This window comes from Lates calcarifer, linkage group LG9 (assembly GCF_001640805.2).
Source record: "Lates calcarifer isolate ASB-BC8 linkage group LG9, TLL_Latcal_v3, whole genome shotgun sequence".
Lineage (NCBI taxonomy): Eukaryota > Metazoa > Chordata > Actinopteri > Centropomidae > Lates > Lates calcarifer.
In genome coordinates this window covers 36254-177500 of record NC_066841.1, presented here as the reverse complement: position 1 = coordinate 177500, position 141247 = coordinate 36254, and the positions used below count along the sequence as shown (strand labels likewise).

General features: G+C 43.0%; 1 protein-coding gene across 1 annotated transcript; it reads left to right on the top strand.

Moving 5' to 3' along the window:
• The first annotated feature begins 63607 nt into the window (after positions 1-63607).
• Positions 63608-136199, top strand: gfra2b (GDNF family receptor alpha 2b). The gene is made up of 10 exons (XM_018694976.2): positions 63608-64438; positions 69783-70082; positions 96427-96504; positions 108226-108425; positions 109658-109845; positions 123918-124027; positions 124674-124814; positions 127401-127585; positions 131214-131261; positions 132742-136199. Exons 1-10 carry the CDS (start codon positions 64369-64371, stop codon positions 132889-132891), a joined length of 1470 nt encoding a protein of 489 aa, XP_018550492.1. The 5' UTR covers positions 63608-64368; the 3' UTR covers positions 132892-136199.
• The last annotated feature ends 5048 nt before the right edge of the window (positions 136200-141247 follow it).

The window sequence follows — 141247 nt, the reverse complement described above, 5'->3', positions numbered from 1 at the left end:
CTCACTCCTTCTTTCTTAAATTTACACTCCTCACTTCCTCCATCCCTTCCTTCCTCCCTTCCTTCCTTCCTTCCTTCCTCCTTGTCCACCCCCTCCCCCCTCTGTTGGTCCAAATCAATACAGCTTAACCTTTCCCTTCCTGTCTTTAACCTTTTCAACTTTGTAGCCGTGCATGTGTTTAATGTGATTACCCACAGCTGGGCTCAGTGAAATCAAAGTGGAGACTGTGATCGGACTTATCTCTCTGAGTAGCAGGTGGATGTTCATGGTGGAGGGAGAAGTAAGCATTTTCACTGCGTCTGTTTTTTTTAATGTTGGTACCTTTGAAGTTGAGGGTGGAAAACAGAAATTAAAGCTGCGTCACTGCAGCGAGAGGGAACAGAACTGTGACTTTATGAAGCAGAAATCCAGCACGGGGACATCAGCTCTGCAGGGTAATTATACTGAGGTGGCTTCATTTGTATTGTCAAAGCTTTTCTGAGGCAAGATTAAAGGAAAGCTCATTGTATGATGGTGTCTGGATATTTGAGAGCTGAACTTATCCACTGACATTATATCAGCTGATCCTGATGACATAACAGAACCAGAAGCAGGAGCTGTCGTATGAAAGTAAACATGGAGGCCACTGAAGTCAGTGGGTTAATTAAGTCGATGTGCGGTGGAAGGCAGCGAGTTCACGAGCAGATTAGAGCGAGGACGAGGAGGAAGACCAGTTTTCAGCTGTGGCTTTTTGTGGAGCAGCGGCTGCAACTTTGAGTCCAGAGCAGGAGCGGCGAGGGAAACGGACCTCATCCAAACTTTCAGGACGTCACAGGCAACTTTCAAACTGCATCTGTCAGCAGCTCTGCACGAGATTCTCACAGCAACACACACCTCCCTGACGAAGAGGTGAGGAGCTGAGCTGTGTCGACTGATGTGAAAGTTGCCTGAACTCCAATAAGTATTGAAAAAGATCAGACTTGTACCTGATATAGGACCAAATATGGAAAATTTCCAGATGTTACGAAACACATCAGTTTCTACTTAGTTTGATATGAAAGTCATTTTTTATTTCCACCCCTGAAGCTCTGCTCACACTGATCTAAACCATAAGGAATAAAACAGCAGGTTTTACATTGTGTGCACATTAAAACACTCTCTCGAAGTGTCTAAGATTTAATGTGCGATGTTTGAACCTTGATGATGAATCAGTGTGTGCAGCTGTGACTAAGCAGAGATATTAAAGTGAAAGCAGCAGCAGCGGTACATTAGCAGTGATACACCTTCAGCACTTACAGCTAATCAGACAGAATGGTGACAATGAAAGCAATTTTCTCTGTCACTTCCTTTATTTTTAGTCAGATCTGAAGTTCAGCCTTCTGCTTGAAATCTTCTGTATGTGTTGTGTTTTCTGAAAATCTTTCTCCCTCTGTCACACTCTCTCAGCATCAGAACTGTAACTGGAGACGAGTCCTCACAGAGTTTTAGTTTGAAAGTTTTACTTTCAGAAAATACACAGATTCCAGAAATCAGCACCGGTGATAAATGTACATGTAGCTGCTCTCTGAGTTTCTAAAGCAGCACTGGAGCCTGAGACTGAGCACACACAGCTGATATACAGTTCTCTCTGTGTGTGTGTGTGTGTGTGTGTGCGCTCCATCAGGAGCAGCTAGTGGTGAGGACTGTTCTACGAGCCTCACCTCCCCACACTATACTACTGTGACGAGGCTCCTGCATCTCGTCCTGATGTCACCTCAGACTTTGGATTAGGCCCATGTTGCTAACGCTACAGCTAGCGGTTTAGTTTTTCTGAATGGAGAGGTTCATCAGCTGCTCTCAGAGAACAATATTCAGAGAGACTTCAGTGAGAAAATCAACCAGAGATGATAAAGTGAGGTGGAGGTGGTGTCTCCTCAGCCTCAGAGGAAACGACACCCTCACATGTAGCAGCTGAACAGCTGTGTTTACACTCCGCATGAGAGACAGAGACACAAACATGGAAGGTGACAGAGCAAACTGTTCGGCTCCGTTCACACAATGACAGATGGAAAAATCCCTGTATTAATGACTTCATTCATACTGTAATTAGAGACAATGATGAGTGATGTAGTCAGAGGATAAACAGAAACATGAACATCCACAACACCTCCCAACAACGTGTGTGTGTGTGTGTGTGGAGAATGATGCTCAATGATTCTTTCATTGAACAACTAAACATGAATGTTGAATAAACATATAAACATGCTGTTAGCTAGCTTATATTTAGCTTCTCTGATTTACCAACTGGCTAGCTACTAAACACCTTATTATTATTATTATTATTATTATTATTATTATTATTATTATTATTGCTGAGTTAAATTATATTTAAATATCAAATATATTTACCCCAGTAACATCATCAAAACTTTGCATTAAATCTGGTTGTTTTAACCAACCATGGGAAGTAAAACATATTTGGCAAAAGAATTTTATAGAATAGAAAGTGAGACAAAACAGCAGCAGACATATAAAGGCTCCTGGTGGGTTTGAAAATGCAGGACAATGAGTTTCTCACATACAAAAACAAAGACACAGTCGGGCCCTGTAGGGACCGAAGATAACAAAGATTTTTACAGATCAAGCACAAGAAAAAAATCTAAGATAAACGCAAATAAACAAGAGACCAGTGTGAGACGCAGAACAATTAAAATGCACACAGGCCTTATGTTCTCACTTTGTTGTAATGACAACCTGGAGACAGAACTGCAATTAAATCTGCTGCTGTTCAAACAAACAGCTACAGCAGATACTATAAGCAGACATCACCCTGATCTGACAGCCGCAGTGTAACCTGTGCTTTTATGATCAGATACACTACATTCAGCTGGCTCTCTGTCCTGTGTGTGTGTCTGGTGTTGTAAGGGGAAAAACAGCCTGTGTGTACAGAGTGTGTGTATTAACTGTTTGGGTATTAGTCCTCAGAGACTCCAGGTCAGAGGCAACATTCATCTCTCAGCCATTTTTTCTGCTGAGCCGAAACATCTCTCTCTCTCTCACACACCACACACCACAGAACATCTACACACTAACATACAAATGCTGTCAGAGCTTTCGCTTTGAAAAGCTCTGGAATCCAGTGTTAAACAGCAAGTGCAAGGAGCTGTATTAATACATGCTATCATCCAAGAAAAGAGGAAGTATATAAGGAGGAAAAACACTCTTCCATTGACTGATTTCAGAGAGCATGAAAAGGCAGGATGATAACCGTTTACAGGCGGCTGTATTTCTTCTCTACAGCATGTGTTTTTTTATCTTCCTTTCTTGGCACAGTTTAGTTTTCTGCTGCTGTGAGGGGAGAGGGATGATGGGAGGTCAGCTGATAATAGCTGATAGTAATCCAGTTTAACAGTGAACGTTTAGCAGCAGTTTATGCAGAGCTGTAGATTTAAGACTTTAGACTTAGACTCAAGTCAGACTTAAAGGAAAACTCCAGGATTATTCAGCTTTATTTCCCTCTGGGAGTGAATGATTCAAAAGAACAGAAATCTTTGGAATTAGTGATGTGTTGATCAAGAAGAGTGAACCCAGCCACCTTTTAGTTTAACCAGAAACATCTCTATACATCACTACCAGACTCCACTGACAAAAACAGGGATTTAACTGAGCAGAACACAGGAGCTGCTGGGGCACTGGTATACCAGCTGGCTAGCTGTTTGCCCCTGTTTCTAGTCTTTACAATAAGCTAAGCTAACCACCTGCTGGCTGTAGCTTTACCTTTACTGCACAAACATATGACATGTTGACAGCATTTTAGTGAAATGTGAAATGAACACATCCAGTCGTCTTTAACCGAGAGCAGGAACAGAACCATCTTTGACCACGTGAGACTGAGGAGAGATGTTTTCATATTTTTAGCTAATATGATCATTCAGGAGGTTTTACATTTCAACACACACCTCTGCTGCAGATTAGCAGAATATAAATGAGCGGACAGGGCTGTGGAATCACTGACTTTTTAGGTGACAAAACAACCTCAGTTTTATTACCTCATCTCTTCTTAATTGTCTCTTACAGAAGCAGCACTGAGACAAACACATGGTGAAATACATCATTAGGGTGTGTGCATGCTTTGCATTTAAAAAAATGAGTCAGGATTTTTTATGTGACCCCTGCAGAAGAAAGTGAGGAGCAGCAGCAGAGGGAGTTTAGATGGCAGAGTCAACCGGAATATTTTCCTGAAATGGAAAAAGGGGGAATCGACTGTCACAGTGAATGTGCTGTCAGTGGGTGAGGATGGATGCTAATGTCATCATCTGCAGAGAGAGCAGTGTCGCAGGCCTGAAATCGGATGTTTCTACTTTAAAAAAAGTCATAAAATCATGTGTGAGCTGCCACAGTGGAGGTATGGAGGCAGCTCCACCTGTCCACACGCTGGGGTTATAACTGTCATTCCACACCTCATCCCACAGCCGTCTAACCTACATCTGCACCATTTACATTTCAATACTCTGGGTAAAGGTTTGATGAAGGAGAAGATCTCTGCAGTGTGGCTCTGACTTTCAGTAATCACTCAGTTTAAAGGTCCATATATCTGATCATACAGCTCAGCTGCTGCCGTTCACCTGTGTTCATGTTGATTCTGTCAGACGGCGTCTCGACCAGATGTCTGTCTCAGTCTTTACCACACGTTGGCTGAGAAGCAGTCTCATAGTTTGCTGGGTTAAAGTTGTTCAGGTGTTTCAGTGTGGACACAGGTTTCTAATCGAATCATTTCCAGATGAACCTGCATGTTAAAACAGCGTCATGTAGACACAGTCAGATGTGTGAGATGGACTAAACCAGCTAACTGTACATTCAGAGAATACCTGTGTACTTTTACTACTTTTACTCTTCGTTTACTTCAGTAAAGTATCTGAGTACTTCTTCCTCGGCTGCAGACAGGAGTGATTCTTCCTGTGCTCTGACCTGTGTGTGTGTGTGTGTGTGTGTGTGTACACAGAGTAAGCTAATGATGGGTGAACAGCTGATCTTATTGAACAGTTTATGCTGACCATCTGCAGAGCGGCACCCTGGGAAATTAAGTAAGCAAACACTGTTAATTAGTGGAAGATGAATACACAGACTTCTCTGGGCTCTCCCTCCTCTGTCATCTCCTGCTGGACACTGGAGGAAAAAAAGAATAAGAATCACTTAGTGGTGATGACTGCATCTGTGTGTGTTACTGCAGTGGTGGAAGAAGTACTCAGGTCCTTTACAGAAGTATAAAGTACAGGTACATGTATTTGTGAGGATAATATTCTCTCTGATAAAGTCCATTCATTCACTTAGAAATGACAGAGAAAAAGATAACCTGTCTAAATGCTCTGAGCTGCTGCCATGTGATTGGTTGATTAGATATTTGTGTTAACGAGCAGGTGAACAGGTGTACCTGATAAAGTTAAGTACAGTAAGATCATCATAGAACAGCTCCATTTGTCCAGTTCTGGGTTTAATGAACAAATGAACAGTTAGAGATTTAATGAAAAGAAGTCACTGAATCTTTCTGTTGAACTAAATGTAATCATGCCACCACACCACTTCATCCTGAACCAGCTCCATGATGTTTAAGTCTGGAGACTGCAGGTTTTCTGTGAAGCCTCCGTCTGGTTCTGTTCATCATCTGCTGTAGGATGAAGCTCTGACCAACCCGTCAGGTTGGTGCTGTTCTAAAACCTTTAGCTGGTTGTATATATCAAATCTAGCACACTTCATGATAAGCATGCGTACATATGGAGGTAAGGGTACGTATTTTTACAGTGAGAGGAGTCTGTTATTTCAGGAACACTGTGAACCATTTAAATGGTCCTACAGTCTAGTTTGAGATTCATGGCTCTGCATGAAGCTGCTCCCTGCTTACCCAGCAAGCATGCTGCAGGAATCAAATCCCCCCGGTGCATACACACCGAGCAGAGCCAGGGCAGCAGCGCTGTGCCTTATGATTACTTTAACAGCCGTGGTAATCTCAACAGATCCTGTTAGAGCAGGTGGAGGTTTGGCAGAGTGGATGTATCAGCAGCTGGAGCAGAAATCAGAGGAATCAGAGGATTTGAGCGTCTTAATAAAAGTCATCCTGATCTTATTTAACTAATCTGAGGTCACAGCATCAGGCCGCTCTGACCTCAGTGATGTGATGTTACAGGAGATTTAGTGGCTGTGTAAATTTACTCCTTCACTGGTTGTAGACATAAATCAGATTATCTGGCTGCTGTGGAGATTTAAAGGAACTCTGCTGAGTGGTTTGACTCTGTGACCCTCTGTCTCTATCTGCTATTGTCTTACTCCCAGTTGGGGATAATTATGCTTTAAATTTTAGAACTACAGTTCCCCTAATGCTTTGGGGGATGGACACAGGAAGTGTAATGTTGCCATGTATTTGTTACATTTTGGCTAATTTTCCTTCCTCCTTCATTGAAAGTTGCTGAATTAAGTCGTATGAGCTCCATCAGACAGCTACAATAACTGACTTCCTGTTGTTCAGATCACCTGCATCCGTCACCTCTCTCCGTTACCTCTGCTGAGGGTTTACAGGAGAAAAATGTTATGCAAAAAGAAACAGCTAAACTGAGTTATTTTGATGTGAATTTTTTTTTTTTTTTTTTGGACTAATGGATGCATCTTTAGCTTCCAGCTGAATATAGTGAGACACAGTGTGATATAAACCCCAAAATAAAAACACTGAAATCAACCAGTAATGAGCTGCATTTATCACCACACCTACTGTACATGAGCAGAAAGCAGGAAGCAGCGTGACAGTTTCCTCCAACAACTGTAACTACACACAAATGCCTAATTGGAAGAAACTTGAAACTCAGCCAGTTGCTGTTCCCTGTATATACAATTAAATCAGTCCAAACTGACAGACTCACCATATGGTAAAGCCAAATCTATTCCACATAAATGCTCGTCGCTTTGTGGCCGCGTAGCTTCCTCCCATGTGATTAAGTCCTCTGGGTCTGAGGAGCTGATAACCCTGAAGATGGAGTGTGCAGGAAAACTGGTTTCCAGAGTTTGAAGTGAGCGTTGATGATGAAGTGAAGCCTGGAGATTGTAATTCTCCTCTTTCCCTTCATGAAGCCTCCTTGGAGTGTTACAAGGAGACTGTGGAGATTCTTCATCTGGCTCAGATGTCATCTGAGGAGGATGAACAGTCACAGCTGTGGGAAAAATAGAATTATGGCTTCATGGTTGTATGTCTCCACCACCCAGTCCTGTTGGAGTTCACATCCATCATATATGTACCAAAGACTTCAAAGGAATTTAATTTAAAATGTAATTGTTGGTGAAATGGAAGTTGTCAGTATATTGACATGTGATTCCAGTGAGAAACCTGCTGTCCTCTTCAGTACAGAGGATGCTGTGAAACTGTATCATTAAAAAAGAGCATGAATTCTCTTTCAGCCCTTCCAGTCTCACCACCAGGCCTGGGACAATGTGAACATTTCATGTCACGATTGTTCTGTGATTCACAGCAGTAAAACACTGAAATCACTTCATATTTTAGTAAGAACCAAATATTTTTATTGTATCACAAACAGGACATTTTTTTCAGTGAAGATCATTTTAGTGAAAAACAAAGAATCATCTCACAACAGACTACATCGAATGAGAGGATTGATTCTCTGTCAAATAAAATAAACTGTAATTGATTTGAACAGTTTATTATGGGCTGTGGTCAAATTAACTGTCGTCAGTTCTCCGGAGATCGCAGCTCTGCTCTGGTCTGAGAACACAGCTCGATGGTTGTCATGGAGATGGGAGCTCAAATTAGAGGCGTTGGCGGGCGCCGTCCTCCTTCCTGGAGTGATGGGAAAGATGCAGCTCCCCCTTGTGGTGACTCAAAATAAACTGTATGTATGACTGTATGTTGGCTTTTTAACCACTCCTGATATGAACGATTGTCCCGATGATGGACATTCACTACGATCAGCGAACATGTACAGAATCATCAGTCAAATCTGAAAAACACCTTAAAACGTTTGGTGTCTTTTCCCCAAAATAATGTTTTTTAAACGCCTTCTTAACACAGCTTATACTTCAGCTACACGTGCACATGTTGCTGTTGTTGCACAACACGAGTGGCTGTTTCAGTTATTCCTTGTGTTTGTGAGAATGGGACAGACAGACAGACAGAAAGCCTGAGAACATTTTGCAGCCATAGAAGCAGCTCTGTGCTGTAGTATTTTTTTCTGATGAAAATATTCTTACTTTCACTCTAATTATGCTAATACTTAGCCCTGTCTATACGCTGCTGCTGCTGCAACAACACACCTTATCTTTACCAGATATTATCTCTACCATCATAGCCGTAAACCTACTGTTGAAAACTGGACCTAAACTCAGTTGGAGACGCATGAACACACAGCACAGCCTGAGTATAATGACTGTGGTTGTAACAAGAGCAAAAACTGAGGTCAAGGTTGTCCTCTGCATGACCAGCGTGTGTGTGCACTTTCATTACGATACAAATAGCAGCATCAGACAACAGAAAGTCTGTATGAGGGAAGAAAATAAATGAGCGAGTGCAGGAGAACAGACAGTGGGTAAAGAGGGAGCTGAGGCAGACTGTAATCGGTACAGAATAAATTGGTCGTGTCTTTGCCTAAATACTGAGACAGTCTGACACTCTGACACTGGTAAGTAGGTTGCTCTAAAACCAGTGGGCCCTAAAGGAAAACGGCTCTGCTCCCTGCTGTTCTCCGTCTGAGGGAGGAAATGAGGGAGGTCCAGGGAGACCACCGAGGAGAGGCAGAACGTAATTGGCCGGCTGGTAGTGTTTAATATAGACCTGAGAGAGCCCCTGTGTGAACGGAGACAGACCACATGCTGGTCAGATATAACTGGGCCTTTACCATAGACCGAAACATGCTGTGTTAAAAGAGAAATGGCTGCTTATTAGAGAAAATAGTTCAGTGCATATAATCTACTGAAATAAAGATATAATTATCCACATGACACCCCACATGGAGCCAGCAAAGTCCTGATGAGTCCTTCGAGAACAATTAGAGGAGCGAGGACTGAAGCAGTCTGAGGGGTTTTTCAGATCCACTTAAAGCTTCCTGTGACCTGAATTTAAAGGTTTAACAGGTTAAATGTGCCTTGATGATTTTAGCTATGCTAACATCTGGCTAACATCTCCGCTCTGAGGATGACAGAGGTCCGTCGCTTTGGTCCGAGCTGAAATATCTCAACAACTACTCGAAGAACAGCCATAACATTTTTCACAGACATGTTCATGTTCCCCCCAGGATGAACCGCTTTAACTGAGGTGATCCTCTGACGTTTCATGTAGCGCCATCATCAAACTAATGACGTTCCCATCAGCCTCAGCTGGACGCTGAGTGTAAGCGTGTGCTCAGTTCAGCTTCTGACACATGTTAGATCTCAGCAGAAATCTCTGGTTAGTTCACCTGTTTGTACCTTTCCTCTTGGACCTGCAGTCTTCAGCTCCTCTCCGTGTTGATTATCAGCTGCTGCTCTGCCTCTTCGTCGTCCTCTCCGACACGCTGCCTTGTTTCTCTCCATCTCCGCTGTGACTGTGTTTGATTAGAAATCGATCTGTTTTTATTCTTTGAACGCTGCATGTTAGTGAGAATGAGTCTCTGCTGTAGCTGATCATTGCATCGTTGCTGCATGAGTGAGTGGTGTTGGCAGCCCAGATGTTCTTACACCAGCTCTCTATTTATTTACCCACCCAACAGCACTTTTCACTTCACAGTCAGTCTTCACCTGGTTGAGTGTCTGTAAATATTGGATATAAGCAGTAACTCTGGTGATCTGTTAAACTGGGGGCAGTAGGTGGTGTACAGTGGATACAAATGTTGAATTGAAAAGTGGCTTTAGCTTTGTGTGTGTGTGATGCTGGATGCATTCTTCAGTTTTCTGTATTCAGCACAATAAAGCTCCAGAAGTCCTGACAGTGAGTGGATTTAATTGTACAAGCTTCTGTTATTGTGTGTGTGTGTGTGTGTGTGTGGAGGGGGGGGTTACACTGGCTGGATTGTGAGAGAATTTCTGGTTATTTGTTGTGGAGTGTGTTGTTTAAAACACAGCTCTGTGATAATCGGTGTGAAATTAAACTCCAAACTGTGTTAAAGACTCTTGACGTGTTGTCTGTGCGGAGCCGCTGCACTGAGTGGCCCTTTGAGTCGCTCTGGAGAGGACTGCTGCAGATATCAGCGTGATCAGAGCTGGATGACGCTGCTGCAGGGCCAGATTACCAGCCCGCTGTGCCCGGTGTCCCATTAAATACTCAGTGTGCCTCAAATAAAGCATGTGTCCTATTGAAGGCTGCTGTTGGGAAATAAAAGCGCAGTAACATGACGCTGCTGTTCCTGAAATAGCCCAGAAACAGAGCAGTGATGCAGCATGTTGCCCTGAGGACAGAGACGGGAGGGAGTGTGGTTAGAGGGAAGGAGAGGAGGGGAGGATTTAGAGAGGAGTTTAAAAGCCTTACCCAGTGGTGGGTTTTGGTGCAGACCCCCCTGGAGGCTCCAGACAGCCGTCTACCAGTAAAAGCCAACGTCAGAGACATTCAAAGTGGAAGAAGGAAACTGGACTCCTGCTGTTTTTTTAAAAGGTTATCTTTCTACTTAGCATAACAGATCATGAAGCTTCAATAACAAAACAGGAGATTCAGGCAAAAACAGTCAAAGCTGATGCTTAGCAAACAGCAGGGCCAGGTCTGAGCAGGACCCGGTCTCAGCTGGACCAGCAAGAAAACCACATATTCCAGATCTATAGAACATGATGAATCTATGGTTTTGAGTCTGAGGTGTAGTTACGTCAGCCGACTGTTTTTTTTGAGCGTGCTGTTGTTAGACAAAGGAAATGGAAGCGCTGTTAATATGTCCAGTCCTTTGGAGGACTCAGGTCCGTGGCCCTCTGAGCCTGTGACCTTGGAGGAGATGAATTAATGCGTCTTGTTGGAAAGTCAATCAAAGCACCACAGAGAAAACGATGACAAGCAGAGAGAAAATAACTACAAATCAAAAACTAGCCTCAGACAGTGCGGGTGATTTGGGGCTGAAGGAAACATTATATGTGCTAAAGAGCTGTCATGGCTGCAGTCCTGTTTTTTACACATCCAAGAAGCATAACCTTTGAATTCATATTCTTCATTTCTCGCCCACAGTCTTCCTGTGTCCTTGATGCGCTGTCGTCTTGTAACACACTTTGCACCGTCCCGCGTGTTTTCCCACTGCACATTAAAGTTGAAATATTTGCCACTTTTTGGTTCAAGGCAAGGTCTCCTCCAGGTCAGACGGCGGCAGACGGCGCAGGACGCTGGTGGCGCAGTAAAACTTTCACGTTCCTTGCCAGAGGATGTTTGTGTTCACAGGAGATGTTGTGTCTCTGGTTCTGCTCACATTGTGCTGAAATCTGATCTGACTTCTGATGATGTGCATCATCAGATGGGCATCTATGATTAACATAAATGATGTCACAGAGTGTGAACACAGCCTTGGCTGCCATAAATCATACAGTGTATGTGCATAAGTCATGTGTCCACAGAGCAGGCCTGCAGTTCAACCCAGAGCAGCTCAACACGTCCAGATGCAGATACTGTGCAGTGTGCTTCAGGGTGACCATGATCAACAGTGAAAAGATGTCAATCAATCTGTTGCAGCTTCTCCACTGACAGAAGTTTCTGCTTTTCTTCATAACTTGATCGATTGGTTTGTAAGAGAGAGTGCTGTGTCTGAGCAACGGTCCCAAACTCAAAATTATTAACAAATAAATTCAAATCACTGAAATATTTAAAAGGAAAAGCAGCAAATCTTCACAGTGGAAATATTTGACATTTATAAATGAAATCTGATTTCCAATTAATTTTCTGTCAGTTAGTTGTTTGAGTTTTACTTGGATATACTGTTGAGGAGTTTAATAACACATGATATTTCATAATCTCCTCATGTTTTTATTAAAAAATCTGAGCTTTTAAAGTAACTGCTAAAGCTGTTAAATAAATAGTGGAGTAATCTTTCTCTCTGTGGCATGACATGGAAATGAAAGTGAAGTATAAGAACCTCAGCACCATCACATAAAGCGACTGTAGATATAAGACATTAGACATTAGACTGGTATTAGATTAAAGATGGAAAGTAGAGTAAAAGAAAAGGAGTGAGAGAAGGAGTAAACACAGCTGGAGGGGAGAAACTTATCTCCCACTTCTTACCTTCCTCCTCCTCCACCTCAGGATTAATGGTGTGTGAGATCCTGCAGCACACTGGAGGATAGATGTCCGAGCTGCTGAAATGATCCCGCTGCAGTCTGATTGGTGTATGACTGGTTGTTTGGCTTGTTCAGTTTGGACAGGTGACTTTGTTTACCGTTTTTACTGGGATCATTTAACTGAACGGCCGAGCCTGCCGAGAAAAAGAAACGGTAAAGGAGCCAGCTCCGGCTCCGACAGATGTTGCTGCTGCTTCACAGCATTTAATCATTTGTCTTGATATGAAAACCTGCATCTGTTTGTGTGTTCTCTGCACTTTTACACATCTGAGAGCCTCGTCACTTTATCAAGCCAGGAGCCGAGGGAGGGAGGTTATTTTAAAACTGCAAACATACACATTTAAACACAGGCTCACACCCACCAGCATCAACCAATGAATAAATCAACTGTCAGTGTCAAAGCAGACCCATCTCCTAGAAGTTATATGTACACTGACTGCAACAGCAAACAGATTCTGTAGGAGAGGCAGAGCATATTTATTAGTACAGCACATAGCAACACAGAGCTAATTCAAAGTAACCAGACTGTGTTTCTGTGTTTCTTCCTATGAACATTATGAGGAAATGTTGCTCATTTATGTGTTTGGCAAGTTACAAATACATTAATACTGAACATATCAGTGAAATGTTGCAGAACAGTCACCATCCACCCCCACCCTCCTCCCTGTGTATCTGCTGCTGCTTCATTTATTCAAAAACATATGTTTCCTCTGAACATACAGTAATACACCCAGACCAGAGATCAGCTTTCCTACAAAACAGATCTGATGTTGCAGTGTATTAGTACATAAATGAACACAAATCAAGTCAGTTTTTATTTCTACAGCATCAAATCACAACAGACGTTATCTGGAGGGAAGGGGAAAGAGAACATACCATGATAGAAATGTAAGTAATATTAATAACAGTATTGATAGCTTTAAAAATAATCGAGCGGAGGAGAGGAGGAGAGAGACAGCGGATAATTTTCTGAAACACTTTTGATTTCCAGTGTGATGGCAACAAGTCGCACAGTCACCTTTAATTCCAGCATAATGAGACAACATAACGATTCATCCTCTGAGCACCATGAACGTGTAGTGGAGTGTATATGCTATAGACCCTCCTGAAAAGAGCAACAAACGTGCATCAGTGCACATCATGGGGACTGCAGGCAGCCCTCTTACAGTCTGTCATGTACAGTATTCAGCATGTTCCGTCTGTTTTCTGAGTTTTATTGGTGAGTGAAGTGTCAGCTACCTTCGGAGTGTGTGCTGTTTGTGCATGACACATGTCCTTTTGTCATTAATGTGGAATGAAGCTGCTGTTACCACCAACCTCAGCAGCTCCTGCAGGTTCATGTGGACACCACAGAGAGGTCACACATGCACAGCACTGCTTACAGTAGTGGGCTGCGTGCAGGTTTGTGCTGTGTGAACAGCCTCCCCTCTGATGGGTGATGTAAGCTATTGTTACAGAGCTGTCAGAGCTTATCAAAATGTGACAGTGGTGGAGAAATGGCTGAAAATGTTTCAGGGCTATGAACACCGCCAGGAGCTCTCAGTAATTTGTTTTGGCGAAGCGGAGCAGCGATGGCCATTTGCCGTTCGCTACCATTCTGCACACAGCCCCCAGCCCATCAGACTGTTGTGACAACTTTCTTCTGCGACGTTGCTTCCAGCAGAGCGCCCAGACTAAAAAGAGTCTGGCTGCGTTCAGTGGCTGAGTGTACAGAGGCAGTCTGTGCTAAGAGGAAACAAGACATCATCAAGACATCAGGAGCACAGAGGAAAAAACAACATTCAAAGTCTATTTTCAGCTGAACAAATGGAACTGTTATTATTAGAAACTCAGACTAAACAGACTAATCTGTCAGGGGGTCCCCAGCCCTGTCTCCTAGAAATTAGATGTTTATGCAATAAATCTGAAACAGGAAATATGATCTGAGAGAACACAGTTCCATGTGAATTATGTTTTCATTGATGGAAACATTTTTAGATACCAGTGTTAACTCTTGGTTTGCTTCCATTTCTATCACCTTATATCTACCACTTTGCAATAATGAGTCACTGTGGGGTGCCCAGAGGACGTATTCTAACCTCTTGTAAACACAACAATGGCTAAATGTTAGTGCTAACATTTGCTATGTTGCAGTGTCGAGCCTTTAAGGTTCAGGAGAGATGGTGGGACCTGAACCTCCTGGCCTCGATCGTGATCGGAGACCTTTAAGACTGAGTATCTGCTGATGTCCAGTGTGATTGGACATATTGAACACTGTGGTTAAAGGCTGAGCTGTAGAGCTGCAACATGAGCAGGCTGAGGTGATGGAACAGCAGAGTACAGTAAAGAAAAGCTTCATTTCCACCACAGACACCTCTCACATCAGACGCTTCTGTCAACACCAAACACAGCCGACTGAAAAGAACAGTCAAGTAAAAATGTGATGTAAATGTTAGCTTTCATTTATGTTTTCTTTCCTCTCTAAAGTTCTGAACCCACAAGAAAATCAATGAAGGAATGAATAAATACAGAACAAAGCAAGATGACATGTTTTAGAAATACACAGTTAAGCCGTGCTGTGAAAACACCAGCACACACCCCAGAAGTGATGAAGAACACACAGAGGATAGTTTTTATTCCAGAAAACACCCAGCTGATTACTCATCTTTCATCTGTTTCCTCTCACACCCACCGACAGTACCAGCTGTGTTTTTCAGGAGCGATCAGTTCGGCCTGAGGCAGAGAACTCTGCTCTCCTCACTGGTGACTTTTACCTCTGAAACACCCACAAACTTTTCAGTCTCCACACAGATTATTCAGGACAGTGAGACTATCTGATGACTTAACGTTGTGTTTGTAGCACTCGGCTCCCTCAGCGCTCCGAGCCTGTGTGATGTCTGGAGTCTTTTACCTCCCACAACTTATGTATGATGTATGAAATCACTATACAGCTGCTTCCCCTTTATCACCTGAAAGTGACAAAGTATGTAGGTGTAAAAGGTAAAAAAAAGAGAATAGTTAATATCTTGTTAAAGCGACTACAGTTCATGTAGGAGATTATAACACGTTCTAAATTATTCTGGAAGAGTAAAATGAACTAATCCAGTGGAAAGTGGTAGATATTTAAATCCTAGAACCATAGTGGCTTTACTTCCTGAGTGGGTCTCCCTCTCCACACAGGCCTTTGATGCCCAGTGGTGTTGCTGATTAAAGCAGGCAGTATACTTCTAAAGACCTGCTGATCAGGTGGTCCGATAGCTTCAGAGGCCGTCTCTCCCCACACCTTTCTGATGGCAGATCGAACTTCTCTCTGTTTTCATTCTTCACACAAACTTTTTCTGTCAAAATTCATGTGAAGAACTGAGGTCAGCACTGTGACTGTCTCCAGGAGAGCTGTCTGAGCGTTACCTCCATCTCCCCTCTCTACACTACAAACACTAACCCGCCCTATGTCAGGCAGCTTGTTTGGCCATAAATCTTCGAACTCGTCCTGGTGGCCTCCACCTCCAGCCCAACAGAACATGTATGTCCTGGTACCTTTGTTGAATGTCGTTGATTTAGGCAAACCTTGGTTACGGTTTGTTAAAGGTGCTGGTTTTGGTTCACGTACTGATTGAGGCTGAGAGCAGACACAGAGAGAATGTCCTCATGACAGCCTTTGCACTTTGATGACCTTAGCAGAGTTGTACAAGTTCTGGTTTGCCCTCATGTGGACTACTGCGATGCCCTGCAGTGTCATAACATTTAAGACTTCCATTCAATTGAAAAAATGCTGCTAGGATTATGACTGGTTGTAATAATACTGTCTCTCAGTTACCTCCTGAACTGATTAAAATTTTACTGGTATAGCAGAGTAGACAGCACCTTGGCATGGAGGAAGAGTGTAATGCAGTGAGCCTTTCCCATTGCCGGGCGAGCTGCCAGCGCAGTAACAAAGGAGTGAAGCTGAAGGTGGAGCGCTGTAGATGGCTCCACTGGGCCTGAGCCAGAGAGCACTACATCCTCCACGCTGTGCACATTAAGCCCATGTAAACCCTCAATGGCTACTGTGAGTCTGAAACAAGCAGCGTGGAAAGCCAACGCAGATGTGTCTTTGGTGTCCTGCATTACCACCACTGTCTGCTAAACTACAGCTTAGGATTCAATTAAAAAACACAAGGTAGTATTTATTCACAGTAAGTTACTGAGTGGGTCGGCTCAGGCTTGACTTTAACCATCCCTTGGTTATGCTGCTATAGGCTTAGACTACCAGGAGACTTCCCATGATGCACTGAGCCCCTCTCCCTGTTCATCTTCGTGCATTCACATCCATTAATGCTTGTTACTAACTCACCTTTGTCTCTCTCCAGTGCTTTAGTGCTTTCTTGTCTCCCTCTGTATATAAAGAAGTTAGACTCTAATAATGTCATGTGTACTAATGCATCAGTCACAGGGGTACTTTTCGCTGGTACTGTTATTTATAATAAAGTACTTGTACGTCGTATGGAGTTAGGGTTCCTCCCACAGCTACCACTGCAAACGTCTTGTTTTAAATTCTTCTTGTTAGCTGTTGGAGCCTGGAGGTCTGTGGGTCAACCAGGACAGAAAAGCCTCAATTCATTAGACTAACTACTGACTCAGGAGACGCCGCTGTCCTAAACCTCACTAATTAAACCCTTAAACTGGAAGAAGTGAAAACATCATTTTTATTCGTTTTTAACATGCTAAATCAAGGCATCTAACCAATTTTGTGTTTTACCCTGCTCCCCTGTTATTTTGAGCTGCATTTTAAAATTCCATTTGTCACATTTGAGGCCCAGCTGGGTCTGGCTCCTGGCTATATCACAAACCTTTTACCTCCTTGTCAGCTGAAGTGAAGCCTAAACTCTGCAGGCATGGCCCGATTGGTCTTGGGTTTTGTTTGGTACACATCAAATGTTCACAAACAACAAGACATAAATTTAGCTCCCTTGTGGCGAGAGCATCAGCACACTGATTTGACCTATTTTAGACCTGCAGATAATCAGCTTAGGCTGGTAAAGAGAAAACATACACAACAAACATATACAATATACAGGTCCAGAACGTGTGTTAATGTAAAGAAGGGTCTGATTGTTAAACAGGTCATACAGGTTTCTATAGGAAGTTCCCATATATGGTCATTTTTGTGAATGTGATGATGTATGTATTATATAAACTACACAGCGATCTGACCTCTGTTACTGATTTAAATATCCAGACTTCTAGAGGTCCTTTAGGACTGTTCTAGTGGTAACTGAGGAGGTTCTGGAGGTTCTAAAGGCAGTTGAGGACGTTCTAGACAATTTAGGAGGTTTTAGATGTTCTAGTGGTCTTTGAGTGGGTTCTGCAGGTTCTAGAGGTCCTTTAGAAGCTTCCAGTGGTCAGTGAGTTCTGTTGGACCTTTCAGAGTATCTAGATGTTCTAGTAAGTGAAGAGCAGGAGGCTGTAGGGGTCCTTTAGGAGTTTGTTGTGGTCTTTGAAGAGGTTCTGTGTGTCTGTATGTCTACACATGAGTCCAGTACTCAGGGTATCGGCTGATTCTGAGTACTGATCTTGGACCAGTGCTGTAAAATTCTGTCATTTCTCAGAAGTGTAAAATTAGGTTATAACTACACATCGGTTCTTCATTATAAGTGAAGATGTTCATACACCAACATCATCTTGATGTTTTTACATATTCTAATTATATTGTCTTAGTTTATGAAACTGTGCCATTACAGTGCATCAGTTACTGGTGGTGGGATTACTGCACAGCCCTGACAAACAGACTGAGCAGCTGTGATAAGAGTCGATGCTGCAGTCTCTGTCCTCTGTGTGTCCTCTTACAGCAGGTGAAGAAAAGGCATTGCCTGGTGTAATTACACGCTTCTACATTTCTCCAGCAAACCACTTCACCTGTACATGGCTCCTTCTTCTTCTCTTTTCTTACAAAGTAAAAAGTAGTTCTAAACCATGCAAACCTCCTCTGGAGAGAAATGATATTCACTTATTAATCATGTTTCTGTTTGTAAAGGGGCTGTAGAGGTCTTTTAGAGGTGAGGTTCTCTACATCTTTTAGGTTCTTTTACAGGTTTTATAAGTTCGTAGATGTTCTAGTGGTCAGTGAGGACGTTCTAGCTTTAATGGCTATTGAGAAGGTCGGAGCAGACCCTCAGGACCCACAGTGTAAAGCCTGATTCCATCCACGCGCCCCTCAGGAGAGCAGAAATCAAACTGTGCCTTCAACAGTTACATGAATGTTTATTATTGTCACGTGATGTGTTTGAACACAACAGTTTCATCCCTGAAGCTTTGTTGGCTGCTCAGTGTTTTGTGCTTCATCATCCGTGACAGTTTCACACACTGTTCATGATTTACCCTCGACAGTTGGTGTGTCATTGTTTACTGTGGGAAGGATTGACTCTCTCTCTCCTCTGTTTGTCAAACTGCTTCTCTCAGCCTGTCTCATTCATTCGTTTTTTGTTTTCTAACAAAGACTGTTTTTGTTGTTGTGTATTTTATTGGACGTCTTATTGTGCAATAGCAACATTATTATTTATTATTTATTATTATTATTATTCGCCCCAGTCATGACTCTCCCAGGTGGCTGCACTGAAAGACTGCTCTCACCACTGAACTGAATGGAGTTAGTGCTGAACACCATGGCACTCAAATACACAGTCAGCAACTATGAACCTTTGAATTGAACTGAACACAGTTATTTTAATCAGCACAAAACAACTATTACACCTGAAGTGAGGATTTCTATTTTCCTGCATCCACCAGCAACAGCAGGAATGTGTGTTGTATCTGCAGTCTTTTGATGCACAGCAGGTAGCTTCATTAAGTACTCTGAATTATTCATCTGTCAGTAATTGACCTACCTTTTCGACACACTTATGAACTGGTCTATAAAGACTCCAGGTTTATACAGTGAGATCATTTGAATAGTGGGCAACTCTACAACCAGTTTCCTTTGGATAATCCAAATACATTCTGCCCAGGGCTGGCAGCTACGACTCAGGACACCGAGGTATTTTTAGGGGAATTTGGAGGTTTTAGTCCATACTCACCTACTTCCAAAACACACTAAGAAGAGAAAACAGTCTTCAAGGGTCAAAATTCCAGCAACAGTTGTAGTATTTTATATTTATATAATTCATCCAATCAGAGAGTTTTAGGCTCGTTAACTGGCTTCACGACCTCAGGATTTATAAAACCCTGGCTGGCTGTGGTATTACTGTTGGCTGGAAAATGTTCATTATCCCATGAAGGAAGCCTGCCTGTCAGCTCACACTGAATAATTAGTTATCAGCTCCAGCGATCTGCTCAGAGCCATGGATTTTATGATGGTGGTGGATAGTTTCACACTGACACTGCAGGGATAAATGGCAGTTTTAAAGTAACACAGTTCACAGTGTTCACACTGTGTTTAAGGCTGTTTAATGAATACTGCAGACGTCTGTCAGACTCTGTGTTGGAGCAGATGGCTTCAGATGGAAAATGCATCACGTTGTCATGCTTAAAAAATAAACAGGTGTGCAGAGTATCTATTCATGATCCTGTGTGGTTGATCAATAATACTGATTAAATCCTGTGTAGACACAGAGCTGCAGTATAAACAGCTCTGCCTGTTTACACTGCAGTTATCTTAAGTATCAGTATGGCTACAACTGGCAGATGTTCAGTGTCTGATATATTCTCAGCATGTTCATACATGTTAATGCTACAGCTTATAATAACCAGGCGTTTTTTATGTTACTGTTAATTATGAGAGCTGACAAAGTTTTACTACCCAGAATTCATTCAACATTCCACAGTTCAGGGCCATAAAAACAGAAAGCTGCTTCACCAGATTTCTTCTGGGAAACGTTAAGAATGTGTGAGAGGAGGTGGTGGAAGATAAAAGAGTATTTGTCCGGAACATAGAATGAAAGGTAGACACTGATACAGGAAGGTGCAGGTGGTCAGAAAAACACAGGTAACACAGGTCCAGATGTTTGATCGTGCAACATAACGTGGAATACTGACTCGTTAACGTTACAGCCTGCACCTCCTGCGTGAGCATTAACATGCTCTGCTCCGTTTGTCTGCAACACGATCAGTCTCTGAACTTTCTGATAGCACCTCTTATCTGGGAGCTTGTAAAATAAATAAGTTCAGCTCATGGTCAGAGCTCGTCTTGAAAGATAAACAAGGTTCAGGTGAATTGGAAATAAACTAATGAAAAATACACGGTGACGGCAGGTGGTCACATCTGTCCATCACTGTGTCATGTGACATCAGCGGTACTGATTGAAATCTTGACTAATCATTCAGCGCTGTCAGGGTGGTTGGTGAACTTTGACCCTTTTCTTCATTTTTGTAATGGGCCATGGGGCAAACAGATTGATAGACTTCACAAACCAATCTCCACTCACTCATAATTAGGCTGTTCTATGACTGATAACAGCCTCAAGCAACAAGGGATCAATAATTTCTCAGGAAAATATAATGGACATTTTGCAGGACACACGGCCTCGCTCTGCGTGTTCACACACACACACACACAGTCATGGAGAGGTTAATGAATGTAAAAAATATTACATTTCATGTTGTATTTTCTTGTTGTCTGAGGACAGTCATGCTGTGGGCAGTGTCTCCACACACAGTGAGAACAGCTCTGCTTTATTCATCAGCTGCATTTAAAAGGTTGAATCTCCATTTGTAACTGCTAGTGGTGGAGCTGTCAGGACTGCAGTGTTGGTTTCCTGTAGCGCCACCATGAGGTTTTCCTTTCTGGATTTAAACGACTGTTGGACGGATTGTGGCCCAGACGTCCATCTTCCCCTCAGGATGAGCTGTAATAACAATTTAAACCGCTCAGTGTTTCGCTTTATGAACAAATCTCTCGCTTAATTAACAAAAAATCCAAACTAATTTTGCAGTCAGTCCACAGGTGACCTTAAAAATGTCCCATTATTCAAGAACAAATATAAAAAACAGTTTCTCAGTTCCTCATTTAAGCCTCTCAGAACAGAGAGCGTCACCTTCTCTAACTTTAACCAGCAGCTGTGAGGACCTCAACAGAACCAGAAAACATTCATCTTGCTTCAGTTGCCAAGAGCAGATAGGAAAACAAATATCATATTAAAAACTTTCTCATCATTATGTTGAAGGAAAACAGGATCCAAGTGCTGCTGTGTGTGTTAGTACAGAAACCTAGAATCTAAGAGACTGGAAATGTTTGGTGAATAAAACATGGTGAAGGTGTTTTTCTGTTGGTGACAAATCAGTTCATTCAAATCAAATCAAAGTGGCGCCATGAATCACTAAATGTGCGAGTGCTTTAATTACCTCATCTCCTGATAACCATTTTCATTATCAGCTCCTTTTTCCCTTCAGGGTTATGAATTCAGAGGCGAAGGGAAGAGTTTGAATCGAGAGAGAGAGAGAGAGTGTGTTTGTGCAGATGCTTTTGAGTTTATCTGTGGAATTTGAGACTCCCAGTTACCGGTTTGATATCTCCTAATGCACGCTGGTGATTCTCATTCTGGGGGAATAGAAACCGCTGAGAACAGTGCAGAGTTGTTATTCTGTGTCCCAGTGTGCGCACCGCTGCACACACACACTTAACATACACTCAGAGCACAGAGGACTGCTTTGGTTAATGGCCTTGTGTTGCTAGTCCCAGTGCCTCTCCAGGCCACTGCTGGCACACAGAGTAGCTTGTAATATGTGGCTGCACTCCAAGTTGTTATTATTGATTGTGAGACTGGACCTGGCCAAGGACAAGATAAGGTACAAAAGTCACTAGAGAGTTGCTGTTTGTATCTTTCATTGGACCTGCCTGCTCACAGTCCTCCCTGCTTTCTGTAGACTACACCACACACACACTCAGGATGCTACGCTGCATTTTTTACTGCTGCTAAACAGGAAACACTGTGAACACAACACTACTACATTTTCATCTTATAAGATAACAGTCTCAACAGCTCCACATGCAGCAGTTCCAGAGCAGCATGATGATTCACCTGATCAGTGTCAGTCCAGTTCCTCTGTTTCAGCTCTGTGTTTGGTCTCCTCCTCCTCCTGAGGGAAACATCAGGCTCTTCAGCTGCTAAATGCTGCTCTGTGTTCACCAGCTGCAGATACAGACAATGATCTGACACTGAGCATAAAGCTGAGGAGAGCTGCAGGGTCAGTTAAGACTTGTTCCATTTCTTCTACCAACTAAACAGAAAAGAAGACGGCAGCTGTCAGAGCAGCTCGCCAAGGTAATTACAGCTGAACGCTGAATTCATAGAGGATAAGGTTAGAGCAGGACCTGTGCCACATCACATCCAAACAAACCCCATATTCTGATGTTTCAATAATGCTCTCCAATTAATCCCCCCCAGCATGTTCTTACCTCTCTCCCTCCACCAGCACTACTACCTCACACATCAATATACTGCAATTGTTTTTCTCTGTGGGCTCGCTTGTTGAGTTCATCCTGTATATTCAATATCTAATTTATGTGTCTGCTGGGCTCTGCTGTGCAGGTAGTTTGTTTGTGCTCCCTGCTGAATCTTTAGCGCCGCTCGGACTCATGCGGGGAACTCCCTGCAGAGAGGAGAGTCTGCACCGCCGAATACAACTGTAGCTGTGCAATAAATGCTTCCTATTTCATGATGAGGAGAGCGTTTCAGCACTGAAACAGGGGAGCACTGCACACAGCACAGAGCGCAGAGGAATACAGATGAAAATACACAGAAACTAGACTGAGCCAAGAACAAACATCTAACAAGGCCAAAGTGTGGAAAAATGTCCTGGATCCTGCATTTAACTGGTCATCTGCCTCCACACATCAGTTCAACCTGAAACCTGCTGACACAGAAACACACACACACACACACACACACACACACAGACAGACAGACAGACAGACTCAAACACTAACAACAAAACAGACGGTTCAGCATCACCTTTAAGAACCACTGTGTTGTCGTCACTGTGCCGTTCCAAAAAAAGTACAGCTGAACATTAGCTTAGTTTCGCATTAAGACTGGAATCAGCCGACCAGGCTGCGTCCAAACACCTGACAACAACAACACACTGCTCCTTTAAAGACACAGTGACAGCAGTCAGAGAACAGTTAGCTTAGCACAGACAGTTTGGAGGCTGGGTCAGCACCTGAAGTGTTCTTCTCTTCAGTGTTTATTTGTGAGGTTTGTGTGAAGCAGTGAGAGCTGCAGACGGAGGACGGAGGTCAGAGAGTGCTGAGAGACAGACGAACTCTTGGCTTGAATCTGCACATGAGATCTGACAAAAGAAGAATCAGATACCATCAGAGGATGTTTCCTGATCGGCTGGAGCGGGTCTGACTCTCTGATTATCAGTCTGTCTACATCCAGCTTTGTGGTTGAAGCAGCAGCTTCTCTTGATCACTGCTGTGTTGAGCCAACATGAGGCTCTGAATGTGTTCGTCAGTGTGCTTGGGATTGTCAGCAATGACTTTCACTAGCAACAGTAGATAAAACATCACTTTAAAATCTATTCCTCCCTGTAGTCTGTCTGCTTTTCACAATCATCCAACATGGCCGACAGGTCAGGGCTGGACTGACCACATGACGGACATCGTGATGCTTCAAACTGAAGCAGTTGTTTGGTCACAGCCACGTGAGCCTGGAGTCTGAGCTCCGAGCGTCTCATCAGGAAGAAATGTGATGAAGACATGAAGGATTTCAGTCACTTTCTGCTCCATGATCCTGAGGTTTAACATATGGAGTGGGCACATAACTCACTTCTCCATACGTCCGTGCTGCGTACAGTGTGTGCTCCAACATCCTCCCTCCCTGCAGCTCTCCACCATCCTCTGCTCCACCCATAGCTTCGTCTATCTCCCTTCACCAGCTTTCTTCATCCCTCCTAGCATCGCTCTATCCCTCCACCAGCAGCAGCAGCACTGAGCCACAGAGCCCCTCTGACTGACTCTATCTCTGCCATCTTTAAATCCTCCAGCAGGCCCACTGGATTCATTTCACTGTGTGTTTTATAAGTAAAAGGCTAGTCTCTGTATATATGTGTGTGTATGCCTCAAGCAAAGGCCTGGGCTGTGTAAAGGACTGTGTGTGTATGTGTGTGTGTGTGTGTGTGTGTGTGTGTGATATCACAGTCAGTTTATCAGCAGCTGGGTCCGATTGGAAGAGGGCCTGAGGACAGGAAAGTAATATAGTGTTGAACCAAGATCTCTTCTCATCAGATCCCAGTGTGTGTGTGTGCGTGTGTGTGTTTGAGTGTCATGTGTGTGTGTGTGTTTGAGTGTCATGTGTGTGTTTGTGTGGCCTCTGTTGTGTGTTTTGTGTACCAGATCTCTGATAGGCTGGAAAGGTTACGGTTCAGTCTCTCTGTGACTGTCACTGTGTGTAATTGTGTGTGTGTGTGTGTGTGTGTGTGTGTGTAGTGTCTTCCCACACTATAATGCACACATACACAGAGAACAGTGGAGAGAACATATAGAGAAACTCTCCTATTTAAACTTCTTCTCCTTGTGTGGAGGTGTTGGATCAGGGTGTGGTTCTAATTAAAGTCACTCTGGATTCATACAGGACATAAAACATCCTCGGCTGCTGTGATTGGTCAGTGTTGTCAGTGTTGTTTTTTTAGTTGCTCTCTGCTCGAGGGGTCAGGAGGAAAAACTTGAGATGAAACTCCTCAGTGAGACCAGCAGCTGAACCCTGTTCTAAACCAAAGCTGGTAAAAAATAATCACACATTTAACACAGAGTCGTTCTCCAGGGGAAAACAAAATGTCTGAGTGTTGCAGGGAGGAGGTGGTGTCTCCAGGTCTGTGCTCAGTGAGATCATCACCTGGATCAAGTGGAAAATGTGGAACAGTCTAATGTGATCGTGACGGTGTAAAAAACAGTGCCACACTTTGAGGTTTGTGTGTCATGTTCAGGCTTTTTAAGTATTTTAAGTTTAAGTCAGTGAAAGTCTGAGGTTAGTCAGTGCAGAGATAAACGAGTGTGAAATGACACATGAAAAAAAAACATGTAGTGATAACATCTCATCGTCTCCTGTTGGTGCAGTAAAGATTTCTTTCTGTTTGTGAGCAGCAGAATGTGCAGATGAACACAGACACTGATGTTCACTTTATATTGTTTGTATATGGAAAATGTGGAACGGGGACACAGCTCAGTCTCTTTCTTTATGAAATCTATTTGTATCAGTGTGAACAATGATACAGCATACAGACAATGAGAGGCAGTGTGTGTGTGTGTGTGTGTGTGTGTGTGTGTGTGTGTGTGTGTGTGTGTGCATTTGTTGCAGTGCATCATTACTCAGCCTCCCTTGGGGTTGCTATTGCACAACAAATTTGCTAGAACATTTCCCTGATTACAGCCTCAGGGTAGAAGGGTGTGTGTGTGTGAGAGAGAGTGTGTGAGAGTGTGTGAGAGTGTGTGTGTGTTTGTGTGAGTGTAGGTACTTAGAGGTTGAAGAGGTAAAGGCGTTCTGACATGTCTTTCAGCGAAAACATCAACAGTAAAACTCTGCCTGCCCCCGTGTGACTCCAGACTCCACTGGGCATGCTCCTGTACGTGAGAGTGTGTGTGTGTGTGTGTGTGTTATCAGCAGGGCCGGACCCTGCAGAGCTGCTCGCTGTGTTTGTTGTTTTCATGGTGAACTGCTCAGACTGCTGCAGCTCTTTATCTCCCTCTGTGCATGGCTCTGGTTTTGACTGCGCTGAGCATGCTGGGAGAACATCTGCATTTATCTCCTCCGTCATAACCAATTAGTCTGCCGAGCATCAGGAACACAAAGAGTCAGGAACAAACACACACTTGCTGGAGTGCGGGGCTGTGAAGTCAACACACACTGTCAACTGGATGCACACACTCACTGATACACACAGCTGAGTCTAAACACCCTGATCTCATTGACTTCATTCATTTGCCATTAACCACCAATAACTCCAGCTTCATTTATCAGAGAGAGAGAGACCTGCTGTTTGAGCCACAGTCACTTTTATCTGTGGGTTGGTTTAGTACAAACACATAAAGTATTCCAGCCGTCCTTGTATTTATCCAGCATGTGTAGAAATTATACAACTAAAGGTGTTTCAGTGAGCTGCTGCTGCCACCTGGCAACATCCAATCAGCAACATCACAGCTGCCTCTGCGTCTCTCACCCCATGTTTGATGACCAGCTCTCCTTCTCCTGTCTCAGTCTCAGTCTTGGTTCAGACCCTGGTTCTCTCTCAGGTCCTCTGCTGATCTAATCCAGGTCTGTGCTGCTGCCTGCAGAGAGACCTCAGGGTCTGAACTCAGTCCTTCAGACTCTGTGTTCTCCAAGGATCCTCGTCTGGCATCACAAGGTCCTCTCAGTCCAGACTGATCTGGTCTGTGGTTCAGAGGGACTGTTGATGAATTTGATGAGTTAGCAGGTTTTGCTAACCAGTCTTCCAATCAGACTCTGAAGTGGCCGACGAGGCCAGCGAAGGCAGCGAGCTGAAAAAGCTGAGCCATCACAAACGAAGCCGTGCACACTTCCAGCTGTGCTCCCTCTGCTCAGCACGGCCCTGACCTCAGAGCAGACACCTGGTGATTCTACAGCCACTGCTTCAAAATCACACAGCAGCTGAGACAGCTGCTTTTAATCAAACTGTCAAACAGTCAAAGAAACCGAAGCTGTTTCATTTGTGTTTTATCTGATCACAAACACCTGAAGTTAGTTACTGTTCAAAGCCGGCACAGCAATGAAAAGGTTTACAGTATAAATAACTTCACTCATGTGAGAAAGCTAAGCTAGCAGGGCAGCCATTTTCAGTCTTTGTCTTTCAGTCTTTGTGGTGGACAGAGATTAAACTGATATCTGTCTTCATGTGGATAAAACAGCAGCAGCTTTTCCTTTTCTTCTGTCTCCTGTAAATGTTCTCGTACCCACAGAAACACACTCAAACACCAGGTGTGTGAGCATCACTTCTCTGAGTGAAGTCCTGCAGTTACATAAGTGTGCTGAGGAAAACAAGAGAAGAAGAGACTGAGTGGGCGCAGGAGGACGAGTGATTCAGGCTGATCAGGAGGACACTCGGGGGCATTTCCCACAGAGGGGTTGAGACAGAGAGGGCCGGCAGCTCAGGGGCCCTCACTGATGTCTCTCTGTGTGAGTTACAGCTTGTGATGGTTGGCTAATGAGGCCCTTGAACCTCCAGTCCAGCTGCAGGGGAGGTCTGCCTCCTCCTCTCCTTCCTCTCCTGCTTTATTGATGCTATCAGACTCTTTCAGACGCGATGAGATGTGCAGCCACACTCAATTATCTCTGACACAGCCTTTATTACACACACACACACACAGTTTTAAAGAAACCAGGGCACCAGCTCTTCCTCCTCTGGTTACTTTGCTCATAGACATGGAAACACACACAGGCCGCCTCCACATTTGCAAATATCTTGCATATCTACGAAATAATCCAGGAACGTGCGCCTGCATGTGTTTGATGGAGCATCTTGACGGATGACGTCGACAGACTGACTCCATGTGTTTTTGTGGCTCAGGCTGCTCTCACTGTGCAGAGGTTAAAGCCACGTGAGGTCAATTTGTGACTCTGGGCTTCATGAATAAAATGGTATTTGCCTTTAAAGACGACCGAAGCAGACAGAAGACAGAGCTGTGGTGCTGCAGGTGTGAGCAGAGGCTGGAGATAAAGTTGGATGCAAAGCTGAAGAGGGGAAAAGTATCTTGGGACAAAGTTAAGTGTGGTGGTGACAGAGGGAGTTACAAAAGCAAAAAGGAAATAAGAGGGAGTTACGGTGTTGATTCAGAGAGGAAGATTAAGTGTGTCAGGTGAAGGGAAGCTGCGAGCGGCGTTACCTTGGGAACAACTCTCTCCTCTCTCACTGCTGGTGGGGCTGCATGACTTTTAATCCCCTTAATCTCAGCACATCCCATTGGAGTCGTTTCAAACTGCGTTTTGATCTTGCGGGTGCACGTGTGTGTATGTATGTGCAGCTGTGTGTGTGTGTGTGTGTGCTGTTTGTCTGCATATATGCATGCAAATGTGGGTAAAGTCTGAGATTATGATAAAAAAAAGTAAATGAAATGGAAACAGTTTCAGTGCAGGAATGAAGCTGTTTACCTAAACGAACTCGGCAGCTGAAAAAAGTCATCGTCTTCTCTGCTTCTCTTTCAACTGCTTTCAGCTTCCTCTCCCGGGGCAACTGCTAAAGAGAACATGAAGGATGCTCGGAAAAACTTCCCACTGGTGAGGCAGACAAACACTGACAACACACACACACCAGTGTGGAGGACTTTCATCCTCACACGCCTCTATCAGATATCCCCACTGGTCATTTTAGCCGTTTGTTAAAGTTAAATGGTTGTTTTCCTCTAATGCTGTGTCAGTGGACCGAGCAGAGAGTGCAGCCTTCAGTATCCTCCCCTTTGATAAATCACATCAGAATATGTGATGTGAAGAGATTAATTCAATCAAATGAAATGGGTCGGACAACAGTTTAAATCACCTGAAGTCCTCTGTGCTGTGGCACTGAGCTGTAGTATATTATTCACATAACAGAGAAGAATTCAAGTCAACAAACAAATAATAAAAGTTATCTTGTCTATAATGTAACCTGTGTGTGTGGTTGAGGACGTCTCAGGACAAACTCTCCTTCATTTTCACACAGTGAATAAACTTTAATTTCACTGATTAAAAGAGGTCAGTGAAGACAGTGTCCTCCAACATGAAGAGCTGAGATCATGTCAGGTTAGAGGTGAGTTCTCCAGCGTGTGCGAGCTGTAAATTGTCCGGGTGCTGCATTGCCTTCGTAGCGTAGTTCCACCTGTTTCTTCACGATAATTCACCTGTTGAAAATGTCTTTTCTTAACGAACCGCTCATCCAAAAATCTCCACAGTCCACACTGCTCTTCCTCGTCTCGTCAGCAACACACCTGCTGAGGTTGACGTCGTTTGGTCGAGTGGTTGTTGAGAAAACTGAAATACAGACAGACAGACAGATTCCTCCAGTTATTGTTAGATCGATGTTTTATCTTTGTAGTTAGAGTGTGACATGTCAGCTATGAATGATCCCAGCTCTCAGTGTGTGGGACATTACACTGCTGTTAATTGTTTTACAGAAACCACTGTTCCTGTTTAATGACTGAACAAAAGTCAGTTAACATAATTTCTCGACATTTCGATGGAAGGAAGATTTAAAAATATTTACTTTCACTTTGTGCCTTTTGTTTATCTCCTATTATGTTTGATTTTATTATTCATCTATTCTGTTTGAGTTCCTTGTTTAAAGGTTTTATCTTCTTTATCTTATTGTTGTTGTCGTCTCTGCTCCTCGTTATTCGAGAGCAGACTCTGGACTGATTGAGGCAGTCTTCTGTTTTTTTCAGCTGCATGCAGATCAGTGTTTCTGTGATCAGGGTCAGGGGTTAGGCAGCAGAGAAAGACCTGGTGTGATACCTCATGAAATGACTTAAGAAGCTTGGTGATATTCACTCGTCTGAGTGTTGGCAGTGGATGAATGTGAGCACATGTGGTGAAGCTCTCTAACAGGTTGGTTTTATTATTCACATTATAAGTCACCTGCCGACTGACGTGAAGCTCCTGTCACCTGTCTGAAAAAACCTAAAACCTCAGATGAGACAAAAAGTTGGAAATGAGGTTGTAAGAGGAATTAGTTTTGATGGGATGAGTGTGTGAATGAGTGGTGTGAGAAGTGAGACTGATGCTAAGAAAAGAGAACACGGCAGCAGAGGAGCCTCTTCTCTCCGGAGGCTGCGTCTGGCTTCAGGCTCATTAGATGGTGTCTGATGGTTTTGATTGATAATAAGAGACTCTATCTGTTTCCCTGTGCCTCCACCGCTCGCTCTTCCTCCCATCTCCACCCCTACACACACACAACAACAACAAACAGGTGTGTGTGAGGAAGCATACAGTGTGTGTGATAAGGGAGCAGCAGGTTGGTGTTGATTCAATAAGAAAGCTATTTTCTCTGCTTCTGCATCTGGGCTGGAAACAATCAGTCTTCAGGGTGATGTTCCTCTTACCCCTATTGATTTTATGTGTGTGTGGGTGTGGGTGTGTATTTGTGTGAGTGTGTTTGTGTACCTGGGCCTGTGTGTGTGTGTGTGTGTGTGTGTGTTGGGAACCACCAAATAATCCTCATCCATCCCCTCATTCCTCCCTCTCTGGTCCAGCTGAGTTAACCTATACAATTGCAGGAGGGGAAATCAATGGCTTTCCCTACCCCCTACACACACACACACACACACACACACACACTGTACTCAAACACAGTATAAACTATCAGACCAATAGCTCAACAGAATGGAGGATGGTTGGAGCTTGTCTATATGCTGCTGCCTGTTAAAGATTTATAGCTGATGTACTTCAGTTTTTCAGCCTCTCTCATCCTCACTAACTGAGCTCAACATCCTGAGGAGGAGGATTGTTTTTCAAAAGTGTGCAGAGGATGAAATCAGAGCTCCTACAAACAAACAAACAAACAAAGGCAGGAAGACGTATCTCCTGGATTTTTACATTTATCTCAATGTAAAGAAAAATATTCTGATGAAATCTGGTTGTTTTATAAAAAACCAGTCTGAGAGTCCCCTCATACAGAGTCCTGCAGGACTGATCCTATAACCAGGAAGTCAGTTAGCATGTTAGCATGTTAGCACTTCCTGTTGTCAGTGTGTTTCTGGTTAAATGTCTGAAATAAGGTCTGTGGTTTTAACACAAGCTCAAGACATTTTCAGGTTTTATTCTCCGACATAAAATGGGTCAGTAAATCCCCCACTCCTGATGTTTGAAGCTTTTACGTGTCTTAAAAAAGGCGGTTGCTAACGAGTGTCTAAATGAGACTACAGAGGTTGTCGGGGACGTTAACATGAAAACCCATCTACTCACCAGTCCACCTTTACAGCCTCGTTGTGTTTCTACTCATGTAAAGCTCACGAGTGGGGGATTTCTAATGTATTAATATTACAGAGTAAAACATGAAAATGTTTTTGAGCTTGTGTTTTACCATCAAACCAAAACCCATTCAAAAAAACCATCAACTTTGGGACGAGGGAACAGGAGGTGCTAACATGCTAACATGCTAACTGACTTCCTGCAGCTCTCTGTGCTGCACAGGTTTAGTTGTGAAATACAAATTCATGTTTCCCAAAGTCAGATTCAGGCTGCTGATGTGGAAAACAGCAGCTCCTCACCAACACGTGTGTGTGTGTGTGTGTGTGTGTCCCCTTCAGCTCCACTGAGTGACTAAAGAAGGACAGACCCTCATTATGGTCAACAAGTGAGATATGCAGCGAGAGCTCTGATCCTCTCTGTAATTCACAGTTTTAATCAGCCCAATCAATCTTCACCCCTGTCCCTGCTCTCCATATTAAACACACACACACACACACACACACTCCTCCGTCTCTTTACTTTCTCCACTATCTGTCACTCCTCTCTGCTGTGTGCTGGAACATTTATTTGTGGGTACTTGACTCCCCCCCTCCAGATGAGCCGGTCTACACGCAGGCTAATAAAGCGGCTAATTGTCTGGTTGTCAGGGCGGGATTGATTTGTCTGTTTCAACACTGATAACACAAGCAATCATCTCTCTCTGTGAAGCCTCCACACACCGTGTTGCTCTACCGTAACTGCTGACATTTGACAGCCAGGAGGAGTGTGTGTGTGTGTGTGTGTGTGTGTGTGTGGACAGTGGAAAGATGAGCAGACTTCTGCAACAACCCTTCCAATGGCTGCAAGGACAAATGAAGGTTTTCGGGGCTTTGTGTTTCCCTCCAAAAGAATGAGCGAGCGACAGGAAGCACGAGGAGAAAACACACAGAGAAGCTGAAGGAGGAAAAATGAGAGTGATTTTAAAGCCTGTGTCTCCGTTTATCTTCCTCCTGTAGACTGATGCAGGAGGACTGTGGATTACTGTGTGTATATGATGAGACGCACACTGAGCACATCCCACACAGTCCTGTCTCTGTGAGTTGACTGTATGTACATAGGGTATAGTACTAGTTTGTTTTGCTGCTTGGCTCCTGTTCACAGGCAGTGACTTTGTGAGAGGCGCTGTAGAGCCAGAGCTGTTTTTAACTTCTGGACCTGATCCGAGTCCAGTCGAGTCTTACAGACCTTACTAGTGAGTCAAAAAGCAATTTTATTTTCTGGTCTATTGATGCTTAATATGAAAATTATTACAATATGCAGCGACCAGAGTCTCAGCACAGACTTGTTTTCTAATGGAAACAGGACGTTTCTGTCCAGTTGGCCTCGGTGAAGCTCCCACAGAGAGTTTCTGTCTGAGCACTGCAACATTTAAGGAACAGCTGTAATAATTAGGCAGTGAAGTCATTTTACGTTTGTCAGCTGAAGCTCAGTTAAAGCAGCACTGTGTAACTCTGCAGCCACAGGTGGTAATAACAGAATAACTGAGCTGCTTCTGTGTGTGATCAGTGGTGGGTGATGGTACTTTCCAAATTACTGATATTAAAAAGTAACCTGTTACATTAGTTACCTAGTGAGAAGAGTAACTTGTTGGAGTACTTTTGTGTTACTGGAGTGACAGCTCAGTCAGAATAATGAAGTCCTCAGTCTTAACTCTTCAGCTCTGCTTAATGTATTTTTGTACAGGTTCCCTTTGGTTCTGGTCTCTGTGTTAGACTGTATCAGACCGGCCTGATGTGTTTTCACCCACGTCCTCTCTGATCCAGAAATATTAACATTAAACCAATCCATCCGGTCTCCTGTGCTGATCTCCAAACGATGCTACCTGTTAATGAACAGGCATTTGTCTTTATTATTTCTCCACCTCTCTGTCTCTTTCTCTCGCCGTGTATTTTCTCCTCCCTCCCTCGCTTCTCTTCTTTTAATGCTTATCTGAGCCTGACAGGTACTTCCACAGTAGAGCTCCAAATTGTTACGCTCCTCTATCGAATATAATCAAACACACTCCAGTATAAATAGCTTATATGCACAGTCTCTCAGCACAAACACAGAAATACTCTGATTTGTCGCAGGATGTGTCAAAAGGTGGAAAATGATGGTTCTTAAAAATAAGGGCTGAGCAGGCAGGGTGAGGAACAGACCTTCTTCATAACTGCCTATAAGAACCACACCCTGAAAAGTCATGCTAATTAAAATCAGAAACATCATGAAAACGTCCAAAACAAAAGGCGTTAAATGCTCCGTTTCCTCAGTGCAGCCTTGAATAGAGATGAACCCTCCTTCTGTTCCTCACTGACAGACGTCCTCTTCCCTGCTCTGTATTTCTGAATTCAAACGTTGACCTTGAGGAGAGTGTGGGAGTGTGAGGATGGAGACAGAGGCATCACACCTGTGTGACAATGCCTGCTGATTTGTTTGAAGTGTCTGTTGTTTCTGTACAAACATCACAACTTCTCTGTGGACAGGATTTGACTCATTAGAACTGAGATATCTGTTCCTATTATATTTAAACTCACCAAATGGATTCAGTGATCAGTTACTGCACCTGAAATAATCCCATCATTTCTGTGTTCCGCTTCCTCAGCTCCAACCTCCATTTTATTTCTGTTTATTTGCACAGCACCTGTTTCTACAAACACAGCTCAAAGTCATTTCCATGGCTGAACACTTGTGTAGTAATTACACAGAAAGAACAAACAATCCCAGGATACTGTAACACAGCGATCAGACTTTAACGTCAGCTCTACCTCAGGTCTAAATACTACATTACCCATGAGCCTTGAGTGTTGTTGGAACACATCAGAGCAGCGGCAGATTTCTTGTTTGTGCTTGTGATTTTTTCCAGCAGCAGGTGACTGGTGTTCGTAGCTGGAAGATCTGATGAAACCAGATATTCTGTGACGTTTTTGTACAATTAATTCAACCAGAGCCGTTGAACAGCTCCAGCTGAGAGTCACTAACTTTGTCTGAGGGAAAACATGAAGCGGACTCTTACTGCAGGAACCAGGTGTGTGTGAAATCTCCTGCATCACACCCCACCAACACAAATCAAACATTATTCTCCTTGCTTTAGCACAGAGCTGTTTTCTTTAACAGTGGCACCCACCTGAACACCAGCAGCAGCTCCAGCTCTCAGCTGAGAATCTGAACCTGACGATCAGACCTCGGCTGCATCAGAGCAGAAAATCTGTTCGGCCGCGGTCACGTTTCTGAATCTGCTGCAAACGTCTCAGGTGGTTTACATTTACATGAAGAGGAGAGCCCCCCCCCCCCCTGTACTCAGCAGCACAGAATCAATGTACAGTATAACACTAACCACAGGAGGTGTGGCTGAGACCTCTGAGTTGACAGGAGAGGTCACTGACCTGATCCTGACTCAGATTACAGACCGTCTCTATAGACAGCTTGGAACTCTATACACCCCCCCCCCACCTCCTGAGGTCATCTCACCTCACACACATGAATGACGGACTGCGAGCACAGAGAAAGTCTCCTGCACACACATGATGTGTTTATTTTTGGATGTACTTTGTGTTTGTACATTTATTTGCTCGAAGCTGGAGTTTGGGACGTTTATATAAAAATGATCGTCTGTTATATTCGAGCCCTCGCTGCCAAACGACTTCACACAGTGCTGATTAAGCCTGACCGGTGCCAGGTGAATCTCTCTGTATTTCGCTGCGTACCAGAGTTTTTCATCTGTGGTGCACCAGTGGGCTACAGCGACCAGGACTGTGGAGGTGTCCAAGAAAAGTTTCTGATGCTCCAGATAAAAACAGAAAGTTGGTGTTTAGAGGAAGGTTCACAGTTTAAAAAGAGAAGCAGTGGACGACCAGGACAGTGTTAGGAAGCTAATGTTCTCTCCACAGTGCAGGTTTGATGCAGACTCAACAAAATCATACATTTTTACCAAAGGCTCAAATACAAAAATCATTTCATAAACGCCACTAAAACTGAATCTGCTGTTTTTATTTTGTTCAGACTTTACTGTGTGGCGCTCCTCTGTGATCACAGCGATGAGTCAGCGTAGTCACAGAGAGAGCTCTCACAGAGGATGAAGAATAATCAAAGACCTTCCAGATATAAAGGTCGTCTCTGTAACAGCTGTATTCTGTTCACTGCTGAGTGGCTGTCAGACGCTGGTTTCAGTCTCTCCCTCAGCTGGTTCCTGCTCAGAAATCTCTGATCGACCTGGTCTCGCTGGGCCAGCTCCTGATGTCTGACAGAGCTACCTGGGCAGGTGAACTCCTCAGTGATGGCCAGGTTTATTCTGTCTCCATGCATCAGTGGGGGTTTGGTTTGTTTCTCATTGTCACCTCTGTTTTTTTCTGGTCAATCTTGAAGCTACTCGCTGAGCGAACGCGCTGAGACCAGGTTTTTTCTGCACGAGACCGAGGCCTCGTCGTCAGCAGGGTCCAGATCTTCCACTGATGAGATTTGGTTCCTCTCATCATCCAGTCCATGGCTGTGTAGAAAAGCAGTGCAGACATCCATAAGAATGAACAGGAATCAACTGGAAATTTGCAAAGTGATAATACAGCAGGAAACGGAAACACTGCAGCATTTCACTGGTTAAAACAAATTTCTCCCCTGCTCTGCTCATTCCTCCATCACTGCTCACATCATCCAAGATTCCCTTGCTGAACTTCTGTGGAAAGTTTCTGGAAAGTTTCCTGAAATGTTCCACCTCTTTGCAGCTCTAATCTCTGACCTCATCTGATGTTCTTTTCTATCTTCAGCTATAAATATTACCATGCATTAATTAAAAAGAAGTCTACATATGAGTCACTGCTCTGATGGTGATCCATCAGATCAGGTCTCTCCTGTCCTCTGGACGTTGGACAGCCTGAACTCTCTCTTCTCCATCCTCCTCCTCCCTCCCTCCTCATCTCTATGGGAGGTATAATTCTGGTTTAGTGAGGGTGTGTCAGGAGCAGCAGTGAGATTATACAGCAGTAAAAAGCACACACACACTTTTCATTCGCTGCAGAGCTGTGTGTTAATACCACTGGCCAACGTTTACACACTAATTCCCAGCCCGTCCTCATCTCTAAATAATAAAGTTATTAAGATTAAACTGTGAATCCCAGAGGAGGTTTCCACAGTCTGCAGCAGAGGACTGAGTGTGTGTGAGTCTGTTGTGTTGCTTTCTCCCTCCTCTCTAACGTCCTCACTAATTTTCTTCCTTTGTTTTCTGCTCTGAAATGTGAGTTAGAGTTTGTGTCGTCTTTTCAAGTCATCAGCAGCTGAATAAAGAGCCTTTCTTCTCCTAATAAGGCTCTCATAGTGAAATTGGATTTTGCTGGAAAAGTTAATGAGTCAGTGATGCAGCCATCTGTTTCACTGTGGTTCAGTAATGTAATGACTGAGTGATGCTGAGGCCCGTTCGGTCCCGGCCGTCTCTCAGGGGACTCAGTAGACCTGCAGAGAGACGCTGGACTGACTTGATTTGTGACCTGAGTCGTTGGAGACGAGAGCTCGGGTCAGTGTCCTGTTTCTGAAGCATTTTACAGCTGCTTTGAATGGATGCAGCTGTATTTGAGCTTCAGTTCTTTTCTGATGATGAACAGAGAGAGAGGTGGTAAATAACAAGTGAGATTCTTAACGTTGGACACAAACTGGATCCTTTTTCATTTACATTTTTCTCTATTTAAAAACAGGGAGAACAAACACAAGATGAAGTCCAGTTGCTTTTTAAAAGCTTCTATAACAAACATGGAAACAGATAACACACAGAATAAAACCAAACCTGACCACTGACGCTGGATGTCTGTATCACCCTAACATCTCAAACCTGAGCTGAGAATAATATTTAAAACTGAGACGTAAGATTCAAATTATTAAACCTTATTAAATCAGACTTACAGAGAATACACAGGTCTCTGCTCAGTGAAGAACTGGAACTCGCAGCACAGATCACGTCGTACTGAGGAGAAATGCTGCTGTGTTTGTTTGGTGTGTGACCTGAGGAGATGTTAGTTTGACAGGATCCAGGTGGAGAGTCCTGATCTGCTGAGTCGGCTCTTTAATGTGAAGACTTTTATGCTGGTGAGAGTTATAGAAGATACTGAGACAGAGAGTCTGTATGCAGTATAACATCTCAGTCTGTCAAAGCTGAGTGTCTTCTGAGGACGAATCAAACAGGTTCCCACTCGTCATAAGGTTGGAGGGAAAGACAATGACCCAGGTCAGACTGCACCAACACTGGCTCCTACAGTTCCCATCATGCAACATGTGGCCTGGTGAACGTCCACATCTCTGTCTTCATTTATTTATTCAGCTTTATGTATGGTGAGCCTGTAGAGAGTGAGGTAAAACCTCAGTCCACAGGTAATTTGTGTCCAGTCTGAAATCGTTCAGGCTCAGTGATATTTCCCTCCACTGGTTTTATGTTTCAGTCATAGTTCAGTTCTTTAGTATTTTCCTGCCAATCTGTTATTTTGTCGATGTATTTAACAGGAAGTCTGAGTGTTAATTAGCACTTTAGCTTCTTGGTCTCAGTTCTTCCTCAGACTCGTCTTCCTCTCCTCCATGTCTCCTCACTCTGTTGGATTTGAACTCCCTGTGGAGCTGCAGTTTGCAGTAATCTCCCAGGTAAAGTAAATGTTTATTGAGCAGCGTCTTCTCTCAGACCTTGGAGGGATTCACGTCAGACTGACAGGCTGCCGATCTGTTTTCATGTCTCTACAACTTTAAAGTAACATCTTTAAAAGCATTTCACACTAACGAGGCTACGGCAGCTTTTCACATCTATTACAGCAGTTGCTAGGAAACAGATTCATCCTCTTTATATTGTATATACAAAGTATATTCACATAAAGCCAGATGGAACAACAGTGGTAGTGTTTGGATGCAGTGTGGGGTAATCTCAGCTTCTGGAAAACTCCTTCAGGGAGTTTCTGTGACAATAAAACATGAGTTTAAGATGAAAGTGTTACTGTAAACCTTTAACTGGAACACTCACTCATCAGTTTGCTTCCTGCCACATCCTGGGGGCTTCATCCAGAGGAGTCACAGACGACTTCCCATGTCCACAGAAATGGTCTCTGAATGTACCAATAAAAACACAGCCCAGTGGTGTATATTACCCATGATCCCCGGCTTCTGGAGCAGGAAGCGCTGTGGCTGTAACAAACAGACCAAACTCTGTTTCGAATTCTTGATCTTTTCTGAGTTTCCTGGCTGGATATCGGAGACGGATGAGTCTTTTTATATTTCTGCCTCACACCATCAGATGTGTGCCACTGCTGAGAGTGTGCAGCTTCACCTCTCATGATCCGTCTGCTCACAACAGGATCGATTTCAGCTTCTTGGCTAAATGTTTTCACTGCTGCTGGACAAAGATGACTGCTCTGCTTACATCTGTCCAAACTGCTTTCTTATTTTTAGAAATGACAGCCGAGAACACAAACGGCCTGTGATGCTTTTAATAGAGCTGCTCCACCACAGAGTGAGAGCTGCAATCACTGTAATTAATTTTAAGAATCTTCTATGAAATGTCAGGATTTGTTGACAACTTGTTTTTCTATCACTCGACACTTTGACAGACAAAATAACACCATTTTAAGTGCATGAACTTTTAAGTGGTAAAACATCACACACTCACATTTAACCTGTCACCTGCAACGCCCACACACACACACACACACACACACACACACACACACAGCATTAAGATCTGATTGAGCTCCTGTGCACATGAATAATAAGAAGTTCAAACAGTGAGAGCTACAGACCCTCCAAACAAACCCAGCGGTCGCTCCCTGAACTCACCAATACTCCAGAAGTAGGAACAACAGCGTCTTCACAGAGGCAGCATAAACACAGCAGCTTCATCAGCAGAGCTCGTCCTCTCTCGCTCTCTCACTCTTTGATGTTTCTTTACCTGATTCATCTTGTTGTGGGAATTCTTCTCGGTGGTTCTCTGAAGATTTAAAGACTCCCTGTGATGAATCAAATCTATTTTAATTCAGGCAGCACAGAGAGAGTGACGTGACAGCAGACTCAGCTGTTCTCTAGGAAGGAAGCTCAGAGTGTCTCCCCTCGTATACAGTCAGGTAAACAGGAGAACATCTGCTGCTAAGCTGGTTACACCAGACAATGAAAGACTTCTGGCTTTAAGTGACCAGTACGTATATATATCTTTGTTTTCTGTAGTCCAGCCCTGAAGTTAGCATCAGCCTGGTTCCTCCTTAAAAAGCCAATTTTGGATTATTCCAGAAAATAAACAGTGAGCAGCTAAAGTTTCTGATCCTTCAGGTTTAGTTGATCAGATCATCTTCACAGATGAACACCACTGTTCTGATGTTTGAAGTAAGAAGCTAATGTTAGGCTATAAACCAACTACACCACGGTCACATGACGTCAACGTCTCCACCACTAAGCTTCCAACTGGTCATTTCATTTAGCTCTGAGCTCTTCTACAAAAGCCTTTCTTCTTAGAAAGTTAGTGAGAGTTTGAAAGAGCGTGAGTAGAAACACAACCGAGGCTGTAAAGGTGGACTGGTGAGTAGATGGGTTTTCATGTTAACGTCCCTGACAACCTCTGTAGTCTCATTTAGACACTCGTTAGCAACCGCCTTTTTTAAGACACGTAAAAGCTTCAAACATCAGGAGTGGGGGATTTACTGACCCATTTTATGTCGGAGAATCAAACCTGAAAATGTCTTGAGCTTGTGTTAAAACCACAGACATCAGACAGAGGAAACAGGAAGAGCTAACATGCTAACATGCTAACTGACTTCCTGGTTATAGGATCAGTCCTGCAGAGACAGGACTGTCACTCAGCTTTGTGTCTGCATCTTACAGACCTCCTTTGTAAAAGATTTGTCTTTAAAGCTGCAGACAAGGTCAGTTATTACTCTTTGTATTATAAGTTTTTAATCCATGGTGGTTTTATCTTTGTAAAACTTTACCACACAACAAACCCAGAATCTATAAAAGTTTTTCAACACATGCCAGGTCAAATCAGTGAGCTTGTATCAGAACTTTGACAAGTGTCTTTAATTATTTTCCACTTGTGCAGTAAGATAATGCAAACACATCAGCCTGAACCAGCACAGTACATTTAGTAAATGTACTATTATTAAATCTCAGAGTTGGAGGATTATGTGTCCTTGGCAGATGGATGTTCTGCCTGAGTCTGAGTTTTGTTTTGTTTTGCCCTTCAGTCTGAATTAATTTGAAACCTGTGTAGTAATTTAGCATTTTCCATGAGGTTATGAACCTTTTAAAAACAATCTTTCCATGTTTAGATCTACAGCATAGAAACCTGGTAATAATTATAACAGCTGGTGAGTTGATCCATGGAGATGTTCTATTAATTATAGTTATTATCTGTAAGCACAGATATCAGCGTATATGTGTCGAGTTCAGCACGGCTAAAAACATCTCATACTCACTGAGGAACGATGTGTTTTTACTGAACTGTGTTGATGAAGTGGCTGTAAAGTTACTGGAATAAAACTTCACATGTGAGAAATATATAATTACTGACTGTAGCTGTAAGGATGCAGCAGGAACAAGCTGCTGGATTATGATCTGTGCTTTTGTTCTGTCACAACATCAAAGTAAATAACTGCATAAGTAAACAGCAGATACTCGTATTTAATGGAAGAAGATGAGATGAAATCAGGGGCTGATCTACAGGGAGGCATGGGGGCCGCTGCCACCCCCACTATGTCGGCTCATTTTAGAATAATGTCAGTTTTAGTCATGGTGCTGTCCAAGACACTGAAACAAAGATTCCTATTTGTAGTCAGGATCCTGAAGCCTGTCGGCCAACGACAGCGCGTTAAAGCAGAAACATGAACTCGAACCAAGTCAGTAAAGAAAGGAACTCGATTCAATAATGAGAACATTAAAACTTTAGCCAAAAGTTTCTGCATCTGTCCTTTGATTAGGAACAGTGCTCTCAGTGCACGTACACCGATCAGCCACGACATTCAAACCACGGCCAGGTGAAGTGGATAACACTGATTATCTTGTTACGGTGGCACCTGTCAGGGGGAGGGAGATATCAGGCAGCAGGTGAACAGTCGGCTCTTGAGGTGGACGTGTTGAAAGCAGGAAAAATGGGCGAGTGTGAGGATCTGAGCGACTTTAACAAGCGTCCTGTTGCGATGGCTCGACGACTGGGTCAGAGCGTCTCCACACCAGCAGGTCATGTGAGCTGTTCCCAGCATGCAGTGGTCAGTACAGACCAAAAGCGGTTGAAGGACTGGGTCATGGGCGCCCAAGGCTCAGTGATGTGCTTAAGGAGGGAAGGCTGGTCCACGTGGTCCGAATGCTGACCCCTGTCCACCACTGAAATGGGCCCCTGAGCGTCAGAACTGGACCATGGAGCGATGGAAGACGGTGGTCCAGTTGGTTGAATCATGATTTCTGTGTGGGTTGTTTACCTGAGGAGGAGATGGCAGCAGGATGCATTATGGGAAGAAAGTGAGCCGGTGGAGACAGAGTGATGCTGTGGTCAATGTTCTGCTGGGAAACCTCGGGTCCTGACGTTAATGTGGATGTTACTCTGACACGAACCACCTCCCTAAACTCTGCTGCAGATGTTCAGCCCTTCATGGCAGCAGTGTTCCCTGATGGCAGTGACCTCTCTCAGCAAACACTGTTCAGGACAATAAGGATCTGATGTTAGCGACCTCCACAGGTCTGTGGAGTCCAGGTCTTGATGGGTCAGAGTTGTTTTGGCAGCAGGAGACCTACACACCTACACATCTTCCAAATTAAATGACAATATGTGTTTTCTGGTCGTATTATTCCATCACATACATGTAGTTTTTGCTGATTGATTGTTTAGCAAATGAAATGTCAGAAAATCACCTTAATCGTGTCAGCTGTCCCACAGAGATCAGTATCTCCAGCTGTCAGATAAGTGTAGGGCAGGAACAAGTAAAACATTTCCTCTGAAGTGTTGTATAAAGTAACCTGAACCACCACCGTGCTACAGTTCCACCTCTCTACCACTGGATGCAGGTGTGGTATTTATCCCTGACGGGTTAGCGTATTCCAGCGGACTCAGGACGACCTTCCTCGCCTCCCTCCCTCGCCGTATCTGTGTCACTGACATTGAGAAAGAAAGGAATTTGTAAAAAGCTGCTGACTCAAATCCCATTAAAATTCACTGGGTTGTCAACTTCTTTGTTTTCCCCTTTGATTTGTGCTGAGTCTCCTCTCACACAGAGGAGGTATCCTTCATTGTTTGGAGTGTGTCGCCCCAAGTTATGCTTTTATGAACTGAGGCACGCCCACTGCCAAATCCCTCTGCCTGCTCCTTTAACGGGCTGCACAGAAGAATAAAGCTTTAAAGACATAAGGACACACAGACACACAGACAGACACATAAACACACACACATCTTTAAAACATGCAGCAAGTTCTTTTAATTTCTCTCTGCATGCAAACACTGATCTAATCAGGCATAAAAGAGCGGCCATTTACTCATACCAGACATTTTCATTTACATTTTTTTGTGTCATTACAGTCCTGCATCAGTATGTATGAGTATGTATATACATGCATGTGTGAGCATCAGAGAGCTGAGGGGTCAAAGTGGGATCATCTTCTGCTTGAGGAAAAACTTGATGTGGGGGAAAAAGGCTAGTCTCGCGTAGGTAACAGTGTGTGTGTGTGTGTGTGTGTGTGTGTGTGTCAGTATGCTCCTAATTTGAGTCAGTGGGGAGGTGGAAAGATGAGAGGAGAGTGCTGCTTCCAATTTCCTCCTCATGCAGAGATCTCGACATGACAAAACACAAAGTGCGTGCTCACAGAGACGCCCGCTCGGTTGAAAGGATCACAGACTCTGGGGTTGATTCTTGTTTCTGGGGCTTTTTATTTCAACGTCTGGACGCTGAGGCCTCAACTCTCGCAGTGTGTACACAGGAATGTGATCAAAGATGCTTTGAATCAAGGGAGCCGGGATAATTTGCCAATGTGGCCTCAGCTACTGGATCCACTGAGTGGGAATTTATTCTAATCTTAGTTAAAAATCTTCATTTGACAGATAAAAGGAAAATGAGGATATTTGAGGAACAACATTATAAGCATGCACTGCTACAGCAGCACAGATACCTGATACTGCACTGTAGTTAAGTAAAGCCTGTCTTATCAGGAGGCCTGTCTGTGAGGCCTGTCAGTCTCCATCTGTAAGGTTTGATCCTTCAGGTTTAAGTCCTGCTGGTCTGGGACAAAACCTGGGAACATCCTGAAAAACACTGTGTCGTCCTGGAAGATGGTTTTTGTTGAGAGCTGATGTTCAGGGACCAGATGAAGTTAGACTGGCAGGGTGCTCCTGCTCATGTTTGAAACACTCTGCACTAAGTCATGGTCATTGGTAAAGAGAGTTTGTGCCTTCCTGAATAGATAAAAGGTTGGTTTAAGTCACTTTGAATTAATCCTCTAAATACAAACAGTAAACAGTTTAAACACTTTATACTGTAACATCAGGATTTCACATCTAACCTCAGTCGTCTAAACAACTGTATCTGTCACTGTGTTGTTTTGTTTGGTGCATTCGTGGTGAATAGTCATGGTCAGGACCAACCAGTGTGACGAACACAGTACACTGTGTTTCCTGTGGCTTCTTCAAAATAAAAGCCACCTCTTGCTCAAACGGTTGAATGCATTTAATGTTGAGCAGCAGCAGCAGGAAAGTAATCCAGCTGTGATACAGCTGTGAGACTGGATTACAGGCTGTGGTGTTTCCTGTCGATCCCTGATGTTTGGGAAGGCAATTTAAATGGCGGACCCTGCCACTAACAATGACAACAACTACATAGGGAGATAATTACTGAATGTAAATCTACTGAACAGTTATTGAAGGAAAATACTGACAATTAATGAAACAGGGATTTATTTCATGAAAAGGTTTGTTTTACTGTTAAAAGCACATGTCTGTTAACATTTGCTGCATGTTAACAGAAAACAGGTGTAAAATCTGCAAACATGTTGGATTCTGAGAGAGGAAGAGTTTAACACACATTTACCCTCTACTTCAGCAGCAGTTCAGTTAAATATGCCTACATGCCAGTCGACTGAGCAGGTTAAACAGCTTTAACAATATGGAGATGGAATATAAAAACAATATTTTTCTGGATAGAGGGCCTCTCAACCTTTAGTTTGAGCTGTCCAGAGGACAAACGGTGCACGACGTTGTCAGGTGTTAATGTGCGAGGGCTATATTCTCAGGCGTTATCGTCACCACACCTCTATCTGTTCGTCCGGAGGGAAGGAAATGGGTGACATTATGCCAAAGACAAAGCCGCAGCGTTGATATGTCCCAGGTTTAAATGAGGGTCGCCTCACACCGCGCGCTCTCTACCAGCAGCTATCTTCCTGCCATTTCCTAAAAGGAATGTAATTTCTACACTAATCAAAACAAAAGCCAAAACAAATCTCTTCTGAGGCAATTTTCAGCTATTTGCTTGTCAGGCTGAGCTGTTATAGATGCCAGACTGATCAGACACAACGGCAGACAGCAGCTGACATTCACAGATGCAAACAAATTACAGATGGACACTTGAGATGGAGAGAGAGCAAAGACAAAGACAAGTACAAAGTATTCAAATACAATCACACAGAGCCTGAGGACTGTTCAGTGGATCATTCATTCCATCGACTACAGAGGCCTCTGGGATAAACATTCACATCATATTCTTTAGGTAATTACAAAAAACTATGAGAAAAAACTTTTATGTCAGATTCCTAATTGTGATTTTAAATCTCTGATATCTCCTGAGGACGGCTCCAAAGACAACGTCGACTTTGACAGAAAATGTATGAATAAATATATGAAACAATGAAAATGTTTCTTTTTTAATGAAACATACTGTAAACATAGTGAAATAATGTGTAAAGACTGTCAGATTTACCTGCTGGTTGTAACATTTATGGACACGTCTATTAAACGTCAGAAGGCTCTGAACATGAGAAATCACTAACTGCTGCTTCCACTTTGCTTAAATTAAAGTACAGATATCAGCTAAATGGATATATACTGCAGGTCAGAGGGTTCAGTTATTATTTTACTGAACAGTAACTGAATCTTCATGAAGCCTAATCTGAGGAGCTGCAGCCGATCAGATGATGAAAACCAAACGAGCCGTAGAGGAAAGTGTCGGAGGCCTGAACACTCATCAGTGTGAGGACACAGAGGTCAGAACATCGAATATTATCAGGTGCTCAGTGGAACATTTCACCACTGACAGGAGGCAGGATGGAAACTAGATTTCTTTCAGTGTGATAACAAACTCTTTAGACTTTACTGAGTTTACTTATTATTTTACTCACCAACTGTAAAACTATTTGCACAAAACTGGATTAAAATTGAACTTGTCCTTTAGATAAAAATGGATGTTTCCAGATTTGACTGTTGGTGGGCGTCCGTCCAATGACATGCAAGATGTGGGAACAGCTGTTTGTCAGGTTTCTGGATGAAATTATGCATTAATTGCCTGCACATGGCCTGTAAACACAGAGACACCTCAGAGAAATGACACTGTTCATTTGTAGTATGGAGGAAACATGTGGAAGGTAAGAGGAGACAAAGAGCAGTCAGAAGCTGCGTAGGTCTCTGCAGAGGAGAATGAAGGAGAGGCAGGTTGTTCCTTCTCTCTTTCTCTCCTCACACTCCCTCTGACTTCCTGTAATTTGGCCTCAGATGTCAGAGCAGCCGGGAGACAGCTCCGATCAAAACAAAGAACTACCTGGCCTTAGTCACAGGTCCTGGCTCTGTGCCAGACCAGGTTTTCCTTCACTGACCTGAGAGCAGCCCTCAGATTGTTCCTGACAGTCAGTGGGAATATTTGACTCTGATCTTCTTATTAATAACAACAAATATCCACAAATGAATGACATTAATGGTAAAGTATCTGTACGTCTGCTGTGGTAACACTGATCAGATTCAGACGGTCGCCACATTCCCATCATCTGAGACGTGAACGTTCAGGTCGTTTTGGTTTCATGGTTCATTCATTCAGCCTTTATTTAATGATCATCGAGGGGAGCTGAGACCAGGCAGCAATCAGCACTCAGTAATAATCCAACCTGGTGAGTTCACATGTCAGAAATGTGACAGGAACTTCACCCCCACTATTCCATGAGGACTTTCTCTGTCACAGCAGTGTTACAGTCATTTCCTTTAAAGCCTCTGCTCTGTCTATTATGTCTGTGAGAAATGTCAGAAGCTTTCTACATTTAAAGGTCAGTGTCAAGCTGTTTGAACTGGTTGTTGATGTGTTTGAAGATGGTCCAGGTTAGATCACACCAGTGTTAGAAAAGTTCTGTTTTTCCAGCACTCTTTCTTTCAAAGTTTTATATTTCTGCTCTTGATTTGGTGAGTTGAACATGGACATACAGACGTATTTGCTGTTATTCGTATAGAGATGTTTGAGAACGCACCTCCTCCTGAACAGAGCTGCTGTCATCACTCAGCTCCTCGGGACTCTTCCTCCTCCTCCTCCTCCTCCTCTCTTGTCTCGTCTGAGCGTCTCTGAGGAACTCACAGAGTTTCTGTTCTGTCCTCAGTTTCTTCTTCTACCATCAAATGTTCAGATGGATGTGTCCCGGGGCAAAGATGTTTGTGATATACTTTCAAATGTGGCTTTCCATACAGAGGATTTTATTTTAGCTCTGCGTGTGGAGAAATGATCCAAATTGAAAATGGAAACACACGACCGCGACTGGAAAATGACTCTGACTGTCCCACTGTCGTCTCCAGGGAAATACTCCGAGTGTCGTCTGTTAGATTTCCACACAACGTTTCTCTACATTTACACATCAGGACATAAATGAAGCTTTAAATGAACGTGTTAAATGAGTGAGTTCTGCACAGCGGGGGACCGTTATGATCTCAGTCATTGATCACTTCAGCTGATTGAATGAATGATGACAGTGTTCACACCACTCTCATGTGCATAAACCTGTCCTCTAGGAATTGTGTTTATTTGGAACTGTGTTTCCTGTTTACACTGTTCTCTGTGCTTCAGGTTCAGGGAAAGACGGTGGTTTAAGTTGTAAATGAACAGGTTGTGTCTGAATTCACTGTGAACATTTTCTCTATCAAACCAGACCAGGATCTTTCCCTAAAGCTGGTCTGACACTGCAGGATAACTGGACAGATTTTAGGTCTTAATGCTGGTCTGAACCAGTTATCTGCCCCAGTGCCCCTAAAAGAGGCTGAAACAAGAAAAAAATATGTTTAATTAAGGGTTTTAAATTGGATGTAAACCATGTGGATGTATGGTTGACTGCAGAGCATGAACAGATGAGATGAGAGGGGAAACATGTTGAAGCGTGCAGCCATAAACTGCAGGATCATGAGAGCATGATGAAGAGGAGGAGGCTGAGAGCAGCGGTGACAGGCTTCAAGTCTCTAATGAGGAGAGAGCAGTGATTAGACTAATAGGTGATCTGCTCTGGTTAATGTAGATCAATTGACAGACATGTCGATGAGTCTCTCATGCAACACTGCTCTCATGCAGACTGAGCTCAACAAACACACTCTGCAAACACACACACACACACACACACACACACACAGATCCATCTCTTCTTCCTCGGTGCTGACAAATCGCCTGCAGCAGCTCTCTTAAGCACATACACCAGGGAGTGCACAACCACTTATCAGTCCAACAAAGACATCTGCTATCACACCACGCTGTGAGGAGGATTTGCAAGTGTGTGTGTGAAAGACTGTAATCATGAATGGCTGCAAGGACGTCGCTGCATAAAAGCAGAAAAATAAACGTTTGTCAGAGCTTTGCCATCTAACAGTGTATACACACACACACACACACACACTACTAATCCTCTATCAGCTGAGATCTAGATGTTTATTCACACAGTCCATTCAGCGTCAGACAGGAGGAGCATGGGCGTCATTTTCAGTTGCTAAAAATGTTGATACACTCGTCTGCATCACTTCAGTTGTTACTGTGCTCAGAGCAGAGTCTGATAGACCCCTCCCCCACCCCCACCCCCGGACAATATCAAGACAACTTTATTTATATTTTGTAAAGTAGTTCTCTGTTAAAAGCAGCTGAATCAGCTCCTCTCTCTGGATCACTGAAGAATCCTGTGAAACCTGTTGATTCTCAGGCAGCTTCACAGACATGTCTTTGTTGTATGAGCTGTCGGTTGAAGCATACTGATGCCTTTATGTGTGAGTGTTGGAGCTCTCCTGGTGCCTCAGGTTGTGACTCTGTGTCCGGGGTGTGGAGGCAGAGGGAGGGAGGCTGAGCGGGTGCAGTGCACGGCTGTGATGAGCTGTGAGGAGGCTGTGCCGGCCTCTCTCAGGTTGGTGTCCTGTGGTGAAGCTATTAGAGTGCTTACTCCTTCCCCTCAGCATCTCTATGTTCACACTGACTGCCTCTCTCCTGCTCGCTCCACTACCCCACTCCACCCGGCCCCTTCTCTCCTTCTCTCTGCATTTTCTCCTCTTTTACCTTCTGCCTTGTGATTATCTCCTCTCTGCTGACGTTTAGCATCTGAGAGCTAGATGTGTTTATAGCAGCGGCGCCGCCATCATCTGTCATGGCCCCCCTGTGCCCCAGTGTTTAGACACAGTGGGAGCTGCTCTTTGGTATTCAGTCGCGGTAGCTTCAGAAGTTTGGTCGGTGGGCTGACAGCGGCTGTCATTTCAGCTCGGTCACACTGCCTGTATCTGCGGCTCAGAGGCATTGACCGCACAGACACGCTGACATGGCTGACGAATATTAAATTCAGGGATAATGTTTGTGTGCACGGGAACACGTGATGCAAAACATGGAGTGATGTTCTGATTGGTTCTGTGTGTAGAAATGACACCAGGCTCTGTGTTTGATGTGCAGCGAGCTCTAAGATAACAGCAGGAGGTAGAAAGGCATGCAGTGTTTGCTGACAGCATGTGTGTGTGTGGGTGTGTGTGTGTGGGTGGGTGTGTGTAATGACATTGAAAGATGTGGGTACATGTGATGAAGGTCTGAGGTACATTAGATGTTAGTACAGTTGTTACTGTACAGTAATCAGATGGATACAGTGGTTTATGATTAGAGAGCAAAGAAAATAATTTTGTGTATTTCCATCAACATATTACAGTGGGGAGTTGTAACAATCAGTCATTTAATTAAATAGCTGAGAATGGAAAATTAATCTGAGACTCATCAGAAATATTAAATGAGCAGAATTAGTTTTGTCACTCTGTCTTAAAGCAAACTGTATTTATATTTCATATTTGTGGGTTTTGGGCAACAAAAGATCCACAGACCAAATAATTCAATTAATAAAAAGAGAAAACAAAATGAAAAAATAAAATAAACTGAATCTACTCTTAAACCTGGCTCAATTCCTTATTATTTAATTATTTTAATGGCTCAACTTTCTCTACTTATATTTTTCATTAATGTTACTACATTATTTCATATATTATTTATTCTATTATTGCATCATGTTTTTATATTATTTCATCATTTCAGTCCTTTTTGTTTTGTTGCTACTTCCCGCGAATAACTGATATTTGTATAAACAGCTGTGATTCTGTTCTCCATGTCTTATAAATAAAGTTGGTTTAAAAACAGTCTGGCGTCAGTCTGCGGTTTTTTTGTTTTGTTTTTGTTTGTTTGTTTGTTTTTCTAAATAATCACTTCTTCTCACTCTTTCCTGAGCGAGCGAACCTGCTCAGAAGGTCAAGGGTCAGAGAGCAGAGGTCAGACTCGGAGAGCGCAGAATCGTATCGAATTAGCAATGCTAACGTTAGCCGCAGTGGCAACAGACGGTGACGTCTTTTTAATTTAAAAGGGAAAACAGTGGGAGTTTATCTTTATTATACTCGATATAAAGCTGATTCTAGATGAGTCGTCTTTGTCACCGTGACAGGAAGTGGAGGACCAGAGAAGGCTGCTAACTTTATCAGGTAAGGCACAAAGTTTGGCTTTGACAGCATGAACTTGTTAATAGCCTGGCCCGGGTCCGGGTCCAACATGGGTCCAGGACACAGAGGTTCAGGACTAGCTTTTAAATAATAGATGCGTACCGTTTCGTTGTCAACATTTCCATGGTAACGTGGCTCGCGAGAATTGTGGCAGTTACAGTCAGTTGGAAAACAGCGATTTTCAAAGATGGCGGACGATCACAGTTCCACAGAGCTGAGGGAACTGATCTGTTGGTGTTAATTCTCCACAGGTTTAAGTTAGAAGAGTCTAGCATCACAAACAATGACTGCGGAGTTAGTCTCACATTCATTCTCGCTTATTTTACACAGTTACACCATAATCTAACTAGAGAACATCTGAACTGAGCCAAATCACTGACAGGAACTGGATTATATTGACTGTATTTGACTGAAATTAGCAATAAAATGTGACTAAAAATTAAAATACACTCTCATCAAAAGATTAATGAAAATCAGGTCTCAAAATTAATGCTGCCATATTTGCAATTATCACACTGACATTTATTTGATATTTTGCGGCTTCAGTTCGTCCCAGAGCCAACAGATATTGAACTGAACCAATTAAAACCTGCTGCTGGTGCAGTTTGTGTGTGTGTGTTTGATTGTGAGTGCATGTATTAATGTGTGGGACCATAGCATTAAAGCCTCTGGGAATTATATGAAGTCAACAGGATCAATACTGGGCCTTTTTTCTTTTTTTTCTTTTTTTTTTGCCTGCAGCTGCACAACTACCCCTCACTGTCAATACGCACAGATGCTCTCAAATTGTTCTTTACCAGTTCCCTCCATTTTCTCCCCCGCACACTCACAAATATATCTGCATACAGACACGCTGTGGCTGTCCTGCCTGCTGATGAAAGGAAATAATTTTAATTGCTTTTGTATAATTTGTTTTGTTTTGTTTAGTTTTTTCATTTGAGACCAAAACAAAACCAGGCAGCTTTATGTTCTGGTGCAGTGTAGGTGTGTGAAGATTACCTCACCATGTGAAAATAAATATTTCAAATTCACTCTGTTGACCCAAAACATTGTATTTTCAGTTATTTCTTTTTCAGAAACCTGTTTTTGTCTACAATATTTTTAGATTCAAGTTTTCCACCTGGAAGCATTTATTATAGCTTCAGTTGTGTCTGTTGGCCTTGAAGACTCAACAACATTCATCCTGATAGAAAGCTAAAGTTTAGATTTTTCAGACTGAACATTCTGCTCCTGAATGAAAAGAAGTAAAAAGAAAACATCACTTTGTCAAAAAGAAAGATACAGCTAATTTACCCAGAGAGACGATCGATTCAGAGAAACTTGTTCACCTCGACCTGACTGAACTTTAATTTTAGTTTGTCTTCAGCGTCAGTGTCAGCCATGTGTTTCTACAAACATGAGACCAAACTGTAAAACAGCCCACAGGACTTTAGTAACTGTGTTATTTGTTTATTTAGCTTAAATGGAGAATAAATCATCTTTTACTCGCTGCTAGCATTAGCGTTAGCAACATGGCCACCTGCTTCAGTCTGGCTACTGTCCAAAGAAACAACTGTCAAAGTCTTTTCACACTGGAGACGTTTTTGTTTGTTTGTTTGTTTGTTTGTTTGTTTGTTTGTTTGTTTGTTTTTGTGTGATTAATTTACACATCGATGAATCTTTCCAAGCTGTTGTTATTGTTCTCAGTACTTTCACACACAACATAAATATTACACAGTGGAAAAGCAGTGGTTTTTGGTTTTTTTTTCTGTAAGAGGTCTAAACTACAGTGGTGGTAAACCAACATTTACTTCATAAAGTTGAAAACTGAAAACTTTTTTTTGTCACTTTAATTTTTATTCAACTTAAATTTGTAGATTCCTGAACTTATATGTAACACAGCAGCGTTAGTGTCGGTCTCTTGTACACAGACACTGATTTGGCTCTGTGACTTCCTCTGCTGCTACTTTAAAGGTGGGACAACATTCTGCCTTAGTGCCTTTTATACAGAGCAGCGAGTCAGGATTATGAACAGGCTGTGTAGAAGGGACCAGAGCTGATTCCAGAGTAAGACGTGTTTTTGTGTTTTTGTGTTTTCGCATAGTACATGTCATTTCATAGTTAAATATTGGCTCCGAGGTTGAACACCTCATTATATTACCTGAACAGGTCGTCCATCTCCGTCAGATATTTTTAATCTTTCCAACAGGAGACAGGGAAGACACAGATTTTGACCTCAGGAGGCCTGAGATGCAATTTAACCAAATAACTGTGCTGAATCAAAATAAAGGTCTGAGAGCTCAGGCAGGTCCATCCACTGATCTACTGTATGTATTTAAAGTATTCATAGATAAAAGCCACAGCGCAGCTATTGCTTTTATTCCCTCCCAGTGTCTGCCTCCCCTCTGTCAACTATAATTGTATAGCAGTCATAGCATCAGTCCTGGGGTCTCAGAAGCACATTTAAAAGCTGGACTGTATCCATAACTACCACCCAGACCGCCTGTGTCAGGAAGTATTTCTGTGTGTGTGAGTGTGTGTGTGAAATAGCTGCTGTCAGGACTGGGGGTTGAGATAAAGGTGAAAAAATAAAGGTGCATGTGAGGAAGCGATGGATAGACATGCAGACAGACTATCAATCAGGAAGACAGATGGAGAGACAGGCAGAGAGAGTGATAAACAGATAGACAGGGAGATAGACGGGGAGGCAGAGACAGGTAGACAGACAGTCCTCGCAGGTCTCACTTTGCATAAAAGCCGTAGGAACACAAGGGGAGTGTTAAAAAAAGTTAAAAGAGAAAACCTAATTAATGTTATCTGTGTGTCCCTGTGGAGGAGAGTTGAAATTAAATTAAATTAAATCACTGTCTGCTCAGCAGAGGGAGTGAGGAAGTCCCCAATTACAGCTCAGAGCTTTGTAACCTTACGAACATGTCTCACATTGATACCGCTTCACAGGTGTGTTTGTTCCTATAGGTGTGTGTGTGTGTGAGTTTTATAAAACAGAAAGCAGAGCAGGTGTAGCCTGGTGGTAAATTTATCTTCTTCTTAGCTTTAGAATACCTCTCAAAGTTGTTTAAATGTTAATTTGTGTGTTCTTTGTTGTTTTCTGTTGAGTGGAACGTTGTTTTGGAGCCTCAGTAAAATATAAAGTAGATCTGAAGTGGATGTGACTCGCTGTGTCAGAGTTTGGTCACACGGTGGCAGCGTCGAGTAAAATTACTGTTACTTCATCGAGCACATTTCGGGCTTTTTTTCTGTTTTTGTGCAGACAGTCCTGGAGATTTGTGTGATGGACAGTTCTGTGGAACGATTCAATCAACCTACGATTTGGTTCGATGGTCAATATAGGACTCAGAGTTTGGTACAGAGTTAATCAGCTCTAAAGCTCGTTGGTTAGGTTCAGTTTAAGCTGCAGGAGTTTGCGAAGCTGCTGTAACATGTTCTGCTGCCACAGAGGGAATAAAGGTGTCTACAGACATCTGACTGAACAGAACCTGAAGCAGCTGAACTGCAGTTCAGATCTGTTCACTTTAAGTCTTGTTTTACCAGTGTTATTTTGTACGATGCACAGCGATCACTCACTGAGTGAGTAAAGGATTACTTCAGGACACAGAGCCCACTTCATCAGTCACATTGCAATACAGTTTTTCAGCGTCACGATGAGTATCGCCACGTTTCCTGAATCACTATGTATCATGCCACGGTGCAACATTAATGTCCTGTGGGGTCGACAGTAACACATCTCACAACATGCAGCTTAATTCTTCCCAGTCTACAGTGTAATTTCTCACACTAACAGTGAACCAGTACAGTCTGTATTGACACATACACGTTCGTACTTGGTATTTTTCTGACCTTGAAATGCTTTTTGCCGTCTGTGTGGTATTTAGTTGTCCAGTGCAGAGTGGGGAGGACGAGTGGGAGGAGAGCCACAAAGAGGCTTGTTGGTATTTAGGTGGAAAATGGATGACGCAGAGCACTGTGATGTGAACACACAGCACCACAGGTCTGCAGACAGAGTCAGGTGATGTGGAGGCTTTAGTTTACCTTGTACAGGGATGTTGGAAGTGAATAATGAAACTGGTTTGGTGAACCAGTGCACCGACTGTTTGGCCCATCTGTGTGGTATTTTGGTGTCGAGTGCAGAGCGACTCGTGCACAGGTGTGAGGAGAGGAGCAAACAGGTGTGAGGTTCATTCAAAGAGTTGGTTTGATTTGACTCTCTGTTTAAAAATACATGTCGCAAACGTTTTCAACAGCAGCATCGAAGCTGCAAGAATCCCAGAGGTAAATGTGCTCTGAGAGGCTTCTAATTTCAACTGTCTAGTTTTCCATGGAGGACTGTAACACTGTAACACTATTCCTTCTGTGTGTGTGTGTGTGTGTGTGTAGACCATACATGTTGTGTGGAAATCGACGCGTCATGTTTCGAGCTTCTTGCCACTGGTGAGGGTCTGATCAATTCAGTGATTGCCACAGCTCCAAACCACCTGAAGCCATCGATCAGAGCAGGTGAGAGTGACCCCCCCTCCTCACAGAGGTCACAGCACCCTGAGACCATTTAGGGTGGATATGATAATGTTAGTGAAAGCAATCATAGTTTCTCAATAATGCAGGTGGGTTAGAGGCAGAGAGAAGTGTTTACCTCTGATTGTATCTGCCTGACGGTAAATTCACTGAAATCATTACAGTCATTACAGTCTGCAGATGTAATTATGGCCACAGCTCGATTCTGCTCAAACACTGAGGTGAAGCTGCAGTTAGTTAATTGTAGGTTGAGGGAAAACTGATTCTCCATGTCCCTCTGAGTGATCCCGCTCATTCTTCACATTAAAAAATACATGCTGTGTGGGCACGCTGACTTGAGTGAGCCGAGGTGGAAGATGAACGTCTGAGCCACGTTTCAAGGCAATCCAGGAGGAGGATTTATCATCTGGAAACAATGAACGTTGTCAGATAATTTGATGAGTAAAGTGCTTGAACCCAGTAATAATCTGTAAAACAGTGGAAGGGGAACTTAACCCAGATATCAGATACTGCACTTACATGTAGTAGTCTGTGTACTCAGTATACTCACTGGTGTAGTGTGTGGATTTTGACACCTACACCACCGTTGTCTCCAATGAAGTGTCCTCTGTCTTTGGCTGCCATTTTCACAAGTTTGAAAATACGTTGGTCCCTCCCTTCTGCCACATAGCCAAGATGGCGACTGTTGAGGGTGAGAAGTTTCCATCGTTCCACACTCAGCTTTTCGACTGTTTTGAGTCTCCATGTGTGAATGGACTCGTGCTCAGAATAAGAAGTTTGAGTGAGGACGTACAGGTGAGATGCAGCCTGAGTGTCATTCTCCTCAGCCCAAGCTGGACTTTGTGTTCACTGCTGATTAGCAAATAGCATGCTAACGTGCTAACCTAAGATAGCAAACACTGTAAATATTTTAGCTGCTGATCATCAGCATGTTAGCACTGCCACTGTGAGCATGTTAGCATTAAGCTCATAGAGCTGCAGCAGCCTCTCTGGGTTGACAGGTGTACGTCTCTTTACGTCTGCTCTGCCTCTGGAGGAAGAAAAAAAACCACAGTAAATCTGAAAAACTAACAGAGCCATTTAACAGAAGCAAACTTCAAAGCCGCATAAAATGCACTTAGTCAAAAGTAGCATAAATTGAGGACTCAGATTTGATTTAACTTGATGTGAGATTTAATTTTAGATTTAATTTAAAGAAGATTTGATTTAGCCTGCATGATGGGGCATGAGTGGATATTAGACCTGCAGAGAACTCCCCAGTAGGTGTCTGTATCTTCAGATATAATTACGTCTGTATTAAATGAACAAAGCTGTGTGTAACTGGAAATGACACCTACAGTAAAAAAAGGTTTGAAGACACAGACGTGAATGTTTCCTCTCTGACTGCTCAGCCTTTCCCCTGACATGAGCATGTGATCCAGGTCCGTATGAATTAATGTATTTGATAAGACAAAAGCAATCTGAAGAGCACGCTGCCTTCAGGTCAGAGACAGCTGAAAAACCATTGTAATAAGAGGGATGTAGAGAGTCTGTCAGCTGCAGCAGTGAAATGCCTCCAGCTGATTAAAGAAAATGCAACAGTCTGATTCCAGCTGGAAACATCATGTACTCAAGTAATGCCTAAGTTTAATTAAATCTGTAACCAACACCAGGCTGCTGCTGCTGCAAAAAAGACACCAAATGTCTGTGTTTCTGTTCACATCAAAGTGGACGCTTTTGAAAAACTAAACGTAACCTGGAGACACACTGAACACACAGTTTCCAGGGAGTAATTTTAAGACAAAGTTCATTCTTTTTCTACATCAGCGAGCACTGTCAGGATGGACTGCTCCCACCACTCCTCCTCTGTGGCGTTTCCAGGCTGAAACAACAACTCTGGACAAATACAAGAACCAGAAAATTACACAATTCTACAATTTGACACAATGATCTGTTACATATTTTCCAACAGTTAAACCAGGTGGTAATCTGACTGAGCACATACCTGTTCTCAGGTCATTTTGGATGCTCTGCAGAGTCCAATTTTACCGCCTTGTCTTAGACTCCTGGCTGCGCCCATGTTTGGTAATCCTCTCAGGACGATGGCTGACTGACCCATTACCATTTCCTCCCAGTAACACTCATGGGAAGCACAAAGCTCCTTTTTTAACAAGCTAGCAGTCAGACATTTTTTCCTGGAGAAACCACCTGACGTTAAATCTGTGGTTATTTTTACCAGGTCTGGTTTAGAACAGAATCCTGCAGCTGGTCTCACACAGGAGGTTTATCTCCAGATTTTCATATTTGATAATCCACTCGGTGACCACATTTACTCTCTTCTTTAACCGCTTCCAACCACAAGCTAACAACAACAGTACTCTGCAAACAGCCAATCAAATAGCAGGTAGCAGCAGGTAGAGTAATTACAAATAACAGCAGCAGCCGAGGATTTTTTTATGTCACGAATGAATCCAGAATGATTTTACTTTCTAAGTTACTCAGTGCCAATAAAACCACACTTCCCTACCACACTTGCCGCAAATGATCCATCACCTCTAAATTACTACTCTCTTGAAGGCTGTTTTCTGATCGTGCTGCGAGCCTGTTCACATGAAAGAGGGTTCATAATCACTGTTCAATCAACATCAATGGATCAAAAGCTGCTTATTCAACATGAGATGAAAGATGAAACTGTGGTGAGATGTGTCTCAGCAGCAGTGTGAAAATATACAGAGCATAAACACGGAAGTGATGAAGTGATCAAATAAAAGTAAACAGCTATAGAATAAAACACACATAATTACACCATACCAATACTAAGAAACTGTTTGTGTTTGTTTGAGCCGCTGCCACTTGATTGGCTGATTGGATAATTGCAAGAATAAGCAGGTGTACAGGTGTTCCTAATAAAATGCTCAATGAGAGTGTAGTAACAGTAAAACACAACTCAGAATACTTAAAAGAGAAAAAAGAGAAAAGGCACCAATTAACACGTTCCACTTTATGAATAAATGTATGAATATTTCGGAGTCAGTCTCTCCAACCTGTGGATCTCTTTGATCTCAGGTCAGTAATCTGCTGTACGTGGATCAGTTTGTCAACTCAGAGATCTGTAGTCCAGGAATATAATGCAGAGTCAAGTGAATAATGCTGCAAAGGTTAAAGGTTCAGGTTGACAGAGAACTGATATTTAAAACTATTTAAAACAAGACATCACCTTCACAAACCACATGTTGTGTTCAAGCACCTCCCGTTTCTGTCAGTTTCAGTGCAGAAAGTATTTTGTACTTTATATCAAGAAGAAATGACATGTATTCCATCACAGGCCAGTTAATTAAGTTGTTGTTGATTGTCTGCTTATAAGTTTAAGATAAACCATCCTCCACCAGCACACGATGATTGTTGATCACAATGTTGAACATAGAAATATTCCATAACAAGTAAAGATGTACACTAAAAATGTAACTCAAGTTAAAGCCCATATTATACACTTTATTTCTGACAGTTGTACGCCTCAGCTAACCAGTGAAGTTACAGTTTACATCCATCTGTCCAGACTCACGTAGTGAAGAGGAGGAGTACTAACGTGTCTGATTCCAGTGAATAATTTGCTGTCTTCACTTAGAGACAGTTATTATTAATGCAGTATTTTGTTATGACTAGCCTATGGATCCTAGAACAGGTCACTGGTGATCTTGACTTTTGACCTTTGACAACAAAACTTCGTCCTTGAGTCGATGTGAACCTTTGTATCAAATCTGAAGAAATTCCCTCCAAGTGTTACTGAGGTATCATGTTCACGACAGTCGTCACATCGGTCCACCCAGTTTTCATGTCTTCCTCTAATTGATGTAATAAATTGCGTGAATGTATCCAGCAGAGAAAATGAGTCCTCGCATTCTCCGCACACATCCTCCTGCTCGTTCTGATAAAATGGAGAATGATTCTGACTTGATTTGAAGCGCTGTTTAGTGTTAACCTCTGGCCTAACGTCCCTCTGAACGGGCGCTGATTCCTCCTCTAATGACTGTGGGTGTGATTCATTTCATTCCGCAGCACCCTAATTGTTCCCCACTAATGTTGTCCAATCACGCTATCGCTGATGTATCCTCTGACTTTGCCTCATTAATCAGTGTTAATTATAATTGCCTTTTCTAGTGGTTGCTGTAATTGAATTAGCGCCAAGAGACCAAGGTAAAAGAGGTCAGTGTTGCGGGAAGTTCAGGTTTGTGTTGCTGTGAGAGAGAAAAAGAGAAGCAGAGGGAGAGAGGGCAGTAATCAGAGGGAGATGAAGAAGTTTAAACGAGGAATGGAAATGAGAGTGGACGAGTGGAGGGCATGTAACAGGGAGGATGATGAGAGGGAAAATCATGACAGACTAATCCTGGAGCTGTCGGAGACTTTGCTGTTCATTGTGTTGTAAAAGTGATTTCCCAGCAGACTGCATCTGGTTTGGGCTGTCACACTTTCTCTACTTAATTTTCACACACAGGAACATTTTTCTCTTTGGCAAACAAAATGTTCCCCTCTCTTTGTGAATTTCATCCACATATCTGCTTCTCACTTGTGTGAGTTTCAGCCACAGATCAGCTTCTATTCAAATATTGCAATAATATTCAATCATTTTCAGTCCCTCTGTTAAAAATACATAAATAATACGCAAAGCAGCGACTTTGTATGAGCTCTTATCTCCAATGCTTCCTGTGTCTTGTGATGTGAGGATGATTGCTTTACAGCCAAACTGACGCGGCTGTAAAAACTCTCCCAGTGTTTGTGTTTGAAATCTGGCAGCAGCTGACGCTCGGCTTTAGGCTAAGATTTCAAGCAGATCCAGGCAGCATGTGCAGAAAACTTGTATGAAGCACACTGAATTATAATGAAGCAGGACAGTCATGACAGCTGGTTATTAAACCCAACACGTGTTGCAAAGAGAATGAGATATTCAGCCAATAAAATGAGAATTGAACATTTTGATTAATGGGGGAGTGGCAGTATTTTCACACCAATGTGTGTGTACAGCAGTCTTTGCGGTTTGCAAGTTGTATTGGTTCAAATCATGTTGTGCAGGCACCCTGAAATAATGAATATTTATGTAGAATATTACAGCTAACTTCTGTATTAAAGTTCAGACAAAACATGGATGATATCACTAAAAAGTTTTCATTAATAACACTAAGTTTAAATCTTGTATATTCACTCTCTTATCTCTATAATTCCAGTTTAAACTCCTCCAAAGGGTTCGCCTCCTGTCAGACAGGGACACCACCTCCAGGGTTAATCACTGACTTCTCTCCTTCACATGAAGTGTCTTACTTTCACTTCTGGGGGGGGCAGTTTATGTGGTTGTGTGACAAATCACTTTCCCATGATGAGATTCATAGTTTGTGACAGGAAGGAAATGTTTGTTTCACAGGAAGTCAGTTAATTGCTCTAATCCTGCCTCCAGGAGAAAGAGTGACGTTATAACTGCAGTGTTGGTGGTGAGATCCACGTCACTGGAGTTTCATTAAGACCAGGACACAACAGAAGGAAACCTACTCTGATACTCTGATACAACTACTCTAATACTTCTGACCTGCTCTGATGCATCTTGACACAGGTATAGACAGAGAGGGATGGACAGATGGATTGAAGGATGAAACAATAAAGAACGACAGACAAACGGACAGCTGAATAGAGAGATGGAATAATGGACTGGTTAATAAATGGATGGACAGACAGACTGGAAGAAGAACAGACAGATAAAAGTAGATGGGTGGATGAACAGAAACATGAGCAGTTGGATGAATGGAAAAGACAGATAGATACACAGACAGACAGACAGACTGGAGAGGCGGACAGACTTTTCTTCTGGTCGTCCTCCATCTAAATGACTTGTATTTTTACGGCGGCTGACGTACTGCTCTGTGTGACGACCCGCTTCAGCTCCTTTGATCTCTGTTGGCAAATTTGCGGTAATGAGGGGGCTGCACGGCGCCCTTTGTTACAGTCTGCTGGTTGGATGAACACATCTCAAATTGAACGTATCATCCAGTTTATTAGAAGGAGGAAGGGGCTGCTGCTGCCTGATGCCTGCTCATGCTTCATGCTGCTGAATACCTCCACACTGACATATGCAGATACTGAAGTACATTTAACCTGACAACCTGAGTAAATATCAGTACTTTACATATATATTTCCAGCTTCAGGCTCATAGATCTAACAATGTTTGCTTTTGTAAAGTGCAGCTTTATTTTCAGCCTATGAAATGATTATGAAACACATGTGCATGGATCTCTCTGATCCACAAATGGATGTTGTGTTTAAGAGCTGATGGACAACTGGGACATCCACATTCAGTGGAATTTCAAAACGGGAATGGTGTTTTTCCCAAATGATGAAATAGCTCGTGAACCTTTGCTTTGACAATATTTAATGATGTATTTTTACTTGTTTCTTTAATCTGACTTACTACAAATTCACTGACTTCACATCAAGTTCATAAAAGTTGCCTTATAATTATTGGGTTTCCATCTGTGTGTTTTTGGAAAATATGAATCATGTGACTTAAACATCACGTCACTTCTAGTCTCCTCTTCTTCTGCAGTGGTTTAAAGGTGCTATATGTAAGTTTTTGCTGTAGCTACATAGCTAACATTAGCATGGACAGCTGTTTACTCACCAAGAGCTTCAGCCACCGTTGTGTTATGTTAGAAAACATCCTCTGAGCAGAGCTTCTTCATGTTGGACTAACTGAACACTACACTGACTCACTATCATAACGTGGTAGCCTTTTTAAAACAGGACAGGCTGGGGCTAGCATGTTAGCATGCTAACTTCAGCAGAAGTGATAGAAAAAACAAGAGTTAGCATAGACAGCTGTTGGTGAGTAAGAGAATAAAGTTTGATTCTGAACTGGTCAGTAAACAGCTGTTAATGCTAATGTTAGCTCGATAGCGATCGCAAAAACTTACACATTTACACCTTTACGTAAAAGTAGCACCACCACCATATTTGAATAACAATATTAAATGGAAACAGTTTCCTTTTCCTTTAGCAGATTTTCTCACAGTTTGGTTAAAATTTGCACCAAACTTGGATGGAAACCTAAAACAGACCTCTCCATCAACTGTATAATGATTCTGAATGCAACACTTGGGTATTTTTACTCTTCAGTTTTCATGTCTTTATATAAACGACCTGAATACTTCTTCCACCTCTGATGATCTGTTAAAAATGAGTCAGATGTTACTGAGCCATATTAGGAATGACTGACAGATCAGATATTCCTCGTGAACCTCACAGTGACCTAGTTTATTCTGTGCTTTATCCAGATTTGATGGACAGTCTCTGTTTTCATTAATGCCTGGTTTCAAATTCAGCTTCTGACAGCAGACTGCATCTGTTGAAAAGGAATCTAGTCAGAGGAGTTTATAATGAAAGTGTTGATCCAGTTGGACCTGCTGACATCTCACAGGGTAGTTAATAGCTAAATTAGCTAAATTAGCTATAATTCCAAACTAAAAATACACATAAAGAACCAGCAGGGCTTCTTTTACTGTGCCTCTACTGACTCAGATTTGGGCTCATGTTCATTGTACAACTCTGAGTCCTGTGCTCAAAGAGGTTGGGAGATTATTCATGAACCAAAGTCATGACTGACTGCAGCACATCAGGACGTTATCAAAATTCATTTCAAAGACGACGAGAAGCGATGCAGGAGACGTTGTCCACACACAGAAAGCTGCGAGCTCTCAGATTTAATGATGCCATGATTAATCACTGCAGTCGTTTTTTCAGTTCTCTGGTTGCAGTTTCTCAAATGTCTCTGTTTTCTATCATTGTAAACTAAATGTCTGTTTGGGGTTTGGACTGTTGGTCGGACATGGAATCTGACAAGGTCACTTTGTGTTGGAAAGTGGTGAGAACATAAGATGAAAAAACATTTTTTAAACAGTCTTCAGCAAAAGTGATTTTAGAAATTGTGAAAGGAGGATCAGTATGAAGTCAGAGTAGATAATAGCAGCAGGAAAAAACTGCATTAGGACAAAACAGAGACAACCAGAGGAATAATGTCAATAACTTAAGCTAAGCTAAAGGTAATAAATCAACCTTTAGAGGTTAAGTTAAACTGCTCTGTCCTTTCAATGCAGCTACTTTTTCTAACAGAGAAATTAGAGTTCATGAGCTTGAGTTCATGAGAATTGTTACATCCCCTAATAAACAGGACCTTTGCTCTGCAGCAGATAATACAGCCTGAGACACTTTAACACTGACAGCTATAGACATTTCTTAAAGCACTCTCATTTGTTAGTCATCATTTCTTGATCCAAGTTATTTTTCAGAACATTTTTAACAAATTATGTTTTTCAGAAGTGATGAAATCAACCATTTCCAGAGTTTTCTGACATTTAAAGACTAAATAATTAATGGACTCTACAGCTGTCGGAACAAACCTGGTTCTTATTTCTTATTAATGAGGATTTGCCTTAAATGATAGTAAACTGAGCATCTCCTGTAGTTTCTGATGTTTACAGACCAAATAATTCAGCATATAATCAGAAGATTTTTTTTTCCCTGAGCCCAAGGTGATGTCTTCAACTTGTTTTCTTTGGAGAAATCAGCCGCATTTAACAAATGTTGTTATAATAGCTGCCAGTTAATTTGCTGCTGCTCAATAAAATGTCAAAAAACAGAAAAAAAAATAATTCCACTCTTGTTTCGAAACCAAAAATATTCAGTTTACTGTGAGGACAGAGCAGAAACCCTGTCATGGAAATAATGGTCCTGTGGTGATTCATTTTCTGTTGATTGACAAATCGATGAATTCACTAATCTTCATATTTACTTTGTGCACTTTAACCTGGCGTCCTGCAGACTGGGAATCACTGGTTTCTTCCTAATGTATGACCTGTGTCTCACTGTGGGACCGTTAACGTGTATTTAATGTGTTTGGGCCGCGCGCTGCATCACCCCGGGTCATCGTGCGTGCGCGTGGGGTGCTTGTTAGACACCTGGTGAGAGGAAGGTGAGGGAGAGTCGGTGATAACGGTGCCTCCTCCGGTGCTGACACGCGCCTTGAGAGTGTTGCTATATGTGTGTGTGCGCGTGCGTGTGCGTGCGTGTGTTTGGGGGGAGGAGGGGGACGGTTTCTAGGTTTTCCTCAGTGGTCGCCTCAGTGGGTTTTTGAAGGAGACACGAGCGGACGCACGAGGCAGCTGGAGTGGATTAAGAGCAATATTACCGGGAGACGCGCGTGCCATTACGCGTCAGGCTGCTCCGCTGTGGAGTAAATCGATCTAACTAACCCACATACAGATATTATTAACATTAATATTACTCCTGATCATATTAATGTGAGCGTGCAGAGGAGAAGAGGAGCGCGGGAGCGACGGTCTGTCGTCCTCCGGTTCTGAGTGTGAAGTACAGGGACGGTCACGCACCGACCACCGGGGAAAGTTGGAGTAACGCGGGCGGACGGTGAGAGAGGGAGCGCGTGGATGTTTAACGTGTAAGAAGCGGCTGAACTACAGCGAGGAAAGTGTTTGTTTCTCCGTTAATGGACCGACTTCACCGGATAAACCGTGGATACTCAGACACGCGCTGCCTCACCGGAATATGCGGACCTTAACGGACTCTGCGAACGCGTCCCGAGTCTCCGCGCTGGTCTGAGTCTCCCTGAGGAGGGGGTCCAGTCTCCCCGTTTAGACCGTCTCCAGGGGTATTTGCTCGCTCCACCATGTCGGTGGCAGTTTCACCGGTTCCCAGCGTAGAAAGAGAGAGAGAGAGTGAGTGAGAGACACCGAGAGAAAGAGAGAGAGAGAGAGAGCCGGGGTGAACCGGACCGGAGCGCGCGGGAGACCGACCCTGTGTTCATGACTTGTGGGATTACTGCTGCACGCGAGATGATCCTGATTAATGTCATCACTTTGGTGTTTGTGTTGGGTGAGTACACTTTCAGTATCTACACCCACCCGCCCGCACCCCGACGTGCGCGCGCACACACACGCACACACACACACACCCTCTATGCACGTACATTCACAGGTGAGGGCAAAGGGTCTGCAGGCTGTCCACGCGGGATGTTTTGCTTTCTCATTAAAACATCCTTCTGGCCCTCCGAGGATTATGAAGTGTCACCCCCCTCACCTCTCCCTGAACCCCCCAGAGTCTGCTGCGGGTAAAGGTGCACGACTCCGACTGAAACACATTCAGATGGAGGTTTAATACGTCCGAGTTTGTCTGTGCAGTAAAACACCTGAGTAGAATATCTATCCATATATGTATCTGTCTATCTATCTTCCCTCCTTCCTGTGGGCTCGTGGTTGCAGGGACCGTGGAGGCTGTGGTGGAAGAAGTAACTAAACTAACACCTGCAGGGAAATGTACATTTACTCAAGTACTTTACTCAGGATTCTGCGGTACTTGTACTTTCACCTGCGTGTTTCCATTTGAGGCTGTTTTATTATTTCAGAGGCAGATACTGCAGTTACTTTTTACTCCACTAGATGCATCAGTCACCTATAGTAGAATAATATATGATTCTGAAATCAGCTGTTCTGCTTAATAAATACTTTTACTTTAGAGTATTTGTGCACTGCAGTGTTACTCCCAGGATCAGATTGTACTGAAGCAGAGTGCTTGTTTACAGGTGCTTGTTTAGATTTAACCACAGTGTTTGGTTTCAGTTCATTTGTTCATTATTATTATTATTATAGTCACTGTGGGTGTGGATGTGGACTCCAGGAGGCTCTGGTCTGTGCTGTGGCGCTGTCCTTGGTCCTGAAACTGGTCCTGTTTTGCTCCTCAGTCGATCCAGAGGGCTGTTTCATGATTGAGGCTCTTATTTTGAAAATCCTGTCTTGAATTAACCTAACAATCCAAACCAGGATTAACCTGCTTCTTAAAGATGGTTTGGAGCTGATGTCAGCAGACTGAGTCAAGTCCGGTTTAGTTCATGACATCGAGCTCCTGAACGCATCGTCACCATCAACATGTCACGGCAAAAACCGACAGAATCACTGCAGTGAACTGTAGATCAGCAGTGAGCTCAGACTCATCTAAAACCTGCTCAGGTCTTTGGTGTTCTGCTTGTTAATTATGACGTTAGGGGTTTGAGTCCCTCGTGCGTGACAGGAACTTTCTTTGTGTAATATGTACTAAAGATTAACATGTAGATATGGATCTATAAGATGCAACATATGGTTAAACAGCCATCAAACAGGACCTGACCAGGACCAGGTTAGTTTGAAGAGATCCTGACTGGGTCTTATCAGTCTAGACTACCAGTGGTGAATGAATGGATAATGAATTACAGATGTCACTGACCTTGGTGTCTTTGCTAGCAGCTAGCAGTACTGTTTTTTGTGCATTAATGGTCATGAGATACGCTTTTCTGCTTATCTGGAGATTATCTCCATTTTAAAATGAAAAGATATTAGTGTGGATGGAGCCTCAGTCCAAAATGAGACAGTAAAAGACATGGAAGCAAAACGAGTTAACATTAGCATTACTTCCCAAGCAGAGGAGTGAAGTTTGATGCATTTCCTCTAGACTGGTCAGTAAACAACTGGATTTTTAAAAGTTATTCACTGGTTTAAAAGTCATTCACACCACCATGGAACTAGACTTAAAATATCCACCAGTTTAGCATGTGAAGTCCTTTTATGGTCCTAAAATCCCCAAATTCCCAGCCAAAATACAGGAGACGTGACCTGAGCTAGTCCTGTTCCTGGTCTTCCCTCAGCCCATCACAGAGCTGTCAGCTGCAGACAGGTAAACATGCACATCAGACCCAGCAAAGTTTTCTTATCTTGTCCCTGTGACGCTCAGTTAATTGGATTCCACCTGCATGTTGTTGTCACTGTTGTAATGGAAGCTGTTGAACTGCCTGGTGAAGGCCAAGCTCCAACACAGAGACTGATTCAGGGTCGGATGGAGACATCACAGTGTCCAAGGGCAGACATCCACTGGGGCCCCAGAGGAGGTTGATCCTTTTAATGAAATGTAACTTTATTGGAGTTCTGTTTTGTGGCATAGTTTTTAAAGTGGTTGTAGTTTTAAATGCTGATTCTACTTCCTGCTCTTGTTGTGTTATTGATTTTAGTTATTTAGCTGTTTGTTTGATGTGACAACCTCAGCTGATGAAGTTGTTTGGTTCTTACCTCTGAGCTCTGGGGACAAAATGGCTAAAAGTGGACATGTTTGGTGTTTTTACCAGCCAGATTTGGATGTTTCCTTTCATATTTTTTTAAATTTGAGAATCTACCACTGATAATGTTCTTATTTACTGTGGCCATGTTTGGTCTTGTTGCTGCAGTGGGCAGATAAATAATGAATTACAGTAATCTACCTGGGAGGAAAGGGAAGTGTGAATAAGTTGTTGAACATGTATGTGTTGGCATTTTCTTTAACTTTGCCAAGATTGAACGAGACTATTGGTGTGCTGATTGAGGCTGAGGTGCTGATCAAAAACAACTCCTACGTTTCTGGCTGAATGTTTTGAGTTATTTGTCAGTGGTTTATGTAACCACTGTCCAGGCTTTGATGGAAGCAGGACAGCATCTCAGATTGGTTTGATTTTCAGGGCTAAACTAGACGTACAACCGGGTGTCATCAGCGTAACGACGTTAGGACACGGCAGTGAAGTGGTTACGGCTGTGGCTCAGGAGATAGAGCAAGTTGTCCACCAATCAGAAATTCAGAGATTTGATCCCTGGCTCCTCCAGTCCACGTGCCAAAGTATCTTTGGGCAAGATACTGACCCCTAAATTGCCCCCAGTGGTGTAGCATTTGCTGTATGTATAGAACAAGCACTGCGAAGCTCTTTGAGTCATTAGTATGACTAGAAAGGCGCTATAGAAATGCATTTACCATTCAAGATGGCAGAGCCAAGGACTGAGCCTTGTTGGACTCCACATCAGATCTGGAAGAGAAAGTCAACAGTGACTTTAAATACCTGTTTGAAAAGATGAAAACTATTTAAAAACATGGTCACGCTCCTCATCTCATGGACTTCATCAGCAGCTGTCATGGAGGGAGTTGTATTTCTAAATTAATAAAAACTTCATTAATACATTGTTTCACAGCTGATAAAAGCTGAATAAGTCATGTCCTTTGCCATTTGCCTCCTGTAATATTTTGCATAGTTTCCCACAGTGTTTGACAGGAATGTTGTTGTGGATCTGTAGCGGCAGATTTTTCAAAACCTCAGCATGAAGTTTACAACCAGCAGCAGCTCTGTGGAGGTGTAGTTCACCTGCAGAAATACAAGTAAAACGAGAGATTTAAGCAAATGAGCAGCATGTGTCTCAAAATGAAACAGCCAGTCCTCTCAATTAATTTTAATTAATTAATCACAGTGAGTCAATCTGCAGACTCTGCTCAGTATCAGGTCTGTGGAGCAGTGTGAGCAGAGTGGAAATGCAGAGTGGAGTGCAGCGTTTGATGTCAGTGTGTCAGAATTCTGAAGTGGCTGTAAATGATATTTTGTTGTAGTAGCAGTCTGAGAGCTGAACAGCAGCATCAGTGACCAACAAACAGCAGATTCTTTCATCATTGCTGGTGACTTCAGTCGTGCAAATACAAAAACTGTCTGAAATTTGCAGCAAAAATGCCATGTTGTTGCTTCTCACTCTGACTCTTCAGACTGTGGTGTGTGTTTGTCTCACATTGATAAAACCTAATTTAATAACACATGCACATAGCTGACAAAAAACACAACAGCTTAAATAAGCCCCACCCCAACCAGTGACATCATGCATGATGTCAGCAAGAGCAGAAAAAGAGGAAGTGTTTGGTCGCCACCTCTTTAAAAGCTCCTGGAAAACACGGGGGTAAGTCAGACAAACAAAGAAAACATTTACATCAAGGAAACAGGAACTGAACCTCAACAAACAACAAGTGTTTTGATTTTGATGGTAACTGTAACAAAAATAAACACAAACAAACCTGTGAGTATAAATGTTGGAGTCAAAGAAGGAGGCAGCCTGCTCTGAGACCTCCTGCTCCTCCTCTCATTTAGATTTGCAGTTTTTGTGTGAAAATAGAGAAAGTTAGAAATGTCTGTGTTTATCTGGAAACATGTTAACACAGCATATGAGCCCAGCAGAAAATATTACAGCCATCAGAGCCTGTGAAAGCCCAACAAATGAGCTCTGTTTTTTGGCCTATATTTATTAACATTTTTCCAAATTGTCCCTGGTAAAAGCTGCTGAATTATCTGTGATCAGCTCCTGTTTGCAGTGTAGCCATGGATGTAGAGACAACTCTCACTGAATGACTGTGATACTGCAGAAAACTTCAAGATGTGATGATTGTGAATGAAGCTCTGCAGCCTCTGTTTTCTCTGAGGTTTGTTCTGGATGGACATCAGAGATAATGACATCCTGAGGAAGTGGAAGTCACTCTGAATCACATCAGCATGTGTTTCACGTCTGTGTGTTCAGATCTGATTATTTTTGACCCCTTAGTGTTTTCAGAAGTGTACACTTTCAATATTTTGTGTATTTTCTGCTCAAAGCGACTGACTATGGCTCTCACACCTTATTTTGGGATGGCAGTGTGATGCTGCAGCCTCATTGTCATCGTCTTGAAGCAGAGCTCTGATATGTGTCCATTAAATTGGTTTTGGCTGTGAGCTAAAAGCAGCCTGGCACCGACGGTTTCTCCTGAAGAGACAGACAGTGAGAGTTTACAGAAGCCAAAACAGAGGGAAGTCACACAGGGAAGCTCCGGGGTTCAGCAGTTTGTGTGGTGTGAAGGAGCCCCACACAAACTGTAATGACACTGTTTCATGATGGCTGAGGCGCAATTTCCTACGACAGATTCGGTTTGTAAAATGCCAGACTGACTTCCTCTGCTCCTCTCTTGGCTTATATGAATGTAAATTTACTGGAAAGTCAGACTCCCAGGCTTCACTGTGTGCTGTGGGTTTGTAGTGAAACAGCAAATTTGATAAATAAAACTAACAACAAGTTATTTGACGTGACATTTAGCCGAAAAATGTGCATCACATACAGTTCATGAAATAAAACTCCTTTTGAAAACATAAAACACCTGATTTTATAGGTTCAACACTACAACACATTTACTCCACAACTACACTTTAGAAGTCAGAGATAAAATAGGAAATATAACAGTGGACATGTTCGATAAACAGATTTAGTGTTGATGCTTTGTGTATTCTCTCACACAGACGTGACAGATGACACTGAATGAGCCTTATTAGTGCTCTAATCCCTCATTCCTGTGCATATATTCTCTCTCCTACCCCCCACCCCCCTCCCAGATGTGTGTGTGTGTGATTCAGAGCTGGGCCCCCCCGGGTGGAGGGAACCTCTGGACTGCGTCCGAGCCTCTGAACTGTGCAACCAAAACAGCCAGTGCAGCTCACGTTACCGGATCATGCGCCAGTGCCTGTCTGGTGGGGACAAGGAGCGCAGTGCCATGCTGGCCTCCAAGGAGTGCCAGGGAGCGCTGGAGGTGCTGCAGGACTCTCCACTGTATGACTGCCGCTGCAAGAGAGGCATGAAGAAGGAGCTGCAGTGCCTGCAGAACTACTGGAGCATCCACATGGGCCTGACTGAGGGTAAGCCTCCAACACTGAGCCGTGTCGAGAGTTAATTAAGCCTCCTGCTGCCTGTTGATTTCTCCTCGTGTTGTGAGCTGGCAGATGAAACACAACAACTTTCTTGGTGTTTTTGTGAGAACTTCACATATGCCGGGGTCAAAGACGGCTCTGCATTGATTGTTGTGTGGGTGCCGGTTTGAATTTCGCCTGAAGTGCGAAGAAGGACAAAGATGTGAAGAAAATAAGTACGTGACTGTTGCTTTTGCTTTTATTTTAAGGGGAAACTCCACCAATTTTCCACCTCAGTGTCTGACAACAGTGGTATGAGACGTTCAGTGTCTCCAGAGGAGCTGTGTGAAGTCTGATAAATGTCCTCAGGTGATGTCACCTGACTCAGCATCAGTCAGGTCTGAGGACTACGTCTGAAAAGTATAAAAATCTGGAGGTGCAGAGTTAGAAAGACGTGAACTTAGCAGAACCTCCACCTTGTCTCTGCTGCAGGCTACAGGCTCCAGCTACTAGCTACTAGCATAACACACCTCTATGTACCACCCAACTGTTCAGGTCCTGGTGCATTGTGGGTAATGTAGGCAGCAGGTGTAGAGTAAAAAAATATCTCTGGTTCTGTTGCTTCGATTCTGATCCTTCTTTTTTAAAAACTGAGTCCAACAACAGAACGCTAAATGAGTGGAGGACGTCTTTAACAGCTGTTTGTGCTGCTGTTGTCATAATGTGCTGTGGGACGTTTAAAAGAACAAACAAGCACTTTTCATGAAACGTTCTCCTGCTGCAGAGCTGCTGCTGTTTCCAGTCACCCCAGACACCTGGCTAACGCCTTTGGTTGGTTCAGGTCCCACTGCTGGTCCCGTACTGTGTTCTGTGTGTGTCAGCACTGACGATAAGGCGCACACACATGCAAACACTGACACTCACACACACACACACATGCACAAATGCACACAGGCTGTTGGCTGGCCTAGTTTGGGTCTCAGCAGTGGCAGAGCTCATTAAGAGCCTCTCTCTTTGTTCTCCATTCCACTAAGGATGTCTCTGTAGTGCCAGCAATGCTCGCAAAGCCCCTGCATCGCACACTCACACTCACACAGGCACGGACACACACACACACACTTGGCGGCCACACACAGGACATACATATAAGCCAAACAAAGTTGCAGTGTACACATTGAACACATTGTCTCAGTTGTCTGTAACACTCAGCGTGATCTGCAGCAGAGTAGACTTCAAGGACATGCAGTGTGGTGCGTTTAAGTGTCTCAGAGCTGTGGTGTGTTTATGTGTCTCGGGTTGCGGTGTGTTTAAGTGTCTGTGTGTCAGACAGACAGACAGACAGACAGACAGAGGAGGCTGGAGGAGGATGCAGCTGAAGATGTTGATCATTTAATTAATCACTTTAAAATAACATTCATGTTAAAAGTTGAGATGGAGCTGCAGCGTTCATTCCTCACCTTAGAGATGATAGTTGACCAACACAGCCCAGTCTCTGACCAGCTGTTGGTGGTTGAGGTGCATTGTGGGTAACGTAGGCAGCAGTTTTTGACAAGGAAGAAGAATGATCCTGTCCATCACGAGTCTTCATGAGTCTAATAGTGGAAATACAGAGAGAGATGCTTAGTGTTGTATTGTTTTTTTATTAGTGTGTGTGTGTGTGTAAAAAGACGTCTGACTGATCTGTGACTGTGTGTCTGCCTGCAGTGTTTTTACAGTGGAGGTGACAAATCTAATTTGCAGCCTTCTGTACAAATGTGTCTGTATATTACGGCCTGTTTTTCAGGAAATAATTCATGAGAATATTTGATGGAAACCTTGAGAATATTGAGTGAAAACAGTGAATATGAAATGAAACCATCCGACTCTAAAAGCAGACACGGTTGTCTCTGTGTCTCAGTCTAATTGGACAGATTCATTTTCTCCTAAAACCTCAAACAGGATGATGATTTAGACCGATCACATCTGAAGCTGTGTTTCTGTCGGACAGTACGAGCAGAATAAACGACTCGACTCCATGAATAAACACAAATGTTCCAAAGGTCCAGAGCATCAGTTTGATTACAAAGACACTTCAAATGAACTTTATTTCTCTGTCTGCTGCATGTTTAATTACTCTACAGACGATTTTATATACAGCACATCTCACAGTTTTCCAGCTTTATTTTCTTTCATGTGACAATGAGGAAAAGAGTTTTCCCTCTGCAGCTTTTCTTCTGTGTCTCATTCATGCATGAATATTTAACAAGGCAGAAGAGGATTTGTTGGCTTTTCAGCTTAAAACTTATAACAGAATCCAGACAGAGAGAGCAGGTGAGACTGAAATAATTCACAGGTTGTTTTTTTTCTTTGTCCAAGGTTAAGGATCTGTTGAAGTGGAGCAGATGAGAATAACAGAGTTTAGAAAAGGTATTAAAATTCCAAAAAGTTCTGGTCAGTATTAGAAAGCAGCTAGCTGAGGTATTAAGACAAAGTTATGAAACACAGAGATGGTTAAAAAGTGTCACAAATAACGACCTGAAATGTGTCCACACAGACTGAACAGTGATGGTTAATCAAGTCTTTTTCACGCTCATTATTCTGGAGTTCACTGAAATGACACTGAGATTTGAAACAGTCTGATTTATTTGTTTTTTATAGAAATGCTGTCTGTGCTAAACACTGACTGTGGAAGCAGAGAGGTTTGGATTAATCACGGTCGACACACGAGTGAATAAAAAAGTTCAGTGTAAAACTGGTTCTGAAGCAGGTTTTGGGGTTAAAGCAGAGCTACTGCTTCTGTCCAGCAGAGTGGACGTCAGAGTGCTGTGTAACCCCACAGACAGTCTTAGCTTCTGATTACAAAGGCCAATCAGGACTCTGCACTCTGGGGACAACATCTGCTATTACTTGATCAGGGGTTAGGTTGAATTCTCGAAACTGTCATTAATCACTGACCTGTTTTGTAAAAGACGAGTTTGTGCAACAAGAATGTGCCAGTTCCTATTAGCACACACTTTGAAATGAATGAATTAGGAAAATAAAATGACAACAGTTGCAACAGACTCAGCCGATCACTGACAGCTGATATATCCATCCATTCGCCCCAACCCGAGTTTACACCCCGCTAACATTTCTATTTCAAGATACTTCACTGTTTCGTTCATTAAGTAGCCAGTGAACAGGTAACAACACTCTCTGAGCTAACAAGCTAGCTCACTGCTGAGTTCACTAACAAGTTCACACAGTTTGTTAAAAACGTGCAGCTGTGGCTCAGGAGGTAGAGCAGGTCGTCCACTAACCAAACAAATAAATCTAAATATAAAAATATCTGAAAGAGGAGCTTCAGTAAAACTGGACGCTGACACAGAGCTAATAAGCTACGATAGCTTCCTCCGTTCTCCTTCTGCTCTGTCAGGACAGGAATTCACTGATGCCTTAATGAAGTGATTTCTCAAATTAACAACCAAAGTACATACTGCAGTACGTGTGAGCAGCACGTTGTACCTGAGCTCCAGCCAGACTGAGGCTGGAGGACAGTGACTCATCAGTCAGTGAAACAGACACCTGAGAATTCACCTGAGGGTTGGTTATAAAAGCTGAGTTCACTGTCACTGCCCGAAGACTTTAAACAAAAGCAGACTGACTTCTGTTGCTTTATTGGTACATTTTATATAATGTCACATCTCCTTCAATGACTTCTGGTTAATTCAGAGAGTGATGATTACCAGCAGAGGTTCCACTGAGTCTGTGATTTCCCAGCAGATCCTCAGAGAGCAGCGGAGAAGGTGTTGAAGGGGAGGGTGGAGATGACTAATGAGCTGAGGGACAGGAAATTGATTGTGGGTGGAGAGAGCGGAGTCTGGCGACGCAGAACTAAAGTCGTTCCTGCAACCTTTTCTTCTTTGTTTCTTTTTCTTATTCTTTCCATGAGGGCCGCCGCTCGGAGCAGAGCAAATCCTCATGTTGAAAGGAACAGAGCGGTGTGAGACACAAACTCATTAAATTTCAACCCACCTGTTTTCATGTTCTTGCTGTAACAGAATGAAGACTGACAAAGAGAATCTCTTTGCACTCAGCTGCGGTGGAAAAGTTGGCAAATTTCTAAAACAAAATATCCATGAGGGTCACTGAAACGTGTTCACACAGCGTCCACTCTGCTTCAAGGACAAGAAGGTCATACTGTGCTTCACTGCACAGGTAACAGTCGGCTTAGCATCCTGGGTCTGCTTCTAGCAAGCCGGGATGCTAGGTTTACATCTAAGCTAGTATAATGTTTGCTAACATGTCAGTCAGACCTCAGCCTCTGTGCGGCGTCGTGAAAAATTGACATCAACAGTCAAAGCCATAAATAAGTAGCTGTCATGAGCTAAGCAGCTAAACTGGGTTATCTTAGATAAAGAGAATCGTCTAATCTCACATTCTGAGACACAAAATAACCGACCCTCTTTCAGTCTGGGTGAGGTGAGGGCTTTTAAATGTCTGTGTCCATAATCTGTGGCTGTAGGATGTTTGTTACAGATGTCAGCTGTTTATTGATATTATTTCATATTAGCATATTTACTGAATAAACAATGTAACCTGGGAGTTAGATGATGTGAACCCGACCCCCAGATGAAGGTGTTCAGAGGTTCAGCCGGCGTCGCTGTGTCTGACAGAGAACTACCTCGTCGCTGTTTAAGAGTCAGTTTTCATTTTGCTCCAAATTCTGGATTCATCACTTCCTGCGTGCCAAAAAGATTTTCCACCCTCCTGCAGAACGTCGTCGGCAGCAGACTTTCATTTAGGTAAACAGGCTGAATCTATGACATCTCAATTAGGAGGCGTGAGATGCTCGGCTCTCTTCTCTGCTGCCCTACTTTATACTCCAGCCTGATAAAACGCCTGTTTTTAAATATAAATCTGCTCTTATCCAGCTTCATGCCCTGATGCTACAAAGCTCATCATCCATCCTAATTTCTGTTGTACGTTTGCAGTGATTTCCAACATTATTCAGCAGCCTGCAGGTGAACAGAACTGGGACCAAAGAGAGCAGAAAAGCAATATTCTGCACAGCTCATTGATGGTATGTTATTCATCATTTCAACGTGGAGTAGCAGCAAAATCCACACAGAACAGAGCATGTCCCAGGAACAACAACTAAACAGTCCAGGAGGCAGTGAATGCAACACCACATCCACACATGGAACTGTACAGGATAACTGAAAAGCTGAGGAGCTGAGGGGTCGATCTGTGGATCATTTCCCTGTGTTCACTTTAACACCATGCTGGAGATCGATGCAGGAGCATGAGAGAGTCTAGAACAACTTACATGTATCTACATTCAGGTTAAAGAGCAGTGAGCTGACCACGTATGGACAAAACTTTGTACGTTTAACATCAGAGAACATTGAACTGGTGCTGGATATCATTTCTGTAAAAAGATGTTCACGCACCAAGCTGAGATCTGATGTTTCATCTCTGTTTGTCAGTCTGGAAGAAAAACAGATTTATTTAACGTGTCGTCTGAATGACTGAAAATTACTAGGTGCTAACACAATACTTTGTTTAGTGAAATAATAACAGAGACTCACTTTGTTTATATGGACAAATGGAGGCGGTCTGTGAGAGGAGATGAACTGTAGCTTCCTCTTTATTAAACCAATAAGCCCAGAGATGCTGCAGGTTACAGTGATTGTAGGCACGACACACAGCTTAGCTGTTAGCTTAGCTTGTTTAGCGGAATAGTTGCCAAGCAACACACAGACGCAGTGTTTGATCCTGTCTAAAGACTGAGCTGATTATTAACATCTGTGCAGATGTTGCGTAGCGTTCAGTGACGTCAGCTCCTCTCTGCTGGTTCAGGTGTTTGACTCTGAACAGGTGTCATCGCTCCACCATCTTCTCTGGTTGGAGTTTGGACTCCAGTCAGGTTCAGGTTCACATTTATGCCCTGACATGACTTCTTCATCGTTAACTGGCCACAGATCGGTGGTGGAGTTTGTCCTCTCTGGGTGGAGATAAAAGGTGGAGTGTGTTTATAGACAGTTCAAACACAGCTGAGCCAAAAGGAGCAGAACTATGATTTATAATTGGCATTTTGTGTTATTTGAAAGAACACAGACGTATTTCTAAGGTTGTAACTTTTTTGCGTCTTTTGTTTTTGCATCTGAGGATCATGCTCTGTGAAATAGATGTGTCTAAACTAAATGAAACTAGTTACAGCTTCATTGGAAATGCATGAATTCAAACTTTACAATGTCCTTATTTCTGCAGTTAACTACCTTCTAAACATTTATCAATTGCTAATATGTTGCTTATAAATGCTAAATGGGTGGGTGGTTAAAATAATGTGTTGCTAATTTTTTTGACAACAGATTAATCACCTCAGTTCTCTGCAGTGGTTCTCTTTAAAAGAAAGCGTCTGCGGGCTATTTAAAAGAAACAAGAGGCTGATTAAACACTGGTGCTGGTGTGAATGGCAGAGGGACGGAGGAGCCGAGGGGAGCAGAGGATCAGTGCAGATAAAAGAGTGATATCCAGGGAATTAGATCAAAGTATGATGACAGCAGATGACGGAGGGGAGAAGCAATTTGAGGATGAGGAACAGAAAAAGGAGGAAATGGAAGAGAGCAGGGAGAGATCAGAAAGATGAAATCAGATAGATGGAAGGAAGGGCACAGAGCGGGGAGGCAGGATCAAACCTCCATTTATCTGTTTTCTGACAAACTTTCTATTCATTAAAGGACACAGGACAGTGTCTCAGACCGAGGTTAAACCAGTGTCTCCTCGTTTAAACAGCCCATTTGAAGATTATTTGTTGTCATGTCAGAGGTTTAAACTGTGGAAAACTTTTGACTGTAAAGTCCAACAGTCTGTTCAGAGGCAGAAACGGTAAAACGGTCAATGAATCACTGTCTGACTCTTCGATTACAGCCTGTTGAACACGTCTGAGCAGATATATGGAGATTTGATTTTTGATTGTCCCACAAAGATCCATCACTCTGCCACTGATGTGTGCTGTTTGCTCGGCGTATGGTGTGATGTTTGTTGTTTGCCGCTCCATTAAACCACACTCAAGAATGGCAATCATTACCCTATTAAGTGTGTGTGTGTGTGTGTGTGTGTCTGCCTGAAGCAGTGACATGCAGGGACAATAGAAAGACAGAGAAGAGGTCACACCCCATAAATCTTTAATATTTAATGATATATTTATATTTATGTCGGTATTCTGCAGCTGACGCAGGATCACACATCTGATTTAACAAGCTACAAGCAGGCAGATCTTATAGACTGAGTGACAGATTCATTCTGTTTCTGCTGGTCAGGGATGGTCAGTTTGAGTCTACATGAGCACTGAAGTACAGAATCACCTGTAGCAGGTCGCCCATCCTCCATCTTGTGGCTCGGTCCTGAAGGAGGAGCTCAAAATCTAGTTTTAAGACTTGAAGTATTCTGTCTGAAAGCCTCATTATTCCCTGAAGCCTTATTAGGGTAGTGTCGTTTCAAATCAAACACCCTTCGCTGAAATGACTATGGCAACATGTGATCACGATCAGCTGCTTTACTCTCTTGACTTAAAAATGAAAATGAGCTAGTGTTCTAGTTGATTTCTGGGTGTCTGCAGAAATAACCGACACCGTCCAATATAAAGGGGTTTGTTTTTGCCCCGTGGCCCCTAGATAAAACAGCTTCTTTCCTGAGTCGCCATTCTAAAGCTTCTTCTGCATCAACAACAACAGTCACTTCTATAGAAAATATATGTAGGGAATGACAAGAGAGAGAAGACGAGGTAGGTTGAGAGATGTGGTAACAGCAAGAAAGTCAATTACCATCTTTATCACAAGATGAATTCTCTCCAGACAGAATGAAAACAGTGTAAAAGTACCAACAGGTAACTACTTGGAAAACATCTTCACAAATGGCTTTTAAACAAATTGCTCTTTAAAGTGTGATTCAGCAGTTTTCTCCACGACTGCCCTCCTTATCAACACACAGCAGATCAGGAGGCAGATCAGGGCCTTCTCACAACTTCAGTTAACTCTTGGAGAGCAGAGGGAGGGATACAGGTGAAAGATGGCTGAGAGAAGAGAGAGCAGAAGATAATTCATTTCCCCTTAAATCGATTTGATTCACTCATGAAAAGCTTTGATATAAAAACAAACACTTTTCATTGATTTTTAATCCCTCTGAGATACAGAATTGGGACAAAAACAGTAAAATTGAAACTGTTTGCCACATCAAAGCATGACAGATGATCAGACTGCTCACTTTTGTTCTGAGAAAAACAAACCCTTTGTGAGGCTCTAAGACAGCACAAAGAGTATAATTATTGGTTTATCAGAATGACAAGTCTGGCTGTGACCAGAGGGAGGATGGAGAGTGGATGCTTTGGAGTAATCTGCACAGGGATTGGTCTAAGCTGTCCCCGGAGGGAGTCATATACGAGAGGGCAGGTTGCAGGCAGCAGCATTAGTCATGGGTAGCTCTCTGCACGGCTAGCTGATTTCTTCACCTCTGCTCTGAGCTCCTGGTGGGACCAAAGCACACTGACAACCCAGCCAGCGAAAAGGCTCTATCGCCTGCTGTTCCTGCTGCTGCCGTGGATACTAAAAACTGCAGCGTCCACCACACAGCGAGCAGAGGCCTGTCAGGTGAGGTGACTCAACCTGGTCAGGCCACTGTGGAGGCTCAGAGGAAGCAGCTGTGAAGAACTGAGTGCATTTCTAAACATAAAAGTTAACATGTATTATAGCCTGATATCACAAAATATATCTCAGAGGGCTGTGCATAAAACAAAACAAGTGTGTTAGCAAAATAGTAAAACCCAGAACCTTCCAAAATAAATCAAAAGTGAGGTAAAATACATTAAATATGCACAGAAAACTCCTGTATATTCACACCTTTATACAGATGAGAAAAGAAAAGCTCAACCACAGTGCAGGGAGGCCTAATGAGGCTGAGGGCTGATGCAAATAAATGTGTTTTGCTTTGAGTCAGCAGAGTTTGTTTCACAAATTTTGATAGGGAGATGATCCCAGAGAAGAAGGCCCTGGAGAGAGAGAAAGCTCTGCCACCTTCTGATGTGTCTCTACTTTGAAGAATAGTGAGGAGACCAGCATTTGTGATTGTAGAGACCTAGCAGGTGATGAGAGTGATAGGTAGGATGATGCAAGTCTGTGTAATATGTTATATGGTAAAAGAAGAATCTTCAGTTAGATCCAGTGTATACAGGAAGCCAGTGTAATGAAATAAGAACAGGTAATGTTGTCAAGCTTTCTAGTCTTAATCAATATCCAGATATGCAAATGGATGCAGTTCTGCTGGCTTCATCAGACTAAGACCTTCAGCAAGCACTGGGTTTCCGGCCGAGTGTGAAGTGGCTGGGATGAGGGTCAGCACCTCCAAATCTGAGGCCATAATTCTCTGTAGGAAAAGAGTGGATTGCTCCCTCTGGTTTGGGGGTGAGTTGCCGGGTTAGGGTCAGGGTTTTTTCAGCAGGAAGTTTGATAACATCAGTTGTTTGATTTCTGATTTTTCCAGCCTCTCCAGCTGATGACAGTCATCAGGTTTAATGTAGATGTAAAGCAGAGTATCATCTGCATAGAGTTGAAGATTAGTTTGTATTTATATATGTGCTATGGGGCAACATGCAAAGAGAGAAGAGAACAGGGCTTTTTATTTACGAGTAGCACCTAGAAATGTGTACTGAGCACTGATACTAAATTGGTACCTGCTCCTGATTGGCCAGAACCTAAATACTGATAAGCTGCTGTTGGTATTTGAACATCATTCTTTCCTAAAACGTTTGAATGTATTTGTATGAATCCTATCAACTCAGGATGAAATGTAAGAAATTTGATGATTGTTGGAGGAAATGAGTCAACCTGGGCTGAAATCCTCCTTTATAACCCTTAAACAATCAGTGATCATACATGCAACAAGTGAATCTGCACCACAACTGCGACTTCCTCAGACGTCACAGTTTCTCTGATCTGTTGTATTTGATGTATTTAGACGTCTGTCGGTTGTTTAATGGAGCTCAGCTGCTAAATGTGTCCTTTGGGAAATCTTTAACCCCGTCTATAACAACTCAGAAAACGCTGTTTTACCAGCACACCGCTCATTTTTGCTCACGTTGAGAGTTTTACAACTATGATCATCCAAGTTTACATCGAAATGCAATTATAAAGTCATTAAGACAATAATTTAGGAAAGGCAGAGCTCAAGTAAACAGCAAACTCCAATTATGTTAATGTGATTGACTTCATAATCAGAGTCTGTAATACTGTATGTAGAGTTCAGTGATATTTTCATCAACAGACACCAACTGAAACAGTTAACATCTTCATGTGAATACGTGTTCAGGATTATCCCTGTATTTTTCAGCTTGATTTTCTTACTTACTCAGCTACAGATAAATTCACTAAACATTTCCTTATGTTTTTATATTTTTTTTCTGTATATTTTGTATGGCTCTTGTTTTTCTTTCTTCTTGATTTCCCTTGTCCTTTTTAATTTTATTTTAATTTATCTTTGGTGATAGTTGGTGTGCCGCTGCTGTAACAAAGCAATTTCCTGTCAAGGATCAATAAAGTACTATTCTATTCTATATTTGGAGAAAACATGACCTGGCCTTCACAGTGTTTCTGTTAATACTGATTTACTGTTGGAAATTAGTCATATTTTTAGGAAGAGAAGGTTTAAATAATCAGAACATGTGGGGATGACCAAATAAAGGAGAAAATACAGAGACAGCTGAAAACATGGTGGGAGTGATGTGTTGAAACAGTGAGCATTGACCCTGAGTGTTGAATAAAACATTGGCGACATACAGTTTTAAATCTTATCATGGGAGATAAAGGGATGTAGTTTTAAAATTTTCTGAATTTAATTCCAAGCAGAAGATAAGAATAGACTGTGTTCATCCTTTTGCACCTCTGCCTCCAAAAACTAATGATATTCAGCATCACAGAGCTGTTCTGTGTAGATTTAAAGTTGACTATCAGGGATGTGAGTGCTGGAGGTCTAACTGGAGGGGGAGGCTTATATCCCCAGAAGGGGTACACGGAGAGATTGTGGAGTAGCTCAGCTGATTTTAAAAAAGAAGAAGAAATTATGATTTGATAAAAAAATAAATCCACATATTTGGATAGAACACACACACACACACACACACAAATAAACCAGGGAGTGCATGAAAGGTAGTTAGCAAGGTAGCTAACTAGTTAGCTCAAGTGAATGGGTAAATGGCTGAAAATGTTATCTATAAGAGAGGATAAACAGTTGAAGTCATCATCCCAAAGTGATTAAAAATACTCAGCTAAGAGTAGTGAAATTGGCTACGTAGCTTTCAGCAGAAAAAACATTCCTGGAGAAACACCGACGTTAGATTTCTTCTTATTGTTCATATTTTCAAAGAGTACTTTGAATTTTTGGAAGAGGACTAACCTATGAGTTTTTCTAATGTAATACTGTCTCAGTTAACAAGCTCGACTGTGTTCCTGCAGCATACCTTCCTCAGTTTTTAATATTACATTTATCTAAAAGTATGGAGTGAAAGACATGACGTTCTGTTGGATTTATTTTATTTACATTTTTACACAAGTGAATTTTGAACAAGAGTTTCTTCTAGGATCAGTTTCACTTCAGCTCTCTGATTACAGCCTCACCACTTCAACAGGTGGACAAATACAAACACACCTGCTGTGTCTAGTTCATGTTGCTAAGTTATGAATGGACAGTTACTATTTTGGGAGGTATTTAACAGATGTTCGGTTGTGATATTGGTCAGAAAGATCATGATTACTGTTGATATTTCCCTCATATAGTTCAGACTTCTCTCCTGCCCTTTCCTCCTCTTTTATCCTCTCATTCTCTCATTTGCTTTCTTCTAATTTCTCTCTCCTCCCTCTGTCTCTCCTCATCTTCTCTCCTCAGTTTTTTCCTGTCTGTTCTTAACGTGCAGCCATTGTTGCTGTTAATTGAGTATTCAGGCCGTGCTGTTTGATCTGATGTTACGTGGCTCTGTGCTGCTTTCCAAGATGAAATGATTTATGAGAGAACATATTTGATCCTTGTGCAGCCACAGAGGCTAAACCAGTCATTATTCCTGTCAAGTGTGTTTGTGTGTGTGTGTGTGTGTTTGTGTGTAATAGTGGGGTGAGGGAGGGAGGGTGGAAAAGATTTGTTTTCTTTATCCTTAATGAGTACACACATACTCAGCTGAGCATTGCCAAAGAAGAAAGTGAGAATAATTTCAGGCCTAATCACTGTAATTACTCTGTGTGTGTGTGTGTGTGTGTGTGTGTGTGTGTGTGTGTGTGTGTGTGTTTACATAAAATATGTGCCATAGTATACGTGCCAGTGGTTTTTTCCCTTGAGACCTTGTTACATAAAGGTGTTTCTCATCTGGATAAACCTCTTCATAAACTTAATTTACCCTTCACCCTCTACTTATTTTTACATTTATTTATAGCATTCTGTCTTTATTTAACACCAGCTACTGACACCCCCCACCACCACCACCAATATTAAACTGCAGGCAGTGTTAAACCTCTGACTTATCAGTGAGTAGAAGTTGTATATGATTTGTGCTGGTGCCATATTCTGCTTGTCTGCTGTCAGATTAGTTATTTCATACACTCACATGAATCATTTTTAAAGCTCTGAGAAATGACGTGGTTCTGCTGATAGAGACGCCAAATCAGGAGTTGGTAATATGAGTGGTTTTGGGAGGTGCTGGCAGAGGACGTGTTCTGTCATTTAATTTGTTGACTTGTTGGTTTGTGATGAAACGCAATCAGCATCACAAGTCGTTCTCCTTAGAGTCACGATTCAGTTAAACCTGAACTCATGACAAAGTCCCGAAACATATTTTTAGATTCAGTATAATTTACACTTTCCAAGGATCAATTATGGACGAATAAACATCTATAAACCTGCTCAGAAATAATCAAAACAAAGATGCTCTTATCACTGCAGAACTTCATTCAGAATCCTCATGTTTTTAGGTTTTCTTCAGTGTCACAGTCATCCAGTGACAGTTGTCAGGACATTCATGGCTACGCTGCAAACCGGAGCTGCTAAGAATTAATTCAGCATAGTTGTTATGGCAAAATGTGAAAAAAGAAGAAGAAGAAGAGGAAGGGAAGGGAAGGGAAGGTTTGGCTAAAAAATGGGGCCCAACTCACCAAATCCCATGGCAACATGGACACATGGGTTTTGTCTCAGATTTGTCTGAGGTGAGTCCAACAGTGTCAGACTTCATCAGACTGAAAACCCTGCTCTGCAGTAAACCGGCATTTTCTCCAGAGAGAAACGAAACAAGTGAGAATTTCAGAAAGAGAAAAATCTCCTTTACACAGTGATTATATTCAGTCACTTATCTGGAACCGTCTTCTACAAACGCTCATATTCCCACTCATACATTTAGAAACACATGCTGTCCACATTCATATGCGTGCTCTGCTCAGGCTCGCCAGACTCCCAGTGACTGTTTCTGTGTGTGCATCTGTCAGGCAGCTGAGAATGAGATGAGTAAACAGCGAACAGTGGTGTCTCTCTGTGGAGCAATACTAATCAGCCTCCAGCTCACTCATTAGCCCGCATGCTAAATACCTTCCTCATTAGCCTGCATGCTAAACACATCAGTCATTAGTCAGACTGGTAAATTAGCCATTTATTTGACTTCATGCTAAATAGCAATGTCAGTGTTAAATGTGTAATTTAGCAGGTTGAACTCTAAGCACCTCTGTGATTAGGTGCTCACATGGGCCAGTTCCTGGACAGAATACTTAAAGCCTGACATATTAGCATGCATGCTAAATAGCTTCGGTCAATACTAAGTGCCCCGATCTATTAGCTTAAAGGATTTGGCAATTACTTAAACACTGACTGGTCATTGTGTGCCTGAACCACCGCACGGTATAAATTCTGCACTTTCAGCAGCTCAGCACAAAGCGGTGGGGGGTTGTTTTTATTGTTGTTAGATGATTTTTATTTGTTGTACTGGGCCTGTCCTGCTCCAAACCGTCTCAACCCTCAAAGGTTTAAATATTTCTCCTGCTGACACTAACATCACTGAGACTGATGTGGCAGTGGATTTAAATACTGATTGAAACTTTCTTTTCTCTCTGTCTCTCTAAACATATATAATATAGTTTAGTGCTTGTTGGTTTTTATATATATGTGGATCGGATCGATGTAGTGGCTCCATCTCTATTCAGACTGAGCTCTGATGTGGCTTCATGTCAGTCAGAGGCCACTCACTGATAAATTGAAATCAATGGCAGCATCGGAGATGTTTTCAGAGGTCAGCAATATTCTTCCTGATGATTTAGGTACAAGAAGACAACATATGCCGTTCATATTTGCTGTGTTTTCTGATCTGACCACGTCTGCTGATCTGACATTGCTATGGTTGTGGTTTGGTTGGGTTTCAGCACAGAAACGTCTTGGTCAGGAAATAAACGATGGTCTCTCTCTGCGTGGTGTTGACCCATCCATCCACCCGACATCCTCCCTCTGTGGACTTTAACATCATCACAGTCACTTCAGGCCTCTGTCACTTAAACATAAATATATGTTGTCGTTGATTTGCTGAAATGACTAACACAGTTGCGTCTCTTGGGAGGACGGTCTCAGTTTTCATGTTGTCATATTGTTTGTTAGACATAACGTCACAGGGTGGTGTGAGGATGTGATTTACAGTGCTGTATGGGTTCCATGCTGGGCTGTTTGGCTGAAGGCGTGGGGAGTACCGTACCCCCCACTGAAAACATGTTCCAGCATGTATGGCTCAGCCTGAGCTGGTGAGCATGTTTTTACGTCAATATCTGAGTGACTGTCTCCCTCCAACAACATTACTGACCTCCCTGGAAGCTGCCAACAGTCTCTGGATAATTGTCTTTCTATTAGCATGTTGTTGGATGTTCATCCTCCGTACAGCCATCGTTGTTGGCACGCCAGATGTGTGTTAACAAACAGCAGCTGGAAGCAATCAGAGGTGGACAGTGGAGCCGGTGAGCGGAGCTGATGGTCGATGCGTCGGGTCACTGAGAGGAGCTGTGACTGTCACTGGAGCATCTTGAACAGAGCTGAATCACTCTCACCTGTGAGCTGCAGGTGGAGGCCACATCGCTCATCGCTGTCAGATGAGCCTGATGGACTGTACAGTGAGCTGCTGAGGATTATGACTCTTACCTGAGACCTCAGTACATGAGCGACTCCAGAGTCGTCTGTGCAGCTTATTATCGTGTCACGTTTTATATGTTTAGTGACATCTAGTGGTCATGTGGAACAGCGTCAGTCGGCAGATCAACATGCTCATGTTCATGTAACGCCCTCTACTGGCTGTAGTTATGACGGAGTCAGATGACATGCGGTTAGCAGAGCTTGGCCATTTATCTAGTAAGAAAGTGATTGATTTGATTGATATTTGTTGCTGTTCACATGTTCTCTCTTCCACTGCTTTCACTGTGACGACACAGAGAAGAGCAAATGGCTGCAGTTGATAAGTTACAGTTTTAAATGAATGAAGTTTGACACCCGTGGGTGCTAACGTTAACTGGCTAACCTAGCTAACGTTAGCACCCACTGGTACTCCTGATATAAGCTCTGTTTCTTCATTCATTTTAAGATTGTAACTTAGCTGCTGCCTCTCCTCTTCCTCGTCACAGTGAAAGCAGTAGAATGACAGTTTGTGTTCAGACAACACGGACTCAGCACTGCAGCATCTGGAAACAGGAGAGACTCAGAGAAGCTGGAGCAGGAAACAGGACATTTCATCAGTTGCAGATTCAGCTGTTACTGACTGCTCTCAGGTGATTTGTCAGGTTCCTTTCCTCAACTTTTGTGGGATTGTACTCACATGGTCATGAGGTCATGAGGTCATGAGGTCATGTGGTCATGTGTCAGTGTCAGCGCTGGTAACGTGTATCATTGCGATTATGTCCTGATAATAATTAATCCTGATTCATGATGAATAATGTTGGATTACTGTTTGTTATTTCATGGGGAGTTCTTGGTATTTTTGCATTCAAACACTGATTTGGATGTCGGTTACCATGGCAACAGACGAAGTACTCAGAATTTTGATGGTAGTTCCAACATCATTATCATAACAAACTGCATTTGTTTAAATGTAATGATTGACAGGTCACCTCGAGTGAAGAAAGAACGGACAGGGATTAGTGAAGGGTCAGTGAGGATCTAGATCGTCATTAGTTTGTGAAGTAATTAGTAATTGGAGGTTGTATAACGTAGACGTGTTTTTACCAGGAATAATGGAGAGGACTGAAAAACCCCACAGTGAGAGAAGATAATTGAAGATGGTGGTAAACTGATGTTGCAGCAGTTGGTAGATGACAACAGTTATGACAGGATAGAAAATAGAAGATGATGAGTGGTAAAGATGGCAGCTGTTTCAGAGGGTGGACACTCTCCTCTCCTCTGTCAGTAATAATTAAAGGGGGGCAGTGAAAGCTGAGAGGAGCGCCGGGGAGGAGTGCAACTAAGCACTCTGTGATTTCTCAAATTCAGCTTATTACACACACCTTGACACATGCACACACTTTTCCACAGGCAAGCAGGCAAAATGCATGTATGCAGCTTTGACTCCTGCAGAAGACGCAGTGCAGCACGGCATCTTTATTTTAGTTTTACTTAACCTTTATTTCACCAGGAAAAGTCTCAGTAAGATAAAAACAGAAATCCTGGCCAAGACAAACAGAGCTGCAGACATAGCACATGAAGAAAAGAAAAACAGGGACGACGTGAATCAGTCAGACCCTCACAGCTTCCTCTAAACAGCTGCTCACAGTCGTCGTCACTTCCTTTCATCGCTCTCTTACTCTTCACGAAATACGTGTTGGGTGTTCTAACACTCTCGCAATTAAATGGGTGTGTATCTTAAAGCAGCTTTCCCTCAGAATCATGTAATGCAATCAACATAATTCAAAACACACTTGAGTGTTTCATTACACTTAAAGTGATTGGAAACATCTGCTGACGACCCCGTCTCCTACAGAACACATTTATACTGTGCTGATTTGTTTTGCCAAATATGTTCTGGGGGAAATTAAATCGCTGCCACTGACAGATGTTTTTTCCTCCAGTCCAGTGTGACTGCAGCAGGTTGGAGCTCAGGAGGACTGACACTGGGTTTGTCTCCCTGTGGCCCACATGTTGTTTGGTTTTGGCAACTGAAACTTAAATATTGGACAGATCTACACATCACTATTTATCTCCAGCACCATCAGTGTCAGTGCATGAAGTGTTTTGGTTTTTGTGCAGAGAAGTGACATTAAGGTTGTGGAGGTCAAGATGGCGGCTGTCGCATGTCTGACTTTTATCTTCAGGGCTCCGTCTGTTAGTCTGCTTGTGTTATTCTCTGGTACTTTTCAGTAAAGTATCTGATTACTTCTTCCAGTCACACAGTAACACAGACACACTAACAGATGGAGGCAGTGGTATTCCAGCAGCTCCAGGTTAAAATCCCTGTTTTTGTCAATGGAGTCTGGTGGAGATATATAGAGATGATTCTGGCTAAACTAAAGGATCTTCCTCTTTATTCAAAAGCTCTGTCTCTGTATGAATCCTATCCATTACTAAGTGCATTCACTCAACTATTTAAGTACATATTTGAACAACTTATTCTGGACTATTTTCATTTAATGCACCTTTGTGTTTCTACTCCTCCACATTTCAGAAGGAAATATTGTACTTTAAGGTTTGAAATGTGAAAACTTTATTATATTTTTTACACAAAAAAATGATGATGCTTTGTCAAAGGTTAAACCGCTCTAAGTACTACTACTTAACTAAGTGTTTACAATTAGAGCTGAATTAGTCAATTGACAGAAAATTAATTTGGAACTGTTTTGATAATCGACTATTTTCAAGAAAAACAGATTAATCCGTTTTACTTTTGATACTTGAAGTACATCCTCCTGATTATACATACACACTGTTAGCACTCTGTTGAATGCAGTATTTTTACTCCTGTAAAGGATCTGAATACTGCTCCTCCACCTCTGTCAGACACAATGATTTAGATGTTGTGAAGCCCTGAGAGGTGAAATGGGACGATACCATCATTCTTCACACTTACTGGCTCCATCTGGCTGAAACATTGTTGTGTAAATTCTCTTACAGAAGTCAATAACTGCAATAAAAAATGCCCCGAGCAGAAAATATACAAGTGTTATTCACAACATTCTTCACATTTTCTTTCTGGGAGCCGAGCGGCGCAGTGCCAGGTGTGTGTAGAGCGTCAGGAAGCAGAGCAGAGCGTGTGTCCGTGCCTGCAGGTGAAATCACTGTTACAGCTTCATACATAAACATCTGCCCTGTTTATCATCACTGCTGCCTCACCTCAGGCTGGATTACCTGAACACTAACACACTACCTCTCTCTCACTGCCTCTTTATTTACACACACACACACTCTTCTCCTGCCACACTCTCATGGTTTCAAGGTGGCTCATAATTCAAGAACATGTCTCTGATAATTAACCTTCAGGTGAAACAGTGAGTGTGTTCTCATTAAACGTATGGCTGAGCAGAAAATTTAAATGAGTACATGCTCCAAACTGATCCTCCTGCAGAGAATCTGCTCGACTCAAAGTCAGTTTAATCCTGCTAAATGTAATCTTTATAAAATCATTCATTTATTGACTGTTTGCATCCACCCTATAAAAAAAATAAGTCTGAAAACTCAACAGCAGCATCTTTCTCCTGAAACAGTGTCCTAGATGCTGCAAATCTGTGTTTTCAGTGACAACAGATCGGATGTTACTGGGACCTGAGGAAATAATGTGATTTAGCAGAAAAGGCTGAATAATAATTCTGTAACTCTGTAGGTTATTTGTTCCCAGTGTTGTGAAGAGACATGCTGTCAAGTTGACACTGTGTTAGTCATCAATTATTAGTGACCTAAGACATCTACTCTGTCACAGCATTCAACATTCAGGACTCATCCTGCCATTAAATGACACAGAGGATGGTAAGGCTAGCTCGCTAAGGTTAGCATTGACTCCCACTAGAAGCTGTTTTGTTCATTGCTTTGCCAAAAGACAGGTGCTATCTTATTCTGGTTCCAGACCACTGAGTTACTGAATTAAATCTCAGATTTGTTTGATTCAGATACATGTAGAGCGGCCGGGCAGCAGTGACTGTGTTGGAGCCTCATAACAAGGCAGTAGAACGACATAGAAAAACAGTTAGCATGCTGTTGGTCGTGCCTTTGACCAGACGCACCTTCTTTGGTCTTAGAGACTCACAAAAGTCATAGTTCACACCTGCTGCATCTGCATTACCATGCGGTGCTCTGTTTGTTCGCAACAGGACCAGTCTCTGAACTTTCTGATGGCCTCTTGTGAGGCTGTCAGTCATTCACATCTCAGATTTGTTCAGTGAATCTAAGAGGTCTGGTTTAGTTTGTTTTTACATCTGTTTCCTCTGGTTGGAGCACGAACCTGACAGATATATGGATGTCGGGACGTTAAATGAGAGGTGCAGAGTCATCCAGTTCTTAGGACACTCTGCTCTGTCTCCTCGTGTTAAGGATGCAAAAAACAGCTCCTCCAAATGCAGCCACTGCCAGTAATTGCAGACACAGAGCAGTACTTTTGCCAATACCTCGTCCTGTTTTTAGTATTCCTTTCATCTACCCTCAGCACCAATCTATGGACATTACCCCGACTGCCAAAAATAGACAGTCTGCTCTCATATCCAGCATTTATTTAGAGAGGCTTCTACTTTAAAACCTTGATAAGAAATCCTTCCTCTAGAGAGGTCAACATTTTTCTTTTTTCCACATAAACACACAGGATCGATAGCTGATGTCTTCACGGCAAAACATGAAGAAAGATCATTTTCAGTTTGAACGTGGCAGGTGCAACACCCGAGAGCTTTTACATTTCCACTGTTTTTGTGTTCATTTGTTGCTCCTGTTGTCTGTAGCAGCCTGGTTTATCTCTCATGAAGTATTATTTTGCTCTGTAAGAGTAAATTAGTTGAAACTCCCCGGGATATGATGATCTCAACTCTGTAACTATAGGCAGGAGCTGTGCCAGTGGAGCAGTGGGAGGGAGCATCACTGCTAAATAAATGCCAGACAAATGCTTCATGGGTGGCAAATGATTGCAGAGAAATTTAGGGCAGTGTTGAAATAGGACTGGAGTAAATCAGCAGTCGAGTTTTCTGGCATGATAATGTGTGGTGCAAAGATTAAAGACAAAACACCGAATGAACAGAAGTTGTTAGTTTGCAGATCCTGGCACAGCACAGAGTGTTCCCAGAGATGCCAGAGAAAATGTCATGCTGCCTCTGAATGCAGTGTGAATAAGCTACTCTCTGCTGAGTGTTTACCTGAAGGATAAAGGGAAATGTTGGCTGTTGGGAGCAATCTACCATAATCCTCAGTCCATTTCCTGTTAAAGGTAAAAAGAAAACAGGCTCTTTGATCAACTGCTGTTGAGGCAATGCTAAGCTCATGCGTCAACGCCACATTTAGTATTTCTGGAGTGACTTCCAAAGTCGTGTTCAGACTGCAGCACTGGGTCACAGCTTGAGGTGAATAAAATTAGAAAAGTAGTTCATTTTTGAGTCAGAATAAACAGAAATACTTCACTTTAGTCGCCCTAGTTAGCTTTTGTAAGCAGATAATGAATGACAGCATAGTAAAATACAACTGTAGGATTGGTTAGAACAAATGCTGAATCTTAAAAAACAGAGAAATGTCCTTATAGCTGTGTGCAGCTCCTAAACATAGGGACTTAAAGTGTTTCAGAATAAACTTCCAGAATCAAAAACCAAATCAGTCTGCAGTAAACACAGTCAAGCCCGGGACACACTGGTTTTCATTTCAGCGCCCATGTTAAAAGGTTAGAGCAAGTGTCTCACACATGTAGTTCCCAGCAGAAATAGACAAGGAAAAGATCTGTTGATGATCATATTGACATCAGACCAGTAACATGAAACTGAGACATTTCACTGTCAGTAAAGGTGAAGGGCAGTGGTTTTTTGGTGCTCTCTCACTCGCTCTCTCTCTCTCTCTGTCTCTCTGAACTAGGGTAAATTGAATCTATAATAACATTAAATCAGACATTCTATTATTGATGACCATTATCAAAGAAAGACTGTAGAACTGTAGAAAGATAGGACTGGCAGTAGCAGCACCTCAGCAGACAGTGTGAAAAGTTGCTCTTCATCCAGTGAATGGAGCTTGTTTTGGTGTCATCACATGAAACTGAATATGGAATTTTGGTCACATGACTAACAGGTATTGGCTAAAAACCACAGCCTGATATCAACACAGACATAACCAAAAAGAAGAGAAAAAAATGTGGTCTGAATTCCTGCTCCCTGTGAGTGGGTGGTGGGTGAGTGTTAAAAATGAAGATGTTTGATGGTTGAGTTTGAACTGGATCTGTGTTATGGTCTGGGGTCCTTCCCCCAGAGGATCATGGGATATGGTGCATTTCCATTCCATTCCGTAAAGACACACACACACACACACAGTGTAAACAAAATGAGTTAGTAACTCACTTTGCAGTAATCACAGCTGGTTTCATACTGAGGTTCAGCCTGTGATGTGTCGGAGGTGAACAGCCAATAACTCATATCTCTCCAGCTGCAGGCAGATGTAAACATCACGTCATATGTCAAAGGCAACAGACTGTTGTGGTTATTCTCTCTCTCTCTCTCACACACACACACACACACACACACACACACACACACACACACACACTGCTGTAGGGAAGTGTCGGCCTCTGGATAAAACTCAGACTTATCAGGCTCTTTACATCTGTCATTAATGTGTCTGACGATGTCGAATTTAAGCAACAGCACAAACACATACAAATACACATGTACCCACACACACACACACACACACACACACACACAGAAATATATTATAAACAGTTTGCATAACATACCATGAAATAAACAAATGTAAAGGAATGTAACATCAATATAAAACCATTAGAGGAAGAACAGGGGTGAAAGCAGCTGCTGGTTTTGAGCCGACTGACAAACACATTTTAATTTAAAACAAAGGCACACACATGATTACAACAACACCCCCTTACTGCACAGCAGATGAAGCATGTATTGTACTGTGATGTCTTTAGTGTGGGAGGGAGCATGCAGTTTTCATTTCAGGTGTAAATATAGAAATACTGCTAATGCATGCAGACATTAACATTCAAGATTAAAACATGTTCAACAAGCTTCATGTTTCTGCTCACCTCCATGTAAAGGAGTTAGTTTGTGGTTCACTCCCAGTCTTGTTTTTGATTTAGATTTCCTGGGTGAGAGCAGAGTGAAGCAGCCTCTGGTTGACTCGGTGCTTGTTTACTGTTAATGTAGCTGCAGTAGAAAGAGAGTGAAGTTGATGATAAGCTCCCTGCTGTCTCCTTCTGTCGCAGTATTGTCCTGAAGTGACATTTAGCCACTTCTACGTGCTGTTTGTCTTCACGCTGCAGCACAACAGCAAACAGACGACATGATGAGAGCAATATCTGATGAACTCCGGCTCCGAAGAACTTTACACTGACGAAGCTGAACTGTGTTTAACTGAAGGAGGGGAACGTGTCATGGAGCCCTATACATTCTGCTTTGTTTAGGTTTTTCTGTTGGAATTTACCAGGCAGTTGTGGGTGGGTTTCCTCCCACGAAAGACACCTGAACTCCCCCAGTAGTGAGAAGCAAAGCATTCATATACAGTAAAATATAGTTATTAGGGAGTTAAGAATTTAGAAAATAAAAAGCTAAAATACAGCAATAAAAGTTATAATGCAGAGCAATAAATTTATCATCAACCTGTAATCTGATTTAACAGAAGGCAGCAGCGTCGATCTGACATTAACAGCTCAGACAAAACAAGCTGAGTGTCCGAAACACACTTTACCGATGAGCTCTCCATATAGTTAGAATTCCTTATATAGTGAGTGGGGGTTAGTGAATGAGAGGGCAGTTTCAGACAGAGTCCCACTCACTGAATGGTATGTATTACCCATGATCCCCGGCTTCTGGAACAAACACACCAGACTCTGGATAGAGAGATGAACGCTGGTTTTTAAAGACTTTGTCTTTTTAACTGATCTACAGTTCAGCATCACTCTGGAACTTGCACTAACTATCACTCAGGGCTCACGCTCACTGTGGCCTCCATGTGAGAGGGTCCCTGCACGTTTAGTCACAACTGACTGAGAGCTGAACCGAGCTGAGAAATGGACGCGTCGTTTCAGGAAGTGATTGAGTACGTTCGCCTAAAAGATTCGTCCTTGAACGACACTTGGCTTTGAGTTTATCTGCTGCTGCTGCTGATGTATCAGGACGTGTGCTGGCTGTTCACGGGCTGCCTTCACACATGTTGTTCGGCCGTACATTGTCAGCATCAGATCAGCGATTCTCGTCGACCAGCCACTGGAGCTCGCGTCCTCCGAGCTCATTCAGCTCGGCAGCCTTCCTCATCACGTCTGCTGTACATTAAAGCTGATGTTCTGTCAGTCAGCAGTGAAGACTTTACTGCCCCTCTAGATCACACGCCTCTGTGAAGCAGGTTTCTCCTTCATGTCAGCCACAAAAACAAGATGTTGGATGAGAGTCAATGAAGGAAAAACACCCTCCCACTGCGATCTCTCCACAAATGGCTCAATAAGTGCTGGGATTGTTTGATCTTCAGATATATTATCACATAATTCGACCAATGTATAAAATGTTTGCTGTTATGGTGACAGTTATTCTTTACAGATGTTACATTGGTTAGGGTGGTTAGATGTTTGTTATCTTATCTATCTACTGTTACATTCTTTTAAAGAGAGACCTGACATCAGGTTTGGGTCCATTTCAGGTCTTGGTCACCATTTTAAACCCATGAGGACCTCGTGTTTAATGTACTGCAATATTCAATTAGCATATGTTATGACCATATTGGTCCTGCAGGCACAGAGAGAGTCCTCAGTATTTACCACATTTAGTTCACTCAAAGTGCACTAAGCACTTCTTTTTTTTTGGTCCATTGAAAAAGGCTTAAAATTGTTCTTATTAAAGTCCCTCAGAGTTTTCACTACATAAGAGTCTGGACAGACATGGCTTTAAACTGCAACTTGACGTAGGCATAAAACTGTGAGGCAGTAATTCTAGTTTGATGAATCATTTCTTCGATGTAACCTAAGGTGCCGTCTTCAGAGTCTTGATTGACCAACAGTCCAAATATAAAACAGAGAACAGCAGGAAGGCCTTTTGTTTGATAAGCTGGACAATACTTTGACTGAAATGATTAGGCAAAATATTTTCCGGTTTTCTACTAATCAGTTAATCAAGTGTTTCAGCTGCAGGTGATCACTGCAGAAAAGTACAGGTCTGTTCCAATTATCACTGATTTTAAACTAAGGTTAAAAGCTCTTTCTATCAACCACAACCTTTTATTAAGTTACAGTTAATCAATAAAACCATTTATTCAAATCTCTCTCTGTAATTTTTATTATCCTCTTTAATCTTACTCGCCTCATGTTTATTCTCGTCTTAATTTCTCTTTATGTAAAGCACTGAATTCCCTTGCTGTTTAATTAATGTAAACTTCACTGTAATAATGCTGATTTCAGCTCATGTTGACAAGAATTTTCTCTGAACTTATTTTGCTGTTGCTTTACAGACTAAAGTAAAGTTGTTATCACCTCATAACAACATGATAATCACAAAACACCAAAGCAAACAGTGGCCGCTGCAAAATAAAACAGCTCAACGACACAAACACAATATAATACAGCTCATATCAAGTGATGTGTGATGTCTTCAGATTCAGCCAAATTGAGCTCATTTAATGTTTGTGACTGTTTGACTCAGAGCCGTTAGTTCTTTTTCTCTCAGTGATTTACAGTCGCAGCTCACAGGCTTTTGTTTGTCGTCCTTGATGCGTTACAGAGGAGAGTACACTACGTTTCCTGGCAGTCAAACAGAAACCTTTAGCGGGTGAAGCTCAGAAAACACGAGAACAGATCAGAACCTCGGCCTCAGCTCAGTGTGGATGGTGTTTAACACACAAATTACTCTGAATGATCACACTGGAAATCTTTTGAAATCACAGCCCAGAGATGATCAAACTGTTGGATGGTGACACTGTTTTTTTTTTTTTTGTTTGTTTTTTTTGGGGGGGGTGTTGTACAACAAGCTGCAGTTGTCACAAAACATCACATCAGATGATTTTTCCGGTCCCCTAATGGCTCAAAATCAGTAGAGAAGAGAATCTGGTGTTGATGTGTTTTATATTTTCTGCTGAGAGGAGGAGGGATGGTTCTCTGTTTCTCATCGCTGATTTATATTTTATTTTTTATTGTGGAATTTATTGTTCGCCCACATGCAGAGGACGACGTATCTGTGCTTCAGGCTTTGTTTCTCTCGTCCAAATCACTGAGTCGTTAGCAGGACCAATATCTGAGTTTTAGAAACACAATCGAAGAGGAAAAAACAAATCCAACACTGAAATAAAGTGAAAATACAGAACACAGTGTTTTGTGTCTTTTCTTTATATGCGTATACTGTGCCAAAATTAATTGAAAAACATGTCACATTCAGTTTTCACCGTGACATAAAGTGTCGCAGTGTGCTGAGATTTTCAGGACACAAACGTTGCTGAATTAGCTGTTAGCAGCTGCTGTTTGTGAACCCACTGACGTTCAGACCACTGGACTAATGTGATGCTGAAGAAAAGTTAAAAACATGAGGATTCTCAGGCAACTTATAATTTGCAGTCTTTTTCCTCTGTTTTCCAAGTGGATTTATGGAGGTTTATTCACAACAGACATCAGAGAGAATGATACCTCCAGGAAGTGTGAATCACTCTGAACCTAAAAATATGCGTACGATGTCTGAGTGTTCAGGTTGGACAGAGGTACGACTTCAAGGAGGAGAGACGTTTTTTGATGCGAGGTTCCGACAGGTGGCTGAAACTTAATCTTGAAGCCGTTGATGCAGAACCAGCTGTCGATCGTGTTGGTGAGCGGCCAAACCACAGTAACTAACCCCACGTCCCCCCTGTCCCTTCCACCTTAAGAAGTATCACATCTCTTCCTCCTCAATGGATGGCTGGAATGTCCAAGCTACAGGCTTTAGTTTGCAGTTGTTGTTCTGAAAATGTGAATAATTCTGTGGATATAGAATAATGAATATAAGACCCCCCCCCCCCAACATGTTTTTGGAAGTGAGATAAAAATGGATTCATGCTGCTGTAAGCTTTTTACACGGCAGCACAGACAATTTGACTTTGAAGGTAGTTTCCAGGTAGAGCCAGATGGTCAGGTGTGTACCTGGCAAAGCTTCTGTTTGTGTGTGTGTGTGTGTGTTTGAACAGACTGAACACTTTTCTGTTTTCTGTTGTATTTCAGGGGAAGAATTTTACGAGACGTCTCCGTACGAGCCGATCCATTTCTCAGAGGAATACCGACATGCGTCCATCATCTCAGGTAATGCTGCAGAGTGTGTGTGTGTGTGTGTGTGTTTGTGTGTGTGTGTTTTACAGAAGACTGACACACACTTATCAAGGTTACAGCAGCAGTGAGTGAGTCTCTGGGATGTGCTGGGGGGGATTACCAGGAAGAATACAAATCTGTGTGGTTCCCCCTGCTGATTAAGATGAACTGAACAGCTCTCCCCACCGCTCGGCCCGCTCACTCCATCTGTGAATGCGTGAATGAATGCATGTCTTTGTAATTACAACTCTGTGTGTGTGTGTGTGTGTGTGTGTGAGAGTGGGAGAGGCTGTGTGAAGCGATCCTTTCATGAAACCTATTTTCCTCCCAAAATTCGTATTTGCCACAACACATTTCTCATTATTTAAAGGGCACACAGATAACCTTTCTTCATTTCTCCATTATGTGTGGGACCAGAGAGACACATTATCCAGGCCTGTATTATTGGCTGATTTTAGCTTGTCACATACAGACTGAGGACAAGTGTGGCAGTAATGTGATGTGATGTTCCACCACGAGCCTCCAGAACCTCTTCAGTGTTCCTTGTCATACATTCTAATAACTGAACCTGCATACTGGAGGGATGAACAGTGGTCAGTGAGGACATGCCCTCAGTTGGTGTTTTGCTTGGAGCTCTTTGTAACACATCCATGCATATTCTTCTTAAACCCTTAAAGACCAGTAGAAACCTACAGGACTAATATGACTTAGAGACATCAAAACTCCAGGACTCTGAATCTCCTCATGACTGCTAAAACTTCCAAAACTACACATAGAGCATTCTCAGTGCATTAGAACATCCAGAGGGAGAAGAACTACTTCTCAGTGATCCCTAAAGGTCTTTAGGTTCACGTTTAAACCTAGAACCTAAAACCTTGTCATTAACCACTAAAACTTCCAAAGAACCTCTATTACCTTCTGAGGGACCACTAGAACCTTCTTAATGACTACTAAACCATTTAAACTTTGTACCCAAGAACCTAAAGAACCTGTGGAACTCCTCAACCACGAAACCCTAAAAGATCCTGAAAATACTGTCAGCATCACGTCATAAACACGGCGAAAACACTCACGTACAAACACTTACATGAAAAATTACTGGCACCTAAAGATGTTTCACTACATTTCACCCCCCCCCCCCCCACACACACACACACACACACACACTCTATCAGCAGTCTTCTGATTGGTCATACTACATTAGACCTGCTGTACAACACACACACACACACACACTTTCTCTGACTGTGTCGGCTTCACACATGTTTCTGAGGAGTGTTTAAATGTCAGAAGCCCTGAGCAATACATCGTCATTTACACTTTGTGTGTGTGTGTGTGTGTGTGTGTGTGTGTGTGTGTGTGTGGTCAAACAGCTGTGAAATAGACTCGCAGCTCTGTAAATTGGGTTCTGCTCTCTCAGATTAACACAACACAAGTACAAACATGGTCAAAGCAGGAGAGCTGCAACCAATGCAACTTCAAAAGGACTTTCTTTCTCTCTATCTCACACACACACACACACACACACACACACAAGCAGAGAGTGTGGCTGTGCAGGTGGTGTGTAACATTTCAATTATTTCCAATATCCGACCTATAACACCGCTGGAAAACATCACATCAATCTCTACATGTGCAGGATTCATGTAGGACTGGAGATGTGTGTGTGTGTGTGTTATTGTGCATGGTCAGTGTGTGTCTGTTTGTTAAAGCTGTGTGTCTCAAATCACCTGTCTACTGCAATCTGAAGGCGTGATGTGAAGATCCTCAGTCGGAGAGCCTCCGAATGCTCCGAGCAGATAAAGACGGAACAAGAAAGAGGGAGAGAGCAGTTGGTGGGGGGGGGCTTGTGGAGGGAGGGAGAGATAAGAGGATAATACAGAAGTGTGTTAAATAGCAGTGGCAGAAGAAAGAGCACTGGAACATTAAAGTATGTTTCAGACAAGAGTGTCACAAATTGATTGGAGGGGAAGGCTAGGCGTGACAGAGTGTTTGTGAATATGGAGTTGAGTGTGTGTGTGTGTGTTTTCATGGCAAAAGGCCTCCAAAAGTAGTTAACTGTTTACAGACTTTAAAGCTTCAGCGTGAACACGACCTTCATATTTATTAGAATGACAGTGTATGAACTCGGCTCAGTTTTACAGTGAGTCTTTATCACTTCATCTCTCTGCACCTTCTTCATTCGTGTTGTCGTTTTCAGAGGAACAGCTGTAAAAAGCCTTTAGCATTTAGCAGCTAAAGAGCCAGAGGTTTCCCTCAGCAGGTGGAGGAGACTGAGACTGAGCTCCTACATTCAGTAACTCAATTTCAATATTTCAATATTTACTTCTCTCTGTCTGAATTCATCAGGTTTGTATTTGTTTGTACCTTTTTATTTCCTGCTTCTGAGTTTGTCTTTAATCAGACACAATCATGTTACTGCTGATGACCGGGCTCATCACCACACTGCTCTGAACAAGAGGCTCTTCTCCCTCATTTCTCATCTCGGCCGTCATCTTTTTAAAGCTGAAATCTGCATCCATTAGATTCCTCAGTGACTATCTGGTTTCAACCAGAGCTCAAAGTCTGTCGGACACCGTTCAGACACTCGTCTGTCCACGTCACGTCCAGGCTTCAGACAGATTTCACTGTCCTGTCCTCAATTTCAGCTCCAACACCATCACAGGAGAGAGAAGGAGGAGAGGAGAGGAGAAGGGAGGGGAAGATGAGAAGGGGGAGAAAAAAGGAAATGACAACTAAAGAAGGAAAGGAAAAAAGAAAGGAGAGGAAGGGCCAAAAAGAGAGGAGACACAAGGAGGTGAAATAAGAAAAGAGGAGAGGAGGGAAAAGGGTGTAAAAGACTGTAGGAGACAATGGGAGGAGAGAAGAAGAGAAGGAAAGGAAAAGAGGAGATGAGAGGAAACCAGCAGGAGATGAAAGGAGTTAAGATGAGGAGAAAAGACGGGAGAAGAAGAAAAGAGAAGAAGAAATGTGAGACGAGAGCTCGGAGAAGCAGAAAGCAGAGGAGAGTTGAGGGAGGCAGAAAAGGAGAGGAGATAATCTATCCACAGGGGAGAGGACGGTAAGACGTTTCCTCCTGACACAGCTTCATCTGAGTGTGTGTGTGTGTGTGTGTGTGTGTGTCAGGATCAGGTTCAGATGTACAGAACATGAAGAGTCGTGTGTGTGATGGTTTAATGTCTCTTCACCTGTGGCCTGAGGATGATGACGTCAGACATTTTGTGTGAGGAAACACTGAGGAGTCTGAACACACAACATGGAACCGGATCAGGAACCGGATCAGGAACCAGATCAGGAGTCAGATCAGGAACTGGATCAGGAACCGGAGCTGGTCCACTCTGCTGCAGTAGAAGATGGAAAACCGTCGCCTGGTTTGATGAATCTCAGTCATCGTTCCACCTGCTGAGCTGAGTCACTGCAGAGGCCTCCACAGTCACCACATCTGGATCCAGTAGAGTCCACATCTGGATCCAGTAGAGTCCACATCTGGGAGACTGGCAGCAGCTGTCTGCACAGATACACAGACATGTTTAGTGTCGATTATCTCAGACGTGTTGCTGCAGTTTGAACATTTTGAATGAAAGATTTTCTCAGAGAGCTTTGATTTTGACTTTAATGGGCTAGATTAGGATTAGCACCAGGATTAGGATTTGGATTAGTACTTGGATTAGGATTAGCCCGATGCTACATGATCCAGCTTGAATGCAGTTTCTGCTCCATGCAGTTATGTTGTGTTTCTTTGGAGAGAAACCTGATAGATGGAGCGTTCATTCATCAGTAACACAGCATCAAGTTTCAGCATCTGCAGGAAGGTTTGCAGGATTTAAGCTTAGGTTAGTTTAGGCTTCAGACTGAAGTTCAGTTCAGGTTTGGAGATTTTTTGCACAAATTAAAATGATATAAACAACACAAAGAGACAGAAAAGTAGATTAGAGGACTCAGTCTGTGAATGCCTTTCAAAGTAAAACATGGATCTTACTTTGAAAAGAATCCTTTAAAGCAGGTGGGTTTAGACTGGACGAGAGGAGGGTGGTTGTAGAAATATCAGGTGCAGGATTAAATCAGAGAACTGAAGGTCCACAGTCCCACTCCTTTAAGACGTATTTAATCAGGAAATGACTCCATAAAACTTCAGGACTTGGCTGAAGCTGAATGTGCTGTGACAGAGGTCATAAAGCAGCTGCAGTGAGGACTGGTTATCTACAGTCCAGATCTCCAGTACCAACACATGAAACTCTGCAGTGTCATGTGATCTGATGTGTTAACTCTCTGAATCCAGGACGCTGGGCTCAGATGTAACAGTGATGTAAACACACACGCTCACAGAGAGGCTGCTGCAGGTCCTGTAGTGTGTGTGAGTCGTTGTGTGTTTCTACCACTGCCTTCGGTTGTTCTCCGTGTCTTCCCTCGTTCTTTTCACTTTCTCTCTCTCTGTCACAACCCGGCCTCTTTTCTCTCTCTCTCTCTCTCTCTCTCTCTTCTCCGATTCCCCCGCTCACTCTCTCACGCCCACTTCCTCCCTCCAGTTCTGCTTTTGACCTTGTTAGATCATGTCTCAGTGGTGTGTGTGTGTGTGTGTGTGTGTGAGACAGGAGAACGGACACTGGAGCACACAGCGTTTTAATAAAACATTATGAGAGTGAGTGGTGTGTGTGTGTGTGTGTGTGTGTGTGTGTGTGTGTGTGTGTGTGTGTACACCCCAGGGCAGGGCTTTGTGTGTATATCCTGTTGAGGCTGTGTGTGAGAAAGATAACAGGACAACCCAGGGCAACTCTCTAATTGGCCCGCACTCCTGCCCCGGATACTTGCTCTCTTTCTCTCTATATATATCTGTTCTCTTTCAAACGCTGCTCTCCTATCGCTGCTCCTTCTTCTCCTTCTTCTTCTTCTCCTTCTTCTCTGCTGTGAGTGAGTGCGAGCCAGGCGATGCATTAAAGACAGGGAGGGTGTGACGGTGCCTCAGGTTGAGGAGGTTAAACAGTGAGACTGACTCTGATGAAAATACGACACAGTTGTGTTTCCAGATCGCGTCAACACACGATCACATCTTCATCTTCAACACTGATGCTTCCAGAAGTCTGGGGGGGGGCATATGCTTCTCTCTGTGCTTATTGTTAATTAATGAGTTTTTTCAGAGCTGACATTGTTCAAGTGAAGCTGTACGATCAGATTAAGAGGAACTTCACACTAAATCCAGGTTTTTCAAGTAGTAATAGTGATCTGAGCAGAGAGGCCAGGAGCTGTAGCTGTAGCAGAGACTTTTCATAGTGAGCCGTAGTTTCCAGTGTTGATCTGACTGTGGCCTCCTGCTGCTGAAGCCTCTCTGACATGAACCTCCTCTTCCGGCTGTTTTATTCATCTTATATGTTGCTCCGTTTACACTCGCACAGTATAAATGAACTGAGTGAGTTACCCTGAAGTTCAGTTTTTAATCAGCTCAGTGTCAGGCTGTACAGGGGCTGTGTCTCAGAAACTTCCTGTCATCAGTCTGAAGATATGAAGAGGACAAGATCAGATTTTCAGAATTTGTTTTTACAGAAGCAAATCCTGAGTAATGTTAAGAAACTGTAGGAATATCTGTTACCCTCTGAGGTGTTTTTACTGTCGACCACTTCGATCTCCATTAGCATTTGTCAGTTGCACCACGACAGAGAAAACCTGCACGTGACCCGGGTCGGCTTCTCTGCCGGGCTAACTGCAGGATCACGGCTGGGGGTTAGCCCGGATCTACTAACAAGCGTTTGGTCGTCAGTGTCTGACGTCATCCTGTCAGTGCTTCAGCTGCACCTGGTGACCTCTTCTAAAGTTAACAGAGGTTATTCAAGAAGCTTGTGGAAAACAGAACATTGACTCAGCAACTGTTCACGCTCCAGCTCGACGAGCGCTGCACCAGTCACACACACCAGAGGAAATAATGTGTGTGGTGTGTTAGTGGTGTGGCACCAGTCCAGGGTGGAGTATGTTCTGTGCAGCCGGCTGAGTCTGTCATCCACTGTGTGAATCAGGACTGTTGTGTTGGTTGTGCTGGTCTGATGGATGTGGTCAGTGCGGGAGGGTGTCACTCTGTCCATCAGTCTTGATGCTCAGTAGCTGTGGTTGTTACACAGACAACAGTGAATCTCATGACGACAGATGAACTCCGAGGCTGATATACTCTCATTAACCCTTCACCAGACGAGAGCTGCTGCAGCCGGAGTCAAGTCTTTACTCTGCCTCAAACTGTAACACTACAGAGCTGCACAGAGCATTAAGCCAAGTGTGCTTCCAGCGGTGGAGGCCTGCCTCATTTCACACAATCAATAAGCCTGGATGTGAGGAGGTGAGAGCTGCTCCTCAGAGACCAAACATGCTCATTTAACTGACTGCATTAAGGCAGGAAACACTCGAGTGGCCAGGGGAGTTTATTTATGGGCGGGCAGCACATGCCTCGTGCGCGCCCCTGAACGCATCGTCCAACGTTCTGCATAACAAGTGCTTCACAAACCTCAGCGGTGCTCGGCTACCTTCATTTAGATTTCTGGACATATGCAGTTAAATCTCTGCATTGTCCTACTTCAAAGCTGGCTGTGTTGGGATGTGGAGAATGAGAATGTTACGGCTGTCCTGTAGGAATACCAGCCCATTGTTACTTAATCTTCTCCCTCTGTCAGGGATGAAGATGTCTGGCGTTTCCACCAGATTCAGATGGAAGTGGATGATTTTAAACTGTTTATATTATAACTTTAAATTAAACAAATCCATGCGAGTGTAGTTCAGCTGCTGGTAGAGCCTGTGGGGAACTCCAGGCCTCAGTCATTTACGTCATGTAGGTCATATACAGATATTCAGACGTTCACCACAGGTTAACTTTAGTATTACGATGCTTTACTCTGAAGGACTTTGTGTTACTAAAAACAACAGGGGATTATTAAATAAGATTAAATGTGAGGTAAAATAAAGGTTCCCTGTAGAGTTCTGCAAGGACCTTTGTGTTGAATGTGTTAAATACATTTACATCTCAAAAGCTTCTTTAATATTTTAAGTTCCTGCATCAAACAGCCATGTTTGTTTGCCAGCAGTCTTCTACCTTGTGTCCTTTGTTGGTGATTTAAAAACACATCATAACATTTCCTCACAGCTCTGCTGGTGATCAGAGTCCAGTGTACAAACAGTTGTTATAACGTAATGAGTGAGTGTGCCTCATTTCTGTTCAGCTCTGGTGTCAGGTGTTTGCAGAGTTCTACCTGCCAGGAACTGCATCCCTGTTGTGCACAGCAGAAACTACCGGTGTTATGACGAGTTAACGCCGGCTGACAACACTGTCAGCAGCCCGACAGGAGGGACACTGCACACCCTCCACAGTCCAGACATATACCAGGTTTTTACCTGATCTGTCATCTGTCAAACAATATCAGTATTGGTGCTAGAAGCTTGGTGTGCCAGTGACTGCTCGCAGGACTAATTGGCTAGCTGCTGTAGCTGAAGAGCTAATGGCTAATGGACTAGCCAACCAGGACCATGCTAGTGCTTTAGTGCAGTTTATTCAAAGACGCATTTATACCTTTGACTAATGACAGGTTTGTCCATTTACACCTCTAAGGTCAGGACTGTTTCCTTCTGCACTGTGACGTTCTTTCCTTAACTCTCTCTGAAACTTTTCCACAGATGAAGTGGAACATCCAGGTTTCTATTCTCCTCAGGTACAGGTTGGATTCATCGTGTTGAACCCATCAGTTTACAGATGTGTGTGCAGCTGAGGAGGCATGTTGAGCAGGCTTCGCTGTAACTGTGCATGTGCAAGGTCAGCTCATTTGTCTGATCTGACAGGAAGCTGCTGCTAAAGACGCTGTGCGCCCAAAAGTATGATGGAAGTTTACTGTTTGTGACTAAACAAATTACAGCTCATCCTCCTCCTCTGCAGATACCAGTTACTTCAGCCTCTCCTGTCTCCTCCTCGTCTCTGTCTGTCAGGTGTTTTCTGCACTGTCGGGTAAAGTGAAAAGTTTTGAAATGGTCGACAGTCGAGTGGAGGGCTCCAACATCAGGTCTGAGGAAACTTTTCAGGCTCCTCTCTGCATGGAAATGAAGGGGACATTGTGTGTATGTTTCACTGTGACCTGCAACGTGAAGAATCAGGGTCATTGTCCCATTAATCTGACTGGAGAGTGTTTAACACAAGTGCGGCGTTGAGTTGATTTGCATGTTGAATTGAGACCTTGCCTGTGGTGAAGACTTTCATAAAGCCTCGACTGCACAGACTCAGCTGAACGTGTCTCAGTCACCAAAGAAATCCACAGTATCTGGTTTCATTCAGCAGAGACTCCTCAATAGAAAATCAGCCTTTCCTGGAAACATACTGCTACAATACTGCTTATCTATACAGGTCAGTGTGTGTGTGTGTGTGTGTGTGTGTGTGTGTTTGTGGTACGCTGCCAGCAGACATCTGAGTTCTCAGAAAACATGCTCCATTAGAGCAGACTTTGTCAGTGATAATAAAATACTCTAAAGCAGTACAGTACTTCCCATCCTGTAAACTCCTACTTGTAGATTACACAGACAGACTGAATGTGTGTGTGTGTGTGTGTGTGTGTGTGTGTGTGTGTGTGTTGTCAGTGTTTGTGTTTAGTCAGATGAGCACCAAGGTTATCTGCAGGGGAAACAACACAGTGTGAAGCTCTAAGCGAACACACTGATGCTGCACACAAACACCATGATGCCTTCACACACACACGTTATCATGGCCATATTCATATTTAATTATATGTGACATCACAGACGGAGGTGATGACAGCTCACAGTCGTGGCCTCTCTGTCACCTCTCCCTCTCTCTTATTGTAATCATACCCAGCACATTAGTTCAAGGAGACAGAAAGAGATGTGTGTGTGTTCACTGCTGCAGCACTTCCTGTGTTTTCTAAACAACCACAGGCAGAGGAGGAAGTGGCTGTTCGCCCTGATGGACTGTCAGACCACGTATCACTGTCATGGACAGCTCCAGAATCTGATCCTGCTCAGACATTTCACTCAGTCAGTCTCACAGGAAGAAGGTTAAAAATATGGACGTATGGGCTGAAAAAACTGACATCAGGCAGGTGTAAAAACCATGATTCACACTGACAGAGGAGGTTGAACTGAAGTGATGTTAGAGAGAGACTGTACGTATAAAACAGTAGTTCAGTGTCTCCAGAGGAGCTGCTACATTAGCACCTGCTAGCATACCAGACCGTTTAGTTGAGTTGCATTGTGGGTTGCACCCTTTTTCTTCTTTCTTCTTCCTCTCTTCATCTCTTCTCTCTCTCTTCATCTCTTCCTCTCTTCATCTCTTCATCTCTTCATCTCTTCCTCTCTCCTCTCTTCTCTTCTCTCTTCATCTCTTCATCTCTTCATCTCTTCCTCTCTTGTGTGTTAGAGCTGATTGAACAGAGTTGGTCTGTTTTTCCTAGCAGTATAACGTCATGGTTTCTGATTTGATTAAGCTCTGCTGTATCACATTTGTAATATCACATTTCTCTGACATTTTTTCTCAGACCAGAAGTTGTTACTGTTTTACTGCTAAAAGTTTACAGCTTTAAAGAGCTTTCTCAGGCCGGGGCTACAGCTGTCTGCCCCATTACATGTGTGTAATCGGACGTGTTGGATTGGTTTAGTTGTGTCCACATGCGTGTGTTCACACTTGACATTGTGATGTGACATTCACACATGATTGGATCTCACTGTAGCGTAGCGAGGCTGCCTTCCTTTCTGTAAAGGTGTCAGACACCATCTCCCGTCTGTTGTGTTGGAGAAGAAGCAGCAGCAGAGAAAGATGTTTCACCCAGACACTGTGCTACTGCAGCTGAAGAGGAAACATGGTTCTGGGTTGGTTGTCAGCTTCCAGCCACAGTCTGAACACATGCAGGTTAATCTGTGACTGTAAATTCCTTGTAGGTGTGAATGGTGAACGTTTTAGTTTGACACTGATCTGTTGATAGAAGTGGAGAGAGTTCCTCCTGTGCAGGACAAAGAAACATGAAGATACTCTGCAGCTTTTACAGACTTTATCATGTTTCTGGACTGTCAAGACTTCCAACAAACGTCTTTCTAGACGATCGTCGGTCTCAGGAGTCGCACTCTCCAGCTAAACTTTTATTCATATTAGATCAGAAGGTTGACTGTTTTGGATCAGGACCATCGGTATTTTCAGGAAGTAGTTTGGGAAGATGTTATTTCAGTATGTGAGATACATTTAATCATAATTTAGATCAATAAAAGTATCAGATCAGACTCTGTATCAACAGATTAGGGCCAAACAGTTTGATCAGAACATCCAGATATGTTCAGTAAAATGTCTCCTCCTTACACTAAAACCACTGGCTCCACTGGTTTATAGTTCCCCACTTGGATTTGATTCCAACTCCTTCACCAAATACTGAGTTTAAAAGGATCTGAACCAGAGTGGAGAGGTGTACATATCTCCATAACCAGGCATTCAGAGGAAGCCCAGGAGCTCGTCAGCTGACCATCTGTCCCTGTAATGTTTGTATCTGTTACACGTTTTCATCTGTTCTCTGTCAGGTTATTACAGCCCACTTAAGCTCCACTTAAGATTTTATCAGCTCATAGTCACACCAGCCTGTTATCAGTAAACACCACCATCACATGTCCACAGCTGCACTGACTCAGGATCAGCTGATCAGCCAGTGTCCATGTGTCTCAGGCACTTAGAGTGAGATCCCATCTGTGGTAATATCTCCATATATCTAACAGCTGTGCACGTGAATGAAGCCACATCCTGCTTCATGCTTTTACATTAACACAATGACTGCACCACAACTGTAATGAGATTATAAATGTATTCCTCATGCAGTCTTAATTCACTGATGTGTTGTAGAGGTCACAGTCTACCAGGACTGTTAATGAGAGAGACTCTGAGGGAGATACCTGAATAAGTGATGCTACAGACAATGGACAGATGTAGAAGACTTGTGTAAGAACAGAAAGTGCTTCTGGCAGCGAGAAGACCAACCACAGGGCGAGTGTCAGGGATCAAGGACACCAGTTCAACTTAGTCTGGTTTTCTTGGGATTTCCTGCTTCACTGAGTCCAGAGTCGGCTGTCCTGATAACTGGAATCAAGAGACTGTAACAAAACACCAAAGGTCGTCTGTGCAGCAACTTATTACGACCCATAGTTGTATTTTATTGTTTGGCGACCTCTTGTGGCCTTAATAATGTATTAATAATGACCAGAGCAGGAGGAGGAAGTCAGGTGACGTAGTATAAAGGTTGGCGTGGAAACAGTTGGGTCAATAAAACCCAAGACTTCAATGTAGAAGATCTACTGTAACCATGACAACGAAGGTCCTCGACTCTAAGGAAGTGTTTATCTTAACCCAAACCGCTGATCCAAACCAAACTGTGACCGTTCCATGAACTGTCCAACCACAACGATCAAAGTCCGGTACACCTGCCACCGTTATTTCAGGAGACGATACGAGTCGTATCAGAGGGCAGGAACAAACGATCTTTATGGTCGTCAGCTGACTCTGTTCACTCCTATCCAGCTACTTTTCTTTAACCGATTGGGAATCAGCCATGTCAGTGAAAGTCATGCTGTTTGGAGAAGCTTGATGTTGATGTAATACAGTGATTATAGGTCAACTCATCCACTGAGCCCAAACACAGGTGTCTGGAAATGTTCAGTTATCCTTCTCTCTCTTCTAAACCTTCTCTTGTATTTTCTTCTCTCTTTGTTCAGATTCATCTTTGTCAAAGATGAGCCCCTGCTCTGAAGCGGGGAAACCCTGTAACCCCTGCCTGGACGCAGCGAAGGCATGTAACCTCAACGAGACATGTAAACGTTTACGCTCTGCCTACAACTCCATCTGCAGCAAGGCCACGCCCCCGCAGCCCTCTCTGGCCAATCAGGAGCCGTGCAGCCGGAAGAGGTGTCAGAAGGTGGGTACAGTAATGTCTTAACAGAGCGGACAGAAGAAAATATCAGTGACGTCGCCTCATAGTTGTTCAACAAGACTTCTGCTCTACGTCCACTTATTAGCTTTCTCCAAAGCTTTCACCTCTACTGCATGGTCCTCCCCAGGTCTAGAGTAAAGTTTGGTGGTTTGATAACTCCATCTGCTGATGTGGACTTGAATGCTCTAAAAGGGAAACAGAGGCAACTAAAGGAGTGACCTGAGATGACATGCCATTTTTAGAGGTGATGAGATCATGAGGCGAAGCTCTGCACAGTGAAATAATATCACAACACTAACACTGATAATGTGTGCAGGCTGTATCTGGAAAAGCTAAACACTTATTAAGGCTAAAAGGTTATTAACATTTCATTTTCTTCTCCTCTTCCCCGTTCCTACTCATGGCTAAATGTTGAAGTTGTTACTGTGGCTGCTAAAAGCTGTAAATGTAATTTATTTTCCTCGTCTTTGCTTTTACATAATCACTCCGTGGTCGCAGGAAACCAGGTTTTAAAGCTTTGACCTTTGCACTGTTAATTTCTGGTTCCTGGTAATGTATTGTGATCTGGTGAGTTGGCTCTCACTGCTATGGAAGACTTAAAATGCCTGAATAAAACAAATCAAACTAAAATATAGTGAAATATAATATGTTGTCATATGTATTTCCTTTATTTTCTGTGTCTTAAGTAAATGACACACATAATAAAAACTTACCTTTCTGAATTAGTAACTAAATAAATGAGGTGAATCCAATGTCTGAGTTTGATTGCAAGTCTGAGTCGTCAATGCTCAAGTCCAAGTTAAGCTACGAGTCTTTGGCTCAGAAAATTCATCCCTCCTGTCCTGTAGTCTCACATTCAGCCGTCTCCATTAAACCAGTCAGTGTTTACTGTAACTAACACCAATTAACTGTCAACATTTACTGAGAATTCTGCCAAGAAAATCCCTCTAACAGGACATTCACAACAACGTACTGAAAACCAGGGACAGTTTTAAAACGTCATGTAAATGTCCTTCGATGTAATGTGAGTGACAAGCTGTTGAGTTATACCTGCAGTGCAGATACAGGCCCACAGAGCCTGTTCACCCTCAGTATTGGCAGTTTGATTTCGCTGCTTTCTTTTCTTAAATCTTCTTTAAGGTTGAATGTCTAACAGTGTAAATGACAATATAAAGACAGATGTATTTTTACCATATTTTTCATTCTGTGTGTCTCAGGCTCTGCGTCAGTTTTTCGAGCGGGTATCATGGGAGCTGAGTTACCCCCTGCTGTTTTGCTCCTGCCCCGACCAGGCGTGTGCCGAGCGTCGCCGCCGCACCATCGTCCCCTCCTGCTCCCACCAGGAGAGGCACAAACCCAGCTGCCTGGAGCTCCGACACACCTGCCGCTCCGACGCTCTCTGCAGGTGAGCAGGGTGGAACTCAGCAGCCACTCAGGTGTGATCGTGACCTGCCGTGTTTTTTGTTTTTTATTTTTTTAAATGTTTTTATCCATACACATTCACTCCAGAAGACTTTTCAGCTTGATGCAGCTTGTTTCACTGATTATTATCCAGCGAGAGGAGGAACTAATCAGTGAAATCAGCTGCTGAAGTGTTTAATTGGAAAGAAATCCTGCCGACACTTGGGTCAAAATTACACATTTGATTGATAACTACTGGCTTTAAAGGTTAGAGAAGCTTGAAGTAGGGGAAATGAATGAATAACACTCTCGCCCACTTCCTCTGTGACAGCAGTCGAGGTGCCCTTGAGAAAGGAGCAGTGACTGATTGGGTGACTTTCCCTGGATAAATATATGTTGAATACAGTGATGGAGGCAGAAAGAGAAGGTTTCTGAAGATCAGGGGGGAGGAAGTTCAGAGGAAGGTTACTGTTGGTGCAGAGAGGGAAAGAGCAGTGTATGAAACAGGGAGTCGACAACCAGGACCACAGCCTGATATTTTATACACTGACAAGATCTCTGTTAGATGAGAAGATCTGCTGTTTGATTTCTTCCTGCAGATGTTTTTCTACGTTCAGTTTAAAGAACAGTTACATGTTTTATTTTGGCGGCCTGGCTCTGTTCCTGTGATGCTCAGGAACAAATCTGAGCATCTCCCTGTCTGTGGGCTCCGACAGAGCCTGAGATACACAACAGGTCAGGGCTGATCATTCTGGATGGAGCTGGAGCAGCTGATCAACAGAAAATTAACCAGCAGCCATTTTGATTCCTGAGTGACCTGCTTCCAGCCTCTGAAATGTGCTTTTCATATCATATGATGATGAACTTTCTGTTTGTTGGATAAAACAAGATGTGACCTAATGGGAATTTAACATGTAGGTGAATTGATAATGAAGTGAATCATCAGTTTGTGGCCTGATAGTGTGTAAACTGTGGAGCAGAGAACTGAGCAGACATTTAAAAAGTCTAAACTCATCATTCACTCAGTCTGCAGGTCACACTGTATCACTTCCTTCCACTTCCCAATCTGCTGCACATTTGCAGTAGTTTCAGTATTTCGCAGCCTGGCGGTCGAGGCCGAGGTCGCGGAGCTGCTCTGAATCTTTCTCTTTCTAAAGTGTCTTCAGTAATTAGGCAGCTACGTGGGAATGATGTTTCTCTTCCTCACAGCGTACAGTTATTTTTCTGAGAGCAGCTCACACCCTGAGTGAGTGTTTCTGTCTGTAGCAGCACAGACGACAGCTTTAATGGATTCCTTTCAAAACGCTCAGATGTACATCAGCATGTAAATACCCACATGTCTGTGTGTGTGTGGGTGGTGAGGTCAAACTGTATGATTCCTCTACGTCTGATCTAAGTGTATTTTGTGTACTTTAGAGTGTGTGTGTGTGTGTGTGTGTGAAGTGTGTAAGTGTGTTTGTTTATTGTGTCTGTGAAGCTGCTGCAGGTCAGCAGCAGAGCTCAGTCTTCAGCATCAAGGTTAAACACTTATAACAAGCTTAAAGAGAGGAGCTGCTGGAACACTGTTGGACTCATAATGGACATGAAATCAGGAAATCACAGTGTGGTCTGGACGGGGCAGAGCGCTGTGACGTGAACACACAGCAACAGTTAATCAGAACAGTAATGACAGAAACAGGCTGCTGAAGCTGTTTCCATGACCACATCTGCTCTGAGTCTCTCACATCCTAACTGGTCACATCGTGTTAGACTGTAACTAATGAATAATGTGCAAACACAGGACATGACCCAGCGGATTAATGATGCTCTGACTTCTCTGTCATAAACAGCACAAGTTCTAACTGACTGTCTCCTGTGTGTCGAGGTGTGTGTGGTTATTTGTTGTTACCTGACAATACAGAGCTGCAGGAACGAGTCATGAAACCAGGAAGTGAGTTAGCACATTAGCACATTAGCTAAATGAAATGACCAGTTGGAAGCTTAGTGGTGGAGACGTTGGACGTCATGTGACCGTGGTGTAGTTGGTTTATAGCCTAACATTAGCTTCTTACTTCAGTCAGTGAAGATGATCTGCAGCCTTTTACCTGCTGAACAGAAGAACAGTCTCACAGAGCTCGTAGCGTGGCTGGAGACTCTTAATGAACTCTGTAGAGCTGTGTGCAGCGGAGAACGTCACCAACACGCCCCCTCGCTCGCTGTCAGTTCTCCGGACAATGACCTGCTCTCACTCTGATGTTACACAGACTTTATACCAGGAGGCTGCAGGATAAAGAACATTTCATGTCTGGTCTCTGCAGGGTGACGTCTAGAAAGGTTGTGGTCTGCAGTAACTGTGTGGAATCACATTTAAACAAATCTGCATATAAAACAGAGACAACGTGAACCAGCCATCTCTGAGCTCAGTCGTCTGATGTCTGCTCAGCACCTGCACCGCCGGTTGTTTCTCTTCCTGTCATGTCAGTTTTCTGAATCCAAAGGACTGAAGTGACTGTTTGTCACAGCTGATTCTCATACAAACAACAGGAGGAAAATCTGGTCTCAGATTCAACATGTGCAGTTTTGTCTGCAGCTCTTTTATCTGTTGAACCGAAACTGTGGGTGAAAATGCAAAACACTCTAATTAAACTATTTGTTGTTCTGTTTTTATGTCTTTAAGCAGCTCTGGAGAATAATGAACAGCTCATTTCCATTTTTCTCTTTACTTTTTATTTCCTGTGGCAGCCTCATTATATTATTTACTCTTCAGCTTCTTTTTACAGAAAAAACACAAAACCTTTAACATGTTTGGAGACATAAACTCAGGTGAAAATCAGTTTAGAATGAGAGTTTTGGGATGGTTCTGGGTACCTTTGCTGAATAAAACTTTAAAAAGCAGAGTTTTCTAAAGCCTGTGTGGGAGCAGCATCACAGCGACGACTGGTGCAGAAGCAACAGGCAGCTAAGCCTCAGACAGGCTGAGTGATGGGAGGGAAATCACCTTACAGGAGCTCAGCCTCGTCCAGGCTTCACTTCACTCTCTCTTCACTCTGTCTTTGTTGTCTGGAGCCAAAAGCAGCTCACAGAGCAGAGGAGGCTGTTGTTTACATGTGTCAGTGTTTACCAGTTTATCTCTGAGCATGTTGGAGCAGAGAGAGGGGCTGAGCCTGGAGTGGAAGACAAAGTCTGAAAAAATACAAGACAGCTAAAGACAGAAAACACACTGTATACAGGTGATGGTTGTGATGATTCACACTGATGTCTAACTATTGAAGGTTCTAACTAAACACAGAAATCTGATTTACATTTGCAGTTTCTCATGTTTCAGGTGCTTTTATCCAAAGAGCCTCAGAGTGAGAGACGCTAAAGCTTCAGACCTTGAAATAAGAACTAAGAACTAAATCTGTTCAATGAGACAAAGAGCAGGAGATCAATTAAAGAAGTGCACTGAAAGCTCACAGAGTCAGAGGTGTTAGGAGAGGACGAGCTCTCTGAGGAGATGAGTCTTCAGAGACTGTTGAAGACAGAGAAGGACACTCCTGCTCTGAACCACAGACCAGATCAGTCTGGACTGAGAGGACCTTGTGATGCCAGACAACGATCCTTAAGGGAACACAGAGTCTGAGAGGGAGCAGAAGCCTGAAGGACTGAGTTCAATGTTTAGAGGGACCTCCACTGATTTTCTGCATCAGCATGTGCAGAGGCAGCGCTGTAATTCAGGCTGGGGGAGGCTGAGCATGAAAATAATCTGCTGAAGCTTTTTGTGCATTTCTCATACACACTGGTTGGTTTTTCTCTTGACCCTGAAATACAGTCCCACAGTGATGATGTGTTTCTGTAGTCCAGCCCTGAAGTTAGCATCAGCCTGGTTCCTCCACAAAAAGCCAACGGCCCTGACAACCTCTGTAGTCTCATTTAGACACTCGTTAGCAACCGCCTTTTTTAAGACACGTAAAAGCTTCAAACATCAGGAGTGGGGGATTTACTGACCCATTTTATGTCGGAGAATAAAACCTGAAAATGTCTTGAGCTTGTGTTAAAACCACAGACCTTATTTCAGACATTTAACCAGAAACACACTGACAACAGGAAGAGCTAACATGCTAACATGCTAACTGACTTCCTGGTTTTATGACTCATTCCTGCAGCTCTGTATTGTCAGGTAAGTCCAGTATATTGTGGGCTTATTGGAATGGTTTTGGTGTAGTGAACCACAGGACAGATGCTGATGTGATTCTGAGGTTTTCTAGTTTTTTAACTTGTAACTTGCTGTTTGACTTTGTCTCTTTATTTCCACACGGAGCCAGGAACTGTGTGGACCTTTAGTTTGTGTGCAGTGCAGTGTATGTGTGTGACAGTGTCCCTCCTGTCTCAGCACAGAGAAGACAGAGCAGGAGAAGACGGTGCTGAAAGGACGGCCTTTAGATAATCAGGCCCGTCTACAGAGGATCCACACACATCACAGCTGCTGTAGAGACACTGCAGGCTCCGTGTTTGTGATTTGCTGGTGGCGTACGATCGGTGTGTGATGCTGCTTTGTGTTTCTCAGTGAGTAGGTGTCTCTTTGAGCGAGCATGTGTGATATAGAGGAGAGGAGAGCAGCACGGATAAATCAATATCTGTTTCTGGGAATAAGACCACACACACAGAAGAGCAGCGCTGCAGAGCCGACCGGCTTAAAACCCCTAACGAGGTCTGTCCCAGCTCCCCCCAAACCCACAGTATTTACCTCCCGCCCTCAGTCAGACAACAGTACACCCTGTGGCAGGTAACTGCTTCACCCCGATATCATGCACAGAGCATGAATCATGTTTGATTGCCTGTAAACGGAATCCAGAGTCGACTCGTTCCTTTCGCTTTAGCCTCCATTAACCCCAGATGGAGAGCAGAGAGCTGCATAATCACTGGATCCCCGCGGGTCCTCTGGGTCTTGACGGCCTGGGAGGGTGTCTCGTCTCCCGCTGTGGATGGGAGCGGGCAGGAGGAAGTGACTGCTCGGGGACCGCTCTGATTGACAGGAAGCATAATTAAATACGGTAACGCATGAGAAACCTACAGAGAGCTGTAAAAGGTTTTTGGACCAAGCAAAAAAATCTATTTGCATTTCAAATAAGAGCCGAATCACACCTACGGTTAATTTTCAATAAGAAGTGTGGAGGGAACGTTCAGTCCGTAGAAGCTGTGTCAGAGTTCACTCTCTGAGGCAGGGAGGAGAATCAAACAGAAGTAAATTTGACCTTTTACCTCTAAACAGGAAGTTACCTGTCTGACTGAATCCTAAGAACGTCGTCAGTTTTAATAGATATTTTGACTTTGTGGGGTCCACACAGCCACAGGACACAGAGAGCTGGGAAAGTGTTTGCTGATTAATCAGAGTGTGTTTCTGCTGCCCAGTCCTTTAATTATCAGACAGAGGCAGAGATGGCCGTCGTCTGCTGATTGATGTACAGTAACTGCTTTCTCTCTGAACTCCGCTGGAAGGAAAATTGTTGCTCGTAAATTACTGAGACAACGCAATTTAGTAGAAACACAGCATGCGAAGAGAATTGGATTTTACTTTTGACCCTGTAATTATCACAGTCTCCAGTCTGGTTCTGTGTTTTTTTAGTGGCGGAGAAAAAATGGAACAGTTGAATGTCCGAGATGTCCTTGGATAGTGAAATGAAAATGGAATATCAGCGGATGTTAATTGTCCGTCCTGATGCAGCACGATGAGATGAGGAGTTGTTATCATCGCTGTCAGTGTTGTTGTTGTGTCTCAGGACGTCCTGATCGAGTTGTATTGGCTCTGATCCAGAATCAGCTGATCCAGGGTCTAATCTGATACCTTCATGTTGATTAAATATGTATCTGACACTTTAACAGAAACAGCTGTAGATACTAAATCTGACACGTCTTATTTTCTAATGAGAGCTTGTCATAAAGCAGCAGAGAGGAGGATAAACTGACTGTTGCTTTGTTTCCTGCCTGTTTCAGACTTTTATTTTCAGACCTGTTTTGATCTGATGAATGAGTTTGGTTTGTTAAAATCATCATTTCTTTCCTGAATTCAAAACAAAAAGCGTCACATCAGTGGTCACAGGCTCCAGCTCCAGCTCCTCTTCCACTGGAGATGTTCTAATAATCTAATAGACGTTTGTAACCTGAGGTTAATTCCACCAACAGGATGGAAAAGATGAAAGAAACTGTGCAGCCTGTAAAAAACTGACTGATGGGACAGTGCAGACAGCACAGAGCTGCTGTGGTAACAATAATTAAATAAGCTCGCTCTGTAAAACTGCTCCTGTCTGGGCGGTGGAAGCCGTCTGAAGGACAGCACATTCACTGCTGCACTCATTCAAAGTTTAGAGCTTGAAGGAGAAACTTGTTGGAATTTGTTTCCTTTACTTAACGAACAGCTGAATGCACTGCAGGGTTTATATAATCTGTAGCTGTCAGGTGCAGATCCAGTGGGCTCTGATGAGAGGGCAGGAGGATTATACATGGGTGTGTTTTAGAACCAGTCAGAGAGCCGTCTCCCATTCCCTTTAAAGGCCAGGTGAGCTTCACCTTGGTGGATTTACCAGCTGCTTCCTTCAGCTGATCTCAGATCAGGTGTTTGTTGGTCAGTCACTTTCTGATCAGACAGACCTAAGTTTGTTATTCAAACGAGCGCCGGCGATAAGATGGAGCCCCGTGTGTCTGTGACCTCCCTGCTCTGTTAGTTAGTTCCTGCTGAAGACGTAACCCTTTAAAAACACCTCACAAACGTACAGTCACATTAAAAACAGAGGCTGTAATCTCCTCAAACTGCTGCTGACTGTAGTTCTATCAGACAAACAGGAGGAAGTATCTAGTGCATTTGTTGAGGGACTATTTTCAGCAGCGGATTAATCTACATTTGTGCAGCAGTGAGTGTTGGGGGCAGCAGGATGGTGTATTAGTGGGCCTTTATATGAGTGGTGAGGTGGACTCAGGACTCTTATCTGTCCTCAGATATCTTCAGTTTGTCGTGCTGTGTTCAGATAATCATGCCGCCCCACCCTCTCCAGAAAATATATATCCTGCTGCGATTTATGTGAAGTGACCCTTTAAGACCTTCAGCAGTGTCTGACAACTCACTTGCAACACACAGCTTCACCTCTAATAGACTTGTTGGAGGCTTCCATCAGGACACATCTGGCAGATGTGAGGATTTATGTGTATCAGGTTCTTTCTGACCCCCATCAGACTGAGAACTCTCACACTAATGACAGTGGTATGTATGCAAACACACACGGCCGTGCGCCGAGGCGTGGTGAGCTAAACTGCTTTTCCAAACCCGGCAGCAGCAGCTGAGTGGTGTTTTAAGGCGAGGAAGCCAATCTAGCGCCTGCATCGCTCCATTACACGGTCAGTGAGGTGAGGTGGCGGCATGATGGAAATAGCTGCCTCTTTTCTGTAGGTCACAGAGGACGCCGACGACGCAATAGGCCCTCTCACTTACTCCCATTGTGACTGTGTGTGTGTGAGTTTACACAAAAGCATTCCCTGATTCATCTCATTTCCCCTGCACTCGTCTGAATGTGTCCGGTTGGTTTACAGGAGTGATGAGGAGCGAGGGATGAGTCTTTGAGGGGAAATAAGGGAAGCTAACCCTACAGAGCAGAGAGCCATATAACCAGAGGTGTGACCAAGGGCAATCTCTCCTGACGCTGAGCGAGAGCGGCAACTCATAAGCTATGCTAATATGTAAATATGCAAATGAGCAGTCCCACTCAGGGACTGTTAATTAAAGAGAACATCAAGACAAAACAAAGCAGCTAATCACCAAACACACACACACACACACAGATGAGGGGAGATGAGGAAGCGTAACACACATGCTCTGAGGTTAAACACATTTCGACAAAGACATTCAGGAGGAACGCCACAGCCCGATGACACGATAGATCACAGAGCAGGTTTAAAGCAGCTGATGTTCACATTCAGGACAAACAGAAACTTTCTGTGTCGTATTTACACGACATAATTACATCTAAACCCAGGAGACGACTGATCTCCATCAGAACCACTTAGAATACAGAAACTACAGAGGCGTGCTGCTGAGGCTGTGGAGATTACTCTTGATTTTTCATTAAAAGAGATGTTCACACATTCATCATTGCACTGTCTGAGTCATGATGGACACTTTAAAACTAAAATGTCGTCTTACTTGATTCCACCTGATACTTTCATCACCCAAAGTTTATGAAGCTGATGTTATACTGCCAGACATGTAGGCTGAAGAGCAGCCAGAGACAGGTTAACAGGAACTCTCTTTAACCAGAAACATCTCTATATATCACCACCAGACTCCATTGACAAAAACAGGGATTTAACAGGAGCTGCTGGAATACCACTGCCTCCATCTGTTAGTGTGTCTGTGTTACTGTGTGGTACTTTTACTTCAGTAAAGTATCTGATTACTTCTTCCACCACTGAAAGTCTCACAGTAACACAGTCACAGTAACAGATGGAGGCAGTGGTATTCCAGCAGCTCCTGGTTAAATCCCTGTTTTTGTCAGTGGAGTCTGGTGGTGATGTATAGAGATGTTTGGTTAAACTAAAGGATCTGACTAATTAAAAGCTCTGTCTCTGAATGTCAGACACTTTTTATTTCATGGACTTAAAGCAGTAATTGTGGCATGTGCAAAAGTTTGGACACCTTCAGGCCGACATCTTTGTTAGAACCGAATGTCTTCATGTAACATGAAACGTCCACATGATATTCTTCTGTTGGTCCTGGAACATCTCTGGTTTTGGGAAGAAGTCAGAATTAAAGGGACAGTCTGGCTGTTTGGGAAACATCCTGCTCTGACTTCTTATCCAGAGTCAGACGTGAAGATCGATTGATTATTTCTGACAACGGCATCTGACACCAGTTTCCTTTCTTTGCATCCAGAAATAAATCAGAGATAAAATTATCCTGAGCTGCAGGAGGAGAACTGTTTGCTCCAGTGCTGTAAACTCACCATCTTTAAATCAGGTCTGTAATGTGATTATGAGCAGATGCAGGGACATTTTAGAGTTTTTATGTCTTTATTGATTATCATAATGTTTCCTATGAGGCATCTGTAACTGATTGAACTTTAATAACATCTTTTTATCTCCTTAAATCTCCATTATAAAGTGTTGGTACCTAAATGATACTAAAACAAACACTAGATTCATTTCAGGCTTGTAGGGAGTGTGTGTGTGTGTGTGTGTGTGTTTTGTTTATCCCTGTTAAAGCAGGAATGATAATTGAATAATGCTCGAGGGATCTGAGTCAGTTACACCAGGACTGACAGGAGAGAGAGAGATTTCTATACATTCCATACACAGACGTGTGGATGAAAAGAAGTTGTTGGAATATCTGGTTTAAATGTGAATGTTTACATTGGAGATAATTACATGTGTGTTCCTGTCATTCAGGACGTGTAGTGCTGCTTTGACAGTCAGTAATAATAAGGCCGTTTGGACTCACTCGGCCTCGCTGTAATTTGATTTTAATATTCTTCACCTTCTCTGCCACACACACTGACTACTCTGCTGTAATTGAGAGCATCACATGCTGCACAGACACCAAGGACGATTTCACACACACATGGAAATGTCACGAGAGCAAACACGGTCGGTGAGTGACTCCTCAGACAGCTGCTTCACCACATCTTCAGATACAAACTGATGAAGCCTCTTTGTTTTCACTCAGCGTAACGTGAAATGTTGCTGCTCGGCTCAGTCACAGGAACATTAGCTTGTCCAGAGTCAGCGACCCTTGGACACAGTTCAAGTAGTGCTGGGCAATATGGCAAAAAATATTATCATGATTTTGACATTTATCAGGATCTATAATCTGAGAGTCTGAAGAGTTTCCTGATAATGACTGAAGCCTGAAGAATCCAGTGGGTTCATCAGTTAAACTCAAACAAACATTTTCCTGTGGAAACATGTTTGCTGCTTTAACTGAACATTAAAGATGAATTTAAAAACTAAAACCTGTGACTCCGATCACAGATTCCTCTGATAGGACCTTCTATGTAGAGGAGCAGATCAGACAGTCAGCAGTTTGTGTAAAGTATTTCCTGTCTGGGAGTTTGTAGCTACAGTCCAGAACTTTCATCTGTTTCCTGAACACATCGTTCTCTGCTGAGCTCAGAGGCTTCATGTCTTTAACTGAGAAGAAGGAAACTGGGTTTGTTATATCCACGATTCTTTAGTTTAGTTTTGGTTCAGCCCTGTTAGCTGTTAGCCCTGTTAGCTGTTAGCTGTTAGCCCTGTTAGGACTTGGTGTAGACAGACAAACAGCAGCTTCATCTTCTCTCTGTGGTTGTTGGGATGGTCATTTTATCACCCAGTCCTAAGCGCAGCTCTTTCCTTTGCTCTGTGGGATGTTAATGACTCAGCGAGTCGTCTCCTGACGTGATTTCCAGAATAAAGGTTTTTACCTGCAGACTAAAACTGTGGAATGATCCTTTAAATTAACTGCAGCTTCACTTCCCCTCTGAGCTCTAAACCTCTGCTGCAGAACCTTCATCAGCGTCTTATTTAAATATGTTTACTTTTTCATGTATTTTGGTCGGAGCTCCTTGTCATCAGAGTGTGGAATCTAATTTAGAGGAAACATCTTAGGTCAGAGAAAGTACAGTACATTTTCTGTCTCTTTCTCAGCTGATGATTAGTTCAGATGAATCTTTAACGAGCCCTGTGGGGAAATGAGAAAGCTCAGGCAGGATTTGATCAAGTGGTTTCAGAGGCAGCAGATTGAAACACTCGGCCGTCTCTGCTCTGAATCTCCTGCTGCCTTCAGCTCGGCCATTATCTCTCTCTGACCTTCATCTGTCACCGACACCAACTGCTCCTCACACAATTAAAGAGCACTGTTCAAAGACAAAGGACTAATTTTTTAATATAAGCTATTACATCGACATCTGTCGCAGTAGATATACAGACTGTAACTAGTCTGATCTCAGGGTCCAGACGTTACACCAGTCCAACACAGGAGTTTTCAGTTTCATTTTTAAAGATACTGTTACAGACAGAAACTCATTTTCATAATGATCATATGACATGTGCTCTGTCAACACCAGAAAATAATCATTTGACTTTAAAGGGAAGTTGCTCATTGTCAAACATAACTGCTGTTTTAGTGAATGTACTTTTTGTGGTTGAAAACAGTTTCCTGGGTCAACTCCATGTGATATTTAGTGGTTAAACTAACAGAAGGTACAAGTAGCCTTACTCAGAACTGTAGTTAAGTAAAGTAAATGTACTTAGTTACTCTCCACCTCTCTCTGCCTCACTCTGCTTTAATCTGAGTTTCCAGAGTCCATCTTGTTTTTTAAAGCCTAAAAAGTTTTACCACCTCAGACTCTGAACTGAGAGTCTGGTTTCCATGGTAACAACCAGTGACACCAAATGACAATAATGAGCAGAGCATCAGGTCCTCCTCCTCCTCCTCCTCTTCTTCTTCACTTCCTCTCAGCGCTCAGCAGATATCTGAGAAGTGAAGATGTGAAATAGTTTGGTCTCGGTCTCAGAGTTTGACGTCTGAAGGTCGACTGTCGAACCGCAGCACAGATCAGAAAATCAACAGCTGTCCCGTCAGATGTTTGACAGGAACATGAGGTGTAAAGTGGTGGAAGACGTCGTCGCTTTAACTCGGTCACGTGTCGCTGGAGAAGAAAAACACTCGCCTCGTTTCTTTGAAATGAACGGCTGCCAAACACAACAACAACCACAGCTCCACAACCGTCTGAGTCACACCCTCACACTCCAATCCTCCCTGACAAGCCAGGGTGAAGGTGTCACCCAGTGTGTGTGTGTGTGTGTGTGTGTGTGTGTGTGTGTGTGTGTGTCGTGTAGAGAAACAGACTGGAGGACAGTGTGTGTGTTTGTCGCTGTAGATTATGGTCATGTCTTTTGTCTAGAGCTGAGTTGGTCGGCAGGATTACTCAAGCAGGCCAACACACACACACACACACACACACACACACACACACACACACACACACACACTGACCTCTGTGTGAAAGTCAAATGCACAGTGCTCTGGCCTGTCACACTGTATCACTCTGCAGCCGACAGCCGAGCAAACACAAACACTGTCACATACACACCTATGTATCAGGCATCTTCACACACACACACACACACACACACACACACTGTTGTGTTTCACTTCAGAGGACATTGCATTAACTTTCATTTCTCCCTAAAATCTAATGAGTTACGTTGTGTAGACTCAGTGTATTTCACACCTGGGCCTTCACCTGAATGAACCCACCTCAGCTAAAGGAACCATCAACATACAGAAACACAGTCTAACTGAACTCTGCATCATCAGGTCATGAAGCCTGAATAAATGACTACTGAAGCAATGCTGTAAAACCCACTGACCACAGCTCAATCAGTCTCCACATCATCTGCAGCAGAAGCATCAGTATTAACTCACAAAGACAAAAACAAAAACCACAGAATATAAATAAAATATATTTCACTCCCTGAAGCTGCTGATTATTTGTAGACAAATCAAAAACAGTTTCTGTGGAGCTGTAAAGTGAAGTCAGACTTTTTATTGGAGACTTCAGCGTTAGATCTTATGTTGAACTGAGACTCAGAGATAAACCTCTACACCAGAGTCTCTGAACTCCTCCTCCTTCAGTCACTGTGGGCTGAAAAAACAGCTGTTAAATCTATGCTAACATGTTTTAGCTTGCGCTAGCAGCTATAGGCGTGGTTAGCTAGCTGTGACCAGTTCGCTCTCTGACCGTCCAGTCACATGACAAATCGCCACCTGGAAATCTGATTGGTTGAAGGATCCACGACGCAACAGTTTCATCGCCGTTTATTTTAAATGACAGGTTGATTCTGAAGGCAGATTTCTGTTACCGTGGCAACACAGGGCTGAAATCTGATTGGATAAAAGCTTTAACATAAACAGACGGTACTGGACGCAGCAAGAGGAAATGAGATGAAGAGAACGGACTAATGGGAAGAGTTTAATTCATATAGTATTAATGGAGAAAAACATATATTAAAATATAATTGAGTTCAGCAGAGGAGGCCTCACTGACAATCCACCACTGAAAGAGATTAATGTCCCCATAAGATGTGTAATACAGGTACACACACACACTCTCAGGTGGACTGTGTCTGTCGTGGTCTCAGGTAGCGACAGGATCACACCCCCCCGCCCCCCGCTGTCCTGACCTGACGACACCCTTCACCTCACCTCCCCTCATCGTCTCTGCAACACGCTGCGTTATTACATTCATTAAGACAGAAGAAGAAGAAGAAGAAGAAGAGAGGCTCAGGAATTAAAGAGCAGAGAGAGAGAGACAAAGAGACCGACGAGAAGACAGGATGGTGAAACACAAAACTAGGACAGGCAGTAGATTAAGCTCAGCAGCTGTACAGTTATTGCCTGTGACAGTTTCTTGTGCATTAACATATGCATGATGTAGTGGGAACTGCAGGACACGCGTACTGGAAACGCAGAGATAATCTCCCAAACTACTGAATGAATCAGCCTTTTATTTCCACCAGGATTTTCAGCTTCCAGGAGAGTTTCCTCTCCATCTGTTTGATCTGGTTTGGTTCATTTTCTGTGGAGTTTACACAGTGATCATGCAGAGTTACAGCGCTCCAACACATAAAACTATGCCTCATGAATGATTAAAGTTTAATCTGTCATTTTTCTGCATTAAAAACAACCTGACCTGAGGCACGTTTTAGATCTTGGTCTTATTTCACTTTATATTTGAACCAGATGAAGACGTCTGGATCTGAAGTCATCAGAGAAACAAGCTGAGCTAACGTTAGCGACTGACACCGATGTTTAACCTGAAACTGTTTTATCCAGAGTTTTACTGGTTTTACTCAGCTGGAGGAGACGCCTGAGGAGAATTCAGCTCCTGATTAAAACAACAACTCCCATGATCCCTCGCTACTCTATGACTTTCCTGACCTACGTCTTTCACAGCTCAGATCCATGTGTTTGGGTGGAGATCTGTCTGATGATGATTCTTTTCTCCATCAATAGTTAGCTGTGTAAAACGTCTTTTTCTCGTCACATCTTCTGATTTGCTGCTGACAGATTTTATTGTTTGTTGACTTCAGGTCTCGACTCGCCGACTTCCACATGAACTGCCAGATGACGCCTCACACCGTCACCAGCTGTCCTCACGACAACTACCACGGCTGCCTCATGTCCTACGTCGGCCTCATCGGTACGTTTGATACTCAGTCGACCTTTAAAAGAGAAGTGACGGATCTGTCTGCAACATGTGGACACAAAATGAGTTTTAACTCTCAGATTTGATCATGAAACTTCCCCAGCTGATCCCTCTCATATCTTTATTTTTATTCTAAAGTTTTCTGAATTTTCCACCTTTGACCTTCTAGTTAAACAGGAACAGTGGATGGAGTCAGGTTCATTGTGTTGACACATGAGAGTCAAAGCCTGTAAAGATTTGTGTTAGAATTCAGATCCACACACACCAACACACAAAGTTTATGTGGATTCTAAATAAAACCAAAATCTCAACGCTGACCGGAGCATGAGACGATGTTTCTCCCTGTAGATTGATGGGTGTCATAGACCTCTGTTGAACTGACTGAATTAAAGCTGTGAAATGTGCTTTATAGAGAATTGAGCAGCTTTTGTTTTGAACTGACAGTTGCTGCTGTTGTTGTGTGAAGACTGTGTCTTTGTTAGAGAAACATGCTGCAGGTGACTCACTTCCTCTCTGGAAATCATCCAGTGATTCAATTCCCAATTTGCAAAAATCCTCTTTACATTTCTTCTTGACTAATCTCCATCCTAATTCTTATTCCTCCCCCTCCCTCCCCCTCTCTCCCCCCTCTCTGTCTCAGGCTCAGATGTAACGCCTAACTACAGCGACAGCAGCCCCTCCAACATCACCATCAGCCTGTGGTGTACCTGCAGAGGCACCGGCAATCAGGAGCGAGAGTGTGACGCTTTCCACCGGGACTTCACACACAACACCTGCCTCAGTGAGTCTCTGCTCTGCTGCTTCTCTGACGACCGCAGAGTCTGAAACCAAAGAAATACAGAGAAAAAAACGTTCATCTGCAGATTATTTTCATCATTAGCTGATTCATTATTTTTCTGTTTGACTTCTGCAAAGAAAAAGTTTCTGTCTAATGAACAGAACAAAACCAAACACATTCAGTTTATGTTAATCTGACATTTCCACTTGAAAAGTTAAGTAATCAATTCATTTCCTGACTAATAAATTGATGAATTCATTGTTTCAGGTGTCGTTCAGTTTACAGTTTAATATAAACCAGAGAAAAGCAGGAAAATACTCACATTTACCAAAAAGGAACAAACTCGTTTTTAGGATTTTTTGTTTGTAAGTGACTTCAACTAAATATGTGCTTATAATGAATCTCAAATTAACTACCAAAGAAATTTCTGTTTATCAATCAACTTATTGATCAGATCAGATTGATCAGAAAATTCAGCTCTAAGTCAATGTTATTATCAATCAAATTTAATGTAATTAATATCATTTATTTTATTTTATTCAAATCAATTATCAAGATAACTTCTTATTTGTTTCATTTTCTGTTGATTAATTGAGATATGAAGTACAGTCATTTTATGACTCATGTTAATCTTTAAAATACTTCAATCATTTCAGAGGGTTTTGTAGAGTTTATATGGAGATGGAAGGTCCTCAGGAATACTGTAACATAAGAGTGTGTGTGTGTGTGTACAGCAGTATATGTACAGTATAAGCGGGAAAAGAAAACCCGTGAGCGAGGCAGATAATTGAGGAGAAAGGTCGGGCGGAGGAGGAAGAACAGAGGAGTGTGAGACGATGTGTTGAAGATCCCCTGATACGTTCTTTAAATAACAGTGACCCAGCTCCAGCGTCACCCCTGCACCTCCTCCATCGAGCAAACAGCCTCCCCTCCTCCTGTAATGTGAACATATACATGCATATCCATGTGTGCCCGTGGCCAACCACCACATCAATACTGAATAATTCCATCATGTATTAAATATAATAATCACACAGAGTGGATGGATCATTTCTGATCATCCAGAGCTTCTGTGGAAGAGTTTCGGAGGGAGATTTGTTTTTCATTAAACACAGAAACTGCTCGGTGGAGATGAAGGAAAGATCCTTTTGGTTAAAGAAACACTTTGTTTAGAGGCACCTGAAGGAGACGTACCGGCAGCGATACTCTATCTCTCTGCTTCAGCCGTCCGTCCAGACTGAAATCTGAAAACTCAGTGTTTCAGGGTGATGATGATGCTGCAGCAGCTCAGTGAGCGTCGGAGCTGTGTGACAGGAAAGTTAAGAAAACCACCTTTAACCTCCTCTAACTTTCTCTGTGGTCAGATCAGAGCTGCCGTCACAGTTAAATACAGATTATATCAGCAGCTGGTTAATGTGGAGTTTATGGGCTGTGATTAAGTCACTGATTGATCCTGTTTCAGCGTCTGACAACAGAAACCTCTAAACGAGATCGACAGTATGGTGAATTCAGCTGCATTACATTTTTATGGTCCCTAACCTTTTCTGTAATCATTTTAAACATCAGTCTGACTGATCGCACAGCACAGCTGTCGTCATTAACCTGTTCCTGTCGCCTGTCTCACTCCTCACCAGATGCTGGTTCTCACTCAGTTTGGAGACTGAAAACAGGACAAAGACATTTGACTGTTTTTGTCTTGTTCTGGTGTTTGACTGTGGAGAGAGGTCTCTACTTAAATCACCTGAAACTCTGATGTGGACGTTTGCTTAAAGGATAACTACAGTATTTCTGAGTCGTCCAGGTCAAAGTACATCCACTACAGTTCTTGTTTCTGCCACCAACAGATTCAGGTTGTTATTCTAAGTGACTTTCAGTGGTGGAAGAAGTAATCAGATACTTTACTGAAGTAAAAGTACCACACAGTAACACTGAATGTTAATCTGACTGTTTCCAACCAGAGCAGGGCAGAAATCTTCACGTGTCACTGACAGACCTGGAAAAACATGTTTCACAGTTGTGATTCATTTATCTGAACACGCTGAGAGAATCAGTCATTCTCACAGCTGTATGGATTCAGTCCACAGAGGCAGAGTCTGCTTCATGTTGAGTGGTTTACATCATTAATCATTCAACAAACACATCAGAGTGGATTATGCTCCATACAGAGCTGTAAACACCACAGTCCCCAGCCAGGAATCTCTACTGACTCCACTGACTTATTTCTGTCCAACGTGTTGGACATTTCAGTGTAAGAACACGTGACATTTCTCTGTGGATTTGTGGTTCAGTGTGTTTGCTCAGTCGTCAGGTTTCGCTGGAAACATTCTTCATGTGTGGTTCGTCCAGTCGTAGCTTTCAGCCTCAGGTTGTCCAGTACCATCTGGTCCCAGGGACCATCTTCAGGTTCCTTCCTCTTCCTGCTACATCCACACACTCTAAAACAACATTACTTCCATCTGGGCCTCCTCCCATCATCCTACACAACCTGCAGCTTCTAAAGGAAACTCAGTGTATTCTAACCATCCAGCTGATGACTGTGAATGATCTTGTCTCTGATATCGATGATCGTTCCTTCCTCTCCTCTCACAGAAAACGCCATCCAGTCGTTTGGTTACGGCTCAGAGGGGGGGACTCTTCTCGTAACCGAGCCGTCGTCCACCTTCCTACCCCCCGCCCAGCCGCCGATCATCTCCAAACCTGCCCCCTCTCTGCACGGCAACGCAGTCAAACCCATGGACAGTGCTTGTATGTTTTCCACGTGTGCCAACCTGCAGGTGAGTTTGTCTTGTGTTACCAGTCGGTCTAACAGGCAGATCAGTTCAGATCCAGACTGGACTGAGGAGGTCTGAGCAGAACAGATTTATGTGCTCTGCTCTTCCTCACCTTCACACACATTAGCGTCATCCTGCCTCCACCCTGGGAAAGTGGAACCCCATCCATTATGTACAGGGAAGAGGTGTAAGGCTGCAGGTTAAAGGCCGATATAAATTGCTATCCATTATGTAAGAGATTTGAAGCATGAATTATAGAAAAGTTCAACATATAATGTGACTGGATGTAGAGATATTTTTACTAAACTGCCTCATTTTAACTCACTTACATTTACAGTAGGTACCTCACTGTGGAGGTGAAGATATTCACAAGAATATATTTACCACAGCTTCAAATCATATAAGATGAAGAACCATATGAAAGATTGCAGATGGAAGCTAACTTTAGAATAGCTGGAGTTTAGCATAAAGGCTGGAAGAAAGGGGAAACAGCTAACCTGGCTCTGTCCAAACAGTTTCCCTTTTCCTAAACACTCTTCCTCGACCTCGATGGAAAACATCATGAGGTCAAGGAAAGACGCGAAGGAGAACTGACGACGACTTAGGAAAGTAGAACCGTGGTATTTAGTGAGTCTGACTGCACTGACACTGGGTGTTTTTTAAACCAACTTTATTTACAACACATAGAAGATGTACAGTGACAGACTCAGTGCTGTAGGCTACAGTTCAATTAGGTTTCCTGTCCAACACTGATAATAACATGAATGGAATATACAAGTAGAGAAAGTTGAGCCACTAAAATAAAGATAAGGCTCCAGAGTAAATTGTATTCAGACAGAAATATAGTTTCCTGTTCTGGGCGCGTTGACTTTTTTCATAATGAGGTTCTCAGGTCTGGCACCATTGTGCCTATAGAGACTGACTGTATCTGACCCACACTGTGCAGTTGCGATGTGTCAGGAGCTAGCTCGCTTCAATGAATTTTGTGTTTAATGGTCTTTGTTTTCTCCACATGAGCTGTTAGCGTGTAGGTGTCCGCTGCCTCCAGCACCTGTAACCTGTAACTTTTAATTTCAGAGTCTATTCTGGTTGAAATCAGCAGCTCTGACTGAAGCAATAGAGGCTAAGGCTCATGGGAACTGTAGCATTTCAAGCCGTCTGCATACGACAAACGCGTATTGAACAGCATGGAGGATGAAAAAGCACTGAGCCTAACCATTGGTTGGTTGGGTGGTTTAACATGAAACTGTTTGACAAAAGTTCAGAATTTAACTACTGTGACAAAAGCTGAATTCACCCCCCACCCCCCATCAGGGTCATGGAGCAGTAATGGCAGCACCTGCAAACTGTCTGTCAGCACTTTCACAAAAACCCATTTCTAAATACCTGGAATGTGAGAGTGAACGTTTCCAGTAAATGTGAAACCTTGGTGGTCACACAGCAGCAGAGGGAAACAGACAGGAAACAGATAAAAACAGAGATATGATGTAAGAAAAGAGGGAACAGATGGAGGGAATGCATGTAATGTAGCAGAGCTGTGTCCCTATGGATGATGTATATTACCTCATGAATTTGTTTTCTGAATTGTATCATTTCCCAAAGCACATGAATATAGCTATCATTTTCCTGTGAGCTATGCTGAGCAGCCAGTTTATAGGAAACAGACCTGCAGAGGCGTCCAGTGTCAGAGGAGGTTACTGCAGTAATAGTCAATATGATAATGATTCATCTGCATGGTTTAATGATCACTATAACAGCCCTGTATATGTGCACATGGATGCATATTTGTGGATTTGCACATGTATATTTCAGAGGAGATGATAATGATCCGGTGTGCGGCGTTTCCAGGCCGCTCTCATCACTGAAAAGAGTTTTCCTCTTTCTCGCCGAGCGATAAGATCTGATTGGCTCTCCCACCCAGGCAACGGGAGGAGATATGCTAATGAAGCGCTGACAAAGAGGCTGATGGAAGACTCCGATAGCTGATGCAGTGTGTGTGTGTGTGTTTGAGAAGCATTAGTGTGCGTCTTTGTTTACGCTCTTGTTACTGCTCTGCATTTCAATGACTGTGAATCTACTTTAGGGTTTTTCATCCTTCACATCACAATAAACTGAAACAACAGGCCTTTTTCTGCAGAGATTCCCCCTCTCTGTACACCTGTTTCAAATGTTTCTTACACTGATCTCGTCAAAGTACAGACTCCAGACTAATGATCATACAGGTCTATGTATTTTTCTGTCAGTTTCTTGCTCTAAATACTACACCACCCGTGAGCCTGTAGCCATGAGAAGAAGCCAGTCGGAGCTATGGATCAGAGTGGCAGTTTCATCATTGCAGAAGATGTTGCCATAGTTACTGAAGTCATCCAACTTTAAACCTGCCATTTTGTTTTCTCAGCAGTGTAGCATGTAGCTTCAGCTCGCCATTAGCACAGCATGTATGAGAATTTTAAGCTTTACACACCTCTGGAGTTGTACACATCCACACACTCGTACTGTGACGTTTCATCAAAGAACCAGATGTTTTCTAACACAGCAGTTCATCTTCTGAACTGATGCCTGGACAAACTGATACCACGTTGCTTGTGCGTGGTGGACGTGGAACTGCCCAACTGTTGTTTATCTGTTGTTAAATTCTGAAAACAGAACCTTGTCTTCTGTTTTATTATCAGACTCAGGTTCAGGTCAGTCTGATTAATCGTGGTGTTAAACAAGGGTCCTTTCTTGTGCCACTGTTGTTTTCACTTTACCTGCCTCTCCACAGTCAGGTGATACAAAACCTTGACGTTTGCTTATGTAGCTATGCAGATGACACCCTGGTCTATGTTTTAATTTCCTCAAACATTTCAAACAATTCTAGCAGTCTCACAGATTTTATTGCTGTTGTAAAACATAAAATGCTGGAAAATTTCTCTTATTAGGTGATTTTTGTTTCCTTTTGCTCTGAATAATTTGAATAAGTTGCACTTTATTCCTATTTCAGTCGCCCTCCTCTGACTCCACTGATACTGGCTGCCTGTTAGGTTTCATCCAAACTTTTTACATGTCACTAGCTTTATATTGTTGGACAGGACTTTATTGGTTATTCAGAGCTCAGCAGGTGACAACTGAATCTCTGCTCTGTAATTTCTTTTTCTTAAATCATGATTTTATAAGAAAGTCTTTCTGAATATTTCATGTTTAATCTGTTTTCACTTCTATGTTTTTATCTGCTTTTATCAGTATTTTATTGTCCCTGTGTTTTATAATTCTACTCTATCATTTGAAAGCACTTTGTAACTATGTTTAGAAATCTGTTATTACATAAGTCAGCTTCTGAAGCATCCTGGATAAACACTTTTGGAGCATCCTTGTCTAAATGTGGACTTTGAAATGCGACAGTAGTTTGGTCGTGACTGAGCACAGACTAAGAGAGACCAGCTGGTCAGAAACTGTCATCAGTGGTTCTGAATGGCAGGTTGGTTTTTGAGAACAACACCCTGTAATTACAACAGAAGAGTCACAAAAGCTCTCCTTTTAATGAATCAGAGTTAATGAGCTGGATGTGAGTGGGCAGACTGAGGAATATAAAGCAACAGAGCAGTGACTGTGTGTTTCTGATGCGTTCTCATAATGACTTCTTGTTCTACAGGATGGAGGCCAGAAGTGCATCCCCTCCGATGAGTATGAGTGCGAAGAGGTGAGGAGCTTTGATTACACACCTCTCTGTGTGCTAAGATGCTTTAAAAACTAATTATGGAAGTAAGAGGTTTTTTTAAATTGCATGCATTCATGGGGGAGGTGGCAGCAAACAGTTCTCCCTGCAGCTTCTCAGACTGACTGACCGTTAGCTCCAATGTCTTGTCTTGAATACTCGCTCCCTCTGCTGCCCAGGAGGTCGGAGTCCAATTCATTTTTATCACCCTCATCCCTTTTTAATATCCTTGTAATTATGAATGATGGACGGCATGAGTATCACTGCACTGCTCACAGGAGGGTTCATTTTAATAACTTGATCTTGGTACGGACACTTGTTCACCACAGAATGCATTTTTTTAAATCGACAAACAGCATAGGAATTATCCACATTATATTAAACTCCAGGTGCAACAATCTGACACAGACATTTTTGTGTTTTATGAAACAGGGCAAAGTGAAGATGCTGATTGTCTGTGTAGGTTTCAGTCATCCTGGTCACGGTCATCTTAAGTGCTAGAGTTGAAGGCAGCTGGACTTCTTTTAGGTTGTTTCACCTCTCATCCGAAAGGTTCCTCAGTTCTAAAGGCTGGTTGAGGCTGGTTGAGGCTGGTTGGTGGCCTACGACAAACTGGCAATTTAACCCCCATTCACACCTCAACCCATGTGACCTTAATGACTCACATGATGGCAGGGTTTCAGGACCACCTCCAAGAAGTTAAACACCTGGGACTCCCCAACAAGCCTCTAGAACTGATGAAGGCTTTCAGGGGTGAAACATCTGCAAGAAACCTAAAGAGAGAAGTCCAACTCCAGCACTTAAGACTGAAGATTAGTGTTAGATATTATTTGACCAACAGACCCCAACATTATAGATCTAGTTCAAGATCAATGTGAAAGAAGAGCTCGGTTATTTCAGCTCTTTAGACCATCAAACTCAGCACATATGAAGAAAAGGGTTTCACTGTAACTAACCATATTGCTAGCACAAGGTGAGAACATATTTTATAAAAGAAAAACTCTTCTTACAAACTTTCTTCCAGCTCTGTGACTCAGTTCGCCTCCCAGCAGTCACCTCTCCTGTTCAGCCTGCTGTACATGTCCTCTACATGCCATATGTGCTGGGGGTGGACAGGTGGGAAGGCTTTTGAGATGCAGCTGTAAAATATATTTGTAGGCAAAGGGTTGCCAGAGTCATCAAACTTCTAATTCTTCACATTTTAAATTAGCAGCAAACTTCACCAGTACAAGATAGTTAAGGATAACTCACTGTGTTCTCCATGTTTATGGGTGTAAATGGTGCAGGATAGAGCCAGCAGCTCCTGTGTCTGGAAGTGTTTAAAGTCAAGGTTTACTGCATGGAGAATCTATTCCTTCTCTTTCACTGAATGAATTCTTCTTCACTCGAGCTCTTACCTTTCCCTTTCCCTCTTCTTTGCACCCCTCCATCACACTTCCCTCCTCTCCACCCCCCTCCTCCTCAGGCTCTGTTGGCCCAGGGGTCAATAGACTCTCAGGACTCTGCAGGGCCCAAGAGCAGCAGCAGCAGCCGGCAATCAGCTCCACTCCTCCACCACATCTCTGTGACTCTGTGTGTGTCCGTTCTGCCAGCGTTTCTACTCTGCGTCTCATAAATGTGAACTCACTCTCACACACATACATACATCCACCCGCACACACACATTCTCCTACACACACACATACACACTCCTAAATGGCAAGACCCAGAGAAAGTCACATGACTCGGCGCCCCTTCGCTACGGGAAAATGTCAACCAACAGACATCCAAACATCAACAACGGCCTTTTGAGGAGGAAAGTATTCTGGAGGACGTTCAGATTAGCCGCCTCTCTCCACCACACACACACAAAGAGGAGGAAGAATGGAAGACGACAACACTGAACTGTGGAGTCAGAGAGAGAGAGAGAGAGAGAAATAAGAACAGACACTTGGGATTTTGGATCACAGTGACTTCATTTCCAATGCTCCCTGTCTGGAGGGTTTGTGTGCTTTTTGTGCAGACCCGGCTCGGACTCACTCCCTCCAGCTTTCTTGGATCTGAGACAGCTGGGCTGAAAAGCACAGGGACTTTGGCTCAGGCACAAAACCACACACACACACGCACACATACACATACACACATAATCCAACCTGACAAAAATCATACACACACACACACACTTGGACAACAAGTCTTAAAGTCACCAGAGAGAGAGAGCGAGAGAGGACGGGATTTCTAGGCTGGACAGATGGGACAGATCCTTCCACGGTGTTTGTCAGCTCAATTTATCACTCCCCTGGACCTCTCTTGTGGCAAGAAATCTATACGACATACATACAAAGCACAAACACACACACACACACACACACACACACACACACACACACCGTCGCCCTCCCCTTAGACCTCGTTAGCGGGCAAACAGGGTCCCCACACGGACACAAACACTCATGCTGTACACCAGTGTGCTTTTCGCGGGTCTTTATCTTAATTTTGTCGTCGACATTCTGTACAAACTTCATTTAATGTGGAATATGAAAAAAGTCCATCCAATGGAGTCTCAATGGAAGAGTGTATATTTCACATACTGTAAGTGTATAGTTGTGTGAGTGTGTGTGTGTGTGTTTATGTGTGTGTTTGTTGGGGAGTGTGTGTGTGTGTGTGTGTGTGTGTGTTTCTGCATGGGCGTCTGTGGCTGAGTGTGGGTGGAAACAAAGAAACGCTGTGAGGATTTGAATCTTTGAAGCAACTGAAAAACATGTTGAACTGAATCACTGCCGACTGTTCAACATCCACATTTAAACACAACTGGATTCATGAAAAATTAACTCCACTACATTTGTCTGACAGCCTCAGTTACTAGGTACTTTTCAGATAACTGAGTCCTGCAGGACTGATCCTAAAACCAGGAAGTCAGTTAGCATGTTAGCATGTTAGCTCTTCCTGTTGTCAGTGTGTTTCTGGTTAAATGTCTGAAATAAGGTCTGTGGTTTTAACACAAGCTCAAGACATTTTCAGGTTTGATTCTCCGACATAAAATGGGTCAGTAAATCCCCCACTCCTGATGTTTGAAGCTTTTCCGTGTCTTAAAAAAGGCGGTTGCTAACGAGTGTCTAAATGAGACTACAGAGGTTGTCGGGGACGTTAACATGAAAACCCATCTACTCACCAGTCCACCTTTACAGCCTCGTTGTGTTTCTACTCACGCTCTTTCAAACTCTCACTAACTTTCTAAGAAGAAAGGCTTTTGTAGAAGAGCTCAGAGCTAAATGAAATGACACACACACAGTTTATTTTCTGGAATAATCCAAAACATAATGAAAAAGTCCCCATTGGCTTTTTGTGGAGGAACCAGGCTGATGCTAACTTCAGGACTGGACTACAGAAACACATCATCACTGCACCACTCCATTTGGTGAGCTTGAATTTGAAAGTGTCCGATAAACTAAAAGATAAATTTTTCATTTTGAGATTGAGAAAATTCTTTTTTCTCTGTCATACACATCTGCTCCTAAAACCTAAAATATATCAACACATCCCACGTCTTAATCAGAAAATAAAATTCTGAAGTTGTTAAAATGCTGTTAAAAACATTTTAGTGCTTTAAACTCAGCTGTGTTTACTGTAGGTGTCTGCATTAGGTATTCAGTAGTGGTTTCATTTCACAGTTGCTCAGTTGCTTCAAACATTAATTTTTTTTTTTGCTTCCATTAATGTGTAACCTGTGTGGTTGTTTGTGTGTGTGTGTGTGGGTTCTTCAGTGTGTACTTTACCTCTGGCCACTCTGTGGGGTATTTTTTATGTTTCATAGAAGCTACCAGGATGTGGAAGATGAACTAAGGCCTGTTGTGCTGTAAGATGGCCGCCAGGTCGGAGGTTGAACTGGGTCGTCACTTCCTGCCCTCCATCAGATGGAAGAGAAAGAGAGATCAGTTTCTGTGACTATGGTGTGGCCTTACTTTACTGTTCTTTCTTACATACTTGAAAGAGGGAAAATTAGTATCACTGCCCCGCTAGCAGTCAGGAAAAGGGTTTACAAAGTCCAACTGACATTAAATCACATGTGACTATTCATGATCCCCAGAGGATCAATCCTAATGATTCTGTCAGTCCCCCAAAATTTTCAGTAGCACCACAATCAAAGCAAAATTAATCTTCGACCTAACACTTTCATGGCAAGAAACCTCAAAACCAATCAACTGGTCCCCAGAGGATGAACCCATCCAAATAATGTCTGCCAAACTTTTCATCCAGTAAAACATTAATTAATTTTGTAGATGAGACCTGAGACGTTTATTACCGATGAAAAAACATAAATCGATTTTTTAAAGAGACATTTAAAGAGTTTATTCGTTTAAACATTGAGTCTGATTAGGAATTTGCCTGAGAAACAAGTGTGTTTATGTGAAAGAAATAAAACAGTATCATCTGCAAAAAAGTGACCAAAATATAAACAAAGATCAGTGACCAGTTATTTATGTAGATGAGAATAAAAGGGATCCAACAATGGATCCCTGTGGGACACTGCACATAGATTGTTGCATATAAGAAGTCTAATCATTCACATTTACAAAGTGTTTCTGATTAGTGATAGAATTTCAAAAAGGAAAATATTACAATCATCTGTTCTTTCACCACCCCAGGACAATCTTTACATTTATAACCCCAACTGCTGTCATGACTCTAAAGAAAAGCTAAATTATCAGTGGACTGATTCTGTTGGGTTTAATGAACATTACCACGTCCAGCTGCTGCTAGCGGGGCTCTACACTACACATCCTGCTCTGATTATGTGGAGGGAAAGTGAGAACTGAGAAGATGGATGGAGGAAAAAGGTGAAAGTGAGGTTGTAAATTTGCTGATATATTTGTAAACTTTAACAGCGCTACAGCAGTGTAACTGAAATATGTGTCTGGAGATCTAAATAAAAGTAACATCTGTAACAACAGTTGTTGACTTTTCTGGTGTGTGTGTGTCGGTTTCTTCTGATCCGATCTGTGGGCGCCTAACCGAGGAGAGAAAACCTTTGTCCCCTCTCACTTTTCATTGGTTCAAACAGTCTCTTTTATTATTTCTTTACAAATGTGGAAAAAAACAAACAAACAAACAAAACTTTATCAAAATTGTCATTAGACTGAAAAAATGTTTGGAGACAGAATTCACTCCTGTGGAATACATGAACCTTTTCCTACATCACTCTCACTAAAAAAGAAGGAAATATGTTTGAGTTTATTAACCCTGATCCTTTATGATGAATGAATATTGTATTTGTGTCTTAATTACAAAGAGCTTCTGTCTCACTGCCTTATCTTTGACTGATGCTGTTTTTACAGAGTTTTATCTGCGGGCTCTCCTCTGAGGCTGAAGGTAAAGATGCAAAATCTGTCTGCAAGTCAGATGAACGTGTCGACACTTCCTCCTCTGGACGTCGGCTGGAGGACACAGAGATCGAGGTGAGGAGGAGGAGATGTGGAAATCAGTCTTGAACATGAAGCACTCTTCATTGTTTAACTCACAGCCAGAAAGAGAGACTCACTCCTCCTCTAATGTGCTCAGAAAACCGAGTAAAGAGGCTTTTTAAACTGTGACCTCTGACCTGACGGGCTCGTATCAGATGTGTGTTTTTTTCCTGTATAACCGCGAGCGCTGAATAAGTTCTGAGTGATTCATAACTTGTGGAGCGGCCAGGAGTGGAGCTGCTGATACTGATGGTGATGATACACTGTAGAGCTGATTAAAACCTGCGTATATTCACACACAGACTCACACTCAGAAAGATTAGTGGAGAATCAGAAGCACAGGCGGGACTGTCTTTGACAATCTGGCATCAAAAGGACGATTAAATAAAAAGAATAAAACTATCTGCTGACCGGACGTGTGTGTCTGTGGGTGTGCGTCTGCATTTCACAGCTCTTATTTCTCTATTTCACACAGCTGTGTCACTCCCTCACATCTCCTCCTCAGCATCTCCCTGCCTAATCCATGCACTTATTCTCTCAGTTTGAATCAGACGACACTGATAACAGGTTGTGTGAAATCGTCCTCTATCCATCCATCTCCATTTCCTCTGTTTCCACGCTGAATCCCTCTGTCACATCTGTTTCATCCTCCTTTACATCTCCATTTATGTGATCCATCTGCCTCCACCTTTCCTCATCACTTTGTCTTTCCCACTGATTATTCTCTCATGACTCACTTTGCTTTTACCGCCTCCTTTAACTCTTTCTTCACCGGGGAGAGGAGCAGAGGACACTCAAGTCAGATGAACTACCTTTAGGAATCCTCTCTTATCTCAGGTTAGGAAACCCATCCATCCATCCATCCATCATCTTCTGCTTTTCCAGGGTTGGGTTGAGTTTTCCAGACGTCCCTCTCCCCAGCACCACTTTCCGGCTCCTCCTGAAGGGATATGAGAAGTCTGGGTCTGAGCCCAGACACTCATCTCAGTTGCTTGTACCTGTGATCTCGTTCTTTTGGGCACTACCCAAAGCTTGTGACCAGAGGTGAGGGTTGGAACATGGATCGACTGCCTTCTGGCTCAGCCCCTTCTTCACCTCAACAGTCCAGTACAACGTCCACATGCAGTAATGTGGACGACCCAGGAGAGCAGGGTCGGCCTCTCCAAAGCTGCTCGTAGCTGCCGGGCTGACTGCGGGATCACGGCCCGGGGCGGCCTGGATCTACGGACTGAGGGTTTGGTCATCAAACAGCGACACGTTGTCACCTCAGCGGTGGAAGAAGACAGATTAACACTTGGTTATTTAAGAGGCTTTTCCTGTCTGAAGGTAAGATAGGAACATTGCTTTTAAACGATTAATCAATTATGAAAATAGCTGCAATAACTTTTCTGTGTAATCCTCTCAGCTCGTTGGTTCAGGCGTCTTCACTAACAGCAGGACAGGCCTCCTCCTCCTCCTACAGCACAGAGCAGGTTGCTGGTGAGCAAGGTAAGAGTCTAAGTGTGTTGGACATTTACTGTAATGATTAATGTCAGCTGGGCTCGCAGCGACAGTGTTACTGCTCCACCTTGTTTCCATCAGGACACAGCGGCCACACAGAGGCACCGGGGGAAGAAGCCATAATCAGCCACCAGATGAGGTTAGGTGAGTGCGGGCGAGGCTGTGGGGAGGAAGTCCAGGCTGCGGTTAATGAGAGCTGACACACCCGACAAACGGCCCCCGCCCCAAACAGAATAATGAAGTTTAAATTTGTATGAAAAGAGAAGCGGCGTTGGTAAAGATCTCTGCACTGACTCATGTAGTGACTATCTGAGCCCTGCAGCCCGGCTGATAGCCTTTAGCTTTCACACATTTAATCATGTTTATTTGTGTGTGTGTGTGTGTGTGTGTGTGTCACAGAGGCCTTTCAAAATCATTTAAAATAAGTAAATCCCTGTTTAAAATGTGAGTGTGCCTCTGCAGTCACACTCCTGTGGGATTCCTGTCCTTGTGAGACCCGTGTCCATGTGACCAATGTCAGATATTATACGACTGTATAATATATACGGTGATGTTAGTCTTCTTGGAGCAGGAGATCTTTCCTTTACTCTAACCCAAACAACATGGGAAGGACTGGTGTTTGCACTGCACGTAGTATAAAGTCCAGAGTTCATCCCATATACCAGACAGGCAGTGGTATTCCAGCAGCTCCCAGTAAAATCCCTGTTTTGTCAATGGAGTCTGGTTTTTCTCTATCAAACATTTACACCCAAACACAAGAGAAAAAAGACCCTGGATCCCAGAGGTGTCCTGTAAGACTTTGACTCTGCGAAGGCACCTATGAACATGTATAGCGATGCAGGGTGTGTGAGCAGTGCCTGTGATGGTATGTATGTAATGTCTGTCACTAAAGGGACACTGGGTCTCTGCCTGTCACTATAGCAACAAGTGTGGGGGGGTGTAATTATGAAACAACAGACAGAGAGGGAGGGCAGAGGTGCTCGGAGACGCAGACAGGATTAAAAAGGAGGAGAACGACAGAAGAGATTTTTTTAAAGGGCCGTCGTCGCTGCCTCTGCCTCATTAAAGCTCAGTCCGAGGGCTCGGTTTGTTCATCTGCTCGCTGCCTCGTCTCTGTTCTGCACGGTGTGACGTGTCAATCACAGAGGTAATCACTAACTGGGATGCAAATGTGCAGGAAAAGGAGACGTGACAAAGCTCCAGTGAAACCACAGAAACAGGAATAAATAAGGAAACATACGCTGAACATGTCATTTACATGAGGAGTTTGAAACTGGCATCTCCTCCTGCACAGAAGAAACGTTAAGTAAAACCACATATTTGGTCAAAATATGAAAGAAAGAAAAAGAAATTATTCAAGGCCACAGGTGGAGGTAAACACATGATGTGATTTTATTTTGTTGTTCTTTAGTCGATATGAAAGAGAGGAAGGCTGGTTCAGGAAACACTAACACGTGTGTCTTAACTTAACTCAGCTGATTCAGTGTGTTCATGTGTGCAACTGAGGTCAGAGTCAAGTCAGCTGGTTCACCAGGAAGGACTGTGTGTGGTTTCTCTGAGGAGATTCTTCCCTCGCAGTCGTCTGGTTTCTCCTCTCAGATCAGCAGCTGTTTCACCAGGACGGACGTCGAACTGTGAGTTGAAGTTTGTGTCCTGCTGCTGTTTTGTGTCTGCACATTACTATTATATAAGTTTGCTGTTTGGTTTAATGTTGTTTACATCTTTTAATATTTTTTAAGTCTAATTGTTGGGACTGGGTTTCATAGAGTCCTGCAGGGATAACGTGTCTCTGTAGTCCAGCCCTGAAGTTAGCATCAGCCTGGTTCCCTCCACAAAAAGAAACAATGGGATTTTTTCATTGGGTTTTGGGTCAACGTCTCCACCACTAAGCTTCCAACTGGTCATTTCATTTAGCTCTGAGCTCTTCTACAAAAGCCTTTCTTCTTAGAAAGTTAGTGAGAGTTTGAAAGAGCGTGAGTAGAAACACAACGAGGCTGTAAAGGTGGACTGGTGAGTAGATGGGTTTTCATGTTAACGTCCCCGACAACCTCTGTAGTCTCATTTAGACACTCGTTAGCAACCGCCTTTTTTAAGACACGTAAAAGCTTCAAACATCAGGAGTGGGGGATTTACTGACCCATTTTATGTCGGAGAATCAAACCTGAAAATGTCTTGAGCTTGTGTTAAAACCACAGACCTTATTTCAGACATTTAACCACAAACACACTGACAACAGGAAGAGCTAACATGCTAACATGCTAACTGACTTCCTGGTTTTAGGATCAGTGCTGCAGGACTCTACGGTGGCTGACAAACACCAAAACACTGCAATTTAAGAAAACAGCTTCACCACATTAACAACACGTGTGCTGTAAATACAGATGATGTGAGATGTGTTGGTCGTGGTCGGCTGCTGTATGAATCCTCGACCCGTCACACCTGAACCTCGGTGGTGGCCTAACTAAATAACAGATTAGATTCACAACAGGTCTGTCATTCAGCATGTTACCTTTGAGAACATCAGATGAGTGTTCATGAATTGCAACAACACGTGGCTGTTGACACTGTGAAATTGGAAGGGAGGAAGTGAGAGGTGGCAGAGGGGATTAAAAGGTTGGAAATAGCAACTAGACAGGAAGGAGGTGGAAATATTCCTAAACATGAAATCACAGCATCCAAACCAGGAGCAACTGATGACCTGAGCAGAGATGAGGAAATCAAACTCAGAGCCATCAGACACGCTGCACGCTGATGATCAGAATCAAAAAATACACTGGGAAAGCAAGGCAGTCTGGGAAAAGTACACATACGGGTGAAGTGACAGGGTTATGAGAAGCACTCTGAGGATGTCAGCAGCAATCATGGCAGCCACAGTGACAGGTTCACACACACACACACACACACACACACACACACACACACACACACACCCTCATTTCCTTATCTCGGCCGGCACACCATTCATCACACCGAAGGCGACGCGCGGCTGGAAGAAGGTCGTCATTTCTACACATGAAGAAAACCCAGGAC

Bases quoted from the DNA above. Each gene is read 5' to 3' on its own strand.
- gfra2b (XM_018694976.2), top strand. From the start codon at position 64,369: ATGACTTGTGGGATTACTGCTGCACGCGAGATGATCCTGATTAATGTC. The intron at 124,028-124,673 runs GTACGTTTGATA...TCTCTGTCTCAG, and splicing joins GTCCTACGTCGGCCTCATCG to GCTCAGATGTAACGCCTAAC. The intron at 127,586-131,213 runs GTGAGTTTGTCT...CTTGTTCTACAG, and splicing joins CCACGTGTGCCAACCTGCAG to GATGGAGGCCAGAAGTGCAT.